At 36.1% G+C, this 127,060-nt stretch overlaps 9 protein-coding genes and 1 pseudogene across 12 annotated transcripts; 7 read left to right on the top strand and 3 right to left on the bottom strand.

Moving 5' to 3' along the window:
• The first annotated feature begins 6,481 nt into the window (after positions 1–6,481).
• LOC113769016 (rust resistance kinase Lr10-like) lies at positions 6,482–9,146 on the top strand. Its single transcript, XM_027313506.1, has 3 exons — positions 6,482–7,283; positions 7,912–7,965; positions 8,038–9,146. Exons 1-3 carry the CDS (start codon positions 6,482–6,484, stop codon positions 9,144–9,146), a joined length of 1,965 nt encoding a protein of 654 aa, XP_027169307.1.
• Positions 9,147–19,915: 10,769 nt separating this feature from the next.
• LOC113768398 (BTB/POZ and TAZ domain-containing protein 1-like) lies at positions 19,916–23,502 on the bottom strand. The gene is made up of 5 exons (XM_027312738.1): positions 23,282–23,502; positions 22,770–22,903; positions 22,120–22,423; positions 21,156–21,472; positions 19,916–20,363 (listed from the first exon to the last, which is right to left on the bottom strand). The coding sequence occupies exons 1-5, from the start codon at positions 23,426–23,428 to the stop codon at positions 20,186–20,188; spliced, it is 1,080 nt and encodes a 359-aa protein (XP_027168539.1). The 5' UTR covers positions 23,429–23,502; the 3' UTR covers positions 19,916–20,185.
• An 8,813-nt stretch (positions 23,503–32,315) lies between these two features.
• LOC113768560 lies at positions 32,316–34,845 on the top strand (annotated as a pseudogene).
• Positions 34,846–48,006: 13,161 nt separating this feature from the next.
• Positions 48,007–50,713, bottom strand: LOC113767657 (probable pectate lyase 18). Its single transcript, XM_027311823.1, has 4 exons — positions 50,528–50,713; positions 49,609–50,358; positions 49,353–49,491; positions 48,007–48,670 (listed from the first exon to the last, which is right to left on the bottom strand). The coding sequence occupies exons 1-4, from the start codon at positions 50,641–50,643 to the stop codon at positions 48,449–48,451; spliced, it is 1,227 nt and encodes a 408-aa protein (XP_027167624.1). The 5' UTR covers positions 50,644–50,713; the 3' UTR covers positions 48,007–48,448.
• Positions 50,714–68,115: 17,402 nt separating this feature from the next.
• LOC113768697 (protein STICHEL-like 2) lies at positions 68,116–73,297 on the top strand. Its single transcript, XM_027313149.1, has 7 exons — positions 68,116–68,429; positions 68,466–69,761; positions 69,836–70,055; positions 70,244–70,426; positions 70,546–70,761; positions 72,029–72,731; positions 72,899–73,297. Exons 1-7 carry the CDS (start codon positions 68,124–68,126, stop codon positions 72,909–72,911), a joined length of 2,937 nt encoding a protein of 978 aa, XP_027168950.1. The 5' UTR covers positions 68,116–68,123; the 3' UTR covers positions 72,912–73,297.
• Positions 73,298–79,057: 5,760 nt separating this feature from the next.
• LOC113768231 (thiamine pyrophosphokinase 1-like) lies at positions 79,058–82,230 on the bottom strand. Of its 2 annotated transcripts, none has more exons than XM_027312501.1 (7): positions 81,861–82,230; positions 81,667–81,763; positions 81,315–81,387; positions 80,568–80,666; positions 79,912–80,161; positions 79,418–79,598; positions 79,058–79,308 (listed from the first exon to the last, which is right to left on the bottom strand). In XM_027312501.1, exons 1-6 carry the CDS (start codon positions 82,018–82,020, stop codon positions 79,480–79,482), a joined length of 798 nt encoding a protein of 265 aa, XP_027168302.1. In that variant the 5' UTR covers positions 82,021–82,230; the 3' UTR covers positions 79,058–79,308; positions 79,418–79,479. The 2 variants fall into 2 exon arrangements, with proteins under 2 accessions (XP_027168302.1, XP_027168304.1); XM_027312503.1 differs by having other exon boundaries at positions 79,058–79,280.
• Positions 82,231–87,882: 5,652 nt separating this feature from the next.
• Positions 87,883–90,685, top strand: LOC113767393 (adenosylhomocysteinase). The gene is made up of 3 exons (XM_027311474.1): positions 87,883–88,289; positions 88,558–88,923; positions 89,664–90,685. Exons 1-3 carry the CDS (start codon positions 87,945–87,947, stop codon positions 90,408–90,410), a joined length of 1,458 nt encoding a protein of 485 aa, XP_027167275.1. The 5' UTR covers positions 87,883–87,944; the 3' UTR covers positions 90,411–90,685.
• Positions 90,686–91,601: 916 nt separating this feature from the next.
• Positions 91,602–99,054, top strand: LOC113769600 (probable Ufm1-specific protease). Of its 2 annotated transcripts, none has more exons than XM_027314109.1 (13): positions 91,602–91,832; positions 91,915–92,289; positions 93,722–93,972; positions 94,113–94,200; positions 94,368–94,540; positions 94,896–94,986; positions 95,512–95,637; positions 95,737–95,784; positions 95,899–95,975; positions 97,057–97,145; positions 97,901–98,012; positions 98,236–98,338; positions 98,504–99,054. In XM_027314109.1, exons 1-13 carry the CDS (start codon positions 91,646–91,648, stop codon positions 98,731–98,733), a joined length of 1,950 nt encoding a protein of 649 aa, XP_027169910.1. In that variant the 5' UTR covers positions 91,602–91,645; the 3' UTR covers positions 98,734–99,054. The 2 variants fall into 2 exon arrangements, with proteins under 2 accessions (XP_027169910.1, XP_027169909.1); XM_027314108.1 differs by having other exon boundaries at positions 94,365–94,540.
• Positions 99,055–100,646: 1,592 nt separating this feature from the next.
• On the top strand, positions 100,647–105,608 carry LOC113769535 (pentatricopeptide repeat-containing protein At5g50280, chloroplastic). Of its 2 annotated transcripts, XR_003468160.1 has the most exons (3): positions 100,647–101,538; positions 102,085–103,657; positions 104,631–105,608. XR_003468160.1 is itself a non-coding variant. In XM_027314006.1 (2 exons), the coding sequence occupies exons 1-2, from the start codon at positions 100,655–100,657 to the stop codon at positions 103,397–103,399; spliced, it is 2,199 nt and encodes a 732-aa protein (XP_027169807.1). In that variant the 5' UTR covers positions 100,647–100,654; the 3' UTR covers positions 103,400–103,797. The 2 variants fall into 2 exon arrangements, 1 of the variants encoding a protein (XP_027169807.1); XM_027314006.1 differs by lacking the exon at positions 104,631–105,608 and having other exon boundaries at positions 102,085–103,797.
• Positions 105,609–107,261: 1,653 nt separating this feature from the next.
• LOC113769015 (putative WUSCHEL-related homeobox 10) lies at positions 107,262–108,059 on the top strand. Its single transcript, XM_027313505.1, has one exon. The coding sequence runs from the start codon at positions 107,262–107,264 to the stop codon at positions 108,057–108,059; it is 798 nt and encodes a 265-aa protein (XP_027169306.1).
• Positions 108,060–127,060: the final 19,001 nt, after the last annotated feature.

Here is a 127,060-nt window from a genome sequence, read left to right as displayed (position 1 = left end):
ACCTCCTGGGCCGAACACTTCACACTTCACCCACTACCCCAAGCCTCCCACTAGGACGTTGAGCGAGGGATTGCTGAATGTGCTAGTGTATGTGCTGGTTGTAAAAGTGGAAAATAAAACAAATACAAATGAAAATGAAAACGAGCTGTGATTGAATGGAAAAACAAAAATTCGGATTTCCGAGGACAAGCCACTGAACCCCCTGGTTTAACCTACGCTACAAACAACCGCAAATTGGAGAAGTGCCAAGTCCGAGGTACTTCAGATCCATCCATCTTAGCGAGCTTGCAATAGCCAGCTCGGCTCGCCTCAAGGACCTTGTAGGGGCCCTCCCAATTTGGGTCGAGCTTGTTGGAGCCGTGTACCCGGCTTATCGAGTTCTTCCTCAGGACGAGGTCTCCTGGCTGGTACTGTATAGTCTTTACTTTGGCGTTGTGATAGCGAGCGAGCTGGCTTTTATACTTAGCCATTCGAATAGCCGCTTCCTCCCGCCTGACTTCGAGCATGTCCAGGTTGCACCTAAGCTCTTCCTCGTTGGATGTTGCCACGAAGTTCTGTGTTCTGGGTGAGGGAAGACCGACCTCCGCGGGCACCACGGCCTCTACTCCGTATGTTAGGGAGAACGGGGTCTCGTGAGTAGCCGTCCTGGGCGTAGTGCGGTAAGCCCAGAGGACACTGGGGAGCTCATCCAGCCAGCTTGATTGGGCGGACTCCAGTCTAGCCTTCAACCCTTGCAGGACAGTTCGGTTAGCGTTCTCCACCTGGCCATTGGCCTGGGGGTGACCAACCGACGTGAAGTGTTGGTTGATTCCGAGCTCGGCGCACCAGCTGCGGAAAGGGTTCTCGGCGAACTGGCGGCCGTTGTCGGATATCAGGGCATGCGGAATCCCAAACCGGCAAACTATGCTCTTCCAAAAGAATTTCTGAATTGCCTTCCCCGAGATAGAGACCAGGGGCTCCGCTTCCACCCATTTTGTGAAGTAGTCTATGGCTACCACGAGGTGCTCATATCTTCCCGGGGCTCGGGGGAAGGGACCCAGGAGGTCTATCCCCCATTGAGCGAAGGGCCAAGGACTATGGATGGGAATCATCTCCTGAGCTGGCTGATGACGCAACGAGGCGTGTACCTGGCAAGCTCGGCATTTCCGGACCAGATCCGCTGCGTCTCGGAAGACAGAGGGCCAGTAGTAGCCCAAAAGGAGGCACTTTTTGGCCAACACCCGAGATCCCACGTGTGCCGCACATATTCCTTCGTGGACTTCGCGCAGGACGTAATCACCTTCCCCGGGAGTCACGCACTTTAACCAGGGGGACAAATACGACCTCCTATAGAGGGTACCCCCGATGTAGGTGTACTTGGCAGCCCGGAGCTGGATTCGGCGTGCCTCGGCTTTATTTTCGGGGAGGGCACCCGAGCTGAGGAAGTCAATGAGGGGCGTCATCCAGGTGGCCGAGCTGTCTATAGTCAGGACCTGGACCTGATCGATACTTTTCTGCTTTAGCACCTCCACCCATACCTCCTTGCTCAGGTGGGCAAATGAGGAGGATGCCAACTTTGAAAGGGCGTCTGCCCGCTTGTTCTGGGACCTTGGCACCCGCTCGATTTCGAACGTTTGGAACAAGGCCACCGCCTCTCGTACTTTGGCCAGGTACTTCTTCATAACCTCGTCCTTGGCTTCGTACTCCCCAAGGACTTGAAGGACGACGAGCTGCGAGTCGCTCCTGGCCTGGATCGCGGTTATTCCCATCTGGTGGGCTATCCGCAATCCTGTGAGCAGGGCCTCGTACTCGGCCTCATTATTGGACGCTGGGAAGTCCAATCGGAGGGCGTAGGTCAGTTCCTCCCCGGTGGGTGAAATGAGTAGCAGACCAGCCCCGCTTCCTTCCTTGCTGGAGGCTCCGTCCACGAACAACACCCAGGGCTCCTTCGGCAGCCGCTCCTCGTGTTGGGGGCTTAGCTCGGTTAGACTCAAGCTAGCCCCTTCAGCAAGGAAATCCGCTAAGGCCTGGGCCTTGATGGCTTTGCGGGGCTGATAGCCGATGTCGTGCTCGGCTAGCTCGACAGCCCATTTGGTCATTCTGCCCGAGACCTCTGGCTTGGTGAGTATCTGACGCAGGGGCTGGTCAGTCAGGACTACAATGTCGTGAGCCTGAAAGTAAGGGCGGAGCTTGCGTGCCGCATGTACCAAGGCAAGGACCAACTTCTCGGCTGGCGAGTATCGTGTCTCTGGCCCCTGTAGAGCTCGGCTTACGTAATACACCGGCCTCTGAGCCCCCTCATCCTCCCGCACCAGGACCGCGCTGACGGCCTCGTTGCAGGCGGATAGGTATAGGAATAAGGTCTCCCCCGGCTCTGGGGCTGTCAGAGATGGTAGCTCGGCCAAGTATGTTTTTAGGTCGATGAAGGCCTTCTGGCACTCCTCAGTCCAGTGGAAGTTTTTCGGCGCTTTCAGTACTCGGAAGAAGGGCAGCCCCCGGACCGCGGAGCGCGAGAGAAACCTATTCAGGGCGGCCATCCTTCCTGTTAGCCGTTGGACCTCCTTCACGCTCCTCGGAGGGGCCATGTCCATGATGGCCTGGAGTTTATCCGGGTTGGCCCGGATTCCGTCTCGGGACACCAGGAAACCGAGAAACCTTCCCGATCTGACCCCAAAAGTGCACTTCTTCGGATTTAGGCGCATCCGGCTCTTCAGTAGGATGTCCAGGACCTCCCGCAGGTCGGGTATGAGGCGCTGGTCAGTTCGACTTTTGACGATCATGTCGTCCACATAAACCTCCATGCTCCTGCCGACCTGATTCTGGAATAACTTGTTCACCAGGCGCTGGTAAGTTGCTCCCGCGTTCTTCAATCCGAAGGGCATGGTCCTGTAGCAGTAGGTTCCCTCCTCGGTGATGAAGGAGGTCTTGTCCCGGTCCTCCTCGGCCATCTCTATCTGGTGATATCCCTTAAAGGCATTCAGAAAGCATAGAACGTCAAAGCCCACAGTGGAATCTACTAACCTGCCAATTCGAGGCAGGGGAAAGCAGTCCTTTGGGCAAGCTTTGTTGAGGTCTGTGAAGTCTACACACATCCTCCAGGTCAGGTCCTCCTTCTTGACCAGGACGGGGTTGGCCAGCCAGGTCGGGTAGTAGACCTCCAGGATAATCTTGGACTCCAACAACTTGCCGACCTCCGCCCTGATCACCTCATTTCTCTCGGGGGCGAAACTCCTTCTCTTTTGCTTTACTGGCTTGAAGTGAGGGTCCACGTCGAGGTGATGGACCGCCAGGTCCGTAGGGATCCCGGGCATGTCATCCACCGTCCATGCGAAGACCTGGGAGTACTCCCTCAATAAGGCCTTCAAATCTTCCTTCTCGTCCGCTGGCAGCAATGCCCCGATGCGGATGACCTGGTCGGGACGTTCCTTCCTCAAGGGGAACTCCTCAATCTCATCCGGGGTGCCCAGCAGTTGGGCCTCATCCCCTGGGATGTAGGGCTCTAAACAGGTTGTCTGGGCGACCACCTTCTCCTGCCCCCGGAGAGTGGCCAGGTAGCAGGCCCTGGCTACCTCTGGGTCGCCGCGCACCTCGGCTATCCCCCCAGGGGTGGGGAACTTGATTCTGAGGTGGAAAGTAGAGGAGACAGCTCGGAGGGCGTTCAGAGCGGGTCTCCCCAAGAACACATTGTACGGGGACGACTGCTTGACCACCACGAAATCAACGAGAATGGTCCGGCACCTGGGGGCCTGTCCCACGGTGACCATCAGGGTGATCATTCCCTCCGAGCTGATGGGTGGTCCGGTGAAGCCCACCAGGGGCGTCCGGACCGGGGTCAGCTGGTCATCCCTTAATCCGAGCTCCTTGAACACGCGATAGAACATGATGTCAACCGCGCTACCCTGGTCGACATACACCTTCTTCACCCGGTAGTTATTGGTGACAATGTCTATCACAATAGCTTCATGGTTCCCGGAAGCCAAGGGAACCGCATCCCTTGGTCCGAAGGTAATCTCCTCGTCCATGCGCAGACGCTTCAAAGAGTCGTCCCCTTCGGGAGGTGGCCGCTTATTCTTCCGAGCTGCATGACTGTCCCCCCCCGTGGGGCCTCCCGCGATGGTGTTTATCACTCCCACCAGGTTCTGGGTGTCCTGGTCGGGAGAGTGGTTCCGAGGAGCCTCACGTCGTTCTGGACGGTCGCGACGCTGTCCCTCGCGCCTATCTCCGTAAGGGTTGCGTCCGAACTCCTGTCCTGGTCGGCGTACGAACCGACCTAGAAAGCCACGTTGGATCAGGTCCTCGATCTCCTTACGCAGGGCCCAGCACCCCTCCGTGTCGTGTCCGACGTCACGGTGAAAGGCGCAATATCGGTCCTGGTTCCTTTTGTTCCGGGGCGTCCCCATCTTGGGCGGCCGATCTCCCAGCCCTTCCTCCTCCATGACGGCCAAGATCTGAGCTCTGGGCCGTGTTAGAGGGGTGTAGGTCTTCTCTGAGAGTGGTGGCAGAGCAGGGGCCTTCTCCTTCGAGAGCCGATCAAAGACATTTTTCTTGGCCGGGGCCTCCTTCACCTCCAGGGGGTTGGTCCGGCCTTTACGATCTCCGATCTCCCGATCTGACTCTTTCTTTAGGCGACCCGCCTCCTCCGCGTTGGCAGCCTCGTGAGCCCTGCGTAGGAGCTCTTCCAGGTTTACGGGAGGCTTCTTGGCCAGATCGTAGAAGAGCTCCTCCACCCTGAGCCCGTTCGTGAAGGCGGCCATCACCACTTTTTCGTCCTTGTCCCTGACCTGCAAGCTCTCCGCGTTGAAGCGGGTCATGAAATTCCTCAGCGACTCGTCGGGCCTTTGCCTGATGGACATCAGGTGGGTTGCGTTTCTCGCGTAAACCTTCGAGGAGACGAACTGGGCTGCAAACTGCCGGGCCAGCTCGGGAAAGCTCCGTATAGATCCCGGTTTCAGTCCCTGGAACCAGAGCCGCGCCTTCCCCTTTAGGAACATAGGGAAGGTCTTGCAGCGGACCTCATCCGCGGCGGTTTGCATGCGCATATGCGTCAGGAATACCGAGAGGTGGTCCTCCGGGTCTGTAGAGGCATCGTACATCTCGATGCTCGGAATCTTGAACCTCCGGGGTAGGGGGTAGTCCTCTATCTCCCGGGTAAAGGGCGAGGTTGCATAGTTATCTTCGTATGACCGGGGCCTCAAGATCTGCTCGAGTTCATCCCGAGCAGGGTCCGGATGATCGCGGGGCCGGCTTTTGACAGACCGAGCAGGGGAACGCTCGAACCCATTCCGTGTGGGCTTCCTCGGAGAGGGGTCTCTGGGTTGGCTCCTCGCGGACCTGTCGCGGGAATACCTCTCGCTGTCCTCAACCACCGAGGCTCGGGGGCGGGGAGGAGTCCGGGGTCGCTTCCTCCTAGGGGGCTGGTCACGCGAGTCATCCTCTGAAGGATCAGTGGGTAAATCCTTCTCCTTTCCCTTGGCCTTGGAGGTCTGTGCACCTCCAGCCCCCTCTCCCTGCTTGGCCTGCCGAATTATATCCTCCAGCATGGGGAGATTCTCCGTCACGAACTGGAAGATCTGCTGCCTCCGTTCCCCTGAAAGGGCCGAGCCACCGACGCCCTGGGACGCCCCGGCCTCTTTCCGCTGGGACCTCTCACCGCCCTCAGGGCCGGCGCTCTCTGCCGTACGCTTGGATCGCGTCCGGGCCATCAACACAATCTTACTTACCTTACGGTTCCCACAGACGGCGCCAACTGAAGAAGCACGAGCTTCCCCGACCGAGCTGAGCTGATGAGCTCGGGGTGCTGATGGGAGAGCTGGGTCCAAGCCTGCTAAACGAGAAGAGTGAACTAACGAAGGGGGCCCTGAGGTTGTCCCCGAGGGCACTCCGACGATCAAGTTAGTTTTCCGGGAGTAGGGGGAGTACTACCGGTGAGGCAGACGGGGGTCAATTGCCAATAGTGAGCGTACCTTGTACAGTTGGTATGTGCTACCATTTATACCCGTTTAGGAGTCCGACCTCCGTACGTTCCGGGACTTGCCCCAGATAGCTCTCGGGGGTCTCCCGGAGCCCTAATGGCCGCGCACCCTGGATGGGCTCCCCGTGGGCCCGAGGCGCAAGCCCAGCTCGGATCGCCCCTGGGCTGCCACGTGTACGGGCCCAGGATGGGGCCTCTGCAGTAATCATTAATTATGCTCTTTCTTAACACAAGAAAAAAAGATAAAAATTAAAGTGGGGACCGATGGATCAGCAGTTTACGCCTAAATCATCAATTTTCAAACACTAATAATAGCTATCGAGGAAGTTCCCGGAGGTTGTGCAAGAAAAGCAAGCCGTCAATGATGACCAAATTGCTCCTTAACAGCAATGGAACTGGCTTAGCAGAACTGAACTGTATTAATTATTATACCTGAAATTTTCATAGAGCTCCATAAAACAATTTCCAGATCAAAACTTCCTCCCTCCATTTCTGACTATACTCTACAGTCCATTGGTAGCCCTTCAAGATATGTCAAAGCAAAGCTTCTGTATCTCTCTTCTACTATTGTTTTGCCTCGTAGTTCAAAGCAGCAGCTCCAGAGCCCAGAGCAGTATTCATAGTGCTGATTCTTGCATTCCATCTTCCTGTGGGAATCTCCATAATATATCTTACCCTTTTCGTCTAAAAGGCGATCCCAAGAACTGTGGTGACCCGAGCTACGAACTCGACTGCCAAAACAATCGCACCATTCTAACCTTAAATTCCAAGAAGTTCCATGTCCAGGCCATCACTTACGAAAACTTCACGATTCGAGCAGTTGACCCCGGTGTAGACAACAACGATTCCTGCTCTTTCCCAACTTATTCATCTTTTGATTACCTCGATCTTCCAATTTCTGTATACGACAAACTCTATGATTACAACATCCCAGTAGTATACATCAACTGCTTAAAACCTGTAAATGCTTCGCGATATATGGAAAATACTTTCTGCAGAAATGGGAGTAGTTCTGCATTTTCCAACTCTTCCAGGGTCCATAGATACATTGCTGTTGGGGAAGATTTCAGAATATCGGATTTGGAGGAGTCTTGTGGGGTTGAGATGTCCACCAAGGTCTCAAAGTTCGGGCCCATGAAGGATATTCATATTACAACTTCTTTGGCGAGTGTTCATGAGTTGTTGGCTTATGGATTTGAGCTCTCGTGGTTCAGGGTGTTATGTCAAGAATGTGAAGCCGATCATCATGGTTTCTGCAGTGTCGAAAATAACACTGTTACTTGTCGCCATTATTGCTATGAAAACGAACCACTTTCTGAACTTCCATTACGCTGTAAGTACCATTGGAATATTTCCCTCTTTCTTAATTGGTTTCCTTATGATCTGAGTAGGTTTATAATGCTTTTGACTAAATATGCAAAGGATTGAGCTAATTGCAGGCTTGTCTGTCAAAAATTGAGGTCTAGTTGGCGCTCACCGAGCTCAAGCAACTTGAATAGCTAGAAAAGCTTGAGCATTAGTATTTTTTGGACTACTAATCGCACTCTACTTCGTCTGAGTCGTTTTTGCAAACTGATCTTGGTTTGGTGAACTCTAGTGATGCTTCAAGGAGGATTGGGTATTGATTAAGTACTCTTAGAGTTGTTTGAGAGTCTGATGTCCATTTCAGTCTAGATCAATGAGCAGTAATCCACATTTCGATTCAGAACATATGCAACAGATTAGACATTGGATGCTAAGAGAAGCTGACTGAAAAAGGCATGCCTAATATAGAACATGGCAATAGATTAGTTGAATTCAAATACTGGAATGTGCTCAAAGAGTTACCATAGACTGACTAAAATTTATGTTTTGCCTTAACTATTGCAATTTCAGTGTGAAAGCTAAAGTTCTGCAATTCCTTTGGTAGATCACATGATTAATTAAAGATTCTGACCTCATTATTTCGTTGAGAAATGCAGGTACACTCGAGTATTGGGGTACCATAATTGGACTTTATGCGCTCATTTCTGTAGGTAAAAACTTGATCCCTTGCTATAGCCTATTTCACTCCAACTCCAAGTCTTCTCACTATATTATCTCTGCAGGATCCCTACTTGGACTAAGATTTGTATGTGGAATTACGTGCTTAGCAGTATTAGTGGTGTTTAAATGGAGAAGACGACATTTATCAGCTGATGAAACCATTGAAGAGTTCCTTCAAAGTCAAACTAGCCTCATGCCAATTAAGTACAGTTACTGCGAGATCAGGAAAATGACAGGGAACTTCAGAGAGAAGCTGGGTGAAGGCAGCTGTGGATCTGTGTATAAAGGGAAACTTCGCAGTGGGCCTTTTGTTGCAGTGAAGATAATGGAAAACACCACGACTAGTGAGCTAGAATTCGTGAGCAAAGTTGCTACTATGGGAAGGATTCACCATGTAAATGTGGTGCAGCTTGTTGGTTTCTGCACTGAAGGATCAAAAAGAGCTTTAGTATATGAGTTCATGCCCAATGGCTCTCTTGACAAGTACAGTTTCCCAAAGGGACAGTCACAATCTGTTTCCTTGAGCTATGAGAAAGTGTTTGAGATTGCTCTTGGGGTGGCTCGTGGGATTCACTATCTACATCGAGGCTGCGACATGAGGATTCTACACTTTGGTATCAAACCCCATAACATTCTTCTGGATGAGAATTATAATCCCAAGATATCTGATTTCGGGCTTGCTCAATTATATCCCAACAATGAAAGTTTCATATCCCTCCCTGCTGCAAGAGGGACAATGGGGTACACGGCTCCAGAGTTGTTCTACAAGAACATTGGAGGAGTCTCATACAAGGCTGATGTTTATAGCTTTGGAATGTTGTTGATGGAAATGGCAAGCAGAAGGGAAAATAGAAATCCAGGTGCCGAGCATGTTAGTCAGATTTACTTCACTTCTTGGGCTTATGACCGATTACAGGCAGGACAGGACATAGACATGGCATTTGCCAATGCAGAAGAAAGGAAGATGATTCTGGTAGCTTTGTGGTGCATACAGATGAAGCCTGATGATCGACCAGCGATGAACAAAATCGTTGAGATGCTTGAAGGAGATGCTGATCTTGTGCCTATGCCTCCAAAACCTTTCCTGGCTCCACGCGAGATGGCTGAGGAATTTGAGACCATCACAAGTAGTAGAGGATCATTAGCAATATCCATTGAATCTAGAGATTAAACAAGTTAGCACATTTAGTCAGGTAAAAATCACTTTACATAACTCTGTATATTACTAGTTCTTCATTTGTGCTGGAATTCTGTAAGGTGAAGCTTTAAACTTTCTTTTCCCCGTAATTTCTGTAAGTATCTTTTTTGTTTCTTTGAGTGGAACTGTGTAACTTGAAGCCATCTTTGTCGTTGTTTTGTTTGAATTCTGCAATTAAGTTCAAGCTTGGTAACTGATCAATTAAAGAGCACGAGACTTCCATACCAAAACCAACTTTGCCAGATACCGCATCATCTAGCAATTAGCACTTGTTTTGTGTACAAAGATGCTCTGCAATGGGCAGTTGATCCTCTGTGCATTTTTTTTATCTTCGTCTTGTAGTAATATGGGAAAGTATGAAGACGTATTTGATGAAGGAAATGATGAATTTCCTTTCATTTCCTTCCATGTACACCATTCTCATCTTATATAACTAATGATGGATGACTAAATCCTTACATTATCCATGACTGATATTTGCAATGATCACAGGTAGTGGCATAGCTTAGATATTTTAATCTTGATGTCAGATTACAACTTAAAGTAAAAAAAAAATTAATTAATTTAATTAAATTCTATATCAATATCTTCTTTTATATCACTATATATTATTTAACAAAACAACAAAAAACTATATGAAACACAATAAGGAAGCTGCATATTCATTACCGATTTGAAATTTGAATTAGTTATTGACTGATTTCTCTATCTTCTCATTCTTACAATTTTAAGGGAAAAAAATTATATTTAACTATTCTCTAGTATCAAATTTTGAAAAACCATAATATCTCATAATGTCACTATAAAATACACAGATAATGTTACTAATTAGATGTATGTGTTGGTTTTATGCATTTAAGAAGAGTTATTATTTTCAACTTCACACATAAAGGATCATATATATGTAAAACCAAATACTTCAATTTCTAATTTGGCATATCAAAAATGAAATAATTAATTGAAAGATGAAGGCAATTCAACTTTAATTAATTTTTCTTAACATAATAGACAAAGTTTTAACGAGTCTATATGTAATCCTAATGCAATTAATAGCAAGTTGAACTTTATATATTGATTAATGAAATACCCAAGTGAAAATACTTAAAGATGAGTAATTGGTTGAGGTTTTCATAAAGCAAAAGCTAGGTAAAGGGGGCAATGAAACTTTATCAAAATCTAGGAGGGGCAAGAGAAAAACTTTAGATGAAAGTTCTCAAAATTTCCCAAGAGCAAAAAGAAAAATTTCAATACTTGGGAGGCCAACTGCCCTAATCGGCCCCTATTAGTTCAACCCTTGATCACAAGACAACAGGAGAATATTATCAATCCAAAGGAAATATAAATTAGAAGGGATGAACAATGAAAAACATAATTAAAAATATATAATTATATCACATTAAAAGGGTAAAACAAATTGCATTACAAAAATATGTGGACATATAAACCTTAACCCTTCAATAACAAAAATAACAATTTTTGATATCTCAGTAATGATAAATAAAAATTTCCATCAGAAAAAATGGTGCTAATAACATGCATCTTGTTGTGATTGAAGAAGTCAGACTTTAACAAAATATTATTCTTGCTTTGCAAAGAAGGTTAGTAGTTCAAGAAAGCACAGAACGTTAGTTAGTAGTTGTGAACTTTTAGGTCTAAATCATGGAAATTTCCTCGTTGATCATGTCAAGTATTTGCCCTAAGTAAAGTAAAACAAGTCGGGTGCCTGGTAAACTGCAAATTATGACAAAATATTGGTCATTGTTTCCCACCTTTTATTATTATTATTGCCATTTGTGGAATGAAACAATCTTCTCACTCCTCAAATCAGATTTTTAGTGTTGCTTATTATGACTTGGGCAGAATTGTTACCCCAAAAAAAAAAAAAGGACATCAGGGATATTTTCAGAACTTTGGGGGATGTCAGTGGTACTATCAGAAACTTCAGGGGGGTCTATAAAATTATCCCTAAAGTTAAACAGTTTTGGGCTAATGCCGTATACAACGGACGCGTTGTGCAAAGATTTGCACTCTGGAATCAAATTTGAGCCCGACCAGCAATTTTGTTGGACTACTTATAATTTACTGCAATAGCAATTTTGGGCCGTAGGTTGAAGTGTCGGGGCTAAAATCTGTTAGCCTGCAGAGTAGCAACCACACGTCGGGGGATGATAAATTGATATGAGTAAATCTTTCCTACACTGACGGTGTATACACTATCATCGTTGGATTCATGACATGTATGCAAAAATTGAATTTCAAATTCAAATTTTGCATAGTTGTTATTCATCTAGTACTGATAATGTATACACTGTCAGTGTAGGAAAAATTAATCCAAAACTCAAAATTTGATGACACAGCAATTCTTGATAATAGAATGAATTTACCTTTCTCAAGTCTTTCTTTTTTTTTCAGTAGGAAAAGGGTGGGATCTAAAAAATGGGGATGAAGCAGGGGTATTTGAACCAACAGAGGTATTTGAACCCAAGACTGTAATTCTTGAAACTTCAACTTTAATCACTAAATCAAGACTTGCTCGATCAAATCAAATAAAATGCTATAGCAATTTTAATTTGAGAGCGATAATCTTGTCTTTTTAGCCAAAATTATTGCGGCATTAAAAGTTTGAATTGTAACAATATGATTTGCCTCCAATCCTAACCAAATGCATGACAAAACCTATAATACCTTATATCAATGTGCAATTAAAAATTGATGATAGAAAGCGCAATATTGTTAGCATGACTATTGTTTCATTTTGAGATTAATCTTACATACACTGTCAGTATATAAAAAAAAAAATCATTCTTTTTGGCTCTTGAGAATTAGTGGTTGGCAAATTATATTCAACAAGCTCAAACTAAAAATCACATTGTACAAATTAAAGCTGCTATTAGTAACTTTTTTATTTAAATTCTTTACGATTGAAGGATTTGCTCAAATTAGCCGCTAAAAGGGATAAAAGATTTTAAACTCTAAATGACGTCTTGATATGAGGTTTTAGAAATTCTTTGCTTCTACAGAACAAAAACAATAACAATAACCAAAAAAAAAATTCTTTTGCTGGGGCCGAGTTCTGGCCCCTTTTACGGGAATCCATGTGTGCTTCTGAGCCGAAGCACTGAAATATGGAAGCAGCATCAGGCTTTGGCCCATCCAATCCACTCAAAGTGTGATGGACAAAGGAAGAAAAATTCATCATTATTAAGCCACTCAATAAAATGATCACAGCGTATTGGTTACAAACTTTTCTGTTCAACAGCCAAAAGTAAATGCCAGAATATAATGCCAGGTTTTGGGGGGCGGGGGGGGGGGGGGGAAGGAGATAATAGCATATCGGTAATTAATATGTCATGCAAACACCTGAGTTGCTTCTTGGTAGGAGACCCAAACCTATAGGAAAAATGATTCCAATAAGATCTTAGACTGAGTCTAAAAACACATCCTCGTGTATATAATAACATAACATGTTGTGCCTTTTTTTTTCCACTTCCTTTTTCCTTTAAAAGGGACTCAACAGTGGGGCCCTGAAATTGAGATTCGTCGATTACAAGTGAAGTGTTTTATCAATTAAGTTACTTTTTTGTTAATCAATCGAATTACATTTGTTAAGGTGATATTTGGAATTTGTGTAAAAATAACACGTTAATTTAATGGATTAATCTTTCTACACTGACAGCGTATACACTGTCAGCATTGGATGAATGATAACTATATAAAATTCAACTTTCACACACATGTCATAAATCAATTGAATACTGCTGTTTCTGGTAAACAAAAACAAGGGGCAAGTATCTGCCTAAGAATTGGATGGGACATCTCAAAGAGTTGCCCTCATGCTATGCCAAAGTTGGAAATATTTCTTCTACTTGCCCATGCCACCTCTAAAGCTGTTTGTTTTTCAATTGATTGAGTGTAACTTTGGCTGGTTAATGGTTGCACGATTTCAAGAAATGCGGCACCCATGCTGCTCTTTAATGAAACCAAAAGAATCTTGACAGCACAACAGCACAATGGAAATTTTGGTTAATTTCCATCTTATTCCTCATTCAACTAACCAATGGGTAAAGCAAGCAATGGAACACCACAATGGCAATTCCCTTTTTTTTTTTTTGTGTAAAAACTAACTTGTTTGGAAAGCCATTCTCTACCAAAAAATTTAAATGAACATATTTCTCAATTTTCTTTTTATCTCACATATATCAAATCGCTACAGTATATATTTTACAAAAATTTCAGAAAATTGCAATCCAAGCAGGACAAATAAATAAATGAAAAGGAAGGATGAGAAGAAGAAAAATGCAAGGGAAGTTCAGGTTTTAGTTTTCATACTTTATTGAGTATCAGATGCCCCTTGAATTCTTACAAAATGCTATGCCTTATGTTCTCGACTAATCCTTATACAGTATCTCATACTTCAATTTAGGCAGAGTTAGCCCAAAAGAGGGCCTAAAGAAAAATGTCTTCAGTCTCAAATTTTCCCCTGGTCATGAACTCATGATGCAATGTATCCCCTTGTTGCACCACTCTTGATGTCCTAGGTACTTTCAAGAAACATGCTTTTGGAAAAAAATAATAATAATAAAGTAGATCCAAGTAGGACCATAAGAAGATTCCTGACGAGGAAGTGCTTTAATGATTTTGGGGCAAATATAGTCATTAATCTTTTCGAATTTGGCCTCTCAATGATGTTTTTGCAACTTTGGAATCATGATCACAAGAGCATTCACCTATTTCTCTGGTAATGAATTATGGTATCCTTTTCAATGTGTTAGAAATTGTCTATTTGTCTCCCATTAACCTCTCACTTGAGGATAAAGAAGATAAGACGAGATTTGTGCCCTTCATTCTTTGTAAATAAAATTAAGCTAAGCTGGATTGTGAGAACCAGATCAACCTAAACTCATTTGATTTTGACAATAATATTTGAGCCCTTTTGACTAAGCTAAATTATGAGAATCATCAAAGCAAGCTCTCCACTGTTTTAGTCTTTAGTCATAATAATGGCCATTTCTTGGATGTTTACAAGCTGTGCTTTTAAATTCAACTATCGGATTCTAAATTTCTTTTCCCACAATTCGAAGTTAGTCTAACTGAAACAAAGGGAAAAAAAAAGAAGTAAATATTAATTCAATAAATATGTGTGGTTTGTCATTACAACCTCTTTTTTTTTTTTTTATCTCAAGTCAAATTGAGAGAGGATACTGTTATAGGTCTTATAATTGGTTTAATATTAATTCAATTGAATGCTATATCCTTTGACAAAATCTTGGGTCATTTCTCATTTGGAACACAAAATTTGGTTCACATTTCTTGTTATTCTCTAATCAACTTTCTTAGTAGATCTCTGTACTACACTATTTTAGGTTCACAATAATTGACAATTTTTCTTAAAATTTTTTTTTTCTAGTAGTGATTTAAGAAACAGGCAGAAGAAAGATGGATTTGAACCCAAAATCTTTAAATTTTAAGGTCTCAACTTTGATTACTAAATTAAGGCCTCTTCGACAATTGAAAATTCATTTTTGAATTTGTTTTTGATTATATTCCACAATGAATTCTGGAGATAGAATTAAAAAATGTTGTTCTTTCTTTCAATTTCTTTTTCTTTTCTTTTCGGATTTCTTTTTTTTCTCCTTTGACTGGTCATTTTTCAAGTTTGAGTTACTGATGATAAAACTTCAAACCATTATTGTCATTTGCTTGACTTTATTGCTATTCCTCAATCATGTAATGCACCCAAATTTTCTGTCCCACTCTCTATTCTACTTTTAATTATGTTTCGATTTTTCCTTCATAAACATCATATTTTAATTCTTTTTTTTATTTTCCTACTACCAAATAGCTACTAAGGCATTATGGAAAATCCATTCAACTTTTGCCTACATTTTGCAATCCTTGTATAAATTGTGGTCTCACTCTTAAATACATTATAGAAAATCAAGACCACAAAATCATTTGTTTTTTTTTTCTCTCAATTTCAACTCTTACCGTTTCCTCATCTTCTGTTTCAATCTCACTTATCCGTTCAATTGACGCAAGTAAAGGAATTGACGCCAAAAAAAAAAAAACTGACTTATCCGTTCAATTTCTTGTGAGCTATACGTCCCGTTTGGTGTTGGAAGTCGAAGTTTACCTAAGCAAAGTTCTATACGAGAAAAAAATGATATATTTATTTTCAAGAAGACAATAATATATTTTCTACTTCTTAAGATTGCGATGTAAACTGTTTAATTAATGCAGCTTGCACGCAAACATCAAATGGCCAATTTCAAATTGCAATATTATTTTGGATAAGATAGTCAAGATGGATTAATTTATTATTAAAAAGTAAGTGCCTAATATTTGATTAGATTACTTAAAGGAGACTAAATCACCAATCGAATATTAAAATGGAATTTTTACACATTAAACCACGTTTTGAGTGGCTTAGTGGTAAGATTGGTGATGTTGGCCAGTGCAAGTTGTCAAAAATTTTATAGTTCAACATTATTAAACAACTTAACAAGCGTTTAATTAATACAGTTAGTATAGGTATTAAGTGGATAAGAGAAACGAACAGGAAGATGTGACTTGTGAGCTAACCCTCAAAAGTAAAAACTTTATCAAGAATTAATATATATTACTAAAAGTATAATCAGCCAAACCTTTATTTATCCTAATAAAATATGTCTTAATTAATACAGGTCTCTAGTAAAAGGTTCGCTATCAAGATGGAATCAGTCCTTCAAGCAAATACTTTCTTCCATAATTTCATTTAGTTATGTTATTGTCTTACATGCGTTTGATAAAACTGAAATTTGAGGTATGAATCTATTAAGTTATTGAATTGTTAAGTACTAAATTTAATATATTTGAGTGTATATCACATTCAGTGACAAGTGAATAACCTATCACTTAATTTTAGAGACAAGTTTTGTCTAGAAAATTCAGTGCCACTTAATTAATTCAGATGTTCTATTTTTTTTGTTATCAAACACATATGAACACAATAAGATCTGAATCAATTAAATTTAAGTACTAAATTGGATTATCAAGCGTGACCTTAGTTGAGATAGCTTTTTACCCTTTTTTTGGGGCGATAAATGGTGCCATTAATTAAAATGTATTTTGTTTGGTTTTAATTTTTCCAAACTTCAAAAAATTCATCTAAAAAAAAAACCTTGCCAATTATGGGCCCCAATAATTGCTTTTTTTTTAATACAACATTTTACAAACGGTCCTATACTAGGGGTTGGGAGGAGGGTGATAGGGCTGGACTCAACTAAACTAAACCACATCCCAAAATGTTTCAGGAAATCCTGAACAGGAAATGCATACGGGTGGCCAGCTGAGCTAAATGTTTCAGCTGAGCTAGATAATTGCTTTGATCTAAGTAGTGAAGTATCACATGCAGCAGCCAGATGGATGTATAACACGAGGAAAATGTTTAGACACAAAAGCATGAATCCCGATCATCTACCAGCAGTATTCCAATTAAATTGATACGCTATCTCTGGCATTGACAATAAAGGAGGCAGTTTTGAAGATTTATTGTCACAATGAATGCAAAAGTGGGGCAAAGCCAATTAATGATGTGACTTGGATTTGAAGTAGCACCAACCGTTTTTTTTCGGCTCAAAAATACCTCAGCTTGAGCTGAGTTTTCCAACTAATTAATTGAATTAAAAGCAGAAATGCCATTTGGACAGTGCTTTCGTATATTTGAGCAAAATTACCATTTATTTCTAAGTAAATCAAAAACTTGAAATAACTCGAGTATAAAATGTCTTTGTATCTTAATTACAAATTTTTACATAATTCATTTTCCAAAATAATTTGTAAAAGAAGTCGAGCTCGAGCTAAAAAATGTTTTACGAGGTCTTATGATCTGGAGTTATAAATGTCCTTAATAAGCCGAACTCGAAATATATTTCAATCAAGTTATCTGCTAAAACTCAGGTTTGTTTGGCAAATAAGTTTTTGTCCAAATTTATCTGCTACAAGTTTTTTAACAACTTTAACTACAGTAATCTCAAAAAAATTTTCAAAATTTTTAAACTATAAATTTCAAAATATTCAAAAATTTACACACTTTAAAAATTTTTCCTACAATTACTTCTATAATAAGTTACAATAAAATTTTAGATAAACATCCGAAAAACTCATTCACCAAACGGGTTGTCAAAAATACCTCTATCTTTCTCTTTCCTTTTCCTTTTTGTTTTCCTTGAAGGATCCAAAAAAAAATCAAAAAGAAAAACACTAGTTGATGTGACTCAAGCCTACTCTGTGGTGGAAATGGTCCAGCACGTAGTACAATTCGGGCTGTATTATCAACATTTCATATTGCTACGTCTGAAAATGAAGTTTGCAGATGAGTCGGAAATCTTGACGCGGATATGTTCTACACGATTGATGCAATTGGACGAAAACCGAACATTCTGAACAAATTGATTTGGATGTTAAAAGGGATAATTTCAGAAACCTCCCTTGAGGTTTCTGACAATTTCACTCAACTCCTCCCAATTTTAAAAAATTACACTGACCTCCCATGCTTTTACTATTTAAGTAACATTATAGACCCATTAGGCTAGAATTATACTTAAATATCCTAAAATACCCTTATGCAATATCATAACATCAAAAGAAAGTGAAAAAAAGATTTAGTGATTAATTTAACTAAAAAAAAAAAGTAACAAACACTTTTATTCAAATTTGTCATGCTTCCACGATAATTGTAGATCCAAAACCTCATAACCGTTCAAGCAAACTCCAATTTAATTCCCAAATTCTATCAATTTTGGTATCACTAAAATTCCAAATTTTACCAAAACCGCACTTCAATTTAATCCCCAAATTCTATCAATTTTGACATCATTAAAATCTCAAACTCTACTCGAATCACTTTACAAATAGACCATAACCACCACCACCAACTAAAATACCCTCAAAAGCTTTCCGCCCCAAATTAACACTATATTTTGTCTATTGACTAATCTCACACCTCAAATTATGAACCCAACACCTATCACATATCACCTTTCTTGAATAGAAGACCTAGCCAACCATTATTGATGTCTATACTAAGAGCAACCTCATAGTCCAATGGCGTTAGGAACAGAGAAACTAATCTTTATAACAAACCACTACCAATACTTGTAAATCAAACAAAAATGAAACTAAATGAAGATATTAGATTCTAGTGTGTAATAGACATAATAGCATAATCCAAAGTCATCCAATTTTCCCTTCCAACCATAGCCCATTAATTTCATTTTTTTTCCTCTCTATCACAATCATTTTCATCGTCTCCATCTAATTTGACCATGAAATTTTCATTTGCTCCCTCAATTTATAATTTTGGAAATTTTGATTCTTTAATATATGCAAATTATAATACGAGAAGAAATAAATAAGGGAGATGATAGTTAAGTATTACGGAAAGAGGAAATAGACAAGAAATAAACACTTCGGGTAGGTTTGCATGGAGGTGTAGTTGATGGGTGGAAGAGACTGTAGGGTTATAGGTAGGAAGGAGAGAATCATGAGAGGTAGAAAAAAATAGAGAGAAAGAGAAACTAATGTTAATTAAAGTAGGATTAGGGATGATGACGAGTTGTTGCAGATTTTTATATTTTCTTTTACTTTTGGTTTGGCTTTTGTATACCACATATGTGGTAAATTATCTATTAAGTAGAGGGTATTGTAGTCATTTTATTGAATCGAGGGAAGTTAGTGTAATTTTCTAAAATTGGGGGAGCTAAGTGAAATTGTCAGAAACCTTAAGGGAGGTTTCTGAAATTATCCCATGTTAAAATTAGGCCAGTTCAATTGAGACGTCAGCTAACTACGGCGAAGACCTTAAATCTCTTTGATTCAACTAGATAAAAGAAAAAAAAATGAAACTAATGAGTTGATATCATAAAAGAAAATGTTAATCGCACTTTCCTTTTTATTAATCACACTCTCATTGTTTATTTTATCATGTAGCCTCATCAAATAAAACTCATATGATAAAAATGATAATCAAAATGCGATTAACAATTTTCTTTTAGAAATAGCCTCTTTTAAAAATATCATTTTTCTTAAAGAAACAAAAATATTAGTAACAAAACTAGGAATTTGCCGTCTGAGTGTACCTTTTGTATGGATGAAAGTAATCTATAGTAAGACTTTTGTATGGAAATTTTCATTAAAACTATCAAACCCTTCCTCCTTTTCCTTTTTGCCTGACAAGAATATTAATTATACGCTATGACCAGTTCTGATAAGTAGGTCCTGACGGTGATCAGAATAAACGACTGATCAGGAGCGAGCAATCTGTCGTGTTTCATTTCGTACCCACTCGATCTGTTAGTTGTATTAGGAATTCCTCACGACTACTCACAAAATGGCGACAAAAGCAAGGACCCCAGATGGAGAAAAATTATATAGAAAATGGTGGAGCCATGAGTAGGCTCTAGTGTCCCAGACGGCTGTTTATTTGGACACAAATGTCTAAAACTCTCAAGCCTCCAATAGTCCCAACCGAACAAGTTAACCAAAAAGACATGAATTAAGGGTTGTGCTGAAATTGTCTAAATTTATTTGGTCATAACCAGTTCGAGAACCCTCTCACATAGATAGTTAGATACGCTTCACCAAAGTCATCGTTAGCAATCATCTTATTTAGACCTTAATTGATTCATATGTACTGATTATCGCAACCGCATATTTCTGCCCAAATCTAGTTGTTCGAAATAGAGACGGAGAAAAGGCCGAGGTTAAAAGAAAAGGGTGGATTCCATTTGAAACAAGACAAAGCCAGAACAGAATGGCACTCGCAACCATATAGACAGCAGCTTTCATACAGGAGAGATATTTGACCCCATCATTAAAGATCATCCCATCTACTTACACTTTTCACTGCTAAACAAAGAAAAGGGTGTTGAGCAGGTAAATTTACAAAATCGCCATCACTTGCAATATTTGCCATCTGGACTGGACCAAATCTAAATACTCTTGTCCTTCTTTTGAATATTCAACATTTTATCTCATAGCGTAAAGCTTCTCATGCCAGGATGGCTTAGGTTCAGCCTTGGTTCCTCTTCTCTCTTCCTCTTCGGCAGGGACAAGGAAGATAATGCTTTCGCAGAAATTACCTTTCTCACCAGTAATTTCCATCTCGCATCTTCACCTTTCTTCTCTTGCTGTTCCTTCAATTTGAATTGCCTGTAATGCAATGAAGTTTTGCTACTTGGTTAAACATCAAACTGAAATAGATAGATACTCAGAAACAGTGACTATATGACGCATACTAATTGAAATTAGCTCAGTATGCATGCGGACCACGTCTTTTTGCCTAGCAAACAAATGATGGACAACAATAATGTTTCTAGAGGCACATAAACTGGTCAAGTTATAAAGCCCCATCAAGCAGCAACCAACACGCGATTACCGAAAGTTCTAAGAGAACAACGCAGGAGAAAAATCAATGTCCAATTTACTGCCGGACTTAAGAGACATATTAATAACATTTCAGAGGAAATTTTTAGATGAAAGTGACAAGAAATTATGGAATTATTCATTAAACATCTAATTTCCATCAAGCTAATTAGCAACACGGTTAAACGAAATGTCAAAACCAAGTTGGTGAATATCTAGACGTCAGCTTATTCAATCTTCCAAGGAAGTGTACAAGTCGCTGGCTCAATCACGTTTCTTTCTACTCAATCCTATTATCTATTTCACGAAGATGAATGCCATATCTATTAGAATCCACCCTTAGCTGACAGTTGAATTCATGAAATCAAATACCTAAAACAAAACAGGGACAAGAGCGGATCCCACAAACAGCTGGCAATTGCTTTGTCAGTTTTTCAGACCAAATTCGATCCAACTTTAGCACAGTAAACATGTTGGGATGGCTAAAGGAGACAGAACACTTAATATGGGACCCGCTTTATAGATAAATGAACATGAACCATATAGTGGGAGACAGTCAATTATGAAGACTTCTATTACCTGCACAGAGGAACCCTGCATACATCAGGTTGTTCACAAATTGAGGAGTGTAACCTCAGGAGTTGCCACATTCTTTTGCATCGTAGACATCCTCCATTCACCCTTCTCTTACACGTCGCAAAATGTTTAATCAGAAGCTGTAAACCTTGACACGTTGAAAACTTGCTACATGGCCCCTTGTTTTTCCCAGGCTCCTTGTCATAAGGTCCAACACTAGTGCACCCTTCTGTACATATATGCTCTAAACACTCCATTGCTTCACAAAGCTGTAAATACAAGCTCTGCTCCTGTCTATGCCTTCTAGTCCTCTTTTTCCTCTGTTACAAGAAGTTTCAATACTCACAATTACTACTATCACTACTCAGGAAATGATATTCATAGAAATAAAAAACACGCCTCCCTTTTGTCCGTTGTCCAATGAACCTACCCTTGCATGTAATTTGACCAAGTCATTAAGATTCATAAGAGTTGGATATCAAAGTCAACTTTTCTGTGTACAGTAACTTTCTCTCCTTATTGGCTCAACTACTTCCACTACCTTACAGAATTGATCCCTTTTCTCGTGCGTTCATTGTTCTAATAACTATGATAAACATAAGATTCCACCATGCTGAAAATGTTACAAAAATCATCTAACATGAATTTCTTATCCTTTACGCAAGGCCTTATTGGCCACAAGATAGTTGAGAAAGGTCTTTTGCTCTTTATGTTGACAATATTCCATTTTCTAATCAATATCCCCTTCAACACAAAAAAGGACATCTTTTTAATACCGTAGGTATCCTTTATGACCTAATCTATATTCCTAACACATCATTTTCGCATCATTTATTCAACAGAATATACTTTTTACCAACAAGGATGTCATTAAAAAAAACACTGGATATACTCGCTACAGATTACTATATGATTCTAACAAGATACTATCCAACAGCAATTACTAGGTTATAGGTAGAGCACATACCAATTCGGCTTCGTCAATAAACTGTAAAATGTCAAGCTCAAGCCAAGGATCATGGTTTTGAAGAAACTTCCATCCTTCGGTCTGTTCAACAGACTTGAAGTTATTCGACAGCATTTTCATACACTTGAGGTAAAGATCAGGCGCATCGCACAACCTTGCCAACTGAAGCACATCCACCACATTCTCTACAGTCAACCGTTCCACCAACCCTTTGGTACACCTCTGCTTCAGCTGTGGCACCAAATACACATGAGATAAAGCCAATAGATGTATCCCATACTTCTCCATCTGCTCCTCACTACACCTGAAGCATCCCGGGGGCAAAATCATCATTTCACAATCCATGATTCCAAAATCAAGGAATATTTGTTCTCCTTTTTTCTTCATCCTAAGTTACTGCTAGAAATTAGGCGACGTCAAACTGCTGTAAACGTGCCTCTTGGCCTCCAGTGCAGACTTAGACGGCTTAACTTTTTGCCAAAGATATTTAATTTCTGTATTTCTGGTGAAAATTGTTTTAACCAGTAATGGTTGGGAAAGGTTTAGTTATCGTTTTCATTTTTTGCATTCCATAATAAATTAGCGAAAGAAATGAATACTAGTAATATAAAATTATAGAAAATTTATTGGCGTGTGGTTTGGGGACTTACTTGGAGGAGTATAGATACTGGACGAACACGGAAACGGCGTCGTCCGGGACACCGAGAATAGAAATGGTTTTATCGGAGCTCCGGTGCTTCCTTGGCCGATCTATTATGCTCTCCAGAACCGGCGAAGCAGATGCCTGAGATTTTCGTACTTGGATTAATAATCTAAATAACATTACCAGGCAAAATGCAGCAGAAAAAATAGTAAATCCTATTTTAACACGAATAAACGAAACTTAAAAAATTGCACCAGAACCAATAAATCTCTGATTAAATGCAAAATCAGCAAAAAAAAAAATTAAGGCAATAATACTGAAAGCATTTATGCTTTCCAAATCCGGAAATTTAAATTAATGCGATAAAATCACACATCGTAATCCAAAATTTGTAGCTACTTGCATATAAGATTAATCAGTTTTTCATCGAATATGAGAATTCGCATAATTTAACAGGAGAAAGATTTGAATCAATGCGTTAATGAATCATTTCAACCTCTAAGATGTACTAAAACTTACAAGAACGGCGGAATTCGCCGGTATGCGTACTCCACCGGAGGTGATAATATGAACGTCGGCGGTTACCTCTGTAGCTGCATGCATTTCTCCGGCGGTGGTGCCGCCGTTAACTTTCACCGCTAGATTTTCCTTCATTCTCAGAATCATGTATATATATAATTTTTGGTTGCCTAAATATTTGGTGTGTTTAAGAGAGTTTTACAGGATTTAGGAATGATGTTAGAAGGTGGAAATGGTGAGATCAATTCGTGGAGTGGGGGTATTTATAGGCGCGGTTGAGGACCCATCGGCAACCAAAACGAGCACGAGCCCAAATTTGACTCTCACTCCACGCGCTATTTTACACACGTGTTTACACTTTCCCTTTGTAAAAGGTTAAAACCATATATTGGACTCAGCTGAACAATAATTTTTTTTTCAATTCGGGACTCAAATCATATTCACATCATTACAGTTGTATTTACAGTGGGGCGATTTTATATGCATATCTTGTGTTTGGTAAGAGAATTTCAAACATAAGAACTTCATTGAATAAAAGGAAAAAAGTTTTAGTGGATGAAATTGATTTAGGATTTAACAAGAAGACATTACTATAATTTTAAGAATTTTTTGTTTTTTGAGTTAATTGAATAGAAATGAAAAATAGGGAATGGTGTGTTGATGTATAAGAACTCAACTCTATTCAAAACAAAGGCTTTTAACTATCATGTTATGCTGATTCTATAAGTAAGAATTAGATATTTTATACACTCAAAAAAAAAAATCCAACAGTGCTTAATATTATATAGCTCGGAAAAGTACTCAAAAGTTAAAAAGTGTAAAAGAGCTTCTAAAATTAAGGAAAAGGCACCAGAATTGTCGCTTGTGTGCCATATAAAAATCCATATTTTTCTTTGATAAATTTTATTTGGTTAAAAATTGATTTCGTACTGCTCTTGATTTTTTTTCTATGTTAGATTCCATAAGATTTTTACTACTTTGAAAATGCATAGTTTGTGTTTTCTATATTAATCTAATTTTAGTTTTTACTACGCGTGTATTAAAACTAAATTTGACTGTCATTAAAAGTGTATACAAATAGATGCCTTAACCCCAAAATTGAAGGACAAATACTGCATGTGAAAAGCAAAAAAAAAATCCCACTTTTTTCTTCTACTCGGAGTAAAGACCATTAACTATTAAACTACACTAATTCTATAAGTAAAAATTAAGTGTTTTACACATTAAAAAAAAAAAACTAAATCCAACAGTGCTCAGTATTTTGAGGGTTTTACTTTCTAATTGTCGAGTCAAAAATTATATTTTTTCCTATTCAAATTTTAACCTAATATAGTTGAACTCTAAATAAATAATTTCTTAAGAAACTTATTGTATATGATGCAATTTTATTTTCAATTGATTCTATAGATTTTTTTTGAGTAAATTTTATCTTCAATTGATTCTATAGATTTGCTTACAGCTAATGACTCTGGCTTTGGTAATTTTATAATCTCTTATGCTTACTGTAGGAGCTGCATCCATATCCAGCTTTCATTTGCTTACTTTTATGGTCAAAAGGGGCAAAAAATCATATGCTGCATGGGACGTGCTTCAGTTGCGCGTGGGTGCTTCATTTCCAAACTTCTGGACCTACTTTCATTTTTTTACCCCCGATGATTTTCGATTATTTCCGGTGCTGAATTTATGCCGATAAGCTGACTGAGGTAAACGATCAGTGGTGACGGAGGCATTTGGACAGAGATAAGCAAACTCGTCAGCAAGGGGCAAAATGGTCAAATAAACAAAGTTTATAAAACGGCCTTTAGAAGTCGGAAACGACTTTATAAGCTCTTATCCCCCTTGGCTCTTGACTCTTTGAGTCTTTCGGGCGTTGGATATATCCGATTTGTCATCCTAATCTGATCCAGCGGTTCGTTTTTCCAGGTTGTCCTTTCTTTTCAATTAAAAAAATATCTGCCACGTTGGCAGGTCACATGATGTGGCAGCGAAACCAATCCTCACAGGTCACAGCCAAATCAAATGATGGCAACTAGACGACGATATTTTTTGTTTTCAATTGATTTTTCAATTTTTTTTTTGTTTTTGTGGATTTATTGGTAATTAATTTTTAAGAAAAAATCAATTGATATAGGGCGAAATTTGTAATAAAGATCCCAAACTTTAAAGCATAGAAAATACCAATCCAGAGGGGCTATTAGTTATTTGAAGAGGTTTGGCTGCATATATTAATTGAATAGGGAGTCAATATTTGGTTTTTTTGGAATATTGCTAGTTGTTTGTGGTACATATTAAATTGCCTTTCAAATCCCTTAAAACATGATATTGTCTTTCACATTTCATGTTTGACGATTGGAGGAAATTGGGCGACGTGTCTACCTAATGAAAAATAATAATTTAAAATATTATTTGGAATAATTACTGTAGCACTTTTTGTGATGTGATGTATGTGAGATAAAAAGGTGATTGGGAATATAAAAAGGTGGATTGAAAAATGTGTTTATGATGCAAACGAAATATTATTTGGGATAATAAAGCTATCCAAACAAACCCAATGTTAAATTATAACTGAAAAGAAAATTGAAAATATAAGCGTTGAGGCCTTTAATTTTAAGGGTCAGACGCGTGTCTATTAGGCACTCATTAAAATATATTTTAACAGTTATATTTTTGAAAATATAAAATTATTAGGAAAAGCAAATAAATACAATGGAGGGTATGCAAGATTAAAGAAAGATAATATATAAATGTAAGAGAAATTAATAATTGTTAATATGTGTATATACATAATAGGTCAGATGAATTTTTGATGTGTTAACGAGTGTCCAGCGACACCCGTCGTCAAAGAAACCCTTAATTAAAAGTCTTTGACACCCTGACTTGCCCAATAGATAAGTTCTAAAGTAAACTGACAATTCTAAATAAGAAAATGAAAGTGATTCAGGACTTGTTTTACTGATTCAAAATGAGATGATTTTATTTTATTTTTGTCAAGCTAAAACCCATTTGCAGGTGCTCTTTGCTGTCTAATTTATCTTTACATAAGGAGCAAAATTTGATGATCTTTTTCCCATTTAAAGGATCAATATTCTGCATACTATAACACCAAAAATATCTGACTGAAGTGTCAACCCTCCATAAATTAAATCATTTCAATCCGAAAGCGTTGCCTCTCATCATGAATTTTGCTTAGAAAACAACCCCATAAAAGTCATATTCATGAATCCAACTATTTTTGTCATCCAGACGTGTATCTTTCTTTCTTTCTTGAAAATTACCTCTTTGATTATACAACATTTCTATTCCTCAACTGATACACGTATACTTCTTTGCAGTAAAATCTGAGTTGGCTGATTGATATGATCCACGCATGCATGCTGTTTCAACTTTCAACTTTGCATGTCGCAGATTTTTTTTTTCTTAGGAGAGATGCATTAATGCTAGTTAACGTCAAATGCAGTTTCTTGATTTTGATTATACAGATGTCTGCTGTAACTAAAGGCCAGTATTGATTTCCCAAACGTTTGGAATTCTCAAAAATCCATTTCGACCATCCGAATCTTCTGGACCTTGTAATTTATGGCGTATTGGGAGGTTGCTTGATTGGATTGTCCTCCCACCGTTACTGCTGGATCCCAATCCGATGTCCCAATCAACAAGATTAATTTCGGGTTAAAGTTACAAATTGCAGAGCTCCATTTCGCTTGTTAAAATTGTTTTTGCTGAAATTTTCAATAATAATCAAATGTGGTCCTTGCTGTCAATTTTATTCAAATAATGACATGAGCCCTTTTTTTTTTTTTTTGTAATTATGACTGTTTTTAAAAATTATGAATATTTTTAATGAATCCTTAGAAGTTAAACGGATTTTTTGATAGAGGTCTTACTAAAACTTTTTTAGAAAAATATTTATAAAAAGAGTATATAGTACAATGTCTATGCATGCACTAATTGAACGAATTACATAATTGAATCCAAATTAGAGAAATGTTATGCTAAAATTTCATTTGAAACGATGTGGTAGAAAGTAACTTGCGACTTGAAGGAGATGATCCGTTTTGGATTCTTTATTGTATCCACCATTTTCCTGAATTTAGGTTGTAAATGACATTATTTAAAATTTGAAATGGATCCACTCCTTATATTTTATATACTTATCCTATGCCCTACACAAAATAGAAAAAATCTCTCCCCTATGTGTGTGTACGTTTACATGCATGCACACTCACACATATATACCCCTTATATTTTATATGTTTATCCTGTGCACTACACAAGATAGAAAAAATATGTGTTTATTTATGTGCACGCACGCGCATATATATATATTTATGACATTATATATATATATATATATATATATGACTCAGAAAGACACGTATTCAACACAACAATTGTTGCCCACCTTTCTGCATCGTATCTATACGTTCACTCCATCCCACTTTATAAAAACACTTTACCAAATACATATAGCAGTAGTTAACACCCATATGCACTCTAACTTTTGCAAAAGGAAAGAAAAAGAATTCTCTTCCTTTTCTTGCGAAAAAGCATCACCATAGGTTGCAAAAATATTGGAAGACGTCAAGAAATAAAGAATTGCATAAATAAATGAAGAAATAAGAGTACAGAAACATCCACCCAACTCTCATCCTATGGGTTTATCAACATATATAGAATAAGAGCGAGTGGGGGGTTTTGGTCTGAGGCTCTTGTTTTCGTCGACCCTCGTTTTTTCGTCGGCCCTCGTGCTGTTCCGCGCGTGCCTTCGTCGTCCTCACGTGACCTTTAGTTCTCGTTTGTTTAGCGCCTTGCACTGGCTTCTCCTCTCTTCTCGTTGTCGTTCTCTCTATTTCTCTTTTCCTCTTCCTCTAGGGTTAGATACATTCTCAGACTTTGTTTCCTCCTCCGCCGCCGCATCGTCTCCCTCTCCTCTCCTCTTCTATATCGGCTCGTTCTCTACCGTTTCTTCTTCTGTTTTCTTATTTTTTAGTTTTCCCGTCTTTTTCTTTTTTCGTCTTTGCATCCGTTCACTCCTCCTCTTCCTTCTCCACCGCCACACCGTCTCCTTCTCCTTAGCCGTTCTTTCTATTTCTCTTCTCTGCTTTAGGGTTAGATACAACTTCAGAGTCTGTCTCTCTATTTCTTGTCTCCTCCTCCGCCGGCACACCGTCTTCGTGTCCTCTTCTATCGGCTTCTTCTCTACCCAACATCAGAGATCTATTTTGCTCAACCAGCCCTAGGATTCCCCCCCTTCGCCTTCCTCCGCTTTTTTTAACCGTTTTTTCTTCTGTTTTTTTCCCCTTTTTTTCCTTTTTCCGCTTTTTCATCCGTTCACTCCTCCTCCTCCTCCTCCACCGCTACACCGGCTCCCTCTCCTTTATCGGCTCCTTCTATTCTACGCCCAGGATTATGGGTTTCCCTTCTCCTACCAGTCCTGGGATTTCTCTTCTGCCTCCCTCCTGTTCAGGTTCATTCTCGCCGGATCCCCTCTCAGCCATTGGGAGCACTTTGAAATCCGCTGCAAGTTCGTCGCTATCGTCGGCATCTCGTTTTGGTCTGAGGCTCTTTTCGTCGGCCTGAGGCTCATTTTGTTTCGTCGGCCGTCGTGGTACTCACGTGCCAGAATTCAAGACCTGCTTCTGCTGAGTCATCCTACTCAACGGACAACTGTACAAATTTACCGCTCTTATTTTTTTTTTCTCCGCTGCACTCCAGCTCTGCTCTCCACTCCACTCCACCTCTGCTCCGCTGCGGGTGTATTCTTTCTGCTGAGTCGTGTTTTTTTTTTTTTTTTTTTTTTTTACTCGATGGAGCTGGACGATTAATGGACTTTTTCTTTCGGCTAGAGTTATTTTTTCCTCTTCAACATTGATAGTTTCCGTCGTTCCCTCTTTTTTTCCTTTTCCTTTTGCTGTGGATGGAATTTTTGCGGTTTGGTGGTATAGGGGTATCTTCTGCGAGGCGCGCTCTTTTTTGTTCCTCCTTCCAAAGGTAATGCCTCCATTGTTTTCTTTTTTTTTTGGAATTTTTTTGTGCTATTTTTCCCGGTTGTTTCTTCATCGATTTTAAGTTGGAATGATTGTGGTTTGGCAGTACTCTCGCGGCTGGAATTCTTGCGGGTTGGTAGCATAGAAGTATCTTCCACCAGTTGCTTTTGTTCGGCTTTTTTAAGGTATTGCCTCCGTTGTTCTCTTTTATGGTTTTTGTTTTTTTTTTGTGTTATTTTCCCAGTTGTTTTTTATCTTCTGGGGTTCCATAAACAAGAAAGAAGAGGAGGCGTTTCTTACTGTTTTTTTAACTTCTTATTGTAATTGTAACAAGTAAATAATGACTTCTTGTTGGAATTTATTACTGGTTTGATTTTCCTTCGGCTTTTTTTCCTTTTTTGTTGGAACTTCTTGTATATGGTTTATCGAATGAGTTTTTGTACAGATTTTGTCTTTCTTGTTCGATGGTTTTTCTGAAAATGTATTTTTTACCTTTTTCTTGCTTATGTGGATTTTTAAGACCAACTATATGTTTTGTTGGTGTCCGTGGTCCTTTTTTTTTTTTTTTGGTAGTTCGATGTTGCCTTTTATGAGATTTTTTTCCCTTGGAAAGTAGTCTTTTTTTTTGTATCTGTTTGTTGTCTTATTTCTTTGTATATTTTTTTTGAAAATGTATTTTTTGCCTTTTTTTTGCTTATGTGGATTTTTAAGGCCAACTATATGTTTTTTTGGTGTCCGTGGTGCTTTTTTTTTTTTTTTTTTGTAGTTGGATGTTTCCTTTTATAAGATTTTTCTTCCTTCGAAAGTGGTCTTTGTTTTTTGTATCTGTTTGTTTTCTTATTTTTTTTGTCAATGTATATTTTCTTTGAATTTATTTTTTATTCTCTGTTTTTTGTAGCTTTCTGTTTTCTTTTTTCCAGGTTTCTGCTTTGTATTTTCTTATGTGGGGTTGTAAGTCTGGTTTTCTTAGTGGTTTGTTTTCTCAGTGTTACCTTTTTTTTTGGTGGTTTTGCTTCTGATTGACAATTTGTTTTTCTTTTTTACTTTGGTAGCATATTGTTATCTGTTTTGCTTTGTTATTGTGCTTTTGTGATTTGTAAATTGTTTTTCCTTTTTCCATTTGTTTTTAAATTTGTTTTATGGTTTGGTTTGTTTGCTCCATTTGCTTCTGGCATACCTGTGATTGTTTTCTGTTTTTTTTTCTGGAATTTTAGCTTTGTGGTAGTTTCTTGTTTGGTGCTCTCTTGAAGTTTAGTGTTTTTGCTTTTATTCAGTGTTTATTTGTGGTGGCTTTTATTGTGTGTTGCTGTCATTTTTTGGGATGCTTTTTTTCTAATTGGTTTTTATCTTTGTTCCTATTCGTTAGTTATGTGGTCAGAACAGATTGAGGGGATATTACGCATGCCGGAGGTTGATTCTTGCCTGGTTCGTTGGACGTGTCAAGTTCAACTTATCGAGGCATCGCATGTAAAGACAACCTGTGGAAGCGATTTACTGAAAAAATTCCGCTACTTTGTTTTTTGTGATTTCCAGGTATAGATTTCTGCTGATCTGTTGTTTTACTTTCCTTGATGCTTTCACTGACTGTGCATTTGTTTCTTTTAGGGCGTGAAGGTTACTGCACTTGCAATTGATGGTAACATTGATTGTGTTAGCCAGTTACTTGTACCGTTTAGAAAGTACCGTATATCCAAGGCTCGTGTTTATAAGATCCCTGATTGTGTGGCTGTTGGATCTTATCCCTATTATTGGGTTTTGACCGACGAAACTGTGCTTGATGAAGTATTTGAAATAGAGGCTCCAAAACTTCCATATTATTTTGCGTTGGCTTCTATTTCTTCTTGTCACACTGTTGCTGAGACAGAAAAGTTTATAAGTAATGCATTATTGATTAATCTGTTTTCTATGTAATGGATACAACTATATCTGTATGTTCTGGTTTTCACTGGTTTTTTTTTTTGGAACTTGGCAGATATCATGGGAATTGTTCTCTGTGCTTTTCCTGCTAGGGATGTTTATTTTGAAGGGGGTCCATCTGTTGCACGGGACTATGTAATTGTTAATTATGAGTAGGTGTCGATTTTATTTTTGTTCTGTCTGTTATTGGTACTGGTTGTATTTGATTTGATAACTTTTGTTTGTTTGGCCCTGTGATTGAAGCATGAAGCCTATTATATTGACACTCTGGAATGAGTTCGAGGCCCTGGAGGGGACTGAAGAAATTGATGCTTTTTACTGAAAGATCTCCCTGGAAAACATGAGGATCTAGTGTTTTCGAGACCACGGGATCATACCAAATTTGCCTTCAAAGTGGGAATTTAAAATTGGGCATAAGAGATGAAGCTTGGTGGTGATGCCTTGTCGGCTTTCAAGCTCTGTCATCCCTTTTTTTCTTCCAAGAATAGTGAAAGGTGAGAATTTTTTGTTTTAATTTTGATTCATCAAGTTTGATAGGTGTCATTGTTTGTGTTGTTTGCAGTTGGTTTCTTTTTTGGTAATATTCTATGGGATTTTACTTCATCTGTTTGGTAGCTTGCTGTGTTGGGTTGAGGTTTTGGTTTGTGAATTTTGTGATCCAAGTCCCATAATTCTGGCTGCAGACGTTCTGAAATAGGTTCATGTTTTGAAATCTGAAATGGGCTTTTAGAATTTTTTTGATGTTAAGGAAATTTATTTGCTTTTGATGATGAAATTGATTATATCAGGCTCAAGGTTTTGAGAATAAGTTCCGAATATGTTGCTTCATACTAATTGCTAAAAAGGTTCCCATTTCTGAAATGATCTTAGTGTTGCATTGTTATAGTTTTGTTCCTATTTAGGAATGTTTCCTCAGTATTTACTTCCTCTTTTGTTGTGTTTTTCATGATTCAGCCATGCATAAAATAGGTTCTCATTTTTTCTAAGGTCGAGATGCTTATGTTTCTTAATTACCATTGGCATATCCCTTCACTGAATCTCTGGACAGGATTCATTGCAATTAGTTTTTTCCCTTTAAGGAATGGATTCTAATTTGTTATTCCCTATGTTGTTGCATGCTGAAGATTTTTTAGACTGGTGACAAAGCATGAGGAATGAAAAGTTGGGCAAAGAGTAGAAGATGGCTCAAGTTAAAGTTAAATTGCGAAAGGCCATGAATTGCCTCTGCTCAGGGGAACTTGCAAAAGCAGATGAAATGATCCCTTCTTCTGAATCACTTGCAACTAAAGATTGTTCCACAAGTGTTTATTCTTCTCAAGCTAGAGAAGCTAAAATGAAGCCTGATGCAGGCAACATTGAAGAGGTTGAATCGTCTCTGCGTGAGAGTGGTTCTTTGAATTATGAGGGGTTGTCAAAAGCTTTCTTTTCTGAACATCTTTTACTTAAGTTTTGCAGTTTCTTGCTTGTGAATGCTTTCTTAATTTGTGTTTTTTCAAAGTTAAATGATTTCTTGGCTGATCCTTTGCTTGCACTAATTTGTCCTTACTTTTCAGGAAGCTAGAGCACTGTTAGGAAGATATGAATATCAAAAGGGAAACATAGAAGCTACTTTACATGTTTTTGAAGGAATCAATATTGTTACAGTTACTCTGAAGATGAAAATCACACTTGCCAGACGAGGAGACCATCCCAGAAAACAATCTCAAAATTATTCCTCGCTGCCCATGTCATTACATGCTGTTAGTTTGCTCCTGGAAGCAATATTTCTAAAAGCGAAATCTCTTGAGGCTCTTGGGAGATATAAAGGTAGTTTTCAACTACTTGGTGAAACTTCAATCTGTTTTCTATAAGTCCATATCATACATTTCTGCTGGTTTTTTGAGTTTTGAATGTCTTTACCTACTTTTGCTGCACTCTGATCATTCTTCTTAGATGTTCTTTTGATAGTGATGTCATGTTAAGACTACAGTACATTTTTTATTGCTCATAATTATTAGATTTTACGGTCACTTTCTTAAAATGCTTGTAAGACTTTTCCTGACATTTATTGCCCTTTTGCCAGATTACTTGGAAAATAGAGATTGCCCCCTCATTTTGTTATTCTCCCAGTACTGTCCCATGTATTACTATAATTTTCTGCTTCATGCAATTGAAAATTTGAACTTGGAGGGCTACCACAATCAAAACACCTTGACTCAGAAGTTGGATTCCAAAAGACTTTCTATAATTTCATGACAGAGATGGTGGTGTATTTCATTGTACTGGAATTTGTGGGCAATAGATTGACTACTACTGAAATTTTTAAATTTGCAATGCAATGGATATATAACTATTTAATTCGGTCTACCGACTGATGTAAGCGAGATCATTTCTATTGAATAACACTTATGCCTAGCTTTTGTACTTCCCTTTGTGTTTTGGGGGTTTGTATTCTAACACTGACATGCAGGAATGTAAAGCTCTTGCTTTTTGCAAATTTTCCAAGTTTTCCTCTGTATTGGTGACAAAGAGAAGGAGGATTTCCAAGGCCAACACATAAATTTTTATTTTCTGGCTAATACATAATTCCTATTATCTTGCAGAAGCTGTTCAATCATGCTCAGTTATTCTAGACATAGTTGAATCTTCATTAGCAGCAGACTTGCCTAAAAACTTTGCTGTTGATTGTAAATTGCAGGAAACACTGAGCAAGGCTGTTGAGTTACTTCCAGAACTGTGGAAACTTGCTGATTTTCCCAGTGAGAGAATCATTTCATACCGGAGGTCCCTTCTTCATCCATGGAATCTTGATGCACGCACTGTTGCCAGGATTCAAAAAGAGTTTGCTGTCTTTCTTCTTTACAGTGAAGGTGAGGCAAACCCTCCAAACGTGTGATCCCAAATGGACAGTTCTTTGTTCCTAGAAACAATATTGAAGAAGCTATTCTTCTTTTGATGATTCTATTGAGAAAAGTTTCTCTCAATAGAATTGAGTGGGATCCATCGGTTTTGGATCACCTTACTTATGCATTGTCTGTATCAAGGGGTTTAAGGGCTTTAGCTTACCAAGTGGAAGAATTGCTTCCGAGGACAATAGAGCAGAAAGATAGGTATGAGAAGCTAGCCCTCTGTTATTATGGAGAAGGCGATAAATGGGCTGCTTTGAATTTGTCAAGGAAGTTGTTGAGTAGGGCGGTTGATCCGACATGTGTTCTAGCTTTGCTATTGGCTTCCAAACTTTGCGGGGACAGGAACTCTGCAGAGGAGTTTGGTTGAAGGGGAGATGAAGAGGAGGGGACTGTTGGCGTTGAAATGGAGAGGTAGCTTTGAGAACCCAAATGGAAAAGACGGCAAGAAAGGTTAAAGAGGAAGAGATTGTAAGAGGAAACACCAGAAATCTAGCGGGCTTCATCGAAGGACTTCTCTGCTTCTCCATTGTAGTGGGTACTAATCATTGTAACTTTAATTTGGAAATAGTAGGATATATACTACACATTAAATGGTTTGGATTACAGCATTGCAGAGAATCAGTAGTCAAACTAGATTTGGTACCGTTAATAGGGAAAGGAGGACATTGCAGTGTCAACTTGAGAACAACTGATGCTTCTTTTACCGAGTCTCTTTGTGGGTTACATTATCAGAATCATTGCCAAATTCATGTAATGGAATAGATTTAAAGTCTCTGCACTTCCTTGAAGTTTATAGCACTTTGGATTATCAACCTTAATCTATATGGCTCAGTGCTATTTTTCCCTTTGTCAACTGCCATGCAAATACATATTGATATACAAAAAAATAAATAAATTTGCATAACATGCTGGATAAAAGAAGAATGCACCGAAATTCAATCACTCCCTTGATCCTCATACTTGGCAGGGCATATTGTCTTTAGTTACCTACGCGCATCGCGCGTTTTATACCTCCTAGTATATACTTCACGTGTCAGTGGCGTACCTGACGTAACGTCCCCTGTTGGTGCGCCGCGATTTCCTTACGAAACCAAAAAATAAAAAATAAATACACTTGGCTTGGCTAGCTGTGTCCTGTTTGGCTGCAAATTTCAAATTTTTTAAACATAAACAAATATATTATTGTTACATTTCTGCTTGTGGTTGGTTTATACTTGGAGTTGGAGGCCATATTGGTTAAGATGTCTCTTGGGCAACTTCAATGGGAACAAAACTAATCTTGCTTGCAACTTCGAGGATTCTTCACCTCATTTCCAAACGAACTACTACTATAATATAGGGAAATTTGCCAAATTGGTCCCTAACATTTACCAAAAACACTTTTTTAGTCCCTGACATATAAAATCAGCCAAAATGCTCCTTCACATTTAAATTGTGAGCCAATTTGGTCCTATTGCTCGTTTTTGCTCATTTTTCCGGCTAAAAATAGCACGCCCCTCTCACGTGGTCATATTTTTAGGGGCAAAATCGGAAACACATTTCATTACCGGTTGAAAGCAAAAGGATAGGGACCACCACCAAAATACACATTTCATCTTTGGCTCTCAAATTACCCTTTCCCTTTGGCTCTCAAATTACCCTTTCAAGAAACCCTATTTGCATCCCCGAATTAACAAGCATATGGAGCCAAAGGTGATTTGAGAGTGAATGGACAATTTTGTTATAATCAATCTTGAAAATTGGACAATTCAACTTAAGAGTGAATGGTCGCCCTTAGATTGGAAAATGGAGAATTCACAAGCTTTATGCCCTGATCTGGCGAGAAGATTTCGCTGAATGAGTGAAGTTTTTTGTGGCATCCTGAATACTTTGTACACCTTCCATACATGATGCTTGAGCCGCCCCTTTTAGGCAAAGGAATCACACGAAAAGAAAGGCTAAGTTTCCTGGAAGGATCACATTTTCTTTACCAAACTTGCCAAGCTGGTCTCGGTGAAGTCGTCTTCCTCGGTGTGCAGGGGCGGCGGCGGCGGCGGCAGCAAGCTCAAGTGGCCGTCGCTGCTGCCAATAGAAGCGGTGGAGCGGAAGGAACAAGAGCTGGGATCGGTCAGAGTGTCGGCTTCGAGAGGGGAAGTTTGAGCAATGAGAATATTGCGAAACTCGTCTTCTAGGCGGGCCATGGCGATCTGGATCGCGCTGTTGGCCTTAGCAGAGTCGTCTGAGATGCTGGCGGATTCCATTGACCGTTGGATTTCATCCACGGCTTGGAAGTATTTGTCGATCTCATATCGATCGCCATCGAAGATGATTCTGTCCCTGGCGTCCTCGGAGGCTGTGGAGTCCCAGCGGAGGATGATTTTCTCAGCTGATGCAACAGCCACGGCGTCGTTTTCCGGTGGCTCCATAGAGGGTAAAGGGTAATTTGAGAGCCAAAGGTAAAATGTGTATTTTGGTGGTGGTCCCCTATCCTTTTACTTTCAACCGGTAATGAAATGTGTTTCCGGTTTTGCCCCTAAAAATATGACCACGTGAGAGGGGCGTGCTATTTTTAGCCGGAGAAATGAGGAAAAACGAGCAATAGGACCAAATTGGCTCACAATTTAAATGTGAAGGAGCATTTTGGCTGATTTTATATGTCAGGGACTAAAAAAGTGTTTTTGGTAAATGTTAGGGACCAATTTGGCAAATTTCCCTATAATATATGATTTTGTGGAACTTTTTTTTTTTCTTTTCTTTTCTGGCTTTTTCTGGGTGCGATGCAATTGCTTCTTTGACAGTTGTAGGCGTGATTCATGGAATTAGGCAGCACCAAAAGGGCAGCCGTGGCTGTGGCTGGTGGAATTTTTTGTGCGTCAATCGTCTTATATGGTGCAGCTTATAACTAGTTTAGTTCTTCTAGAATTTGATACCTTCAGAGAAGAAAAAGTAGCCCCATCCACACATTTTCTTCTATTGGCACTTTAAAAAGAAAAAAACGCCATTCATATGTATTTTGATTCTTCGATTTCTCTTTTTGATATTTAATTAAAATACGGTTTTTTGGCGAGCTCCATTTGTTTGGCATGTTTTAGAGATAATATGTTTTTGACAATTTCAAACACGATTTGTAATCACCTTTTCATTTCGTAGATATATGTAGGATTAATTACAGTTTGTCCCCCTGAACTTGATTGTTATGACACTTTATCCCCCTAAACTTTAAATATATATACTTTACCCCCTCCATTGACTAGCCAAATGTTAATGATGAATTCTCCATCCAAAAAATGTAAAAAATGACATTAATGCCCTTACATAATACTTCTTGAATAATGCTATACTTTTAATCGAAATATGAAACATTTTATTAGAAAAAAATACAAAGTCATATGATTTAAAAAACTAAAAAAATAAAAGATGATATAATCCTAAAGAATTGAGAAATTGTATTGTGGAGAAAAAAAAGAAGTTAAAAGTTCCTAAAACATCTGCACAATTTTTCCATCACTTATCTTTCTTCCTTTAAATTGTAAATGGATTAGTTTTGATATCTTTCATTACTTCACAGCTATCAAAAGATTTTCATGAGTCAACAAATGCTATTTGATAATTTTATATCACATTAATACCTTGCTTTGTATTATGTTTGCATTCTACATTTTAAAAAAATGACAATTCTTTAATACATTTTTCAATACATTTTTATTTTTAATCATGTTTTTGTTTCATATAAAACATATTAAAAGTGCTACAATAAAATATATATAAGCAAATAATTTTCATTCCAAATGCACTAAATAATTTTATTTCATTTAAAATAAGTATTGCTATTGGCACTGAGATAAATACGTTGAGTTGGTTAGACTTCTTTTTTGTGAATTATCTAATTTATTTTAAGGCTAAAAGATCGAAATACATGGTGTAATTGTACGTGTTTAGATGCATTTAGCAACTATTAAAGAAATATGTATTTATTATGTTACAATTATTATGTGTGTTCAAGAATTAGCCAAGGATATTTTGGTCATGAAAAATATAATTTCATCTTAACCTTATCAAAAAGTTGACCATAAGAGGTAAAGTGTATATATTTGGAGTTCAAGGGGCAAAGTGTAATTAACCCATAAATTTACTAACAAATATGCTATAGGTTTTTCTAGTACCACCCTAATAAATAACAATCCAAACTAATATAAAACCATAAAACTATCCTAGCGAAGAAGTGGCTGTGTGTTTTTTTTTTTCTTTATCAATAGGTATGAGATAGGAATGATTTCATTTCGATGAGATTGACGTTTTAGTAGTAAAGGAATTGTACAACTAATATTATTGGAGGGGGAAATTTTGTCTCGAAAAGGCTAAAGAAACAAAAGGGAGAGAGAGAGACTCATGAATCGTTTATTTTTTTTCCTTTTTGTTAGCCTAAAACAAAAATATTACATCTTATCAACCATAAATCCCAAAATGACAAAATGAAGAAAATATTCCGTGGACAACAATATTTTGTAAATAAACAAGAGACGTTCTCAATATTCAAAAGTGGTTGTCCAATTTTGGCAGTGTTTGTAAAGAGGTTGAAAACAGTGAGGTTGATGCTTTTCATAATGATTTGTACAAAACAGAAATAAAATCTCTCAGAAGATGCATTATGTTTTCCTTTCCTACCTCGACATCTAAGAAGCAAAATTTGATGTTCTTTTTCAAATTTAAAGGATTAATATTCTGCATGCTGTTACACCAAAAATGTCCTTATTGATAGTCATGCTGCTTACTTTTGTCGTTCGATTAATTTTCTTACTTTCGTCCGAATAATAAAATATCTTACTGAAGTGTCAACACTCTCTCGTTAAATCATTTCAATCCGAAAGTGTTACCTGTCATTATGAATTTTGCTTAGAAAACAACCTCCATAAAGTCATATTCATTAATCCAATTATTTTTGCCATCTAGACATGTATCTCTTTAGAAAATTATCTCTTTAACCGTTGAGCTTTGATCCAATGGTCAAAGAGAGTTTCTTAGAGCTCTCTCGTGCATCAACTACGAGAAGCATTGGTGGAGCTATATACATTTGAAGGTGAACAATTGCCCCCCAAAAAAATTGTTAAAACCCTCCTTTATACCTTAAACTATTATCAATTGTATTTTAATCTAGTTATAGTTTAATACTTTGCAGCCCCTCAAACTACAAAACTTGTATATTGCACCCTCTCGAACCAAATTATAATACTTACTAAAATTTAAATTAATCAAAATCCCATGTATAATAAGAAACAAGTGAAGCAAAATCTAAAAAGTAGGAAAGAAGATAATACATGTATAAAAAAGTCAAATAATACCATATTAGATTGAGAGTAATATGGAAGGGATAGCCAATTATATTTAATGTATTTAAGAGAGAAAAGAGATAATTATGGGGAAAGAAGAACCAAGAAAAATACACTTATAATATTTCTGCATTACAAAATATTTCTTTCCTTACTAAATTTGAATTATCTTGTGTCGTTACTCTTTCATTTGGTTGATTTATCAACTCACTCTTCGATGATTTGTAATTGTGTAGCTTAGTTTGGATATTGAAAACACTGCAATTTAATAATCACTAATTATGCATATAATTTTGTAAAACACTAATATTAGTTATTCACCGAACCAATAAAATGAGTGAAAATGCTAATTCTAATTTTTGCTTTTCAAGAAAACACATATAAGAGAATTTCACTAGATAATTTTAGATAGTTTGACAAATTTATTGGCCACACTAGATTTCTTAATATCAGTCATTTTATGCTAACTATCAATTAATAATATAATACATTACATATCATATGAGAAATTACGCAGTTTTGCATTTTGTAATTACTCATACCACCAAGATAGTTGTTTTAAACTTTGACCAATTCTAGCTACAACCAATATTGTTGCCCAATAATAGACGGTTGCCCTCTCACCCTTGTACCCCTCCCCCACTGCCCCTCCCTATAGTCCTGACTCCGCCACTAAGTATGCAATTCTTTGATTTTGATTATACAGACGTCTGCTCTAAAGGCAGTATTAATTTTCCAAATGTTTGGAATTCTTAAAATTCATTTTGACTATTTGAATCTTGTGGACCTTGATCTACTTTGCATCTGGATTGTACACTATATAGCCGCGACAAAAACTTGGGTAAACCTGGTATATTAGATCTAATGATTCAAATTTTACTACATTTTCATTGTGCTTTTAATGCTTAATTGGTGAAATGATGTGATAAATTTTCAACAATTCGATCTAAGAGTAAGGGTACATTTGATAAAATTAAAATCTAAAATCTGATATCTGAATTTATTAAGTTATTGAATTGTTAAATACTAAATTTAATATATTTGATTGTACATTACATTAAGTGATAAATGAATAGTTTATCACTTATTATTGGAAGCAAATTTTGTCTAGAAAATTCAATGCCACTTAATTAATTCAATTGTTCAATTTTTATATGAACAAATTAAAATTTGAATCCATTAAATTTAATTATTAAATAAGGTTATCAAACATGACCTAAGGCATAAACAATATCTATCCAAATCTTTACCTATAGCGGCCATTGGATTTTATGAGGTAACGGGAGCTTGTTTGATTTGGCTATCCCCTACCTTCACTGCTCCCACCATATCTCATGTCCCAATCAACAAGATTAATTTCGTGTTAATGTTACAAATTGCACATTTTGTCAATTATCTTTGCCTTCTAATTCTTGTATTTTGAACTCAATATTTAAATTGGGATGCTTTACATTCCTGAATTATCTAACACATCTCTCTCCCTTTTAGAGTTTTAACTTTAATCACCAAAACCAAATTGTCATCAGCCTCTTGTACACGTAACGTAGAAAAAGGTAACACGCATTCTTCAAATTGGTAGTTCATGTATTAATTAGCCTTGAATTTTATTGATAAAAATATGGCAAATATTTGCCTAATCAATGGCCTTGTTAAGATCACAACGTACTAACCCCAAAATGGGCATGCGAAGTGCAAAGCTCCCATTTTTAATTTTGAAAAAATGTAACAAAAAAAAGTGTCTATATGCTCACTCCATTCTACTTTATCATAACTCTTTACCAAATACATATAGTAGTAGTTAACACCCGTATCCATTCTAACTTTTACAAAAAGAAAGAAAAAGAATTCTCTTCCTTTTCTTCCACAAAAAAAAATCATCATATGTTGCAAAAATATTGGAAGACATCAAGAAATAAGAGTGTACAGAAGTATCCAACTCTCATCCTATCGGTTTATACTTTATATGTCGGTGCTGTACCTGATGTAACATCCTTCGTTGGTGCGCCGCGAAATCTGATGATTTCCTTATGAAACCCAAAAAAAAAAAAAGAAAACAAAAAAAAAAGAAAAACACTTGTCTATCTGTTTCCTGTTTGACTGCAAATCTCAATTTTTGAAAGTCTAAATAAATATTATTGCCTCTTTTTGCTTGTGGCTGGTCCATATTGGTTAGGAACCTAGGATGTTTCTTGGCCAACTTCTTTTTTTTTTTTTGATTTCCTGCAGAAAGTGGACCCCACAGACTAATTCTCTGCCCGCAAGTCCGCAACTTGTTGGCATCGAGACCCGAACCAGGGACAACACCCCATCTTTAGCAGCCCCATGAAATAAAATAATCTTGTTTGCAACTTGGAACGTTCTTCGCTTCATTTCCATTTTCCAAACAAAATTACTATAATATCTGATTTTGTGGAAAAAAGAAGTGCTCTTTTCTTTTTCTTTTTTTTTTTGGTTTTTCTGGGTGCAGTGCAACCGCTTCTTTGACGGTTGTAGGCGTGATTCGTGGAATTTTCTCTGCGTCAATCGTCTTATATGGTGCAGACTTATACCGAGCTTTGTTCTTCTAGAATTTCATACCCTTCAACTTCAAAGGAGAAAAGTAGCCCCATTCACACATTTTCTTCTATTGCCAATAAAAAAACAAAACGCCATTCATATGTAATTTGGTTCTTGAATTTCTCTTTTTGATATTTAATCAAAATACTTTCCTTTGGTGGGCTCCATTTGTTTGGCATATTTCAGAGGTAATATATTTTTGAATATTTCAAACACGTTTTGCAATTACCTTTTTATTTCGCAGATATATTTGCTGATAAATATGCAATAGTTTTTCTCTAACCCTAACAAATAACCCTAGCAAAGAAGTCGTTGCGTGTTTTTTCTTTTCTTTTATCACTAGGTATGAGATCTTCAATGAGATTGACGTTTGAGTAGTAAAAAAATTGTACAACTAATAAATTCCAAGGGAGAAAATTAATACAAGGTATCATTAGAGGGGGAAAAATTGTACGGCGAAGGCTAAAGAAACAAAAGGGAGAGAGAGAGAGAGACTCATGAATGGTTTGGTTTTTTTTGTTAGCATAAAACAAAAATATTATGTCTTATCAACCATAAATCCCAAAATGACCAAAATAAAGAAAATATTTGGACCCCAATATTTTGTAAATACACAAGAGACGTCAAAAGTGCTTGTTCAATTTTGGTAACGTTTGTAAAGGAGTTCAAAACAGAATTAAAATCTCTCACAAGATGCATTATGTCTTCTACTCCTTCCTCGACATCTACCAAAATGGGCTGCATTTTTTCATGTTCCTTCATTTGGTAACATAGCATGTTTTCAAACCTTTGACCTTTTTTTTTTGGGAAATTTTAATTTCTTAAACGATTTCCAAAAGTTTTCATTTTGATTTTGACAATTTATGTTTTTTTTTTTTAAATATGCGACCTATGAGTATATTGTATTTTCCTCCAAAATTACTTGATTATTTGTCTGCTCTTATAATTTGGACAACATGTTTAGTAAAATACACCGTATCAATTCGTCACAAAAGTAGACATCAATCTAATTCTCAAATATATTTATACTAAATTTTTTCATTAAAAAAACTTAAGAAAAAATTGTATTACATAGAGAATCAAAATAAATACACAAGAAATTTACAATGATCTCCATCTTTCTCCTCCTTTCTCCGCTAGAATCGATGTGGATCATGTGGCCCTATGCTTCAACACTGGTACCGAATGGATTGAGTCTCATCCACCAAGTTAGGATTGCCCAGTAGCTGAAATTTCTCTGTGTTCGATTCAGTGATCCAACCCACCTTGAGAAAATTCCAGCCCATCAGAATTCAGAACAGCTGCTTGGATTATAACAGAAAGGCAGCAACGAATAATGATCTCCAAATGGTGGTGGCCTTAATAGTGAAATTAGATCGAGATTTAGTTGTCGACTGAGACGACACGAGGTTGGGCTTCATGGATTTCCTGAGGTTTTAAGATGAAGAGTGCTAGCCCATAAAATATTCAACCCACGTTTACGATAATTTTGGGCCTAACTAGGTTCGTGTAAATAATTAATGCTCAAACACTTATCTTTTTTTTTTTTTTTTTGCATCGTCACTTTATCTATATTATCCTACTCTATCCTAATCTAAGAGGGATGCCCAATTGGGCCTATAGTGGATCAATAAAAACTGAACCACAATCGGATCAGACAGGTGCACTACGTACCCATATGAATTGTGACAATTGGTGGGAGGCAAGGTTTGAATCCTTGACCTCCCACCCCACCAAACCTTAAGGACTTGCTGGTAGCCAATAGCCAACAGCTCAAACACTTATCATCAAGGTAGTGTTTCTGTGATGAGAAGTGTAGCAAAGAGACAGGAAGTTAGTTATTTTTACTTTTATGTATGTAGTTAACAAGAATGTTGACAAATTTTCTTGCGCTTTCCTTCATTTTGTTGCATTTTATTTCCTATTATATTTTGTAGGATTGTGAAGAAAAATAGATGGTTAGGTAAAACAACTGTCACTAACTATCACTGACTTCCCATTTTGTTCTCTAAAAATTTTTTTTTTGGTCATGATAAGCAAACGTAAAGCAGAAAACGATTTGAGAAGAAGTTAGGTTGTAATTATAAATGAATTTTGGTAATTTAACATAGAAGCTCCCTGAAAATAAGAAAATCAAAATGTTATCAATTTTGGAAGTTACAAACCACTTTTATCCAATTGTTTTCCCAAATCAAAGGTATTTTCACCCTTGATTTGTAGAAACTTTTACGAATCTTTAAAATTTTAAACCATGCAAAGTAAAGATTATGAGGTTTTTATACCATATATATGCAACTTTCAAAAATTTGTAGTGTCTACGATGATACTAGAATAATGGTTCATTAATTTATCGCAAGCAAGAGCAAGAGGACTTAATTATCTGCAAATTATAAATCAAATAGAGCGAGAAAAGAAATTTGAATTTCCTAGGTTCAAATTTCCACGTCCTCTCCCAACTTCTTAAGTCCCACAACTCCTCTGCAAGAAAAAGAGAAAAAAAAAAAGAGAGAGAAAAAAAAATCTGATCCAACTTCATAAACTGCTTATTTTTTGCTCTAAATTCGCTTATTTGTCTATGAAATTTGCATGCCAACTTTCCATGTTTTGATATTGAAATGTCCCATGCATTTAGACTTTTTAAAGTAAACGCACAAGGTGGTTGCTCAAGCTCTAAGACTTGTTGATAAGTAATGATATCCATTGTATGAATTGCTTAACGTGGACTTTTCTACATAGGACCCTTTTTTCTCCTTTAATAATTCGCTTATATGATAATTGCCACACTCGTGGCGTGGCCATCTGTCGAAGCAAATAGTATAAGATATTAGTACAATCAAAAGAAAAAGAACAAAGAATTACTGCAGCAAAATTAATGCATTTTCACCGACTCAGTACAAGTTGGTTCAATTGGTAAGAACGGATCATTTTTTCATAAAAAGGTCGTGTGTTCAAAGCTCTAAGAAGGCATGTCTTGATTTAACTTTTTTTGAGTAAATCTTTTTTTCTACACTAACAGTGTATATACTATCAGCATTGGATGAATGACAATTATGTAAAATTTGAACCCAAAAAGAAAATGATTAATTTTTTATACACTGACAATGTAGCGATTTTTTTAGACTAGCAGTTATGGATATATACTACATATGTGTGATTTGAATTCACATTATGTAACATGATCAAAACCTGTTAGTATAAAGCAAATTATACATTTACTGTATATAAAAAAGATATCCAAAAGAAAAATGTATCTTCACCAAGTTCAACGAAAAGGGGAAGCTCCAAAGGTTTTGTTAGAAAAAGAAAAAGAAAAAAGGGCTAGCAAACGATTGGTGGTCTAGCGGGAATACTTGTGGGACAGTCTAATTGATACGCTAATGTGGGATATCTTTCTGTTTTAGTTAACTATCTTGTCTCTCATGCCTAATAATGCTAATGATTTGCTAACAAGATTTCAACATTACTGTTGAAGAATGATTGTGTCTTATTCTTTAGTTGATGCACGTGATTAACCCGTGCTTTGCGGACAAATGGCCATGTAATCTTTCCCCCTTAGTTGTGATCCAATGAGGTCAATTTTATGGTTGTTGGCCTCCACATGGTTGAATCATATGGTACAGTAACAAACATTATCTTCATTTAATTTGCTGATTCAATCTAAACTAGAATTGGATTTGATACGACTCGTTGGCTTGTTAATTGATTTATTTTTAAAGTATTGTTTAATTAAGTGAAAAATTCTGAAGACAAAGCCCTCTTGACATTTTCAGTTTTCAACACTACCACCAATTATCCGGTGTTTAAAATCAAAATCATCGGTAATCCATCAAGGGATTTTCAAATTTTATAGTTGGCCAATTCCTTTTCCTTTGATTTTAGGGTACATTATAGAAATAAGATATTATAATCACTTTTTCGCCCAACCATGATGATGTTTTATCAGTCAATTGAGACAAGCCAATGATGAAAAGTTAGACAATTATTTCCTAACATTCACCTGACCTATTATATATATATACACATATTAACAATTATTATTCTTTCTTGTATTTATTTACTTTTCCTAATTAATCCTATATTTTTAAAAATATAACACCTAAAATATATTTTAACGAGTGCCTTATGGACGCCTATTAGACAGACCGTTACATCTGAATAGAATACAACAACAACGATATAATGTGGACTAGATTTGGTTTAGTGGCTAACAATATACGTCTATTGTCTTAAAAATCGAGGGTTTTTTTTTAAATTTTCAACATTTCAATTCACCTCCCCTTGCAAAAATTTGGAAAAAGAAAAAGAAGAAGAAAAGGATATACACAAAAAACACAAGGCTTCAACACTGTGTACGAGGGATTGTAGAACTAATCAATGCCTATAGATCCATGCACCGAATCCCTTGATTTCTTTAGACCAGAATCTCAATTGAATGTCAATGCCGTTTTGTCAAAAGATGCAGCTGCAACCAATATAGACCTAATATGGCCGCTACATTTAAAGAAGTAGAACCGACATAAATTCCACTCAATTACTATTTAAAATTCTGGGGAGTAGCTGTTTTATACCCTTTTTTTTGTTTTGCATTTCCTTGCAATTTTAGGCGGTGATTTAGTCGTAGAAAATGGTCACAAAAAATGTATGTTACAAGTTTGACATTGTGGGTTGAAATTTTGTCCAGCTTCATTTCTTATAGCTATTAAAATTGACATGCTAGGTGATGCTAATGTGATCTGAGACTTTAAGTAGGAGGGGGACAGTGAAAAAACTAGGATTAAATGGTTAGGATTATTGGACGGAATTTAGATTTTATAGAATGGTCCCAATCAATAGAGTTAAGGAAAGAATGAATATTAAGGACCATTATCAGATTCCAGGTTAAATAATTAGGTAAATTCCACTCATATAATGCTCAATGTTGACCTCTTATGCTTCTGTAATAGAATGTTCATAGTAATGGTTGAAGCTGAAATCGCATGCTTGCCTTCCACAAAAGAGTACATTTTGGTTGGTAATTTCTTCAAGGTTTGCATTTGTCTTTACTTTGGCTGTCCTTTTGGACTTAACACTTAGTTACTGTGACTTCTTAATTACCTTTATGGGCGTCTATGAATGAGACAGAGTAGATGGGGTTATATAAAATTTAGAATGCGTCAGATAAAACTGAAGTTTGAAAATTAAAATTTAAAATTTGAAATCTAAAATCTAAAATTTGAATCCATTAAATTATTAAATTATCAAGTACTAAATCTAATATATTTGAATGTATATCATATTAAGTGATAAATGAATAGGTTATCACTTATTTTTTAAAGTAAATTTTGCCTAGAAAATTCAGTGTCACTTAATGAATTCAGATGTTCAATTTTTATTTTTTTTTCCGAAACGATATTTGATTATATTACTTTCAAGACATATACAAGTGCGAGCAAAGGCTCGAATTGACTTTACAACCAGTGTGCTTAACACTGAGGAAACAAAGGTTCCTCATCGATTGTGATGCCCCCTAGTAAGTAGGGTTAAGGATTCAATTTGAGGTAATCTGTTGAGGGTCATGATCCCCCCTTGTACATTCTTGCTTGTTATTAACCGAAGAAAAGCATTTTTTACTAGTAAACGTAACGAGTTCTTTTAAGTGTTTTACATGTTCTACAAATTGTCTTTCAAGTGTTTTATATGCCCTCTGCAATTTAATTTCAACTTTCAAATTGTCATTGTCCACGACATGTGTAAATCTATCTTTTTCTAATTCAAATTTGAAGTGGATTAAACGAAATCCCATGTTTGATTAGTTAGTTGCTCAGGATATTAGACAGCCCTATTGGATTTCTCTTTCAAATGATGAAAAAGTTTGGAGTATATCACACATTGGACTGCCTTAGGGAATGCATTCTCTTTTTCCTTTTTTTACAGAAGTAAGAAATTGTTTAATTAAATCTAATCTCAAATTTAATCTTAAAAGTCGGCAATTTTTGAGATAAATTTGGGAACTTAACTACCCAACCCTTGACCCCAAGAGAGGGAATGCATTCTCAATGTGATTGTTTTCAGAGAGAGAGAGAGAGAGAGCATATATAAATGGATATATTTATTCCTTTAGTATATCAACACATCTGCACTTGCTTTCTCTGGTACCGATACAGGAAGTCCCAAGTGTCCAACAGCAACTCCCAGTGGTTCAGAGAGTAACAGGCCGAGGTTGTATTCTACAATCAAGTCAAAAAGGTACAAAAGGACACAAATGGGAAAAAGAAAAAGAATGCAAAAGTTTAAAAAAGGGAAATATTTAGAGGGAAGAAAAGCCAAGAAAGCAATTCCTAGCACTATAATCCAGACTTGCTGGAGCATCTCCTTTGACTGCCCTCTCAGCTATTTTCTTCATTTCCTAATTTCTTGACTTGTAGTAAACCTCAAGAAATCCTAAATAAATACTACTATAAGAGCTCAACCAAACCAAAACCAAAATATAATTAAGTAAGAATCCAATCTTGATGCATGAGCCACATATAATAATCAGCAGCTGGAGCCCTTTCTGCAGCCCAGCACGCCAGCACCCGAGGTGAGGGCACTCACAAGTGTAGATGGCCTGGCGCTCAAGCTTGATGCCCTTGCATAGCTTGATGAAGCACTAGCTCCTGCTTGTGTGAAAAATGCACCATTAAGCATTAGGTCTCCTTCTGATCTCCAGTTCCAACTCTTCCACTCACTCTCCGGTGCATCCTCATATTTAGTCACCTGTTCATAATAATGCAACAATTGCTAGTAAGAATTTTGTGAATATGCCACTTAGAAAAAGTAAGACGAGACCGTTACATTTATATACTGTACTGTCTCGATTTGATGTATTTTTAATAATAATAATAAAGAACTAACGCTTAAACTCCATCCATTTTGATGCATACTAACAAAGTAAGTACTCGTTAGAGAAATCCATATGTCCAAGTTAAACTACCATAAGTATTTCGGTTACATTGATCTAATCATGGATTGGTTTGTCGGCCCTTTACGAGTCCCCTGTGGCTGCACTTGATTGAGGAAAAGGGCAAAGCTACAAGAAAAAGTACAATTCTAGAAGTTTTGGAGGAGAAAATAGTTATTTTAGTTAATGCCTTGCATGTGCTGATCCCGTGGTGATGCTTGACCCTAATGTTCAATGATGTTAACTTTTGAAAACGAAGTAAGAGTGTTGAAACGTGATTGCACAAAGACTTTATCAATCAATAAATTGAAATGAAAAAGTACAATAAAACTAGTTTTCCAACACTTGGCAAACCTTTCACACGTACTTTATATATGTTTGTTCTATATCTAGCTCTTTTATTTGTTCCTTTTTTTTCCAAAAAAAAAAAAAAAAAAATCTAAAAGCATTTGTAAATGAACCTAGATAATATATTAATAAGTTTAATGAATTATATACCTCTTTATTGAACCTGTCATCAGGGGCAAGAAATCTGTTTCCTTGGCTGTTGATTGTAGGTGATGCACTCCCTCCAATAGCATACATTTCCCAGTGAGTGTAGTCATTATTTACAACATGAAAGTAGCCATGCCTGCACCTGCAAGAACCAACCAAGAAACAATGAGCAAATTGGATTCAAAAAAAGTCTCTTTTTTTTTTTGGATCTTTTACAAAAAGAAAATGATTTCAGGTTTCTGACTTCTTGTTAATTTACCTAGGCATTCTTTGAACAAGCCCTTCTCCAAAGTGATTAAAGGCAATAGTGACTTGCATATTCTTGTCTTCCTCATAAGTATCACTTGCTCCCAGGAGCATAACTTTATCATGGTGGGTAAAAAAATTGTTGGATATTGTTATAGCTGTTGACCCTTGAATTGCATCAACCAAGCCATCTCTGCAGTTGGACAAGGAGCAATGGTCCACCCAAACATGGCTTCCACCAAAAATACTCACCCCATCACCGTCCGATAAGGTCCTCAACCCATAGTGCGACGGGGAGCTCCTCACATTAGCATTCCCTCCTTGCTTACAATCATGAATATTTATCCCATGGATAATAATATTTGTCACATACTGTATAGTGATGCATGGACCACCGGCAATGTGCACGCTGGCTCCCCTACCATCAATTGTCTTGAACGAGTTCATGATCAATTCTTCCTTCAATTGAATCACCATGTCACGAGCAAATATGATCCACAATGGCTCAGCCTGGATGACTGCATAGCGAAGGGTCCCTGGCTTGGGGGTCACCGGATCGTCGTCGCCAGAATCCGTCACCACGTAAATTCGCCCATCCCTTCCACCAACAGCATTCTTGCCGAACCCAATGCCGCAATCCGCCAGCCTCTGCCGGTTTTGCTCCCAATCGGGCTGGCACCTCCAGCAATCGTCGATCGGATTCCCGGTGCCGCATGAAAGATACCCCAATTTTCTCCTAGCCCTTGTGGCATTAGCAATGCTCCTGCATTCAAGAAAATGTTGCACATATATATTATATATATACATAAAAAAAGACCAGTAACATCTAAACTGTTTGAACTAGCTAGTACCAGTGTATGTATGGCATTAGTGGAACACATAGTACACACACTAGAATATATATATATATATATGTATGTAATGTAATGTACCTTTGAACTTCTTGTGCAACTAATTCAGGGTCTCGTACAGGGGAAGCGGAGGCAATGAGGGATAAGACCAGGAAACAGAAGAGGAGGAAAATGAGGGAGAATGAAGGGAACGCCATTGTGTCTCTGTTTCTTGGTGGAAGGTCTAGTGGGGTTTTTGGAAAGCTGGGGAGAAACAGAGAAGCTGAGGGGGGTTTTAAAGGGAGAAAAGCCGGGTAAACTGGCGTGATTAAACTAAACATGTGGGGCCTTAAGGCTCCATTGTGATTACTAATTTTACGGAGATTCGACTGTGGTAGTTTTGGCCGTTAAGCAAGACAGCTGATTATTGTTGAAATTTGCCCCTCAAATTGAATCATTTTCTACTCTCTCACATTCTCTTTCTCGAGCCATAACCCCACTTGAAAAAGGACTCGAAGAAGAAGCCTTGAATCATATATTATTATTACCTCTCTCTCTCTCTCTCCCGGCATGCACAGCTACTCTATGAGAAGATTGAGAGCTCTCACTTTTGTAGTCTTTAAGTACTATTATATTTCGCGGCTGTCACCTTCGACAGGTTTTCCGTCTATTCTCCCACCCCTTAGACTAAACTAGAATAGATTATACAACTGTAACTGTTATCGTTGCGATAAAAAAAAAAATACTATTAGATTTTGGATAACGAGAGAGATCAATTACTAGCTTTAATTGTCTTGAATGTTCTCTTGATGATAAGGGAAGACAAGAAAGATAATTAGGTGAAGGAATATTTGAGTTGGTTAATATTTAATCTGGTTTTAAACCTTAATTATTATTGGATAGCATGTTTAATTCTAGTTAATCTGAGGGATTTGCAATAAAAGTTAAGCTCTATTAATTTAGCTTAGTTTTCTATTGTTTATTTTATTAGTTCTGAATTTGTGCTGATGTTTCTCTGTTCCTAACATGACTTCTCATATGGGTTTTCCAAATGGTCATCCTATTTAATACAGCATGAAAATCATCAGCTAAGAACATTTTGGTGGATGTACATATTTAATGCAGAGCTATAAATATTTTTGGTGTCTTTAAATAGATACTTTTTTTTTGTAGCAAGAAATTTGCGACCAAAACTTCCGTGAGCTGTTTGACCATTGCTAATTTTAGTTTGAATATGATAACTGATTCACACATCAAAAATTGAATACAGCACTTCCAGCCAAACATGGCTTCTTTCTGGTGCCAAAAGTGCAAGTCCAAGTACATAACGATGCATAAAGCAACAAGATTCATTCAAATCAACAATTAATGCACAAGAAACACTTTGGCATTTTATTCTTCCTCCTCAACAGGCGGGAAGGAAAAGGGTTATGGTAGCAATGAAATTACCAAACGAACAAAAGAGAAAATTTAATTGATTGTGTTATTTTCGAAGACAGATGAAAAGGATGTTAGAGTTGAAATAGGCCATCTGCATGACCAATTTGGAATATTCATATTGAGCTACATGAAAACTACTATTTGACAAGAAAAGCCTTTGTCCTATATCTTGACGTGCAAATGGAACAGAAGCATTCATTAGAATTCAACAAGAAAAAAGGCTGATCCAACTAATTTACCCTGCAATTAAACAAGAATAGGACTATTAGGTATGCTAATTACAGATGATAAGCACCGACACATGCAATAATCCCATTGCTAGCAAGTTTTGACATAATTTGCTTTTCATGTCGTTGTTAGTATCCAGTTAGGTGGGCACTCATTTTGCTTTCACATGTCACCTTCTTTCTTTTCGATTAATCAAATCTAGCCTTGAAGGGCTGTTTAGTGCGTTATGATCGTTGTTTTTTCTGTTAGCATTTGCCCTTTGTTAAATGTTATTTATTGTTTTCTTCTACTTTATAAAGTAGTTGCAAAGTTAAAGTTAGCCAATTTATTTGAATGAAATTGCACTTTCATCCCCTAAAATTCATGTATATGTTAGTTTAAGCTCCTACATATTCACCTTAATCTCCTGTGATTCTCTTTCAATATTGATACTACCCCACAAAAAAAAAGTACAAATATACGAGTAAATTTCGTTTAGCATCGACACGCATAGAGAGGGGGAAGGAGAGAAAGAAGAGGACCAGTAAGAACCGTCGATGTAATGACAAACTAAACATGAAACTATTGCAATTATTATGAAAACTCACACTTTGTATTAATTAATGGCATTAGTACTAGAGCAAGTGGGATCAATTATAGTGATAAAGAAATCAACCGGCCAACTCTATTAACGTTTATAGTAATTGTAAATAAAGGGCAGCACAATAAAAGCTTATGGATTTCATGGGACCCTTGGCAACAAGTGCAACAGAACACCATTTATTTATATGAATAACTAACAGATTACTTAATAAAGAAAAGCATTGATATACTATCCATCGAGACTTGGTTTTACTTTAATTTATAGAGTTGTGCATATTTCCATCAAGACTTGATAGTATTTATCAACGTGCACGTAAGTGTTATGTTGAACTAACTCTACATATTTCCTGCCTTTTTGTGACTTACGTGCACGTTAGTTTAGTTAGTTCTAATTCGAAATCGGATTTTTTTTTTTTATTGTTCTTTCTAAGTGATAATCTGCTAATTGTTTTGATTTTGACTGCAAAAACAAATCAACATCCTTTAAGTCCACATAAACTACTTTTATTAATTTTCATTTTCTTTAGTTTGCCTTGAAAGACATGCTTTGTTCTTTATCAATTATAGAATCTAATTGTTGCTTACACATTGCAACAAATTTCTATGTATGACTAATTACTTCGCTAAAAACAGCTGATATTTAGTCACTTTGTGGAACACTAGATTGAAAAAGAGAAGATAATGCACCTACCAAAAAAAAGAAAAGAGAGAGAGAGAAGGGAAGATGATGTGTACAAAGTACTTTTGGAATTTTTTAAATATTAACATTTTTTATATTGAGAGTGTAACTATTTTTTCACACTAACAACTATGAATGCATGACACACGTGTATGATTTAAATTTCAAATTTGAATTCATGTTATCTAGCATAATCTAAACCCCAAAATGCAAAAAAAAAAAAAAAATTATAAACTGACAATGTTTAAAAAAGGATTATTATCACTTTACCCCCTTAACGTTCAGTGACACTATCAATTTTCCGTTTAACGTTACATTTTAGTCACTTTATTTTCAAGACTAACGGTCAAATTTAACAGAGTTTGTTAATTAAAGTGAAAAGATTTGTTTAGCCCTTAAAAATATTGTCACTTTATCCCCATAACTATAGTCTCATTATCAATTTACTCCCTAGAGTTATTTTTTGGGCAATTTACCAACTTAGCAAGTTAAAATACTTTAGCAGAAAGTAACATCCTTTTGTATAATAAAACTAATAAAAAATTTAGAGTGACTCTTCTCCTTTTTAGTGTCAGGAAAAACAGTCAAAATATTGATCTCTTTCTTCTTGACAATCTTATTAATATTGAAAAAAAAATAGAAAGATCAGGAGGGGGAGGGAGAAAGATAGAGAGAGAGAGAGAGAGAGAGATCAATTCTTTTCAATTTTAATCTCGACAACCTTAAAGTAATACGATAATGTTAGACTCTTCTTTATTTTCTTTCTTTGTAAAATTTAATTTTCTGTTTTCTTCTTTCCTATCTCTTTTTATTTTCCTAATATTAGTAAGAGTGAAAAAAGAAATTTGAGAAAACCTTTTCATTTTTATGTTTTTGGATCTCTTAAAGTGAAAAAAAAGAAAGAATAACCATTCCAACTTTTTTATTTTTAATTCTATATAAAAAAGTTAAATACATTTAAAAAAATTTTACCATACTAATTAGATTAACGATGAGGTAAAATGTCTAGAAAATAATGTTAGGGATTAAAGCGATTGTGCCATTATAATTTAAAGAGATAAAGTGATAATAATAATGTAGTAATGCTATAAAATAAAATGGTATTTTTGTCCAAAATTTCTTAACATGTTGAGTTAAATTACTTATAGGGCTGAAATAACTAAAAGATAACGTTAAGGAATAAACTGATAGTAGTGATATAGTTTAAAGGGTTAAAGTGATAATACTCCTATAAAAAATTTACTCTTTCTTTAATATTCCAAACATATCCAAGTACCATAAGTCCATCACCAAAGCGACATCCATATATGAAAAAATTAAAGCCACATACAGCAAAGAACCAAAACAAATTTTGTTTTTTTAAAAAAAAGAAGAAACAAAAACAAAAAAAAAGTTCATCATCTATGAGGCACGCCAAAAAGAGCTACTTTTTTAACCCCATTTTTGTTTAATTTTTGTTTAATTTATTTGTAAAATTTGTTTTGAAAGTATATCCAAGGACTTCATTAAATTCAAGAAAACGACATGTTGTTAGCCTGGAAACCTTAATGACAGTAGCACATGCTTTTGCTCTACAAATCAACTCAAAATGAAAAGCACATAGTCCAAGTGGAATTCCATTCCACTCATCAAAAGTCCTCCTTTCTTTTCTTCCCTTAAAAAAAAAAAAAGAAAGAAAAAAAAACCCATAAAATCATATTCCGCTTTTGGTCCAAATTTAAAATAGCTTCCAACCGCAAACATCGCCGCGACTCCAAACCAAGAAACGCCACGTAAGAGAATGCTGACATGGCAATATCAAACCTCACAAGTCGCCACTTGTCGGCCGGCCTAGCGAACACATGGCCCTGATGGAGGCGTAGTATCCGCCAATTATCAAAAAAATTCGTTGGGGTTGGTAGGACCCACCCATTCTTGAAAGCTATGTCATCACATGGAGATTTGTTTGTTCCCTCTTCCCTCTCCCTAACGATGTTCTCTCATCTTTGATCTCTCAACCAATCTTAGCCGTTGATTAAGGATAGGTGAAGAAAAATGTGTGCTTTGATCAATGTTCAAAAGTGTTAATCGACTTTTTTGCAATGACTAGAGACAAAACTAACGTGAAGGTCATTGTTAAGGGAGGAAAGGTAGGGTTCAAATAAAGGCAGGGGCATGTTAGTAGGTGATCTCCTTTTTTTTTTTTTTTTTTTATTTTGGTACAAGGGGAAGGCTAAGGCCTCTTAGAAGGTGATGATGCTTCATGGATAATGATCAATTAGAGTCTTCTTCTTCCTCAAGGAAAAAATTTTGTTTTGGGTTATGATCACATGGTCATGTTTTGTGATTTTGGAAAAGATTGGGCTAAAATGTCAGACGCGTTTCAATAGTGATGGAATGTAAAATCAACCATCATTTTATGCGTGATGTAATCGATTAGGTTTTACTTTTTAGAGTGTTTGTTGAAGTTGTTAGGGCTTAATGCATTTGAGATTTGTTTCCTCTTTCTAGATTTAATTAATTCGTTGAGAGTCAAACCATTGTTACTATACTCGACCATAGGGAGTGATCAAATCAAGTAATGGAGATGAAGGGTCATTATTTGGTTGGTGGATTTGCTAAATCGATATCAAGGAATTAACTGTTTTGTTTTAACGTAGAAGAACTAAGTAATTGAGTAGAGACCACAACATTCATTATCATGTCACTTCTTTAACTAGATAAACCTTATTGGTAAGAATATTTCTAACCACACTCAATGATTACATATTAACTGCACCCATCGGAGAAACCACCATCAGACCAAACCGATGCCTTTGCACTCTCTAGCCAAACTTCCAGAAAATCCTGAAAATGAATATAAATTAAAGGATTCGATCCCTAAACCTCTCTTCTGATGGCCAACTACTCTAAAGGTAGTTAGTTTCCAATTTAACTTCACTTGAGGCGAAAACTTGAAAGCAAATCAAAACGAAAATCTATTTTTCTTGGATAGACTAAGCTCTGATTATGCATTTCTTTTTATTTATCTTTATTATTAAAGATAAACCCACCTTAAATGATGGGGGATTTGGCTTGACGAATACCTATTTTATTAAGAGGGGCATCAAACTTTACCTCTTTTTTTTGTTAAAAAAAATATGAATGAATTGCACCCGATTCCTAATATAAGGACATTGTGTCCTATCTAGCCTAATTAATATGAGGACGGTAGAGACTACAAGGATGCATGTTGCAGCCCTTGTTGGCTAAAGAGTCCGCAACTTCATTAAAATGCCTCAAGAAATGAGTGATAGAAAATGGGCGCATTTAATTTAGTGCTAACACATGTTGGCCTGAGTGTGCAAACTAGTTATGGTACAGAAATTTTGTTCGATTGATCAAACATCAATTGCAGAAAACAATACACTACATACGAATCAAACCCTCAATGCTGAAGCTTCATGATTTCCATTTTCCAAATTTGAAGATGCATTTGAGCTTTGAAGAAGAAAGAAAACGTCCAAACGGCGCATACACACAAGAAGAACAAGAATTAGAGTCTGATGTATTCACTCACCATAAGGTGGCGTGGCGATGAATTTAATTTGGCCAAAAAATTTGACAAGAAACTTGCATCTTGGGAAGGCCATACAAGCTAGCCAGGTAGCTAGTTGATTGGTGCCAATTTTGGCGCAATTTGGCCCTGATGTGGATGATTTTGATTGGGTTTCATGGCGGGAATGGGCTTTTGCTAGGAAAAGAAAGTTTCTGCTTGTTAACTTCCTAACAAAATGGTAGTGATTTAGGCCAACTTGTGGTGGAACCACCATGGATGGCGGCTGGTTTCCCTCAACTTTGTTGGATTCTCGTGATCTCGACAATGATCATAGATTCTGGACCAGGAAAGGAGGCTGTGTGTTATTCAAATCATTGAAAAGTCTTCCGGTGATTTACAATCTGGCTTCCTTTGAGCAACTGACTTGGTTGCGCAGGCCTCCATGAAATAAGAAGGATGATAAGATGGGAAAGAGAATTTTGGGGGAAGAAAAAAGAAAATAATAATAATAATTTTCTCTTGTATTTATATACTTTTTCTTTTTAATCTTATATTTTCTTCATTTTATTTATTTACTTTTTCTAATTAATCTTATATTTTAAAATACATAACACTTGAAATATATTTTAACGAGTGACCATACAAAAATACTCATTATACTTTTGAAACGGAACATTGGCTTTGGCAATAGCTCCATTCTGGTTGCGTTTTTTCTTACTTCATGTGTGGATGGATAGGTCAATTCTCCACTTTTTTCTTTTCCCTTTTTTGAGGAAATTTTCACTCTTTTTCTCTTCTTTTTTATCGACAAAAATTTAGGTGATTATGATTTTGGTCACCGTCACGGGTCAAAACAGAACGAGACCACATGCGACTTACAAAAATAATTACGGATTAATCACCAAGCCAATCCTGAAACATACATTCCAATCAAAGTAATAATTGCTTAAATCCATTCCAATCCCAAAGTACAAATTCTAATCCAATTCGATTTAAAAAACCAAGAAGGAAGAACCTCCAAGTGACATCGTGGACGCCTTGAAAAATTTGTAGTGGTTACAACGTACGTGTCACACATTTATGGGCTGATAGAGTCATTAGACAACAGAGACATGTTGGTGTGTATCAAACTATCAATCAATTTTTTCTCCATCCATTTGGGAAAGAATCTGTCACCTAATGCTGTATGTCTCTGATTCTTGACCAATCATGCATGAGATTATCACATGCAGGATACTGTATTTTCACATCAGAAAGTAGCAACCATATCCAAATATATTAATTTGTCCAATTAATTATTCAGGTCTCCAGCCAAAAATTTTAGTTTTTTATCCATAGTTTATAGTCACAAAGTCTGAATCTTCCCCATGAATTCATCCTTGTCTTTTTGACCTTCATGTGGTGAATATCATGCAAATCCTTGATATATCATCACCTGGTTGAACCGCTTCCATTGTGTCCCCTATATAATATTGAAGGTGAGAAAAATCTAATCCCACCCTTATCACAAAAGTTGTTGTGATGAATTAGAAAATTGTATATTTCTGATACAAAATCTTGGTTCTAATGTCACTGCATGTGTTATCTTATACTTCTATCATTTAGGATCATTGGAATTTGAAACCTTACATTCCAAATCTACTTTTTTAAGAGCATTGGGACCCAAAATGTTTATGCTTGGATCATATAATAACAATCTTTTTTTTTTTGTTAAAAAAATAATGAATTCATTAACCTTAATGGCCTTTCAAATTCTAGAGGATCATATAATAACAGTCGAAAGTAGTCGAACATAGAGTAAAAAGCTAAAAACCTAAAGAGTTAAAATCACTTTGAAATGAGCCTCATTAGAGAGACACATTGTCTAAATAATCGGCAAAAACTAGAGAGAGATCCCTGTTCAGAACCCTTTTTGATTTACCTATGAAAACCTTAGCCAAATTTTTTTTTCTATTCTTTCTTGGTCAAAATTACCACTTTATTATTTTTTAATCCAAGGGAAGAGGAGACTACAAATTTTACAATGAGGAAGGTGTAAAAGGAAAGGCTTGAGAATCAAATCAAAGATCTCGCAATCATTTGGCTAATACCCCGACCAGTTAAGTTGAGTTTTGGGGATATATTCATCCTTGTCATTGATAAGCCTACATAAGAGTGTTAGTAAAACTTCCCGTTTGGATAGCTATTGTTAGGAGTTTTTGTAGAAAATGTATTATAGCGATTTGATATATATGAGATAAAATGATAATTGAGAAATGCGTTTGCGAAAAACGTAAAAATTTTCACGATACAAACTACGATCCAAATAAGCCTGCACAAATTTGTAGTACGTGAAAAATGCATGGACCACAGCTGCACTTGTATAGAGCGGAGCATAGAAGAAGAAGGTATCATATGCCTGTACATGATTACACAGAGCTTCTGCATTCATCAATTGGACACATGGAAATGAAACCTGAAGATATAAACATGGCATGTGGCCAAGGCAGGAAAAAGTGGCCGGATTAAGTAGTGCTACCAATCAGGATTGCACTTTGATCTTCCAAAACATCATTCTTGTGCTGAAAGCCCAAAAGGGATGTTTAGTCTTAATTTTCTTCCATCCGCATGTGGTAGACATAATGGACATCACAACTGATACACGAATAAATTGACAATCGGGGCTGCTTTAGTTGATGTAGATTTTCTATATACCTTGTGGGGTTTTTTGGTGGTGGGAAGGGACTTGGAATCATCTTTATTTTTTCATTTTCTAGATAATATATATTTTTTATAATTTGCCTTTCCCCTTTTCTATTTGATTGTCATTTTCCAAAAGTATATTTCGGTTTTGTTGTGGGTTATGGGATGATTCTCTTTTTCATGACAAAAGGGTGTTCTACCGTTGCCTAGGCTTACATTTGTCCCCAACCAATTTTCAAAAATTAAGTTTGTCTTTCTTTCGAAATAGAAAGATCCACCAACCAATTAAACTAGTAAAAAATTTTTGGGCAAAATACACTTTACCCCCTTGTGATTTAGCAATTTTTCACATAAACCTCCTGTAATTTCAAAGTTTATATATAACTCCCTCATAGTTTGTATAAAAGTATCAAAGTGATGGAAATAATCATTTGTAATGGAACCAATGAAAATGTTGAAATTACCCTTATTTAAAAATTAAAATGACTGAAATGGCCAAAATATATAAACATAATATGCATGACACTCTAATCCCGTATGATTTTATATTTTAGCATATAACCCCCTTATGATTTTCAAAATATATACATAACCTCCGGTGGTTATTAAATAATTTTCAACTTTACATAGGGGCATTTTTGACATTTTAGTTGATTCCGTTATAGAATGCAAATTTCGTCATTTTGCCACTTTAATCCAAATCATGAGGGGTTTATGTATAGTTTTTGAAAATATAGGAAGATTATATAAAAAGTGCTAAACTGCATGGAGGTAAAGTGTTTTTTAGATATTGGCTCCAATGTAATCTTGATATTGTCATTTGGTACAATTGCCACTCTAAAATTCCCAAAAGAGTTGTAATAGGCTGAACTGAAAATGAAAATAATTCCCCCTACACTTTAAGACTTGCTTGTAGAAGGTAGAGGTATCAATTACAAGCTAATTATGTTGATCCGACTAAAGTCGCCCACCAATAACCCACTCAAACCCACCAAATAATTTTGAATGGATTTAAATGAGTATCCAATTAAACTCATTTAATTGGTGGGTAGTGGACTGATTCGACCCACCAATTTATACCAATTTAAAAATAATTATATATTTAAACTCAACTTTTAGTGAGTATTAAGCAAATAAATTTAAATTTCTTACCAATCTAATAATCTTTCTTGTCAAAAAACATGCAAAAAATAGGAAAAAATAAGTAAAATTTTAAATGACCCATAAATGGATAATTAGGTATACCCATACCTATTTATTAAATGGTTATAAATTGGTACCCATTTATTTGAATGGGTACAAATGAGTTGACCTAATTATCACCTGTCCAAACTCGCTCGACTCAGCAGTTTTGACACCTCTGATAGAGGGAGACAAAAATTTTCATTTTGAAAAACACATTCTTCTTGTATTTAGCTCAAGTTTTAGGTTTTTTTTTTTTTTGGGCAGTCTAAATTTCTACTGTATGTCTTCTTAGGAAATTTTGAATGTGAATTCACGTATTCTCAAGTAATAATGGACATGATTAAAAACCATCAATTTCGATTTTTGAATAACTGTTAATGCTGTACCAAAAAGATAAAACTAAAGAAAAACTTAAACTCAAAACAAGAGTTGCAATTTAAGTAGATGTATTATTGGCAATTCCCCAAACATTTTATTGTCTCATTTTCTTTTCAAGTATTGGTTGCTTTCTTCATACAGCCATTTAACTCCTCGAAATAAATAAATAAACAAACCCAAAAAAAGGGAAAAATAATAATGGAAGGTAAAAGGCTATAAGAGGTTTTAAATTCGATTATTTTTGTGTCCTCCAATTAATTATCCAATAGTATTTAGCTCAAGTAGTTCTATTGTGCAAGTTTTTTTGTTGGGCCTTAAGCCTTCTGCAATAAATTTCGCTGATGTCGCCTTTTGAATAGCAGATATCAAGTGGGCTTCATCCTTCAAGCTCAACACGGATGGTTCCACTTCCTCCTTAGGTAAAGAACGGTGGAGGGGGACTCATTCGAACGAATGGTTGGGAGGTTTCTCCAGAAACCGAGGAGTTGCTTCTAACACTGCTGATGAACTTTGGTCACTTAGAGATGGACTCATTCTTGCTCATTCCCTACAAATCCCTGCAGTAAAATATTGAAGTAGATGCTGAAGTGATTGTTCGTCTTATCAAAAATTCTAACTGCAACACTCGTGAGTTTTTATCTCCCTCTTATTTCTGACTGCAGGACACTTGCGCAGACCTTACCAGCATGCTCTTTTAAGCATATCTACAGAGAAGCTAATAGATGCGCAGATTTTTTAGCGAAAATGGGAGGAAAGCAGGAGCAAGATTTTGTATGTTTTTCTTTGGCCCCTAATTGTATTTTGAAACTCTTAGAGGATGGCTGTAGAGGCTTCAGTTTGCCTCATTCTGTAAACGCTACTTCTTAATTAATTTATCTCTCTTTCTTACCAATTAAAAAGGATACCATGTTGGCCTCAGCAATCCACAAGTCATCATAAAGACCAGTAATGAAAGAAGTTTTATGTCAATTCGGAGCAACTACTATGTATACTGGTAATGACATTAAACAAGCAACTACGATCTCTCTTTTCTTTTTTCTTTTTACATCCTAGTAATAATTTTTCCCTCTATTTTTTTTTCTTGTCAATCACCAACGTCTTTTCGATTTCCATTATAATCTATTCTAGTTGTATCCATGGTCCGGAGAATCAGCTGAATCATCATCGGAACGGAATTCTCCGTTTCGATACTGGGACGAGATGATTTCAAGATATATGGAATGCCAAGAACTCGGCCAAGAAGTCTCCGACAAGGATAGAAAAATGGCCAAGTCACACCGAGTCGTCCTGAATCAATTCAAATCCAACAAAAAAAAATTTGTTTTAGAGATTTTCTTTTGCTAATTTTTTATTATTTTTTTGTTTAGCATATTTTTTTATATTATTCAAAATGTTAGAATATTAAATATTTCTAAATTTGTGTTTCGCCGAGACCTCAATTGATATATCAAAACAATGTAGAACAGTTCGAATTGTGACCACGACCGCGACTTTAAACCATGGTTGTATCCTTCCACCTTCCCCTTTTAAGGCCTAAGAGTTGATCAAAAAACACACACACAGGTCAAATCTAGTCTTTAGTTCAATTCTCGAGCCTTTCTTTTACTCATTTCTCCTTGTAAGGCTTACAGTCTATTCATCTTTGAACTACAATAGAGCATCACTCATGTCATCAGATTTACATCTTTGGTTTGACCTTCAAGACGTCTCATTCCCTATTTCCTTTCAGTCACCTACAAATAGATAAGGGAGCAATACTCAGGTCAAATTCAACTCTAAATTGATTGCATAATTCGTATTAGCATGTGATAGATTTTTTTTTTCCCACTACTAAATGTTGTTCAAACAAGGCGATTTTAGGCTGGTTAAGAAGGGATCCACTTTGCAACTAAGAGAAACTTGGATTTCTCCATGACACATTTATATATATATAAAAAAAATGCTTAGCTAAAGTTCAATCTGTGATCCAATTCTTTAAGGAAAAAGATAGGGGAATAGCTCCCCCCCCCCCCACCCCAAACACAAAAAAAGGCTTAGTCTGAATAGTCATTTTTCCGAATCACCTTTTTATTTATCAAATAGTAATTTTTCTGTATCACGTGTATCACATCTCAAAAAAAAAAGGGGTTATATTATATTATTTTTAAAAAATTTTCAAATAATCTTAAATCTAAAATAGGCCCAACGTTGCAAGACAAGTACATTACAATACAGGTTTTTAGCCCAAATGGAAAAGTCAAGTTAGCGCTTAAGGCCTCCTATTTTTTGGATACTGAGCCCAAGAGGTGGTTTGACGGTGGAGAGCTTCTTCATTTGTATCCTAGCCCAATGATGTTAGCCATGAAAAAAACAATAATAAAAAAGAAAAGGGTATTAGCTGTTGCCATTGTAAGAAATTGCGGGTGCTTAAGCAAAGCAAATTGCTGAAAGTTTGCTATTGTCATCGAGCAAGTCTCCAATTTTAAACCACAGTCAAGATGAAAATTAAACCTGAATGATTTTCTGAGACATAATTTATAGGAATTCTCTCATCAATTTGTAATCAATAATTTGACAAAATAGTTTAACATAATCTTAATCCTACCACGTAAAGCATGATTAGTCACCTTGCTGATGCAAAAAAATTGCATTCATTCTTTTTCATTTTTAGCAGAAAAAAGGTGAAATATTAAGAAGTACGGAAAGAGAAGGAGAAATTGAACTTAAGACAACTAGTTCTTAAAACCTCAACCTCAGCATCTATTGTTCATTTACTAGTGTTAGTACTTCTTTAATGACTTATGTTTGTCGACTAGAGAATTTTGAATTTCTCCATCTCTTCTAAGAAGTTTTGGATTACGGTTTTCTAAAGAAAAATTTTTACATTTTTTAATCACATTTTTACCTCATATATATCAAATCGCTACAGTATTTTTTTAAAATATATATAAAAGCTCCTAATAATAGTAATCCAAAAGGGGACTTGGTTTCTAATAAAGTGTTATTTAATTAAAATTTCTTGTCCTGTTAGTTGACATAGTGCAAATCATGCATTCGTTATTTATGTTTGCTACAAAACATATCTAAATTATTATTCTATCCTAAAAACTTGAATGGCAATGGCAGATTTCCATAATAATTGAGCTCACTCAAGTTTTACTCTAGTCCATATCTAAATTATTCATTTTACTAACCATAAAAAGTAAAAACCAGCTATATATTGTCATTAGCAATTCATGCTCATCAACTTAATTAATCTTGTCATTAGTCGCTCTTTAGAACCCACGAGTCTACATGTGTAGTTTGAAGCCAGCCAATGACTCTTGAGTGTCCCGGGGGCAAAGTGTTCGTGCTTCCTGGGTGCCGGGAGGAGAGTTGTATGCAAGATGCGAAACAAATAAGAGGAGGTGCAGGAAATCAAGGAGCAACATTGACCTAAGGATAAAAAACAAAACCTCGCAAAATCTCTCTCGAATGTTCTTATATCAAGATTGTTTAGTTTTATAGTAGATTTGTCCAATGAGTGTCTTGTAGATGATACTTGTTACGATGGATTTTAGGTGTTATTTTTTGAGAAAATAAAGTTAAACTGGGCATATATTTGAAATGTTTAGGGGTAATACATATGAATGTATGAATGTATATAGTTATTTAGGTATATTGTCAAGGGAAAAAAGGCAGAAACAATTGTCAATATAATTGTTTGAAAACCGTGCGTATCAAAAAGTTATAATTCATTATTAATCACTCGTACAATCTTATACAGCGTCATAATTCTTTTCGAAACTGTCTTATCAACAAATTATAATTCATTGTTAATTACTTGTACAACCTTATACAGCTACGCAATTTTTACATATAGGCCCTATGTGAACTGTTACCGAATATCATATCATTGTTGTGAAATAGTACAAGTTGTTAATAATGAGCTATAACTTGTTTAGATAGTGTTACCGTTTAGGAATAATTGCACTAACAACTGTTCTTATTCTTGTTTAGATAGTGCCTCTGCGGCTCGAAAAATCCTCAATTAAAATTTTAATCTTTATTAGCTGCAATTAAAAATCTCCGGTTATAAATAACAAACTTTTTAAAAATTGATATCTTACCTTGAATCATTTTGGAAACAATTTGGATAGTGAAATTATTCCAAATAATATTTCGCTTGCATCATAAACATATTTTCCAATCCACATTTTTATATTTTCAACCATTTTTTTATCTCACATACATCACATCACAAAAAGTGCTACAGTAATTATTCCAAATAATATTTTAAATAATACTCTATCCAAACAAATACATACGAAACATGAAATGTTCATCCCCAAAAAAAAAGTAATTTCTTTAATTAAGATGTACAATTTCGAACACTACATGGTAATAGATACAAGTTCAAGCCACTCTAGTATTTATTTACTTCTTGGCTACAAATTTGAAATATAATAAATAATTGATCTAAGTTCATCAAATAGACTTTGAATTTTGAATTATAAGACATCTCTTGATTTATAATTATGTACTTAAATCCAAAAATTCTAGTAATTTAACTATACATTCGTGAAATCTACTAATTCTATTAGGATAGAGATTTTTTTAGTAGGATAGAGAATAAAATCCTTCCAAAAAAGGATAGAAATTAAATTTCACAAGAACAAAAAAATAAAAATAAAAAAATAATATATATATATATATATATAGCAACTACAGCAAGAAGCCAAAGGATAGAATTTCACAAAAAGGTCGGGACCATTGTACTAATTCTCCCAAACCAAAGATATCAGATCACTAAGGAGTAGTCCCCTTCGTTGCCGTTAATCCACGCGCCATCTAAGAAAAGTCGACTTTACGAAGTTACAACTTACAACTCCCGAACTGGACCAGACCAGAGTCGCCAGCTTTACGTCAAACAAAGTCCGAACTACCTACAACTGTCAGCAGATGAATTTCCCAGAAAACCCCTACTGTCCTCCATCTCCCTTGTCTTGTCTACCCCTGTGAAATTCCCAAAGTAGCCTTACTCCCTCCTCTTCCTCCGCGGAATTCTCTGGGCAAAAACAAAATGAATAGTGACGTTTGGCTCATCTTCAGAGATAAGAAAAGGAGCCGTTTTCCCATTAAATGCTAGCATGACCTATGTATATAAAATTATACATCTTCCTCTGTCCATATAGCCATTACATTTGCTTTTGTTTTTTTTTTTTAGAGCAGCCATTACTTTCGTTATTTGTTAATTTCACAAATGTTACATAAAATATTTAGCCCGTTTGGATTGCATTTTTTTTTCGAAATTTTTCTAAAAAAAAATAACATCGTAATACTTTTTAAAAATGTGATAAGTGAAGAAACTTTAGTCTAGTAATTAAGGTTGGAATTTCAAATTTTAATTATATTAAATTCCGACCTCTTTTCTCACTTTGAAACCTCATCGCTTTCGAAAAAAATGATGTGATGTATCTAAGGTGAGATGGTAAAAAAATGCATTCGACATCAATCTCAAAAAATTTGAAAATAATTCTCAAAAATGGCAATTCAAAATTTTTCACAAGTAGTGTAATAAATATAACACATAAGATATTCTTGTAAAGTGAGTGAAATGTGTATATTTAAATTCTTTGTTACAAAATTTTTTAAAATAAAGCTCTATCAGTATTGAAAATATTAATTCATAACGAATTGAGACAATATAATATGGTAAGAATTTAAATTTCAGGTGCGAACATCCAAAATGCAATTCCATGTTGCCAAACAAGCACTAAATGACACGTCCAAAATTGCACCAAAATGGAGCATAATAAGAGCCATCAATGACATTTATCGCACTGCAACTTACCTCCTCTACTTCTTCATTTCTTCTTCTTCTTTTTTGGCTTTATTGTTGTCAGCAATGTACATGCTTTTTTCACTCAAATACCAAGACCCTTCTACCCTTTTTGATTGTAGGCATAAAGGGTCTCTTCTCTTTGGTCGTCCCACTTTTCTCGCTTCTTGCATTGGAAAATCTCGTGACTCTCAATGCAGATTGGTAATTTAATTACACCCCATTTTCCTTGCTTCTATTGCAACAATCCACAGGTTTCCTGTGTTTTCATGTGTCTGCTTGTTTTTCTTGAAGTTTTTCAAACTTGTCGTATTCACATTGTTGGTTTTCTAGGAATAATACTATATTAGTTGAGTATAAACATGGTTTCATGGCAATTAGTATATTCTATTCTTGGTGCATTTTGAATTCAAAAGATTCTTTCTTTATAAGTTATACTCAATCTTTTTATTTATTTAGTCGATTTTCTATTCTTGGGGAGAAGATGGGGCTGACCCTTTATTTCTAGCTTTCAGTTGAGTGAAGGGGAGGTTTGTTTTTTAAAAGCACATTTTCTAGTGTGTGAGTGTGTGAGGAAAGGTGTGGTTGAATGATGATTTGTTGTTTATGTTTGTTTTTTTATATCAGGTGCAAAAATGGCTAGTGGCCTCTCCAAACTTTTGGCAAATGTCTTTCTTTGAGGAAAGGTAGCACATCTAGCTTTAAGTTGTTTATGCAATACATTGAGGTTGAACCATTAAAGTCCGTATGCTTTTTGTGTTTTTTTTTTTTTTTTTTGTATAAAATCTTTATCAAAATGTCTGCTAGAGGTTACCAAGTATTTACTTTTTAGCTGAAACACCTAAGTTGCTTTTTGTTTTTTTAATTTTTTTGTGGAAATAAAAGCTCGAATCCTGTGGAAATCATACCGTGTTACTTTTGGTTGATATTTTTGATGGCTTGTTCTTTTTTGAGTCTTTTGGTGTTTGCTATGATGATCCGTAATTTTTAGCATTTTAATGTACTTTTGGTTTTCTTTTCTGGAGAAGAAAATGTCTGGGAATTGTGTAATTCAACTGCGTATGCATGATTGAGTGGCTTTTGGGGTGAAAATGGGCTTTTGAATGTCAATTTCCGGTGAATTTCAGGTTGTGAATGGAGCATTCTCTTGTAACTTGTGAAAGCTAACAATTTTAGTGCCTTAAGTGGTATATGCCTTTCGGAGGTGATGGATGGAAGGAGGCATTCTGTTGATGTTCCTATCTCGAGAGCATTAGTAGCACTTAGGAGAGTGAGATCTCTTAGAGATCCATCAACCAATTCACTGAGCAAGTTTTCTCCTTTGGTGGAGAATCTGAACTGGGAAACGAATTCAAACAATGCAATTACTTTGGGTTTTGAAAATAAGACAAAGGAATTTGTCAATGTTGAAACAGGCATGTTTGATATTGAAGACCGGAGGCTAGATGATGAAAGGGATCGCCATGGAAATGGTCAACAGCTGTACTACTCAAGAAAATCTAATGCCGAGTTAGTCTCACATGAAGATTCTTGTCAGGATGGAAACAAGGGCTCTGCCCCTTTCAGGAATATGCATGTTGAAGGATCTACTATAGGTCAACCAAGCCTGGAGATGTTATGTGCAAACAAATCACTAAGTGAGAGATATTGCAGCAATCACAGGGACAAAGGATTGGAGTTGGCTTGTGTAGCATCTTCCACCGACTGTTTGGAGGGGGTGGGATCATGTAATGAACCAAATGAAGGATCAATACATGATGAAAAGCTTTATCGTAATAGATATAGTAAAAAATACCAAAATAGGAAGCAAAGTAGATCATGTAGATCAGCAGCGGGTGATGTCCTGAGTCGTGTTGGCAGTCCTTCCTTATCCATGAGTGATGCTCTGCTTGGAGGATCAAGCTGTGGAATATCTTTGAATGGAGATGAGGATGCTGATGCTTTGGATTCTAGGCAATGTGGATGTGGTATAGGCCATTGTTGGTCAAGACCACCTAGGCTTAGAGAGTCAAATCATCATCTTGATGCAGAAGACCAACCTTTTTTACCAGCTGGTGCAGGGGAGGCACACACTTCTGAATGGAGAAGGGGATGCAACCACATGAACAATGGAGTTACTTTATATTCAGAAAGTCCTCGAAGTCTTAGTCAAAAGTTCAGGCCAAAATCATTTAGTGACTTGGTGGGCCAAAATCTGGTGGCGAGGTCTCTTCTAAGTTCAATCTCAAATGGGAGGATAAGTTCCTTTTATCTCTTTCATGGTCCCTGTGGTACTGGTAAAACATCTGCTGCTAGGATTTTTGCTGCTGCATTGAATTGTCTTTCACCTGATACTGCCAAACCTTGTGGTCATTGTCGAGAATGTTTCCTATTCTTCTCTGGAAAGGGAAGCAATGTCAAGGAAGTGGATTCTCTGAAAGTCAATAAAACACAAAGGATTAGAGCAATCATTAAGAATGCTGAGAATTCTCTGTCATCTTCACCTTTCAAGGTTTTGATAATTGATGAGTGCCACTTATTGCGAGAGGATACATGGGCAACATTTTTGAACAATCTTGAGGACATTTCTTGCCGTGTTGTCTTCATAATGGTAACTCCTGACCTTCATAAGTTGCCCCGTAGTGCAGTATCACGGTCTCAAAGATACCATTTTCCAAAAATAAAACAAGCCGATATTGCCAGTCGATTGGGAAAAATTTGTCTGGAAGAAGGATTTGACTTTGACCAAGATGCTTTGGACTACATTGCCACTAAATCAAATGGCTCACTACGAGATGCTGAGATGATGCTTGAGCAGTTGAGTTTGATTGGGAAAAAGATTACGATGACCCTGGTCTATGAATTGGTAGGTGTTATACTCTGAATTCAGAATTCTTTTTCTCACATATCGGCAAACTAACTTTGTGTTGCATTGGTCAGATGGGAGTTGTTTCTGATGACGAATTGTTTGATTTACTGCATCTAGCACTATCGTCTAATACTCCTGAAACAGTTAAAAGGGCCAGAGAGCTAATGAGATCAAGGATAGATCCCTTGCATCTCGTCTCACAACTAGCAAATATCATAATGGATGGTCTTGCTGGAAAATGTCAAGAAGAAGCCTCCGAAATCCCAAGAAGGCTTTTTGGAAGAAGTACTTGTAAGTCTTAATTTCAAATTTTTAACCTTAAAGGACAGTAGGAGTATAACTGCTTTCATAACTATCATTGCCTTATTTCAAAATCTATCTTATACTAATTTAAAGATATTTGTTAATACTGATACTACATCACATATATCATTTTCTTCATGTCTGCTTTCTAAAGAAGTGCTACTTTTATGACATAGCTGAAGCTGACATGCAGCAATTAAGTCATGCTCTTAAAATACTTTCTGAAACTGAAAAGCAACTGAGGATGTCAAAGAACCAGACTACTTGGCTTACTGTAGCTCTTCTTCAGTTAAGTTCTGTGGGGTCTTCACTGGATTCTAATGAATCGAGGTTGTGCATAAAAACCATGCAGCCAAGAGGTAAGAATGGTTAGGATATGTACACTACTCTTATTTCCTTGCTTTAGGTACCAAGTGTTTGGTTTTTATAAGAGATTATATTGGTGCATTTCATGTTTAAGCTCTAGTTTTTACTGCAGATGGTGATTTTTGCAGCACCTCATCCACTACTGAGAGTTTGAAGCATCTTGTAACCTGTGCACGCGACAGCAGCGAGTCTTGCAAGATGGGGATGCAGGGCCGTGAGCAGACTTTAGAATCTGTATGGAAGACAGCTGCTGGTATATGTGAATCTAGTTCATTGAAGAGCTTCCTGCAGAAAAGGGGGAAGTTATTGTCTATTAATCTTAGACAAGGTATTATTCCTGCATATATTCTCACACTCAAAATAGATTGTTGATGGGAACTTACAGAAAAGGGGGAAGTTATTGTCTATTAATCTTAGACAAGGTATTATTCCTACCTATATTCTCACACTCAAAATAGATTTTTGATGGGAAATTGACTTGCTAAGTTCAATGGTTATACAAAGGGCTTTAGTGGCTACTTGTTTTGAATGCAAAGTCTTCCTAAAGTAGCTCGTTCAGTATGTTTCACTTCCCTATGTTTTTCTTGGTTTACACTGAGGGAAAGGTGCAAGAAAGATTTGGTCTGCTGATTTTGATAAATGTAAGTTCCAAACTGGTTCTTTCTTCTGTTTATGCAATGTCTGTGTTTCAATTAATTTTGTAGGATTCATAAAACTGATCATTATTTTGAAATATATGGCAAATAATTGTAAACATTTAGAAGATATTTGTGGAAGGCATGTGCTTGTGTTGAATATAACTTGTGTTGAATAACTGGGACCGAACTGGTCAACTTCTATTGTAACAATGACTGCTTTCCATGGTCAAGTACTCTTCTTACAACTGATCTTTGGGTTTATACCTCATAGTGCACAGAAAACTCGACAATGGGGATCTTAAACCAATCATCATAGAAGAATGGGAAAAAAGTTTCCAATACAACAAAAAAGGAAATATGCCTTGTCATTTATATGAAGGATTGATAATAGATAATCATCAAATTTAAACTCTTTTACGCGAGGGATTCCACACCATGGCTTTTTGAAACACCTTTTAAAGTTATATTGGCCGTAAGAACTTTCTAGCTTAGTCTTTATCTCAAGTAGTATGGCAAACATCTGGTCCCACAGAGTGATAGTGGTCATCACTGTATGGTGTATATGGGATACAAGAGAGCTATTTGGCTGCATATTGCAGCAAAGACAAGCTCTTGGCAACTTACATGACATTAACAGTCAAGAATGGACTAGCCGATTTGTCAGCTAAATTTGTTTTTGCTAGTTGTTGTTACTTATACATTACTCCTTGGAATTTTCAATTATCAATTCAGAAGTATTAAAGAAAAATGAATAAAGAAAGTCTTACGGCTTAGGTCCATCACTGGTTTGGTTTCTGCTTTTGTTTTTTGTCTAACCTGCTCTTCCGCTGTTGACGATCTAATTGATGTTACAAAGTCCTTGTACCAGTTCACACAGTTCTTACTCCCGTTTGACTTGTAACTATAGCAGATTCTATTAAAGCTTCTGGTTTAACAAAGTTGTTTTTTCAATCTCAGGTCTAGCTGTAGCTGAATTGGGGTTTTACCATTCAAAATATGTGTCAAAAGCTGAGAAGAAATGGAAAGTCATAGCAGGTGCACTTCAGAATGCTCTGGGCTATAATGTTGAAATAAGAATCAATCTTATTCTGGATTCTGCTGGAAAAGAACACGCCAAAGTGAAGAAGCGATATTTCAGCTTTTCAAGTTGTTCCAGGAGGTTGCATCATAGGTCACAATCCACCACGGAGTGTGAAAGCAACCCATCAGAGAAATTGGATTCCATTTCTACAAAACCCTTAACAGTGGATAAGTATGTCGAAACGGGTTCCTCTGAAAGTGGTTCTCATAATTCACATGCCTGTTGTATTGGAAAAGAGCTGGTGAGAACTATAAGAAATACTGATGGAAATGCACTAAGTATTGCTTTGATGACACCAAAACATCAACTGGGAGCTGATAAGTATCGAAACTGTGGGTGCCAAGATCTATTTGCCCCAGAACAAGGGAAACAACCTGGCTGCTTTCCTAGAACACTGAAGTTTCAAAAGGCAAATGCCTCAAATACTTCTGAGACAATTTTCTGGAGGACCTGTTTGGAAAATAACCTGGCATCAGCAGTTCCTCATCCTGTAACTCAGACGCATTTCTGTCCAAGCGATCCAGTTGTTTCTTGCTGCAGATCAGTCAATCTCAATAACAGCTGCAGAAATCATGTTCGGTGAGTTCTCTAAACTGCTTGCAATATGTTTCTCAATTACCTGTTTTTTTTTTGTCTATTGCAAGTATCAACAGCTACCATGAAAGCCATGCATATACATCGATCACATTTCCTAAGGTTCAAAAAGCCTTTGTTGAACTAATGAGAAAATGTAATGATTTTTGCAGGCTTGGCAGTTAAAAGATCAACATCAAAGTAAACACCAAAAGAATGGATTGTGCCTTGCTGCTGATGAATATGTATCGATCGGTAGCATAGCAGGGATGGTAAAAGCATACCAGTAGAACATTGAATTTGCTTCATAGAATATCAAATTTGCTGACTTCGCAATTAGATAGCAAAACTATCTAACTTCATGACTTTGCCTCTTGTTAGTGCTAACCTAGCTTGCTTGGTGTTGATAAGTCTTGATAGTTGAAGGAAGAGATCCACATCAGTTGCTCGAGTCTCCGGTCCAAGGTCATCAGCTAGATTTTAGTTTACAGCTAATATTATTGTTGCCAACTCCATATCTGGTGCTGTAACCGTGGCTTTAAGGGCCTTTATGTATGAAAAATTCATAACTAAATTTTTTTTGGGAATGTTTTAATTTTATGCACAGATTAATTCTATCTTTAATCTGCTAGCTAGTTATATTTTAAGTTTTCATCTTGTACTAATCCACTATAATTCTATGCCAAACATTTTATTGGCACTAAATTAAATTGATATGTGCTGAAATCAGATGGAAGTTTGAGACATAAGAGCCATGAATATAGGTGATAGAACAATAATGTAGGCATTCAAGCAACAATTGCATACCCGCCAAAAAAAAGGGTAAAATAACAAGAAGATTTTCACTGTTTTCTTGAAAATGGCTCATCTCATTTCAAGGTGATTGATGAGGCCTCAATCCTCAATGTTGTTGCGCTGCTTTGGACTAAGCTCTTTTGCCATAGATTTTCTTTCAATTTGTTTGAATTGGTTTTCACAAACAAAACTTTCTTAAATAAATTATAAATAACTAATTGTTATTTAAAAGTTTCTTTTAGAAATCAAATGCATGGCTAATTAAGTTTTATGTCAAACATTTCAGGGAGAAAGTACTAGCTAAAACTAATTTGCTTAAAATCATTCAAAAGTGATAGGTTGCATTTTTGTTATAACTTTTATGAATTGTTTCCCTCTTTTATTTTAGTAAATATTGCATTAATTGATGAATTCTACTTATATTTGATAATTGGTGTTGATGGTAAGGATTCGGAGCGAAAAGGAGTTAAGAACGTGAATTTTAACTAATTTCTGTGTAATTCAGCGTAGGCACATCAAAATTAAAACTCTGCGCGTCCGAAAAGCTCAGGAGTTGAAGCGCAATCTCCAACCGTGAATTGAGGTTCCAAGAGTCTCCGATGTTTCACCAGATGGATAGGATGATTTGTCTTGTTGGAATAAGATATGATTTGAAGGAACAATTTGAATTCAATTAGTGGTAGTAGTAGTTTAGCAGTAGTAGGAAACAAAAACAATAGGGTATTTTTATCGTTTCCTTATCTCTTCGTTTGAGAGGAGACTAGTCAATAGTTAGGAGGTATTTTTTCTCTCCCTGACAAGAAACAAATAAACGTTTTCTTTTCTTCTTCATCGCAATTGGAGAATGGCCGCAGGGATTAATTCAAATATTTTGATGCATGGCTTTTTCCATTACGATGAACTAAGCTTTTAATTCTAGTCAAGAAACAACGGAAGACTTGGTTCATCTAAAATTGTGAAATCGAATTAATTATATTTATTTCTTTTATTTACTGATATTCGTATGTCCTCTGCTTTAATTTCTTATGGCTATTATGTTGTTTGAATATCAAGAGCGCCCGATATTTAATGCAATCTAAAAACCTAAAATCAATTAGAGTAATTAAATCCGTAATTGTTTAATTGCTTTAAACTAGTGGTAACTGGAATGATTGGATTTGTGTCAAGGGGATATATGAGATAATTTAAAATAACCCTTGTAGCGTGTTATTTGATTAGAACATGGCTTCTTTAATTCTTAAAGCAATTGAGAAATTGAACTCTAAGGTCATACCTAGGGTTATTTCTTGATTAGGACAATGGTTAACGGTCGTACCTTAACCACCAATACAATAAGAAGGAGTTGATTGTCATCGATTGTTTGGAAGTTATAACTTATTTATCAGTGAATAATGAAATTATCATTGCATCGATGATCAATTGAGTGAATCATTTCCGAAGTTATTTCTTGACTAGAGTTTATTTATTATTATTTCATTTTTAATAAATTATCAGTTAGGCCTTTTATTTGAGTTGTTTAATTATTCCCATTTTTATTAAAACCCCCTTATTCTGGACTCTAAATGAAACAAATTTTCTCAAGTCCCTATGGATTCGATCTTGTTCATTGGTATGTACAAAAATTTGTATTTTATTTGAGTAGGTGTTTATTATTACACAGATTCGACACCTGTCAAAAGTGAGATTGTGTTCATTTCTAGCTACTCAATGATATAATCACAACTAAGATATTGCAGTTGTACAAACCTAGGATGATGCATCCTCGATCTTTCGAAGGATATCAAAATTTGTTAAACAGCATATTTAAGGTAATAAAAAGGCCTTGAATCTGTAGTAAATCTTCTAAATTCTATTGTAATTTGTTTTCTTTCTGAAAATGTATTATTAAGTTCTTTTTCACACATGTTCAATTGAAAATTTTGTGGAATTTAATATCTGAACAACTCCTTTTAAATTAAGTTAAAAAAAATGTTGAGATCAGATGATCCAAAAGCCAAAATCAAGAAAAATAATCACTTCGCTGCGAAGAACTTGAATCACATTAATAAACCAAGAAACCACAGTGGTAATAAAATCTTTCAATTGAGTTATTGAAATTTTCTTTATCAAGAACGATAAAAATATAATCTCTAACTCTTGGACAATTACACTTTTAAGATTGATGCTGGTGCAAGCTTCATGATAGTGTGGAGCAACTTCGCAGGGGAATAGACAATAGTTGGAACAGCTCCTTAGAATATGGGATTTAGGGCCTCTAATTGCTTCATACTATATATGTAAGAAAATAACTGATATATACATTAAAATATCAAATGAAAACACTAATACAATGACGCGTAAAAATACAACTTTTAATACAGGGACTAATAGAGTTTTGTTATTATTATTTTGATATATTAATCTTTACATTTGTTATTTTTAGCGTCTGTTTCGATAGTTTTAATTCATCAATTAAATTCTAAGGATAAGGGGGTTCAATTTTAACTCATGTATGTTTCTTTGCATTTTGATTTTCTCATTCTTTAAAAGTAAAATAAGATAAATAATTGAACTGGAGAACTATAGCTATGTTTATTATTTTGTTAAACAATTTTCAATATTGGTAAGAAATTATTTTTACTTGGCATCGATATTCTCGTAGAAATTATTGTCTCTGTCTTGGTCAAAACGTTGGTTTCTATTGCCGACAGCAAATCTGAGTCTCCCTGGAATTTGCCGAGGCGTCGATCGTACTTGAGATGATATTCATCTTGATATGGGAAAAGAAGACAAGTTAAGCAGTCAAAAAGACCAAAACACTTCCTAATTTCTTGAAAAAGTCCACGTTACTACGATGTGCATACACACAACAACAAAACCATACATAATGTATTGATCCTTCTGCACGAAATTGTATACGATTTAGAGGTTGATAGTAAAATGAAGTTTTGGAGAAATAGGATGGGGTTGGTAAGACGTTTCATTTCATCTGTAACCGATAAGTCATGGGTTCGAGTCATCAAGGGAAGTAAGTGGAAAATCACTGTTGATCCTCTTATTATTTTTTTTAAAAAAAAGACTCCATCCTATTTTCTAATATTTTATCACATGAATAACCAATATTCTTTTTCGAATCGGCGAGAATAATCCGTAATTTTTTTTAAAGGAAAGGAGGCAAAGAATATATAATTCATACACAAAAGAGTTATTTACGTAGAAAAAGTTAAAAACTTTTGAACTCTGTTGAATAGATCAATTTTACAATAAATCCACAATCACAAAATCGTTGTAGTAGAAACTTTGATTTCAATTCAACGGTGTGATGCATGCATTAACCACATTTTAACATAAAAGAGGGTAGATAATGGTTACCTTTATATAAGGTTTCGAATCCTTCTTTGTCTTCACAAGTCGGTTGCTTGCAATCGGCTATTTGTATTGCATGTGTAGATAGAAAAAGTTACCCGTCTAATTAGCAAAACTTATAATAGTAGTTTCCTATTAAGTCAAGGAAACAGCTTATGTAATTTCACATTGCAAACAAGGAAATACGAAGATGTACTACTGTTACCATCTTTGGCAGCCAACAAACCCCCCACTTTCTTTAAATTAACCCTTTAATCACTTAATCTTGAGTTAAGAATTGATAACTTTTGAGAATGACAAACATAAAATAGCTTGATGGCTGCATAAGCTACGTATTATTTTCCACTCTATATATTAGGAAAGCAAACTCCACCTCAAACTTGAGGTCAAATATTGATAGGTAGACACAGAACAGAAGCAGATACCAGATTGTTAAAAATAGAAGATATACGTACACCACCACACATTGTCTTTATTCCAATTTAGAGAGGTAAATGCTCCACAATGTCAGATGTAACATGGCACTCTGTCACATCAGAGTGAGTCCAACAAAAAGTCACAAGCATGATTCTCACGCAAGTGAAAATTCTCAGTAAGGTTTCCTTGTGCAAGTAACTTGCTCCCCTTTCTTGACCCGGAAAACCTTGACAGTGAGATCAAAAGAATTCACCACGCCATGCATAGGCCGAGTAGACTTGGCTAGTTTCAAGATACCTGTTAGAAAGGTGTACCTGCATGCATACACTTGCAGATCTAGTTTCCAAAAAATGAAGCCTTCATATTTGATGAACAAGCGCCAATACTTGCTTTGATTAACTATTCCCAACATGGAACCTGGATTTCTGCTAACAGAGCCTAGCGGATTCATTTCCTGTAAGAAGAGATGTTTGTGGAAAAAGGACTCTTGTTGTCCACTTTGGTACCGTCAGGCATCAGAGAAAAGTTTTCTAGAACTGACTAGCAATTTGGTCTTTGCAAATATGGGCTTCAAAATGCAAATTTTCTGCACTCTTTGTGCATGAACAACATTAGGCTCTCTCAAGATCCCACCCAGCATTTTTGGTCAAACTTAATTGAGGTGTAGACAGATCATGAAGCATCTATCATTTGGCCAACAAGGCTCTTAGCGTGAGACGCTTTTCCAGTTCAACTTGCTTCTAATTTGTGTCTTGTATCTGCTGCTGCAATTGATTTATCGCAGAGTGCTTAATCAGTAGACTTGGCAATGCAAGTCTTGCAAAGTGACAAACTGGATTTTAACCATGTTCCCTGTAAAAAAGCTTCAGTACTAAGAGATTCTTCAGCTCTAAATGACAAGCATCTTTGAGTTCTATCAGGGTCATAGAAAGAACAAACAGTTTGGAGCTAATTAAGGCTGACTTAAGAAGGATATGTCTATGAAAAACCTCTATATTAGTCTCCCACTGCTTCAGAAATACTCGTGGCCTCTTTTATAGGTTCAAAATGGACCTTCTGGCAATTCTTATCCTGCATTTGCTACTTTGTTCTTCCATCAGCAGAAAGATGCATATAAAAATAAACAACATTTTGCTTAAGAAAAGGGTTGTGCAGGAAATCCTGGCGTCAAAGAAAAGGGTTTTGCTTTCTCTGTGTGCATTTTAGGAAAAAGAGTGTAGAGGGAGGCCTGTATTGCATTGACAAGGTCAAAATGCAGGATCCCAAAATAATCAAGCTCAGTAATACCAAAGCGTGTGATAATAGATAACGTCGCCTCCTTTATTTAACCAAACATGTGATAACATATACAATCTGATTACCAGAGACCACTGTCTCATAGGATTTAGTAAACTTACTACTGAAAGACTAAACATTCAGAGCATTATAAGGTAACCTTGCCTTGGCATAATAAAGGCACTTGTAGAGGAGACACACTAAAGCACACCTATAAATGATGCATGCTAGTGGACTGTGTCTGGACATCCAAATAAAATTTGTCCTGGAGACTGAAATAGAAATGATACTACCAAATCCAAAGTTTGCAACACTTAAAATTTCATTTTGTCAGCTAAAAGTTTCACATCAGGTCTTTATTAATGACCTTTTCAAATTTACCACTTTGCACTTAAGCATTCCCTTTAATATTATCTTTTCCAATTCCAATAATTTCCATATATGTTACAGTAGAAGTTCTCCAACCAACTAATGGCTCTAAATTATTTACAAATCCATACTTCTATAATTTACCACACTGTGATATAACAAGTCAGCTATAAAATGTACTTGCTCAGAGCAAGTCAAAAGTTTGGTCTACCACAATATAACATACTTAAATTGTCTCAAACAATAACATTAAGTGTCACAACTACATCCAATATCTAAGTACGAAGTACAACTGAGAACTGGGTGAATGCACTTGAGGTAGAATATCTTCTGTACTTGATATACAAGTTTCTTCTGTAAAAATAGAAAACAGGTTCATGTACTGGTTGTCCAATGACATGAAGAAAAGAAGAAAATAAGTACAAGAATTAATAAAAATCAAGAACAAGAATAGCAGTTTCTGTACAACATAAATCAATGTGATTTTTCACCTAGTTGCTCAGAAAAATTCCTGATACATGGAGATCAGACATCATCTAGCAGTCTAGAATTTTCAAGCCTTTTTTATGGATATGGTCCAAATCAGGTCGCTGTCAGAACACACAGTTACAATCTCTCCTTTAGCAGTATTTGACGTGCTGATTAAGCCACCAAATTTCATCTCCGTGTTGCCTAAAAGGAAAATGTTCATCAAACATAAGCTTTTATACTCACTGTAAATTATAGCTACAATGAATACGTTACAGACTAGAAACCGGCAATTAGAACAACACAACATAGATAGCCATAGCCAATAAATCAAAAGGAATAACACAACCTTCCCCTATTCAGGAGATTTATGCCCAAATTAATTGCTTCTGTACAGTGACAATATGTGGTTGTGACAATTGACAAGTACCAGCAGAAGCATCAAAAGATTAAAACAACCACGCTCAGATGTTAAGAAATAAAATCAATAGTATGCAAATGATCTCGAAATACTCACGCAGATCCCACTGCAGGCCAGTTGTCGTCGTACTTTGAGATGGCATACCAAAGGGAGCAAGTCCACAATGTGGGCCCTCAATAGAGGGATTAATGTGGATCTCATGATGATGAGTCCCAGGAAGAAGTTGGATGAGGCAATCATCATTCAGAAGAATTATACGCATGCTTGAGAAGTGATATAGTACGTTGATGTTTCCAATCTCATGGTCAAACCTCCCACCAAGTGCCCCAACAACAAGAATGCACAACTGAAATCAATCCAGTATCAATCTAAGACACAGAAGTTAAAGTATCCCTTGAAACAGAGATGTTTTCAATGCCCTGAATCCTGTTAAATATTGGGAACGAAAAGAACAAACAGCCAACATGCTTCATATTGCAGATTCATTTTAACATTCATGCTGTTAGGTTTGAAACTCAGTCTTCAATTGTTTTAACCCAAAAATTAGAGTTCTTGGTGCATGGGGAACCACGCTGCTTCCCCTCCCGAAAAAAAAAAAGACATACCATGTAATAAAGAAAAAAATTGCAGAGAAGATTAGTGCAAATTTCATGCAAATGATGATATAGACAACCAAAACATCAGTAGAGGAGTTCGAGTTAACAAAACTTTCGTACACAAATCAGAAAATTCCAACAGAAAACTAGACTCACATTTGACTTTTGTGGATCTGATAAGCCATGGATGTAGATCACACATTTATGCAAATCCGTGGTGTCCTGATCATAAGAGGCATCTATTATGGCAGTACCCTGCATTTGATTAGCAATCCAAACATTGAAAATATGATTCTTGAAACACTCAGGCAAGTAAAATGCATGTAAGATAAACTACTAAAACCCACATATGAACAAACACCTTGAACAATCTTTGATTAAATGCAAACTGACATTTCCGGTTCATTTCTACGCTTACCTGAACATCGCTGCAGTTTCTTTTACCAGAATTAACTTTCCTTTTGATAATTCTGCTAATAAAGAAAGAGTGAGAACCAAATCATGCCTGATTAGGCCAGTTCCATTTACCTCTTCTGGCTTCGAAGCAATTTGCAAAACCACAGACCATATGGTTTTTAAAATTGGATTTTGTGAGCAAATGAAATATGGAAAATACCTCAAGGTATATCGTGCAGGTTAATTCTAATCCAATGGCAAGTATGCAATTAAGATAAAAGCTGTAAGAATTTGGCCACTGCTAGTGCTGTGCCAGTTAGACGGAATTTGGCAAAGAAGAAAAGAAGTATACGTGTGGGTCTGTGGTACTATGAATAATTTTACAATTTGCAATAAAAAGGCAATGCTTGACTAAATAACCCACATTAACTAGTCAATTTTGAATTTTATATCTATTGCACATTTTTACTTATAAAAACATGATTTTGCAGAGAATTAGCAGCTTACCAGGTTTGAATAAAAATCTACAACCTCAGTCCTGACAGAATCCATGTCTCCCTTTATTACATCTGGCTTGTACCTTAAAAAAAAATAAAAATCCAAGCATTTGAATTCAATACAGCAACCTTAATTCAGCCAAACTTAAAATTACTCTTCCAAAAAATCCATATAGAAATTTTCAGCCTGATCAAGCATTGAACACTATATATATATATATATATATATATATACACGCGCGTGCGCGCGCACACACACAAAGTCAAAAACGCAAGAAATTTGAAACAAAGGGAGAAATGAAGGTTTTTAAACATTAACATCCCATAAGAACTGCAAATTTTAAAAGTTGGGAGCTGCATACTTCTTACGGACAGCAACGGCGTCATCTTGCGGAAAGAACTTAGGCAATTCATCGAACAGTCGATTGGCGCCACCGTCCGCACATACACGAAGTTGAGCTGCACAAAGCAAAGAATCGTTATAAGCATGGAGGAGTAGAAGAAACCAAAACGGCGTCGTAATCAGGTTACAGTAATAGTAGTAGTACTTAATTACCGTGGCTCCACAAGAGGGGAGTCATTCCAGGGAGACGCTGGTTAAGGATGATGAGAGCGTACTTTCTTGGTCGTGAAGTTAAGCCGTTGATATTGTCGGCGGCGGCAGCGGCGGCGGGATTTGGGAGGAGAAAGTTGGAAGAATGAATCATCACGTCCATGGCTAGACTAACTTGCTCCGCCGCCGTCCCGGCAGCTGAAGCCGATTGACTACGCTTTGTGAGCGAGGAATATGCAGTTTGGTTACGGCGGGAGAGGGAAACAGAAAAGACGATCGACTCCGTTATCTTTCCGCTACAAGACAACTACCAGCATATGCCGATCGCCGCATGCCCAATCCCACATTCCGGGCGACTCTGACTTTTTCTCTATACAGTGGGAAAAGCAGAGTGCAGATCCTCTATCCAATATTTTGTGTCCAATTTCACGTCCAATGTGAAATTACGTAATTTCACTTATTATATCTGCTGATGTAGCAATTAAAAATAGGTGGCTGTTTGGCTGCCTTATACTTCTTTTTATTTTTCTTTTTTGGATTTCCTTTGTTTACACAACTTTGTTACAATTCCCATCTTTTTTAAAACATTTGAAATCCTTAATACTTTGTTTTAAAAAAGATGGGAATTGTAACAAAGTTGTGTAAACAAAGGAAATCCAAAAAGAAGAAAGAAAAAGAAGTATAAGGCAGCCAAACAGCCACCTATTTTTAGTTGCCATATCCAGATATAATAAGTGAAACTACGTAGTTTCACATTGGACACAAAATATTGGACAGAGGATCTGCTCTCGAAAAAGCACCCCCATAGGTGTGCAAATTAAGAAAAAGTCAAACAAATTTAAATTTAGTTGTTTATATTAAAATCAATAGAAGTAAAAAAAAAAAAGTAATGACAATGACTTTTTTTGACAAACAAATAAAGAAACAAATAGAAGTTATTGGGTGTGGGAGTTATTAGAAGTTGCCAAATTAGAAGTTATTGGAAGTTATTAATAGTTATCTTTAGTAAATTTTTACTTTTTATAGGGGTAAATTTTTTTAAAAAAAATGACACAAAATTTTAATACCAAACTCCCCCTCACACTCATACATAGAAAGATGCGTGTGTGTGGACCGTTAATATAAATGATTTTTTTAATGAGTTGTAATAAAAGTAAGCAAATTGAAATTGTGTTTAGATTTTAGAGACTGCACCTATATATTTTTGAAAATTGAAATTTGATCAAAAAAAAGTTGAACTAAAATTTCATTTTGATTAAAGGAAAAGAGAAAAAAATAAAGAATATATTGTCATTAACTGATAACAACCATTCAATTTCGATCACTACTATGGGTTAGGGAATGCCTGGGAGATCATATGCCACTTGTAGAGAATACTCGTCTTTATCAATTAAATTAACTTGTGTTAGTATAAGTGTCACTGAGTGCTAGGTGGTACACTCAAGATATCATATAGTACATCCATAGAATTATATATCTCTTACGCCTTCAAGCCCTTACATTAGGCACTTATCCAATTTGATTTTATTTCTTTGAAAAAAGTAGGGTTAATTATATTTACCTTTCCTAAGATTTAACCAAATAACATATCAAATTCTAAGGAGTAACCAAATAACAAACTAAATCTTGACATTTAATCAAAGTATAGTTAGACTTCTCAAAATTTGAGTATGTAAAGAATACACCCCTTCAATTAACTCATGCCTTCCCTTCAACTTTCACTAGAATAATATTGGCTTCGTATGAATTAGGTGCTTTTAAAAGTGTTTTTAAAATATTACACTATAACATCATGAAAATTTTTTTTATTGTAATTCTTTGTTGGAGTATTTTTAAAATTTAAAATTTTATTGAAATATTTTTTAAAATTTAAAAATAACACTATTCATCACCATCTACCAACACCTACCACCATGGCCACCTCCTTTCTCTTCCCTCTCTCTTATCCTTTCTCTCTTTCTTCCTCCCCTTCCTTTCCTTTTTTTCCTCCTCTTCTCTCCTCTCCTCCCGTTCCATCCCTTCCCTTTCCCGACTAGATCCCCTTCTCCTCCGTCATCCTTCTAGTCGCAATGGTCTCAACCAAAGAGAGGTCAAATTTGGTTGCGACTAAAAGGGCTTTGGTCGCAATCAGAAAAGGTAAGGGAAGGGGAGGAGCTTTAGTAGCAAGAAAGATGCAAGGGAGAGGAAGAGTGAGGAGGAGGTGGAAGGAAGGGAAGGGAGGAAGAGCAAGGAGCAAGGAGGAATAAGGGGGAGAAAGAGGGAGATAGAGGAGAGAGAATGAGGAGACAGAGGGTGATGGCGGTGGTGGATGGTATTCTATGGTGATGGTAGGAATTATTTTATTTTTTAATTTTTTTGTTCGGTGTATTTGAGACAAATAGTTTGTGGAAAAAAAACAAACTTTGCAAACCCGCCATCGTTTTGTATGGTTTCTAAAATATTCATTGTTTTTCTTATGTTTTTCTTTATTCCCCAAATCCATCTATAGTTTCAAACAGTATCATTGGGTGGTGGCAAAATTTTGGCAAGTGCTCTAGCCTTTGTTATTCACGCCAAACTAACTTAAAAATCATACAACTTGAAGAAATCAAGAAAAATATAAAAACCTTTTATTGTAACTCATGGTAGACATTTTAAAAGTTTTAGAAAAAATTGATATTTGTCTAAATATTCAAAACATCCATTTTTCCCACTACCCATCACAAGCCATCTTCTCCATCCTCTCTACTATGCTTTCTCAATCATTGACCACCACCCTTACAATTTTTTTCCCTTTTATCCTTCTTCTTCCACCACCTATTTCCTTTACATCTATTTTCTTCCCCTTCCACCCATCACTAGATTCATCTTCATCTTTTCTCACTTCCCCACTACCTATCTCTCGCTTATCCATTATCGCCGCTCTCTCTCTTCCCCCCAACCCTCAACTTCTCTTCTCTCTTCTCATACCCTTCACTCCCCCCTTCCCTACTTCTTCTTCCTTTTCTCTATTCCTGTAATAAATCTATCCAAATCAAGAGGTGTAGTGGTAGGGATAGAGGGAAAGGAAGAGAAAGAAGGAAGAGAAGAAGGGGGGATGACTATGAGGGATGATGACGAGGTAGGGAGATCGGATAAGCAAGGGGAAAAGAGAGAGAGAGGAAAAGGAAAGAGGAGGAAAAAGAGGTGGTGAATAGTTTTGGGAGGGTTTTTTTTTAGGAGGGGGAAAGATGCAATAATTGGTTTTTGGGCTAAGTGGTGGAGCTGATAATGGTGGAAGGACGTTGGTATTTTTTTTTCCTTTTTAATACATGTTATCTTAGATGGTTTGAAAGAAAAACTTGTCTTTCTAAAACATGACACAAACTCACTTGCTAAGAACATTCTATATTTTAAAAAATATATATATATTGGAAATGGAGTTTGGCTTGAAACTCACTAGAGTCCATCTCAACCGCTCATCGCCATTTGAGATTGATACCAAATGATCTATAGACTCTAATTGATCAATAATGCATGATTACAGGATTAGCAGTTGAGATCGAATCAAAACTCATGGGAGTCAATCTTAAATTGTTTGTCGTCTTTGCAATTGGTACTCGATGGATATATAAACTCAAATGATCGGGAATGGATTCTTAGCCATCACAATTCTATACTCAATGGATGTAAAAAGTCAAATGATGGGTTCTTAGCCATCATAATTCTATACTCAATGGATATATAAAGTCAAATGATCGGGAATGGGTTCTTAGCCATCACAATTTTGGTTGTAGAGTACGCTTAATGGTAGGGACTAAATGGACTTGAAATTTAGCACAAAATTTGTAATAATTTCACATTTTTCTTAGGGGTTAACTTATATACACTAGCGTCATTGAATGCCTGCATATGTATTAAAATGAAGTTCAAATTTAAATTTAAATTGAATGGCATGAATTTAATGATGCTAGTGTATCCATGGTTAATGCATATAAAATTAATACATTATTTTAGAGTAGAATTTTGTATAGTAATAGATACATTATTTCTCACAATCATTGACTGATAAATGGTATAGATCTCAAAGATAAAAATCTATACACAAAACAACCAACTCTCATCTATTGTTTATTGAATCAATATAAATATGCTTACCAAAAAAAATCAAAATTAATCTATATCATTCATATTTGATCCGATATTCTTTATAGATTATCCAACTAATCCTACTATTCAAATCTTGTGTTCAATATGAAACACAGGCCCATGACCAAAATTGAGGGATTGGGGACTCATACCATCATAGATTTAATTGGGAAAATCGTCCAAAACGTCCCTCACATTTTATAAAATAACTTTTTTCGTCCCTCACTTTTAAAAGTGTAATTTTATGTCCCTTACATATTCATATCGGTCAAATTTAGTCCATAACTAGGTTTCCGATCATTTTTTGACCGGAATCCATCATGTGCAAGGCACGTGATCATTTTTGAAGGGTAAATTTGTCAAATTATATTTTACATAATCTGATCTATAGTCCTTCACATTTTATAAAATAAATTTTTTCGTCCCTCACATTTTATAAAATGATTTTTTTCATCCCTCACATTTCACAAAATGAATTTCTCCATCCCTCACATTTCAAAAAATGAATTTTTCATTTCTCACTAATTATGTGTGTGAATACATTTTTTTTAAACACATGTATATGTTTATTTGATTTTGTTTAATAATAATAGCATAAACACATGTATGTAATTGGGCCCAACTTGTGGACTATCTTCTCTTTTTGTATGATTATGACTAATATTTACCAATAGAACCTTAATTTGCATATTCTTATTGTATTTTGACCGAAAATAGCTTTATTGGCCAACTTGACAATGAATGCAAGATTTTTTACTAGCTAATACCAGATGAAATCAAATGATCACGTATAATATATGGTATTCGTATTGTTAAGTGAAATCAAATAGACACATATATATATATATATATATATATATTTATGCTATTCGTATTATTAAGCAAAATCAAATAAACATATACATGTATTTAAACAAAATGTATTCGCACACGTTTTTTTTTTTAGGGTTTCCCTCACACACATAATTAGTGAGAGATGGAAATATTCATTTTTTGAAATGTGAGGGATGGAGAAATTCATTTTGTGAAATGTGAGGGATGAAAAAATCATTTTATAAAATGTGAGGGACGAAAAAATTTGTTTTATAAAATGTGGAGGACTATAGATTAGATTATGTAAAATATAATTTGACAAATTTACCCTTCAAAAATGATCACGTGCCTTGCACGTGATGGATTCCGACCAAAAAATGATCGGAAACCTAGTTAGGGACTAAATTTGACCGATGTGAATATGTAAGGGACATAAAATTACACTTTTAAAAGTAAGGGACGAAAAAATTCATTTTACAAAATGTGAGGGACGTTTTGGACGATTTTCCCGATTTTAATTATAGGATACAATTTTTATTGAATGTCATTTTTTTGTGTGTTTTTACATATTATTGTCTTTAGTATCTATAATTGTTAGTTTAATATCTATAAAATTGAGGATGAGCTAAATACACACCTCTAATTCATTAATGATTCGTACTACGAGCATTGATAACTTGTACAATTACTATTAAAAGTGTGAATTTAGTATATAATTATCGTATTGACGTATATTGTGCGAGTCGTAAAAGCCTCTAATCCATAATTGTGTCTTGCTATTCAAAATGGGATAACTGTAAAAACCTCTCTAGAGATTTCTAATAGTTGCACTAGCCTTCTGTCTATCATGGATTCCAATACTTAAATCAGGCCTATTACAATTGCTGCCAAGTGGACATCCGAAATTATCCCTTTTTTTTTTTTGAAAAAGAAATTATCCCATTTAAAATAGAGACTGTCCTCCCTTGATCAATATCCAAACAAATAATTAAGACAATCCACCTAAAATTACACAGTATCCTTAAGAAATGCTGTCGTTTTCAAGGTCCGAATATCTTATAATGTCCGGCCATAGTATCTCCCGGTCTCTCGCGCTCTCTCTCTCTCTCCTCTTCTTATCAGTCCTAAACCCAGAACCCTCGCCCTCGCCCTCGCCCGATCCAAACCATGGCCCTCTCAGTCGAGAAAACCTCGTCCGGGCGCGAGTACAAGGTCAAAGATCTGTCACAGGCCGACTTCGGGCGGCTCGAAATTGAGCTGGCTGAGGTAGAAATGCCGGGACTCATGGCATGTCGGGCCGAGTTCGGGCCTTCGCAACCCCTCAAGGGAGCCAGAATCACTGGTTCTCTCCACATGACTATCCAGACCGCCGTCCTCATTGAAACTCTCACCGCCCTTGGCGCCTCCGTCCGGTGGTGCTCGTGCAACATCTTCTCCACTCAAGACCACGCCGCTGCCGCCATTGCCCGCGACTCCGCTGCCGTTTTCGCCTGGAAGGGTGAAACCCTTCAGGTAATAGCCGGACGCAGAATTTCTACTCTCTTGTTTGTTTATGTAATAGATTTTTTTTGTTTACCTTTTTAATAATTTATATGCTTGAATTTTAATTTTGGTGGGCGAAGTTTATTTTTGAGGTAGAAATTTCTGAACTTTAGTAGATTCTTAAGGGTTATAATCAAAAGGCTTTGAAACTTGGGCTGAATTTCTTTAAACACATTGGTTGTTTAGTTGGAATATGAGGCTGAAGAAATTTTTGTTTGATTTTGTTGATGATTGACAGGAGTATTGGTGGTGTACTGAGAGGGCATTGGACTGGGGTTCAGAAGGAGGGCCTGATTTGATAGTGGATGATGGTGGTGATGCAACTTTGCTGATTCATGAGGGGGTCAAGGCAGAGGAGGAGTATGAGAAGACTGGGAAGTTGCCGGACCCGAGCTCAACTGAAAATGCTGAGTTTCAGATAGTTTTGGGGATAATTAGAGATGGACTTAAGGTGGATCCCAAGAAGTACCACAAGATGAAGGGGAGATTGGTTGGTGTTTCGGAGGAGACTACCACCGGTGTCAAAAGGCTTTATCAAATGCAAGCTAATGGAACCCTGTTGTTCTCCGCTATTAATGTCAATGATTCTGTTACTAAGAGTAAGGTAGTATTATTGATTTGGGTTCAAGTTCTTGTTTTCGGCCACTTAATTTCTGCATTTGCTGCATGCAGATGAATTTAAATGAAAGTTTGAATTACTGAGTAGGATCAGAAAATTGTCACTAGTGTTATTCTTGTATTCAGTTTTTTTTTTTGACCAAATTGGCATTGCCTACTGAATTGATGATAGTATGATTGGTATAGCTTGGTTATTGGCTTGAACATTGGCATCAAAATATAATTCATGCCCCATTTTGGTTAGTTACAAAAGGTTCTTTTTGTTTCTTTCTATTTTAATGGATTCTCAAAAGTATTCATTTTGGGAAATTCCTTCTTGAAATTGAGTGTTTTACAGTTTACATTTTTTATTGCTAGCAAATAATTTTTTAGTTGTAGATAACTTTTGATTGTAATGGCAATTTAGTTGGATGAAATGAAAGCATTAACAATTTGCTGAGCAAGTCTTGTAAGTTTGTTATCTTTCAGTTGTGATTGTGTTTTTCCGGTTGTGTCAGTTTTTATTGTTCATTTGATTAGCTTAAACGTATTCTTAATATGGTATGGAAGATATTGATATACATTTTGGTCTAGTCGATCAAGTATTCAGTGACTAATTTTTGCATTGGATATTTTGCTAGAGATCATGATTTTGATACACCAAAGTGAGATTCTTGTATGTTTATTGTAGAGAAGTTCTCTTTAGCCAGTTCTTTCTGGTTCTTATATCTATTAAATGCATTGTAGTTTGACAATCTGTATGGGTGCCGTCATTCCCTCCCTGATGGTCTCATGAGGGCTACCGATGTGATGATTGCTGGTAAAGTTGCTGTTGTCTGTGGATACGGAGATGTTGGTAAGGGTTGTGCTGCTGCTCTCAAGTCAGCAGGTGCTCGTGTGATTGTGACAGAAATTGACCCAATTTGCGCTCTTCAGGCCTTGATGGAAGGAATTCCAGTTCTAACTTTGGAAGATGTTGTCTCCAAAGCTGACATTTTTGTGACAACCACAGGAAACAAAGACATTATTATGGTGGACCACATGAAGAAGATGAAGAACAATGCAATTGTTTGTAACATAGGTCACTTTGATAATGAAATTGATGTGCTTGGTCTTGAAAACTACCCAGGCGTGAAACGGGTCACCATCAAGCCCCAAACTGACCGCTGGATTTTCCCCGAAAATGGAACTGGCATCATTATACTTGCTGAAGGACGGCTGATGAACTTGGGCTGTGCAACTGGACATCCAAGCTTTGTCATGTCTTGCTCCTTCACCAACCAGGTGATTGCACAGCTTGAGCTTTGGAAGGAGAAGGCAACTGGCAAGTATGAGAAGAAGGTGTACGTGTTGCCAAAGCATTTGGATGAGAAGGTTGCTGCCCTTCATTTGGGAAAGCTTGGAGCTAAGTTGACAAAGCTCACTTCTGGCCAAGCTGCCTATATTAATGTTCCAGTAGAGGGTCCATACAAGCCACCTCAATATCGGTACTGAGAGATGAACAACCTGGATGAAGGGCTTCTACTGGTACTTCTTTGGGTGTTGGTTTAGATGCTTTCGGTTGGCCGTTTCCTCGTTGATTCTGAGTTATGATAGTTATAGATCGTTTTAGATTGTGGTTCGACTCTGCCGTCTGGCAAATGAAGTCGTTTATGTAATGATGAGTAACGAAAAATGGTGAACTAATAAGTGATGCATATGAATCAGTTTATTGTCAAGTTTTAAAGCCATTGCTTGTTGCATCAGCTAATGCTGTTTTGTAATCTCCAGATGAAGCTTGCATAAACATCCTACCTTGCTGCTTTGATGTTGCAACATATGCAATGAAGATAAAAGCATTGTCAGAACTGCAAAAAGATTATCCCATGATGTTCTGCAATTGCACATGGGCATACAGCTTGAGACCAGAAATTTTGATTGGTGTCATTTTGAAGAGATGAGCTAAAAGAACAACCCCTAACTAGAGTATAGATCTCTGGTTTCATAAGAAGTTTATCCTTTCAAAAGAGTAGAGAGCCACAAGTCCTTGGGCTAGCATAGCCTTCTTTGATGGAAATTATTGTGGGAATCATGGATTAAACCCTCAACCTGTATGCTGTAACTCCCGAAAGAGCCTCCAAATTCACCAAGTGGCCACAAGCACAATTTGCTGGTGGTTGGTTACTTTTGAAAAGGACAGAGTTCAAATTCACTGAGTATATCTATAGCGGTTCAAGGTTGTTGGAGTTCTGAATTTGGATTCCAAGATTTAAAATTCAGTTTGATGCCTCAGCACTTATTCCACTTCTGAATTCTCATTGCTTTGAAATTGATTGTGGAAAATCAATAACAGAACAATGATTTTTGCTGGTACTCCAAATATTGGATGGTGAAATGTAAATCGATCAGGAAACATCTTGTTTGGATTGCTATTTTTTTCTAAAAAAATATTATATTTTTCGTGAACCATTTTAATCATTTTTTTTCACTTCATATACATCAAATTATTATCGTACACATTTATTTTTAAAAAAATCAAATTATTAATATTTCAGTGTACGTGACTAAAAAGTATAATTGAGCAATATATTGTTATGGACTATGCTAACAATTTGCCCAATTTGGCTGTTTCCAATAATATTACGGGTTAACGGTTATAAACCCATTCAAAACCCTGTCTGTCTTCCCCGATTCAATTCATAAAAGTCCAAAACCAGTTATCGTGTTTCAACACAAGTAATAATCCATCCATGGATACCGATATCCAGAACTCGAATATCCGGATCCTCTGCCGGAAACTTGTTCTCCCAAAACTCCATGATCAATCGGCAGAAATCCCCCAAATTCAGTGGCTAATCGGCTCCCCATTCTTCCCTTCCCCCACCATCATCGCAACTATTCGATGCATCAATTCTGCAGATTTCTCCAAAGAATCAGGTATTCTCTTGTCCCTTGGCTGCATAATGTACAAAACGATGATCAAAATTGTGATTATTTTTTTGGGTGTGGGGTTGAGCAGATGATATAAGGATACTGCTTCCAAAGGGTTTTGAGGTGATTGGGGCATTGATAGTGAAAAATGATCCAAATTTTGAGAATTCGGTTGGCGAGGCTGTTGATGCTGCTGTTAGATTGAGGAAGCTGTTGTATGGTGATGCTGGAGGAGGCTTTTCCGAAAAGGATCAAATGTTGGTTGGAGGAGTGGTGGATTTGAATAATGCTGGCGATGTCCAGTTCTTTACGTTCAAGACTGGAAATGTGAAAAAGATTGAGAAGATTAGTTCAATTTTATATGAAGAACAGCCTGAGAAGTATGTGTGGGAGAGAGGTTGTTTACTGCAATGCGAGCTTCAGATTAAGTTTCCAGTATACTATCCACCCAAAAATCCGAAAGGTAAATCATTTCCTTCTTTTTTGGTTTGACTGAAAAAAATATGTGGTTAGTGTGTGGTAGTTCAGAGTATGATATTGTGAATCAGATGTGCGCAAATTTAGTTTTATGGTTTCATAGTTAACTATTGATAGGGGCTTATTGGTGATCACTCGGTGTAAGGATTATGGAGGCATGTTTCTTTTTAATGTTGTTGCATTGCTTTTGAGATCAGCATTTTAAGAATTATGATCAGTGGGTCATTTAATTCAATTTATACGACAACCAATGTTTAGGTTAAGATATTTGTTACAAGTTGCTCTGAAGAAATAAATCCCTCTGCATTGGTTTATGGATTGGTAACCAACTTGTTGACAAGCTTTGCCAAATAAAATGGACGCATATTTTTCAATCTTGTTGGTGAATGGAGAAATAACATCAGTCATACCAAGCATTCATGGGATCTATGTGTGAGCTTATATTGAAAATTGCTCAAGACATGTGTCCTCCTGTTAGGATAGTGTAAATAGTTGGCTGTTAAATTACTGGAAAATACAGAATTTTAAGGAATTTGAAAGGTTTGAGGCACTTCTTAACTTCTACTGGCAGTTGCGTCTGTATAAGACAAAAAATTGTTTCGTGAATTCATAATTGATGCTTGCAGCTGGTTGAACAGACTTGATGGTGTTTTTTTCTTGAAGGCAGAATAAAAAAGAACAAAAAGTAGAAATGCTAGGTGTAATAGTGGGCTCGAAGAAATGAGAGATAAACAGTTTGATTGTCCCAAATCAACAGGAATTGATTTATTCAAAATCAGCATATTTTTTTTTGAAATAACTGTCGGACATGCTCAATTGCTCATAAAGCTTTGGGCACTAAAGAATCTCAACATTTATGATGATTGTAAGGTTCAGTTTGCTTTTGTAGAGTTTACACACTATAGGAATCAAAGTCCTGCATTAGGTCCAGTTCTAGCCAACTTTTGTGTGACAGAGCATTATTTATGCTTAAGACTGAAAGAGATGCTCAGTCCTTGTCACGCTAATCCTCAATCGGTCTTTGTGGTTTTCCTCCCAATTTCTATCAATTTGCTTGTTGGTAATCCACAATCAACATGACATCTAGGATGGAGTTCCTTTATTCATATTATGCTTTATTCGGCCATCAGGAACATCTGTCCCTGGACAAGGCGGTGGATGGGCCAGGAAATTGCCTGATTACATTTCCTGGACTTACTGCTATAACTAGTAGTCTATAGTTGCGTTCAATAACCAAGTGCAAGAGTATGTTACTCTGTTACATATTGGTTTTCAGTTTGTTTGAATGAGTAAACAGATTATGCCACATAGCTTCTTTCTTCATGTTTCTATAATTTTTTTTCTTTTTGTTTTAATTTGAGATGTGTGTTTAATTGACCAGATCTTTGAGGTTGTTAACTACTATATGCATTTGACAGAAGTGGAGAAGATGTACATTCGTGCTACTGAAGTTGTCGTGAGTAATTTGGTGGATCTGAAAACCACATACATTATGGAAGCTAATGGACCTTCAGCAGGCGAACAACCTGTCGTCCTTTCTGGCACAGATTTGGAGCTGCACAAGGAAATGTCAAGTACAACTTCTCAAGAATCTAAAGTAAAGACGTTTGCTTGTTCTGACCTTTGCTTGAAGGCTGGGAAAGCGATATCTTATACTTCTATTGAGGAGGTAAATTTAACAAGGGTTTCTACACAAAGTCCTTCTCATGTGGTTCTGTATATTTCTAACAGACTTAGGAAACATTTTTTAAAAATTTTCTGTGTCTTATCAATCTTTTTGAGTGCCCTTTTAATGGTTACACTTCTTAGTATGCAGATATAATCCATGTGAGTATCCTGAGTAACAGATCAAAAAGGTCTCTAAAACCTGCTGCACCTATTGCTGAATATTATCCTGGTATTGACTTTTCACTGAGCTATGTCTAGTGAATCATTTTAACATTTAAAGATTCATAAGGGTTCCCTATTCATTCTGCTTTGTCCTTGTTTTGGAGTGTATCTGTATTGATAATTTATTCTGATTTACAAACCAGCTTGTTCACTAACTTGTTCTCTTTTCAGCAGTGGAAGATGCTAAAGTTTTGGTTGTGGATCATAAACTAGAAGTGCTCTGTTATGCAGCAAAGGATCTTTCATTGGCCGCTGCAGTTTCCAAGTTGATCATTCCTGCACTTGTTGATCAGATACTTTCAATGAGAAACAAGATCTTGTCCCATCTTTTAACAGAACATCCGCAGGTTTTTGTGACCAGCTTCCAAACTCCGGTTAATTTTTTAATTATCCATGAAAACGATGATAATTGTGTCAGGAATGGGTGGCTGAAGCTGATCATTCTTGCACTTCTAGATATCAAATTAATAAAAGCTTACTACTCTTGTGTCACAACGAGCATCACATTAATGTGCATGCATCTCAAGTTTTTCCACTTTCATTTCATGAAAAGTTTGTCATGTTGAGTTTTCTGTAGAAGCTTTTGCTCATTCTTACTGGGAAAGCATTTTGCTGTTCTCTAATTTAGACCTTATTGATTTGCTTTGTGAAACTTTGATAGCTGTTTTTGTGAAATGACCAAAATTTTTTGTGATTGTGCAGCTACAACCATACCACTTTGTTCCTCCTGGATTTTTTATTCCCATTACCATTTTTTATGAACTCAGTTATGGGGAAATGGAAATGAAGCAAGGTGATGTGGATTTCGACCTTAAATTACCAGTTAAATTTTGCGTGAAGTAATGTACGTTATGCGTAAAAAATGCTGAATAAGATGGATCTTAGAAGAATCTAGTTCCTCCTTTTTCCGTTTTTTTTCTGCGCAAAATTTTAAAAAAGAATTTTGTCATGTCACAAACGATGAGGATCTGATTGAGAAGCAGAACACACTGAAGAATGAAAAACTCTAGCTTTTCTGGCATGATTTGCAATATATGGGTGAAAGATGCTCTGGTCACATTTATCAAAATGGTTCAGTGGCAAATTTTTCTTTCCAATTATTCTTTGCTTAAAGTTCATGTTTGCTGCAGAAAACATCACTTTGTGCCCCAGGGTGAGTGAAAAATGAAAAAAGCAAAAGGAGAGATTGAAAGACAAAAGTATCTGCCTTTATCTAGGGACTAGAAGTTTCTAAATGAGTAATCATTTGTTTAGTATTATTATTCTGCATATGTTTCACAGGCTCTTGAATACTTTGTATCTAATTTTCTTTTTGCAGTTGAAACCAGAAAAGCCCTTCATATTAGATTTGGATTACCATTAGATCGTCCACTCCTAAGAGTCGTGAATGCCATTAACTTATCTGTTAAGGACAATAAAACTACTGGCAGTGCACTTAGGAAAGGTATTTTTAAACAGAAGATTTCATTTCATGTTACTGGAAATGCAAAGCTATAGTTTTGTTGCATTGATGTGCTCATTGTCTTGTGTACATTTGATTCAGGTTCATCTTTGCTTAAAGATGTTCATCTTGGTATCCCAAGCAGTGGGGGTAAGTGACTTTGTTGGTCTGTACATTTGCACTTCCATGTTGCTTGAGAGTGCATCTATTTTGATGCTTTATATTGGATTGTACCATTTTGGTATATCCTGATGATTTTTGCAGTCTCTGGGGGCACAGTGTCTCTTATTCAAGGTTCCTATGAATACTATCATTACCTCCTTGATGGATTTGACGATTCGGTAATAACCTTTTGGTGCAATTCAATAAGTAATTTTTTGGGATAGAACCTGCCATATGTCATGTTTCTTAAGATTGAGTTGTATTCACTTAATCTTGTTTTAAGTACATGGTCAGTTTCCAGATTGCCGCGAAGTTTGTGAATCAACTATTGACTAGTAAAAATTTCAACTTTTATTAAGCGGGTGAGCTGGATCTTCACTTTTGCTAGTGCAGAAATTAGAACATCTTGGCATTCTGAATTTGCATATATCCTTTTAATCAGTACCTGGAGGCTTTAGGCTAAAGCACAAGAAGGTGGAAAAGTAACAGCCTTTGTATTCTGAAAATACTTGTGGGTTGTGTTAAATTGTAGACGAAAAGTAACAGCCTTTACCTAAGGTTCTTAAGAAAGTGAAGCGGCAATATATTTGAATTTGAAATTGATAATACAGTTATATTACCTCAAGAAGTTAAGTTAAAATAGACATATCTAAGTCTTTGAAAGCTTCCTTAATATTATCAAAAGGTTGGCCTCCTAAAGATCAAATGGTAAAAAATCAAATGCCTGAATAACTTTAGTATTTGGAAATAGCACAGGATTATATATCAAGTGAGTCTTCAAATTACAAATTAACTGAAGTATAAATGTCAAAACTAACTATTATAAAAGCTGCTGTATACACCTTTAGGATAGTACTTTTTCAGCTTCCTCTCTGACAATTAAAATTTTCATCTGCTTATTTTTTGTTAGGCGAGAGATTATTTTTGGATGCTCATTGGTTTTCAAATTTTGATGGCTTTTGGAAGGTCCAACCTTGAGATTTTAGGGCATTTATGTTTATATTGATTTTTTAATTCAGTTTTTCGTGTTATACTAATAAATGTCATCAATTTTACTCTGGATCTAATATGTGCTTATTGTGGTTGATATGTTATTTCTCAATTGCTTGGCTAATTACTTTTGTCATATTTTGGATAAATAAATGCTTTCTGTTGTTTGATAGTACAGATTTTTCAGAGAGCAATTGAGTGCCATCCTTTTTATACTTGTAATTCTTGGTTTTCCTTACAATTGATTATATGTGAAAATGAAACTACCAGGGCTGGGGGTGTGCTTATCGTTCTCTGCAGACTATTGTTTCCTGGTTTAGGCTCCAACATTACAGTGGAATTGATGTTCCTTCACACAGGTATCAAAGTTTCTTGCTGAGGATCACCACTAATTTTTCCTTTTTTGGTCAAAAACTGAAGATCACCACTACTGCTTATTTGAATTTGTAAAAATGATGGATTAGTTTTGTTATGCTTTGCTTGGTGTAAGGTGAGTTCATTGTCATATTCATTAGACAAAGAAAACTCTATGCACATTTTAGTTTTTCAAACTTTTGGCATATATGTGAGTCCTGATACAATCAAGTTAATTTAAGAAAAGGAACTTATTCTGTTTACAATCAGTGGACATTGTATCCGATTTCACATCCATATTTGCATGAAAAAAGTATACTTACTCCTACGAACCAATCAAGATAAAAAAGGCAACAGGAATGAATAGATTGAGTAAGAATATACTAGATTTTGTATCTCTGAAGCCTAATGAATAATATTGTAATAAACAACATTCTACAAGAACAGGAGTTTGATTGTCAAACTTGTCACTGGATTTGGAGAAGTGCTTCTGTTCAAGTTTCAAGTGAGATATTATATAAGTCATGTTTCAAAGTAGAGAGTAATGCCATGTAGTTATAGTGACCACATTAGCCTATACTTGACCTTTGAAAGTAGAAAGTCTAAAATATCTTGAAAGCAAATTATTGCAGTTATGAGTGATGGGTAGAAATAATCTCTTGTAGATGGCTATGCATAATACTTTGCTGCAAAGTAGCCTAGTGTTTGGTATTTTTAGTATCCATTTTGCTTCATCTTAGTGGCAAAATCCACTTTTCAGGGAAATACAACAGACACTTGTGGAGATTGGCGACAAGGATCCTTCTTTTATAGGGTCACGTGAGTGGATTGGAGCTATCGAGTTGAGCTTTGTGTTAGACAAGCTTCTTGGGGTATATGTGAATTTCTTCTTATGACTCTGATGTGCAGTATTGGAAATTTAAATTAGTCATTTTGCTGTTCTGTGTAAGTCATAAGTGCTTTAGCAAATTCTTTTTCTGTTCTAGATTGGTACATTGCGGGAATCACTTGCTTGTATACTTGATACAGCATTAGTATAGATCTCGATCCACAGATGTATTCTTTAAACTTATAAAGTAAATTGTTTATCAACAGGTTAGTTGTAAAGTGATAAATGTCAGATCTGGAGCTGAGCTTCCTGAGAAATGTCGAGAGCTGGCATTGCATTTTGATACTCAAGGAACACCTGTCATGATTGGTCAGTTATACATATTCTACTCTTTCCTTTCCATTAATATATGACACTGTGTTTTTTTTTTTCCATTAATTTATGATGCTTCAGTAATCAAGGAAATTTGCTTTTGTGACTTATTGGCCAGTCGAAATATGTAGTCAAACCCTTACCACTCAATATATATTGCAGGTGGTGGTGTCCTGGCATATACTCTTCTAGGTGTTGATTATAATGAAGTAAGTGGAGATTGTGCATTTCTTATACTTGATCCTCACTATACCGGCACTGATGATCTCAAAAGGATAGTCAGTGGTGGATGGTGTGGCTGGAAAAAAGCCATTGACAGCAAAGGGAAACATTTCTTCTTGCATGATAAGTTCTACAATCTTTTGCTGCCTCAAAGGCCTAATACAGTCTAGTTAGTAGTTGCTTTAGCACTAGTTGGTGCAAAACCATTTTGAAGCCATTTGCCTTTTAATGTAGACTTGTAGGACATACAAAAACTGGTTGTATTTTCTTCATTTTTGGGAAGAAAAAAGAAAGGCAAAAGGGGACGGGAGGCGGGGGGAGGGTTTGAAATTAATTGGTGATAGGATGCAATTTGATTTGGTTTCATGTAGTGGGAATTCTTTGTTTTTGATCATGTACTGGAAATGAGGTATGTTTAGAAGTCACTGTTGAAGATTGTGTGGTGTAAATTATTCATTACTTTGTTATGCTAAAGGTTGTTTTTCATTCCATCTACATCGTTTATTACGACAGTTTTCCATCTCCTGTTCTTTTTAACAGTGTTCGGTACTGGAAAGTTGAATAGGGCAGATACCTTCAGCAGTTGGAATGGGACATTGTTTTTACCCCCCTTTTGTCTGAATTGCGTCAGATGAGAGAAATCCTCTCATCATGAGTCTGGGTTATTAACTGATTGTGGTAGGCTCATTAAGAGCATCTAAATATGACAATTCTATAGGGATTTTCTCTTGATACATGAACATCAATGATTTGGAAGGCACTGGAACTGGATGCAACACAGCGTCAAGTAGTCCCAAGTTCTTCTCATTGATCTCTGCAACTGAGCTACCAGCAACAAAGATCGCCCATTCCACCACCTTTGAATATCATTAAGGGTTTTTCTTGTCATCTCCCTCAGTTAAAGCAACGAGGATCATGCAATCAAATAGCTAATCCAACAAGAAAAACAAAACAAGCCAACTCTCAGCTGTTGCATGTACAATCCAAACAGTCCTAGGCCTTGTTTGGATTGCATTTTTTTGTAGAAAAATTACTGTAGTGATTTGATATATGTGAGATAAAAGGGTGATTGGAAAATGTGTTTATAAAAAAAGTAGCAATTTTTCGTTGGAAAATTGCTGTACTAGTTCAAGGTTTTTAACACTTCTTGAAAGTCTTGTATTCAAGTCTCATCAGTATGAATTATAATGTAGCCTTCTACTCATGGAACAATGAAAGAAATACAGCTATTTTGAAAAAAAGGCAATATGCTTTCTTAAGCAATTTACTAACAACTACTAGTAAGTACTATAAAAAATTGACCAAAAACTAGTTAGGCAGCATTAGAACATCATATGTCATTAATGTACTCAAGGATGCCGACTAACAAGCGACTCAAAGTCAAGAATAGCATTTCCATTGCGAGTGAGGAGGACAGAAGGCTGAGGACTGGAACCTTGTTCAAGCATGCACTTGTGGCAAAATCTTAACCAACCCTAGTAGGCTCAAGTGGGTTAGTTATGATTAAATTTTTAACTTTAAAAATAAAAACCGTCAATTGGATCGGTTTATGTTAACTTAATTCTGTTTATCAACGTAAATAATATTTGTATTTCTATGGCAGTTTCGACATAAAATGCTAAATTTACCTTTCTCAAATCTAAACGTAATTTGAATTTGAGAAAGAGTAGCAATTTTGTTATTCAACAAAAGTTATTGTGAAAATACAATTTGGATTGTAACTGTGGAATCTAAGTCGTGATCCTGACAAAAACTTGATTTCAACTTATAGACTAAAGAGCATGAAATACATGTTGAAAAGGAATTCGAGACGATCAAAGAGACATGATATGATTGATGTGACTTGACTCAATTTAATACAGTACAATCATAAATAACGAATTTTTTTTTCATTTTCAATATGAATCCAAAAGTATTTGAAGAATTATATATTTTTTTTGGAAAAATAAAAATTATTATTATTATTTTTTTGGAAAAAAACGAAATTAAGTTTGAGAATTTAGAGTACAGTATGACAGGATGTTTCTATTTATCTCTGTCAACCTTCGGTTTATTCTTGTAGCTGCTTGCCAGCCCTCTCAAACTCAAACAATGGCGCTTCTCAAATATTATCCCATCATCCATTTTCCTTCTTCTCCTCCTTCCTTTCCTCTGCTTAACGATCATCATCCCTCAACACCTAAACTCTTCAAGCTTACCAAAGCATCCCATATTCAAATATCCGTTTCACTTTCCTCCCCTTCTTCTTCTCCTCCTCCTCCTCACACTTCTACTGTTCCTCAGTCGTCAACTTCACCAATTTTCCTACCATTTCTTCAAGGAAACTCAAATTCAGAAACCGAACTAAACCCACCTCAAGAATCGTCAAAAGATGAAAACTTTGACTCCAAAGTTAACAGAGATGACCCACTTATCAGATTCTTCAAGTCTCAAACTTCGAACCCGGACCCGGACCCGGGTAAAGAAGGCAAAATTTCCGTCCGGAAAAACCGAAAATCCTCTTGGCACCTAGCTTTTGAAACTGATAATTCACCTCAAGGTGATGAAGAAATTGAAAATTTTCAACTGGGTTCTCCTTTAGTTGACTCAAATTCAGTTAGTACCAGTGAATCAAAAGTAGGTGGGATGGTTGGGGAAATATTAGAAAAGGCGAAGACTTTGCCGGACAACTCAACTCTAGGTGAGGTTTTGGGAGGATTTCAGGGGAAAGTGAGTGAGAAAGATTGTTGGGAGGTATTGGGAATGCTGGGTGAGGAAGGGCTAATAAGGAGTTGTGTGTATTTTTTTGAATGGATGAGATTGCAGGAGCCTTCTTTGGTTTCTCCTAGAGCTTGTTCCGTTCTGTTTCCCCTTTTGGGGATAGCAGGAATGGGAGATGAGATATTGGTATTATTCAGGAACTTGCCTGATGAGAAAAGATTCGGGGATGTTCATATTTATAATGCTGCAATTTCAGGACTTTTGGGATGTGGGAGGTACTAATTTGTTTGCCTTATGGCACTCATTTCAGTTTCACGTTGGTTTCCTACTCTTTTCTTTGTGTAATTTATAAGTTTTCTTGTGCATTTCCGTGGTTTATAGTACCATCTTTAATCCGCTCGAACCTTGAAATATCCTCTCTTGAATTTCTAATGGTATGTGTTTGTGGTAGTACTAGGTTGGCTTCTTATACAATTGAGGTTTTCGTTATTGGATCATATTTTCATAGGTAATGAAAGTCCTTTGCCACGCCTTGCTTATCTTGTGATAGAATTTTGCACAAGAAGGTTTAAGGATGATGGCAGTTTTCTAAGTTGTGCGCTTTTCTTGTTAAACCAGCATTATTGTGCTTGATCAATAAAGATAATTGAATGCACTTGCACTTTCGTAGTTCTTGCCAGATGCACATACCTTTTAGTATTCTTTAGATGTCACCCTGTGTATTTCTCTCTCTCTCGTATTGGCATGTCTTAAACTAATTCTAGCTATATCTGCAAACATAAAGGTTGATTTTCCTCGTGTTTGCTTTACTGCATTTGAAGGTATGATGATGCTTGGGGAGTATACAAATCAATGGGAACAAATAATGTCCAACCAGATCATGTGACGTGCTCCATTATGGTTACAGTTCTGAGAAAGAAGGGTAATAGTGCTAAAGATGCATGGGAGTTGGTTGAAAAGATAAAAACAAAAGGAGTCAAGTGGAGTTTGGAAGTTTCAGGTGCGTTAATCAAGTCCTTTTGTGAGGAGGGACTGAAGAAGGAAGCTCTTATTATCCAATCAGATATGGAGAAAAGAGGGATTTCTTCCAATGCTGTTGTGTATAATACAATCATGGATGCATATTGTAAATCAAACCAGATTGAAGAAGCTGAGGGTCTTTTTGTCGAGATGAAGGCTAAGGGAATTTCACCCACTGCTGCCAGTTATAACATTCTAATGGATGCTTATAGCAGAAGAATGCAGCCTGAAATTGTTGAGAAACTGATGCTAGAGATGGAAAATGTGGGGTTGGAGCCTAATGTCAAATCATATACATGTTTAATTAGTGCTTATGGAAGGCAGAAAAAAATGAGTGACATGGCTGCAGATGCATTCTTGAAAATGAAAAAGGTTGGTATAATTCCTACGTCACATTCTTATACAGCTCTCATTCACGCCTATTCAGTAAGTGGCTGGCATGAGAAAGCTTATTTGGCTTTTGAGAATATGCAAAAGGAGGGAATTAAACCCTCCATTGAAACCTATACTGCTCTGCTTGATGCATATAGACGTGCTGGTGACACCCAAATGCTGATGGAGATTTGGAAGATGATGATAAGGAATAAAATTGATGGCACACGGGTGACCTTTAACATTCTCTTGGATGGATTTGCTAAACAAGGACACTATGTTGAAGCAAGAGATGTAATATGTGAATTCAGAAAAACTGGATTTGAACCAACCATAATGACTTATAATATGTTAGTGAATGCGTATGCAAGGGGAGGACAAGAATCAAAATTGCCACAGCTTCTGAAGGAGATGGCTGCATTGCAACTGAAACCTGATTCTATCACTTATTCTACGATGATATATGCTTATCTACGTGTCCGAGATTTTAGAAGGGCATTCTTTTATCACAAGCAGATGGTGAAAAGTGGGCAGGTTCCAGATGCCAGATCATATGAGAAGCTTAGGGCAATCTTGGATGCGAAGGCCAAAATAAAGAATAGGAGGGATAAGAGTGCTCTTATGGGTATAATTAATAGCAGCTTGGGTTTGATGAAACAGAAGAAAAAAAGGAAAAAAGATGAGTTTTGGAAAAATAGAAAGAAACGGTCAAGAACACATGGCACAGCCAAAGCTGGAAGCTGAAACTTAGGTCCTTGTCTTTATTTTCAGATTGGAGTTCTTTAACTTTGATTAGCTCTTAAATTCAGCCCTACATTACTAGGCTGGACCATATTTTAATTGTCCAGAAGTGCATAGGAGATTTTGCTCGAATTTTAGGTTGAAAGCTTGAGATCTGCTGCTCTTGGAGCAGGATCTGTAGCTTTTATGATGGAGCCACCAATGTATTTCTCAAGAAGTAATACATGAATTTAGAAGCTGGGGAATGACCATTGTGGCAAGGTAAAAGCTACTTTTGAATTAGATACTTCCTATATAGAGGCTACTTTTTGTACATCTACATGTCACAGAAATGTAGTTGCTCTTCTTTGTTTTGGGCATAATAATGTATCCGCACAAACTATATACTGATAATTTCCATATCTTGATAGTATTTCTAGAAGAATAGAGATTGAATAATATGTAGTTATTACTTTAGCTCTGCGACTTCTCTTGGAGGATTTAAGTTTTGATGTTTATTACCATTACCATGTAAAAATAATTCGGAATTATAAAACAACTGGATATTTTGTTTACTTATCGAGCAAACGTAAATTGGCTTCAGTAGGTTCATTTAAATACTTTTCTTGACTAAATCACAAAGAAATCAGGATTTCGAATTCAGAAAGCGTGAAATCTCAGGAGTTCAATTTGCTTAGTCTTGGTACTCTAAGATATGTGAAAAAATTACCTGAAGCAAGGTAAAATTGTTGTGAACATGGAAAACATGGATAATCATGCTCTTAATTCTTGTACTGAGCTTGAAGTTGAAGTATTCAGATATTGGGAACTCATAGAATAAAATGTAAAAATATTTGGACACTCTTAGATTATAGCACAAAAACATTGTCCAAAGCAACATACTGGTGGACGCTATACCTCTTGTCATCAAAAACGAAAAATGACAAAAAGCTTAGTTTTAGATTTAGGCCAAAGAGCTTGTTTATTTGGACTTTTGTTCGATTAATTTAAGATGTGAATATTACAGATGAATTCGCCGAGTAATAAGAAAGCAGCAATTTAGCTTAGTGAGAATCTTGAAGAATTGAAATTTCCCAAATGAAGCTTGAGAGTATAAAGGCCATTACACTTGAAATGGCAAGGAAGTTAAAAATACATCAAGTGTACAATGATGAAGTTGAGGATGCAAAATGGCTACTTGAGCATCATGTCTTTTCCCCTATGAATTTTTTAATTAATTTCGGTTTGCTTTCAGGTATATTTCGGGTGGCTTTACATTTCCTTCCGAGGATCCATCTGCATAGTTTTACAAGATGGCCTTCAAGGTACTCATAAAGGCTGGCTGTGACCAACACGAGAAAAGTAGTCATTGCATGAGTGGTTATATATGCAGGCATAAACTTGTTCTCAGAAGATGAGAATATTTTGTGGATTTGGCCCTGGACCCGCAATGTTTGAAAACTAGAAAGCTGAAAAGACTCTCTGAATTATGAGCGGCATTTGGAGGATGTTGTGGCGAATTCTGAGGACTGAGACAGTACTGTAGTGGAAAGACTTGGCAATGGACATTGTTATGCTGTCTCTGAGAACTGCTAAATGCTTAGTTTTGAGGACTTTCAGGGAAGCCTTTTTGGATATCTCAAACGCTTGGGGTCATGGGATCAGTCTTAATCTCTATGAATTAATTGATCATGTTCTGAGCTCTCGTTTGACAAGCCCTGATCACCATGATGGCAGATAAAGTTTCCTGAAAAGGTCAAGATTATTGTTTGGCTGATTCCACATTTCATTGGGGGATATTCTGGTGTAACATGTTTATTTTCCTCGTGATCTGCTAATCCTAACTATATGGAATCATAAGTAGGAGTAAAAGTCATTCAACTGGTTATAATCCTCATAGGACTTCGAGCAAAAGATGTTTGTTGGGCTGCCGGAATTAAAGGGGGAAAGCCGGCTTGGTTCATGTTAACATATTGGAATTCTATGTTGCATGCTTAAGACAGACTTATATAAGAATATCAATCAGAAATAGAGATGTTTGTAACATATCTCACTATCTCCACACACTCCTCCTCACCCACACAAACACCCCCTCCTTCCAAAGATGTTGCTTGGACCACGGGCGAATGGTTGCAGGTGCAACTGTTTCTAGCGGTTTTCTGCATTTTGCACACCGCGTAATTTTGTTTGCACAATGTGTAACTTTAGAACCAATTTTTATGGGTTTCACACACGTTGTTAAAAATGAGGTACAAGAAGTGATCTGGACTATATAATTTTTTTGGGTCAAATCCTGGTCGTGCACTGTTCAGGGACGATTATCAGGTCCTTTTGATGATCGTTCTTGCCTCGTCTCTGTTGTTTTTGGGCGTTGATGAGACCCTTTTACTTTTCTTGGATTGAGAGAAAAGGAAGAGTTGCCAATTCATTGAATGGGAGCAAGAATTTATTCATGATGAGGTTGGGTTCTGGACACTCACTCGAGGTATTCTTGGTGAATATCTGCCAAGAAGTTTCTGTACTTCTAGGTCTATTTCTTTCAACAATATGTGCACATTATAAAGATCAAAGAACTGCTTTAAATTTGTTTCATAACCAAGAATTTAATCTGAAGTTGAGGTTAAATATGGTGTCTTGTGCCTGCGTTTTAAGTTGTAACAAGGCGCTAAGCTGTGAGTGCGTGGGAGATAACGTGTCTTTTTCAGCATTTATCAAGGGATTAGAGACTCTCAAAGAAATGGAATTGAGGACTTCTAGGACTCTAGCGGATGGGGTTTTATTAAAATTAGCAGAGGGCTCTGTTTCTTTAAGTTCTTTGCTGGTCTACGATGGCGGTACTAAAGAGAGCTCGCTTCAATTAATTAGTCAATGCAGGGCTGACGTGCAAAAACTTGATTTGAGGTTGCCTCTTGATCTCGACAACGATCATCTGATAGCAGTGGCTGAGAATTTTGAGAATGAAAGTTAGTTTAATTGGCCTGCACTTCTTTTTTTTCTTTTCGGTTGATGGGTTTATGTAAGTAAATGGTCAGTAAATTGCTGGATAAAATTACCCCTGTATTTTGTCACGTGCAATGCTAATTTCAGAAATTAAGAGTAATTATCGACGAAATGGTCATAGATTTACTGATTAAGTTATTTAGTGGTCAATTATTAACAAAAAATAGTTCGATGGTCAAAACATGATCCAGCCAATAATTTAATGACCGCTGAGGTTTTTTGCCCTAATAACTACTATCACTCAGCATAAGGGGAAAAAATCTAACAAGAACATAATTGAGGAGGGGAAAAAAGAAGCAAATTCTAGTTTTCTCCACATCTCCCTATTCATCAGCATGTGAAGCGTAACCATGTTGCAGTTTAATTTATACTAATAAATTTAGTGACTGTACTAAATAACAATAACTTGGTATACTTGAATTTTCTTTGAGTTTGTGGCAATTAATTAAGTTGCAAAACCTAATAGTCATAATTTCTTTTGTTTATATTCTTTTATCAATTTGTTTTGCCCCCATTTTGCATACAACCCAATTTTGATAGGAAGAGAAAGAAGTAATGGAAGGTTTTGATCATATACATCACCTCTTGATTTTGTTTCTTAAAATATCTCGAACTATTGTACCTACTAGCATATACTATTAGACATTTCCTTTTCTAAAATGTATCAAAGGTAACTATTAGCTCTTCATTAAATCCATTAGACTTAAATATTGGTACAAAAATGATTGTAATCTTTTACATATCTCCCCTACTTAAAATGTAATATTTGGTAATTAAGAATAAGATTCGATCTTGTATTCATTTCTTCCTAGAAAGGGTTGTTTTATTCAGAAGATTTAGGCATATAAGTCTCATAAGAACCATAATTCAATTCAGTCAAAAAGGTATGGAGTATGAAAAACAGAAGCAACATCAAGAAGAACGACAAAAGCCTCAACTACTAATGGAGGGACAGAATATTCATGGTGGAAATTTGAACAATGGAGATGACATGTTTGTGAAGGTGATGACTGATGAGCAGATGGAAATCCTCGGGAAGCAAATTGCTGCTTATGCAACCATCTGCGAGCAACTAGAAGATTTGCATAGAGCCCTCATCTCGCAGAATGATCCTTCGCATTTCATGCTGAGAAATCCGTATCTTACCCCGTTGATGACAACTTCTTCCCTCCATAGGATTCCTCGAAGACAGCGTTGGAATCCAACTGCTCAGCAGCTTCAGATTCTTGAACGTGTTTTTGATCAAGGCAATGAGACTCCATCAAAGGAGAAGGTTAAAGATATCACTGCTGAATTGGCAAAACATGGCCAAATTTCTGAATCAAATGTCTACAATTGGTTCCAAAATCGTCGCGCTCGAATGAAAAAGAAGCAAGTTGTGGTTGAGAAGAAAAAGACTGAACCAGAAACGCAGATGGTCACTGAATCATCACTGGAGGAGGGAGAAAAGTTGAAGCCATCGGAGCCCATGATCGAAGGCCAAAATTACTGTGTTCAGAAGGTAAGTGCTGGGAACTCAATATTTTCCTTTGATGAACAAGGGATGGAAATGCAGCAGCCCTTGTTTGCCATAGAGGGCTTCCATCGAGGCATGTCATCAGACAAAGCGAAAATACATTACTTACTTGAAGATATGGATGTGAATCCACCAGGGTGCTATGACCCTTATCTTCATGCAGAATAGTATAGTAACGTGAAAAAATATTCTTTGCTAATTAGTTATAGACTTTTCAAGTTCTTGAGTTCTTCCTTTTTTCTTCTTCTTTTTTTTTTTTTATAATAAATTTTCTTAGAAAATAAAGGCTCATGCCTTCATGGGTTGGAAATTAATTTGTAGCTAGTGTCTTCTGGACTTGGCTAGTACATGATGATAATTTCTCTGGGCTCTTTTCTTTTTGTGCCTCTCTTTCAATTATTTCTTTTGATCTTTATGTTATGTTGACCATAATACTATTGCTACTTATGTTCTTGCATTCTCTTCAATTGTTTTGTTTCTCCACATCCTAGTAGTCAATATGTAGGTATATTTGATACACATATTGGACTAGCAGAATTTGGACTGGGGCATGTTGCATGGGGCCTTTGGCCCTTGACTTCATTTTGCAAGCTTTTGCTAAGATGGGAATAATGTGCTTTCAAAATCTTTATGGTGTGAACCAAGAAACTAAGGAATAATAATGATTACAGATTTTAGTCGAAGGCTCTTCATGATCAGTTGCATTTGCCATTATTAATTAAAATGCTACTTTGAACAATTTATATCATGGACAGCATATTAACTGTATATATAAAAGGCAGGTAAAAAAAAAAACTTCTTGTAAATAAATGTATACTGCTAGAAATATGTATAGAAAGCTAAAAAGCTTTTGTTGGTGCTCAAATCTGAAATTTGTGACCAGATCAAACAAACTGAAAGGATGCTCCCTGCAGATTTGGTCAACCACTACAGCTACATATACTTTTGGCTGATATCCAATCACAAAAGTACTCATAATCAAGAAAGTTTGCACATTCACTAATTAGTAATTATAAGTACTAATACAGTATCCAAACTCATAAGATTACCAAAGAGGTCCATCAACCAATCTCATTCATTCATGATATTCAGGTTCAGATTACTTATTAGTTCCTCCAGATGATGATGATGGCTTAACTTCAGCTTGACCATTATCCGGATGATCCGCCTTACGTTCTTCAACTTCACCATCTTTTTCTCCTGGTGATGATGCCTTGGCTTCTTCTGCTTCACCGTCAACACATGAAACAGGAGTACTATTATTAGTTCCATTATCAACATTACTGGTCTTACAAGTACTCCCTTCCTCTTCCTGTTCTCTTAATCTCAGTACAACAAAGGCAAAACAAAGCTCTTCGTTTATACCAATTCTAATAGCCCACAACTGTACCATCTGGCCTTCTTGGAGCCTGTTCTCTGTCAAAACTTTTTTCCAATCTCCTTTGAGCACATAAGATACACTCGGCTTGCCAAATTCCTTCCTCATCTTCCACCTGCTCAGGCCCACTTTCTCTACTTTCCCCGATGGCTCAATTATCTTTACCTCCATTGTATTGCAATGCGCTCCATCAGGGGTACGGTCTTTAAGGAATTCTAATTCTTCAGGGAGAAGAAATTCCTCCTTCATCTGGTTTACTGGAATGGAGAATCGGTTTTGAGCGAATTGAGTATCAGTTCTTGTTAGGCTTTTTTCTATCACCTTTATCTCTTTGCCTACTACCCCGCCTTCGGCTTTGGCTTTAATCCGCTCCTTGAATTCCTTAGGCAGAGGTGGAGAATCAAAACCAACAATAGTTACCTTCCTTTTCCTATCCTTCTTCTGCTTTAGGCCATAATCATCGTCATTATTATCATTATCACTAGCCGCCTTGTTTACTTTTCTCTTCTCTTTTTGGCTCGTAACTTTCCTGAATTTTTTTTCTACTTTCTTCTCTTGATGATCACTCGTTTCTTCCACTGCTGGATCTGATTCTGGCTTATGAAGATTACCCAAAACTTCCTGATGATCATCGAGATGCATCATTGATGTTGTAAGCTCTCGTCTGATTGACCTTTTACCTTTAGACTTTGCCAAGGGTTCGAGTTGGATTCCGTTCTTGGGTAACAAACGTACTTGTTCTGGATTCCTTTTCTTCCTCTCTTCTTCTTCATCTAGCTTTATCTTTTCTTCTTTAGCTACTGTAGCCAATAAATCCAACAGGCACATCGCCATTAATTTTGTTTGATCAAGATTCAAGATGACATTCGAGAATATTGATCATCAGAAAAAGAGTAATGTTTTTGGCACTTCGCACGGGTTCCATATATAAAACAAACAACTTTCGTTCTTTTCATTATGGTATTGGGATTCCAAATCATGCAGGTTTCGGAAGCGTGAACTACTGGGACATGTTTTAGTTTCCCTTTGGGATTTGGAAAAGGTCAGTTTTAGGAAACTTAAAAAAAATAATAAAAAAAACAACGCCTTCTAATTTGTTTAGCCATTCGTCAATTTTGTTTGTGGATTCCTTGCGTTTCAAGCTTCAAAATCTTGGTTTAAGGGACCAAAAAAAAAATGTGAACATAGTAAATTAACGTACTCAAGAGGATTAATTATTATAAGTTGAATAAAAAAAGAATACCAATTTATAAATTCTGGTTGAAGAAGAAATTGAATTTTCATAGAGATTAATTTCGTTTGAATGATTTCCAATTGCATATGCTCAGAAAACTGAAAATCGATGCAAATATATGGTATAATGCAATGATATGGACTTCGACGAACTTACTTCAGCCCCATATTGAGATAAAATTTAAAGTGTAGGAAAAAAAATAAAAACTGATGCGTAATGCAAAGAAATGCAAAAAAAAAATGCAAGAAGGCAAAAATAGAAATCATAAAATTTGCTAAAAGTTCCCTTTCCCTCACAGCCACTTTTGAGTTTTTTTAAAAAATAGGTCACTTTAAAAAGAAAATATTTAGCTGCATTTTGGCTAGCACTAAACTGCTACAAAGGGGAAACCAAAAAATGAAGAAAAAGAAAAGGGATCAAAGAGAGGCCAGACTAGAGAGAGAGAAATTCACAAGCACTCTTTTTTTTTTTTTTTTTTTTGAAGAAAACACATCAACGAATTTGAGCACAAAAAACTCAAAAATTGATTTAAAGCATGGCATATAACATCAACCTCATGCTTTGGGTAGAATATTAAGTAGAATTAGCAATCTCAGAAAAATGCTTAAATTTCCAAGTTAGTCCTGCCGCTCCTTACATGACTTGTGTGCGTTACACACACATATTATATATTCTACACTGTTAGTGTATACACTGACAACCCTAAATACATGTTACTTCATCTGAATTTGAATTTAAACACTATAAGTCTACAAATTTGGATAAATAAAAATATGCATTACTAGTATCCAATCCTTGATTAGCTTGATTATTGACTGAATGGTGATCTTAATCTACTGACTGCATGTTACTGCAAAACTATTGACACCGTACCTCAATTGTAAGAATGTCAATAATTGATATTTTACCACTTCATTTGATTTAACTTCTCAAATTGTTCAAACGATCCCAATATTTACTATTACAAAAGAAGGCCCTCAGTTCATTAGTATTAATCTTGATGCATCGTGATATAATTCGTGATTTTCTTTCTTCTAGAAAAGCGATTTAGCTGATTATTCTGATAAATATTTTGTTTATCTCTAATTGGTTTTCTAGCTTTGAAAAAAGAAAGAAGTTATTATTTTTTTTTTTTTGGAGAAACATTTCGAGAAACTTTCAATTAAAACCTACGTGCTTTTCAAAAAAAAAAAAAAAACAAACATACACTTCATCTCCATACCAAAATAAAAATAAAAATGTATATTAATTTGAGCTTGTCTTACAAGAGTGCTCAATGGATGTGAAATTCAAGTGCTAGTGTTTTGGTAAGTGAAATTGAATCAAATAATTGTTTAATTGGAAGAAAATCTAAAATTAAATGTGTACATGCATATGATGAGTTGTAATTAAGTGTACTAATGAGCATTACCACACACTCTTTGGGAACCATTCCGTGTGATACAGACCCTGGTGTGAACTGAACATAATAAAACGCTTTCTATAGACGTTAAAGGTCTTGCTCCTCGCGACTACTCCTCAATCAACCTAACAACAATTGGCACGTAACGTATAACAAAAAAGGACAAGCCCCTTATCTTTTACACGCCCAAATGCTCATGCCCATGTCCATAAATACAGCTTTGAGAGATCGATCCCAGAAGCCCAGAGAGCTGTTTAAGTTTCAGTGCTGAGTCCTCTTGCAGCTGCTGCAAAACTGGGCAATCATCGTTGATATTTGGGTATTCATTATTACCGGAGATGGAATTCTCTATGTAGCCTTGTCAAAATTTTTGGCTATACACCTGATTTACTGCTATGATGTTTCTTTCTTTCTTTCTTTATTTTTTTTGTTCTTTTTTTCTTCCTGTCATGATTTCCTTTCCCATAGGGTGTTGATTAAGAGTTAAGACCACTGTTTTCTTTTACAAAAATAATCTATTCTCAGCAGTTTTTTGGTTTTGTGGCTGCAAGATTTGCTAATGCAGAGAAGTGAACGTCAGATATGTACTCGATCAAAATCCTAGAGACCACATATGCAGGTACCCTCATTTGTTTCAACCATGGTATTCTTTTTTTTTTTTGGGTTTTTTTTCTCGTACAATTAATTAGTAATGGTTGAGAAATTAATGACTAATGATTACTCCTGCCTCGTTTTCTTGTTTTTACTCTGATGACAGCTCTGCATGTCGACGTTTTGCTGAAATTAAGATTTCACAGAGATAAATCAAGCAAGGTTGCTGTTCATGGCACGTCACATCACATCGACGGCTGGTTTTCTCATCTTATGAAGGTCAGAATTCCAATCTATATTTTCTTGGCTTTAGAATAAAGAACAGATTATAATAAGTTCAGTACCTTTTTTTTTTTGGCTCTTCGAGAGTTGAAAAAAAAAAAAAAAATCAGACTCTTAGCCATAGGGTTTTCTGTGAAAGAGATTAATTACTTCCCTCGTAAATTTGATGAACTTGCTTTGCTATATGGTTTTCCCCTTGACATTTTTGTGATGTAGCTTCTTTTGCAGATTGCTCCTGCCGCAAAAGTTATCTAACCAAAGGCAGGAGCCATTGCTACGGATTCTGCTTGGTCCAGGCCCTGCAGAAGCAGCAGGACCTACGGCAGGATCCAAGAATCTTCCGGCAGCTGCATCGGAGCACCGGCGCCACCAAGAAAAAGATGGGGAGTGAAGCAAATGGTCCGTTTTTATTTTTATTTTCTGGGAAGAGATTCAAGTGAAAATTAGAGAAGTAAGAGAAATTCAAGAAACTAGTTTTGTACTATATATATATATATATATATGGCAAGTAAACTCTTCCTTGTATTGAAGAGGCTTGTTAAATGAACTTGTTCTTGAGTAAAAACGTATTACTGATCAAACTTTTTTTAGTAAAAACATATTTACTTGTTTTTTCGCATCTCAACATACATTACGAGTTGATGTCCTATCAATGAATGCACTAGAAATGGCAGATTTGCCAATCACCAAAATTTCTCAAGTACAAAATCAAGAATATAGAACTCCAAAAACACCTTAATAACGCCTGAGAAATTCTGGTATCAAAGTGCTACCACGAAAATATAAACACAGTACTGGAAACATTGGAAAAGCCCATGATAAGTTGCAAACAGTTTTTGTTTTCCTTTGCGCATTTTGAATTTCTGGTTTTTGTAGCTAGTGAACCTTTTAATTAAGGCATTTTCCTACCTGCTTTTAGAAGGAATTACAAGAAAATTTCAAATGTGGGATGAATTCTCGAAAATCAAAATAGATTCCTGGATAACAACTTAAATGCAAAAGAACAAGAAAGTCAGGGGGGACTTGTTTGCTCACATTTAATATTTTTCCTATTAAAGTGAGAAGGAAAAAGAAATAAAAAGGAGGTCAGTTTGACTTTTTTTCCTTCTAAAGCAAGTCTAAAAAAGGGGAGGAAAAAAAAAGGAAAGAAGTCAGTTTGCTAAGTACACATACATAATATACCTGTATGTGTGTGTGTATACACACACCAAAGATTTTCTTTCTTTCTTTTTTCCTTAAAATGGTGCTTGATTGTGTTATGTGCTGTAGCTTTGTTTATCATGTCCTAAGTATCCCATGGGTTATTTCTCTTTAGAGGTATGTATACATAAGTTTTGGCTTCTAAAATACTCAAAACATTGATGACAAAAAAATCCTTATAGAGAAATTTGTAGCTCTCAAATTTTAATTATTCCTATTTAATGGCCTCTCAAGCCTCCAATAAAAATAAAGTTAATCAGTACTTGTACTGATTAGAATATCATGTCACAAAATATGGTAAGTTTGAACCAAAAAAGAAAAAAGCAACTCGTTTTTATGAACATTTGATTAGAGAAGAAGAACTCGCGCAACGCACGAGAGTTTGGTACCTGTGGCTAAAAACAATTATAAAATAGTTTAATTATGCATCCTATCTCAAACGAGTAACAACAAAGAATGACCTTCATAGTAGACATATTAAATAACATAAGCCTCAATTGGCTTTGGCTGCAAAAGTTTCATCAAACAAATACTACTCAATTAGTACCATTACCATCCTAATCAAACATACAAAACCAAATATAAATTAAGATTATTCTAAAAACTCCCAGTAAATCTCTTTTTTTTTTTATAGAAGTCACAAACCTATTATTAAATCCAAAAAACAAGAATTTACATGCTAAATCAATTTGCTACCTCTAATTTATCAAATGTAAGAAACAAAACTCTAGTTTCAGAAACTAGATATTGATCAATCAGGAGAGAAAGAACACAAATCTCAAGCTAAACTACCAAACATAGCTTCGAGCAAATATATCGAATACTAAGTGAAACAAACTATTAAGAAGTACTGATATAATAGAAGCTGAAGAGAATCCAACGGAAGAAAATGGAAGAGCAACCATTAATTCGAACAATTACTTGTAACTGTCGAAAGTGACCCTCGAATATAAACATCCAATTAATTGAATAACACATGAGAAAGGTTTCGAGAGATTATGAGGCTTAGATGTTAGTATAATTAAATGATTGAAGGGGCTTTTAAGTAATCTATCGGAACACAAGTTCAATTCAGTCGTAGCTAATGCTCAACCTGACACCGAATACTATCAACTACTAAACCTGTTCTCAGACTTAAATGTCTGAGAGTGGACATCTAAGTAAATCAAAGCTGTAATGACTTGTACTAAATGCTCTAATCACACTTCAAATATTTTCACATTTCCAAACTATCCTTATCCTTGCGGTTGAAATCCAAATACAACTCTTTGATTAACGCAGGGAAGAGGACTGAAAGAAGATATATGCATGGCAACATGTTATATGCGTGACTCCAAGAGCAATATTTACTTCTGCTGACTTTCTACCACTTATTTACTACAGCTTATCACCTTTCTAAGATAGTGGTTTGGTCATATTGCTTGGGTAGAATATAAAGCTTAAAGTTGGTTATGCTGTAGTTTCATTAACCAAGTCCATGAACATAGCAGTAACTTGTGTTCACCATCAAACACCTAATCCCTCAACACTGACAAAATCAGCTTCCCTCACAGGCTCTTATAAGGTAATCGGATATTGAATGGGAAGACCAAAAGCGACGTAGGTACAGAATTGACCAGTTGGTGCCAACAACTCTACTCCTCTATTTAGTGCTTTTCGCCATAAAGCTAATTCAGAACTGAACGTCCATGGAATTCAAGCTAATTCAGCCTCCATTTTTATCACGTCACTTTTCCTAGACTTTGTTTTTAAATACACAGTATTTGTAAGTCTCCTAAATACGTTGTCTCCTATAAACAACATGTGACGCAATGCCAATCATTGTACTTTCTATAGGGGTTCTTAAAAATAACTAACCTTTGATATTCTATTTTTTTCTGCATGTCCGCTGTTTATCCGCTATTCCATTCTTTCCATGGATTTGTCCTTGTTGCAAATGATCAGCTAAGTAATTTGGCCTTGTGCACAGGCTTTGAACTGACATGTTCCACTATAACATAACCATTTACAAATGAAAACTTTTTCTATTTCAGGGAAGAAGAGCACAAGCAATGATATACGGTGGTGACATTCATTTTTTCAAGAGACATTTCCAGCCATTCCGTCGATACTATATCTCCAACGCAAAACTTGAGACAGTCCAGCCCAGATATAGTACTTATAGCAACGAATACTGTTGGGTTATTGACAATTCGACCGTTGTGCAGCAAGTTCATGAGTCGGAGCCTCCGATGCTACCAGATGTCTTCAACTTCAAACCGTATGGCAGAATCTATGAGCACATTGACACAGATGAAGAAATAGGTAACATTTGCCCCCTTTCATATTATTCTATAATACATTCATCCGAATAGACAACCTATCTCTACTACGCAGATCTGCTTGGAGTTGCTATACATGTTAACCCAAGGGCCATAAGGGGACCAACACTTACCAGAGAAATAATCATAGTCGATAAAAGGTACATATTACATCCATCCAATTAATCAAAATAATATTTCGTTTTAAATAAGCACGGCTAACTTGTACATGTAGCTCCCAACCTCTTGTCTTAACACTTTGGGGTGAGCATGAATTTGATGAGGGCCAACAAATAGCTGACATGATCCACACACAACCAATCATTGCTGCTCTAAGAATTAAAGCAACCTCCTATCATAGTAAGTCTATGCATTTGACTACAGTAATACTTCTGGTTATCACTATTACATACCTTTGAATATGTTAACCCTATATTCACCCCAAATATTAATGAAATAAAACTATTCTCTGTGACACATAGCTTTGAACCTGTCAACCAAGTTTGCAACTTGTATCTTGATCAATCCTCCAACTGCTCAAGCAAATGCGCTTCGTACTTGGTAATGTCACCCTCTAACATTCAGCATAAATTAATAAACGTCCTACTCTTAAAGATCAAACTTTACATCATACCTCCATTACCTAATACATTTTGATACTTGCAGGTCAAGCAAAAATCAAGAAGCATTCTTGAAATTCATTGCAGAATAAACATATGCAAGATCGCTTAAATCTCCTCCTAGCTCCAATCGATGATCGACTATCAAAAGCTTGGCAACTACAAATACGGTAACCACATATTCTGCAATACTCTCATGCAATTTAAAAACCATCTAAACAGCTTTACAACAAATGAACAGAAGCGGCCATACTGGATAAGGGGAATACCAAACCTACTTGACCGAAGCCAGAAAATGTGGTACACTGCATGCCCTATCTGCTACAAGTACCTCAGAGCACGACCAAACTTGGAATTTGACTGCACCTCATGCCACAAATGCATTCGTGTAAGCCCAAGGTATATATACTCTTCTGCCCAGTTACCTTCTTCCAACTTCATCATTTAAAATCAACAGCAAACCAACAGCAAAAAGATAGCCCAAATCAATTACAACAATGATGAGTGAGTTCTGTAATAAGTTTCACTTTTTTGCTCTTATCATCCAATCTTGATTAGTGGACTCATTTTAGTTTCACTGAAATGGATTGTGAGTTTTGTAAGTTATGAAGACTTACAGAGAAACAGTTTTGTTAATCCTACGCTTTGACTGGAAGAGTGCTACTTTACTTTGATTCATTGCTGAAGTGCATGTCATGGTGATTGTTTTCATTTCTATTGATTTTCGAATTGGATGGATTATTTTGTCATTTACCTTGTTCTAAGTAAATTCGCTGCTTTTAAGGGACCCATTTTGTTATTCATGGTACTCATTTATAATGGGGATCTGAAGTTACAGCACTTATACTAGAGAAATTGTGCATAATATGTCCTCATGTTCCATATTACAGTAGGCTAAGTGGATTCTTCAGATCTTTTTCCCCCTTGTGTAATCACAAATGGATTGTGGCAATAGTGTATAACCTCATGTTCTGTTTAGTTGACATTGACAACCATCGCATCATAAACAAATGCAGACTGACAGTACAACTTATAGATCACACCGGTTCAATCACCCTTGATCTCAACGGCAATGATGCTGAGCAACTGCTACTTTTCACTATCGATGAAATCCAAAAGCAAGAGATACAGGTACAACACACAAATTGCACCTTAAACACAACTCAAACTCATTAAATAATCCATTATTAGCTTATTTTTACATTTTCATAATCCATTACAGAACAAGCAGGACTATACCACCATTGAGGATTTTATCAAACAAAACAACATGGTCTGTTTGGTGAAGAAGACCCAAAATACATACAATTCAGCTGCTGCAGCAAAATACATAGCTATCATTGCTCATACCAGAAACTCAACTCCTGAAGAGCTCGTTGTCATATCAAAGTATACTACCAACTATGCAACCACATCAGCATCCTGGAATTCTGGTAGTGCAACAAGCTTAGCTGAAGGAGCAGCAAAAACAGACCTCATATCTCAAGGAACGGCAATAGATGTAGCAATGACAGAAATGGAGACAAGGAAAAGAGCCGGCCCAACCAATTTGGTCAACTCATCTTCTACAAAATCCAGTGAAGGAACTAGTGATGCAGCACCTGCACAACAAAAGGACGGAACCGCCAAGAAGCAACGCAACTGAGTACTTAAAGGCTGCCTATTAGGGACACCATAACTATAATAAAGGTTGCAATCTAATAAGCTTGCTATTAGGGACACCATCACAGTTTCGTTTAAAGGCTGTCTACTACTATTACTATCACTAAATAAGAGACTCCATGGAGCCAGAACTACAGCAATTACTCTCTTTCTTCACTCCAATCTTTCCTTTATGGACTATTACTACTGTTCAAATTCCTCTACTTTATGGACTACTTTATGGACTATTTCTGGTTTGTAATAGTAACTGCTTCTCATTATTTGATGGCTATTTCTTTTCACAATATACTATTGTTAGCATGGAAAACTAATTTTTAATAATAGAAAGATAACCATGAAAAGATTAAGGATAACTATATATTAAACTTCGTAAGAATGGAAGATTGAGTAAAAACGAAATCCATAAATTTCATTCCTTAACGCGTACTCATATTTACATGAAAGTAAAGTAGTACGCTGTTGCATTTAGCTTGTATTGCACATGGTAGTTGTCTGTTGTAGTAGTAGTAGCTTTCCTTGCATTGTCTTTGTTATCTTGTAGATAGGTTGAGAACTGCAAAATTGCTAGATATATTATTAGATTAAAATCTCAGTTTTAATTTCTCCAAATCATTCTCTACCTTCTCCCAGAGCAAAACCTTCACTTTCGCAAAAGATATTATGAATCAGACAATGAACAATGAAACTTGACTATTGCAACTTCCTGCAGACCCTGAGCAAACAGAAGAGGAATATCCCCAACTTAGAAATGAGAAGCATAAGACTATCCAGACAGGAAAAAAAATGTATTTTAACAGGAAGAAATAATACATAGAAGTGCTTGTGCTTAACAATAGATGACATTGGATAGTACTATCTGATTCTTGTACACAACAAAATGATACCAAGAATAGAATCAAATCACACTGGTGAAAATCAAGGTTCGCAAGCTACTACTACCAACAAACAAATAATAGTACATTTTAAAAAGAAATAATCATCAAATACGACAAAGAAAGTTTGGAATTCATTTTTCAACACTAAAGAAGCTACAATTTGAAACCTTATGTAAAACATGTTTAGCACCAGCATAAAGCATGAGTCTTCGTATTTTATCATCTACAGGAAACTCTTTTCTTGGACAAATGTTGCATAAAAATGCACTTATGAAGTCATAAAGGCAGAAGAATAAATTATATTGCTGTTTAAATGTCTATAGAAACTTTCATTTCCAAACAGGAAACTAAGAAAAAGAACTGAACAGGAAAATAATCATTAGAAAATTGTGTGCATGGCAATGATTTAACAGTCTAAACAGACAATCTAAAATAATAGGAGCTCCACCAAGTTCCCAACAGTTAGGAGAATTCCAAATGTACTAAAAGGTCTACGGAACAACATGATCGCAACGTTCAGAATTTGATCATCAGTGCGAAAATTGCAACTAAGGGGGAGAGGACTTGGCAAACTACTTGTTTGATTATTGGAGGTAGATTTACTTGGGATTTCAATTCTTATTGGTAGTTATTCTTTATTGGTTACAACCTTCCAATCATCCACATTCAAGTCAAGTACTTTGATGAATAGCTTAAGCAAATATACAAACGAATACATGAAACAATAAACTTTGATACAAACTCAAATCAGTAGGACAAAGTATTAACTACCAATTCAAAATGACTCGGAATCTAACTATCACCAAAATCAATTGCATAAATGAATCACCTTATTACCAAAGGAAACAATTAGATAAAAAATCACACCATTCAAACAATTCAATTGCAGTAGAAAAATCAATTGCAGTATAAACCACACCATAATGCATCAATTGCAGTAGTATTTTGGCCTACCTTGTTCCAAATACTCCATGCAAAAACTTTTTTCTCATAGTTGCTCCAAACCTATTCCAACAAAATCACACCGTTTAAATTGTACACAACAACCAAATTTGTGGGAAAAATATTAACACTAAATTACACTAACAGAGTATCTAATTTCGGAATAGAAGCATTTAGCTCACAATAGAAACTATGATTTTACAAAGCAAATCATACCATAAAAAATAATAAAAGCTCACCTCAAGCTAAACCACCAAGAATAGTTTCAGCATAAAACCATATTGAAATCTAGAGTACAATGGCAGTACAAATAAGTATTTACTGAAAGATGAAAGGAACATAACGGAAGAATGTCAAGGAGAGGACTTTTGAAGAAATGAAGATAAAACTGATGCTTAGTCATAAATTCCTTAATAAACGCTTTAATTGAGATGAAAATGGCATTTGAATGTCTTCAAGTTATAACAGTAAAGCAATGGTAATAATTGATACTACTTATAATTTAACTAACACATGCCAATAAATGCCTCTATAAGGACATTTAAGTAATTACACCAATAAAGAAACTATCATGGGTTATACCCATTGTAGAAAAGACAACCACATAATCACACATTCCTAAAATACCCAAACCTTTGAACAAATCACAAGAACATTTCAGTAAATATAAAAATACACATGCTATCTTAAGTAGTACCCAACGTTATAACTGCATTCAAAACAACCTTACAATCCCAAAATGCCCCTACTCTTACGGTTGAAATTCAAAGCCATTTTTTGACCCAAACTCATTCTTATATGCTATCATGGGTTATACCCATTATAGAAAAGACAACCACATAATCATACATTCCCAAAATACCCAAAACTTTGAACAAATCACAAGAACATTTCAGTAAATATAAAAATACACATGCTATCTTAAGTAGTACCCAACGTTATAACTACATTCAAAACAACCTTACAATCCCAAAATGCCCCTACTCTTACGGTTGAAATTCAAAGCCATTCTTTGACCCAAACTCATTCTTATATAGTATAATGATATATAAAATATAATATAAAATAATAACTAAGGGGGAAGCATGCACTAAGCGCGGGAGTTTTAACCTATGTGATAAAATATTTATTCAAATAAATTTATAAAAAAGATAGTAGAATTAGAACTGCATGGTAATTGGTTTAATTGCATTAGTTGAAGTGCATGAAATTATAAGTAAATTGGCCAAATCAACAAACTTATAAAGGAAAACAAATTTATAAGTAAAAGAAATAGGATTGTAGTAAATAATAATATCATACCACAACAACAATAGCAAAAGCATCATTACCTTTGTTACTATATATACCATTATAACACAATCATATATATATCCAATCAACAATTAACATGTATCAACCTCTGTTTTCAAACTCGGACCGGACCGGCCGGTCGAATCGGGAACCGGCCAGGTAGCCGGTCCGAGTCATATTAAAAAATCGGAAATTTAAAACCGGTTTTTCCGGTTCAACAGTAACTTTTTTTAAAAAAAATTCTAACTTTTTAATATTATGTTTTGACCCCCTAAATTGTTAAAACTTATTGATATACCTCAAATATTTGATACTTTATAAATATTGTCCTAAAATTTGATGTTATTTTTCAATTAAATTCATAATTTTAATTCTAAACTTGTTAATATTTATTAAATAATATAAATTGCTACTTGATTGTTCTAATTTCTTTGTATTTTCTTGTTAAATATATTTGAAACATCAAATATATATGAATATACCTTTATTAATATCAATATATTATTAGATATTATATATATAATATTTTAATTTTTAAATAATTTTTATTTATGACGTCATCCGGTTCGACCCCTATCGACCCCCGGTCGAACCCATTGACCCCTGACCCCTGACCTCAGCCGAGTCGCTATCCGGTCCGGTTCTGAAAACATAGGTATCAACTATAAGGTCAAATTTAGATCCTAGCTTGGTCATGAAATTGCAGTCAATAGATAATCTTTAGTCGCAGTTTAACCACCTGCAGTCACGAACATCAAATTTTGGAAATATAGTTAGAAAATGTATAAAGATTCCTATGGATATTCATATGTATATATCATGTATTCCATAATGAAATGCCCATATTCATACAATAGATATTGAGAAAATATTGCAGTAGAAAACTCACAGTTCTAAATATCCAAAACTCCAGAAAGAGAGAATGTAAATGAGCATACGTGTCCAAACACCCACAACAAAAGATTGAGCGCAAGCACTTGCAGCAACATTCTTCAATATTAAAAGCCTCCATTATTGTCAAGTTGAAGAGCACTACAATTATATTTGTAACAGATTAGAAATATGAACCAAAACTAATCATGTTCATTATTAAGTACTTCATCAACCAATCATTTTTAGCATTAAGACCTTCTATTATTGTAGTTATAAAAGCTACCCAACAATTATAAAAGAAGATAAAGAGTATTGCATTTACATTTGTAAGTGGTTTAAACACCACTTAAAAGCTTGATTTTTTTTTTTTTTGATAATAAAGCATATTTCATTAAAGGATTACGTCCAGCACAATTGATATACATTGTTGCCCTGATGGCAGATAAACATGCACTAAAATTATAGATCTGTAATTTAACAAATACATAAGATTTGAGAAATTAAGGACAGATCTAAATAGTACCATAAATTTGAAAAACATTTCATCATAGAATAAGTCGCTGCAACTCTCTTTGTGCATGCTGTAATCGTCAGATCTGCTAATCAACAGTTGTAAGATCCAATAAGAATGATGAGATCTGTCGAGATAGATCCAAATCTGAAATATTCCCTCAGATCTGCTATCCAATTGGTTCAAGCTCAAAACTGAAAGTGAGATCTGATGAGAAGACTGAAGAAATTTTAGATCTAACATATAGATCTAAAAAAGCTCCAAGATCTGAGAAAATAAAGAACAAAAAACTAAAAAAAACTCTCACTAAAATAGTTTAGGAGAGACGAAAACTCTCAATAGGATACCCTAGGAGAGAAGAAAACTCTCACTAGGATACCCTAGGAGAGACTTTATTGAATGAAAGGAAGAACAAAGGACAAAGGAAGAGGAAGGGAGACCTTGGCTCAAGGCCAAGATCTCCCCTCTATGGAGGAGGAAGAGTAGACTTAAAAGCTTGATAATCACGTGGAATGTAAGCCAATTGCAAATGAGAGGACACAATAGTCAAACCTAACTTAACTATATACATTGTAACGTTGCACATTTGGCTTAATCACTTGCATTTGATTTTTTCCCCACCTAAATTATCCCAAAGATGGCAAATGATATATATATATATATATATATTGGATTTAAAAAGAAATGGGAGAAGGCTTCTATCTCTAGTGGTTTTAAGTTTTTCGTTTTTTTGGGTCACTTTTTGAATTATCTTCTTCTTCACCTCATTTACAATAAATGACAAACTAGTAACTACCACATTATCTGCGAAAAAAAAATACAAGCCCAATAAAACCTTCAATAATCATCTCACACGAACAACTTTCAACTTTTCTCCTTAAGAATATTTTGTTTTAATTTACAGTTTTACACACATAAGGTGTGTCTATTTCACTTGTACTTAAAAGAAAGAGAGCAACTTTCTTTTCTCCACAGTAATGATGCTCATTAATTACATTTGGAAAGATATAATATATCTATTAGGGATAATGTATATCTCTGTAACAGAGTTCATGTATATCTCTGTAACAGAGTTGGTTATCAGTTTGAATTGGTAAAGAGATATCTAGCTGATTAGGTGTTATCCTTAGCGGTACTTGTATTCAAATAGGATCAGTAGCTATCGGTAGCGATATCCACGGTTTGGGCTGTATGTATATATCCTTGACGAATGCGTAAGAAATAGGAATGAAAACTTCTTCCGCTGAAACCTTTTCATGGTATCAGAGCAAGAACCTTCTGTCAACTGGAAAAACATGGAAGGAGATGGAAAGAAAATAGTGTCGCCATACACTTTGTATGCCAATGATAATCCTGGAAATATAATCACCCAGGTACAGTTGAAGGAGGATAATTATGATGAATGGGCTAGAGCAATCCGAACTGCTCTCAGAGCCAAGAAGAAATTCGGATTCATTGATGGAACCATAGCACAGCCAGATGAAGATTCCGATGAATTAGAAGACTGGTGGACAGTGAATTCCATGCTTATATCGTGGATGATGAATACGATTGAGCCAACGGTGCGATCTACTTTGACACACAGGGAGATTGCAAAGAACTTGTGGGAAGACATTAAAGAATGTTTCTCAGTGACTGATGGTGCACGAGTGCAGCAACTGAAGACAGAATTAGCAAATTGCAAACAGCAAGGACTCTCCCTTATGAGTTACTATGCTAAATTGAAGCGACTGTGGGAAGAACTGGTGAATTATGATGCAATCTTTACGTGCAAGTGTGGGGGTTGTACGTGTAATGTGGCAACTGAATTAACAAAGAAACGAGAAGAAGAAAAACTTCATCAATTTCTGATGGGGTTAGATGATGCATATAGAACAGTGAGATCAAACATTTTGAGCACAACTCCAATGCCTGGTGTGAGCAAGGCGTATTCCTTGATGTGCCAAGAAGAAAGGGTTCGAAATATCTCCAGGGAAAAAGAGATTAACAACGAAGCGGCTAGCTTTATGGTTCAGGCCAAAACAGGAATCAAGGATAGGAGTGCCGTTTGTAAATACTGCAATCGCGAAGGGCATGATGCTGACGGATGTTTTCAGCTGATTGGATATCCCGATTGGTGGGGTGATCGACCTAAAATATCTGGTTCGGGTCGAGGAAGACAGACTGGAGGAAGAGGACGTGGCAAGATGTCAGGAAGAGGACGAAATGGGGCACGAGTTAATGCAGCTCAAGTAATTGAAGAATCCACTGCTGCAACAAAGGATTTTGCTACTCTTAAAGGACTGACAAATGAACAATGGGCAGCAGTTGTGAGTTTGTTGAACGCTTGCAACTCAGAATCAGGGAGTAATGAGAAGATGACTGGTAAGGAAAACTTTATCTGGATAATTGATTCTGGCGCTACACAACATATGACAGGAAATTCGAGCTGTCTATCTAGCTTGAACCAGATATTAGGCTGCCCCATTGGCTTGCCTAATAGAGAACAGGTGCTGGCATTGCAAAAAGGGTCGATTCGGATGGGACAAAATATTCAATTAGACAATGTTCTTCATGCTCCGGGATTACATTGCAATTTAATCTCAGTATCACAATTGGTTGATGACTCAAAATGTAATGTGTTGTTCACTGATAAGCTTTGTTTGATACAGGACCGCACTTCGAGGATGGTGATTGGAGCGGGTGAACGATGCAAGGAGCTTTATTACTTCAAGAAGGAGACGCCAGTCCAAGCACTTCAAACTCGGACGTTGGATTCATGTGATCTTTGGCATCGGAGAATGGGGCACCCGTCTTCAAAGGTCGTAGGTTTAATTTCTGGGGTTAAGATTCAATTAGGTTCAAATGAAACTTGTGATGCTTGTTTCAAAGCTAAGCAAACGAGAGAAGTATTTTGTTCTAGTGATAGTAGAGCTAGTGAAACATTTGAATTGATTCATTGTGACTTGTGGGGACCATATCGAGTCTCGAGTTCTTGTAATGCATCTTATTTTCTTACGATTGTTGATGATTTTTCGAGATGTGTGTGGATAGAGCTTTACGATTTCAGGCCAACTTACCAATCAGATTTTGGGGAGAATGTGTGTTAACTGCTGGATATCTGATTAATCGTACCCCTTTCTCAATTACTAGGAGGAAAAACACCTTATGAAGTGCTATATGGTCACTTGCCTGATTATCGGTCAATTCGTACATTTGGTTGCTTGTGTTATGCACAGAGTTTGAGTCGTACGAAGGATAAATTTGCTCCTCGAAGCCGGAAGTGTATCTTTGTGGGTTATCCGTTTGGACAGAAAGGTTGGCGGCTGTATGATTTAGAAACACGAAAGTATTTTGTGTCTCGGGATGTTGTATTTTGTGAAGATGAGTTTCCATGTGCAGTTGACCACACACCTGATCATGTTCGAACCTGTACGGATAATTCCATAGATGATTACCTTGAAGAGGAGGTAGTAGGTCAGACAAGAGACAAGGAAAAGGAGCAGCCTGCTCATGTTCGTGAAACTCATGAGCGTTTAGATTGTGTGCCGCATGACAATGCCAACGTAAGGCAGGGAGGTGTAACAATTGAACCTCGAATGGAGAACGTAGAGACAGTAGAAGGTGTGACAGCACTTGGTCGTGGCCTTCGTTCCAAGAAAGTCTCTACACGGCTGAAGGATTGTGTGACTTATGCAGTTCAAAGTGCAAGCCCCTCTGCAAGTTCAGCCAATCCATCATCATTCTCAGGTACGTCTTATGACTTAGCTCAATATGTTGATTACACAAAGTTCTCACCAGGTCATCAAGCTTTCTTGGCAGCCATCACAACCAATTTTGAGCCAAGATTTTATCATCAAGCGGTTAAAGATGTCCGATGGAGAGAAGCTATGCAAAAGGAGATTGATGCACTCAAACAAAATGGCACATGGACTCTTGTTGACTTACCACCAGGGAAGAAAGCAATAGGAAGCAAATGGGTGTACAAAATTAAGTATAATTCTGATGGGACCATTGAACGATACAA

Source organism: Coffea eugenioides, chromosome 4 (genome assembly GCF_003713205.1).
Source record: "Coffea eugenioides isolate CCC68of chromosome 4, Ceug_1.0, whole genome shotgun sequence".
In the NCBI taxonomy this organism is placed as follows: domain Eukaryota; kingdom Viridiplantae; phylum Streptophyta; class Magnoliopsida; order Gentianales; family Rubiaceae; genus Coffea; species Coffea eugenioides.
This window is presented reverse-complemented; position numbering and strand designations above follow the sequence as displayed.

Excerpts from the sequence above, each read along its gene's own strand:
- LOC113769016 (XM_027313506.1), top strand. The coding sequence starts at position 6,482 with ATGTCAAAGCAAAGCTTCTGTATCTCTCTTCTACTATTGTTTTGCCTC. Across the intron at positions 7,284-7,911 it reads TTCTGAACTTCCATTACGCT|GTACACTCGAGTATTGGGGT; the intron begins GTAAGTACCATT and ends TGAGAAATGCAG. Across the intron at positions 7,966-8,037 it reads TTATGCGCTCATTTCTGTAG|GATCCCTACTTGGACTAAGA; the intron begins GTAAAAACTTGA and ends TTATCTCTGCAG.
- LOC113768398 (XM_027312738.1), bottom strand. The coding sequence starts at position 23,428 with ATGATTCTGAGAATGAAGGAAAATCTAGCGGTGAAAGTTAACGGCGGC. Across the intron at positions 22,904-23,281 it reads CGGCGAATTCCGCCGTTCTT|GCATCTGCTTCGCCGGTTCT; the intron begins GTAAGTTTTAGT and ends CGAAAATCTCAG. Across the intron at positions 21,473-22,119 it reads TTATTGACGAAGCCGAATTG|AGGAAAAAGAGGACTAGAAG; the intron begins GTATGTGCTCTA and ends TTCTTGTAACAG.
- LOC113767657 (XM_027311823.1), bottom strand. The coding sequence starts at position 50,643 with ATGGCGTTCCCTTCATTCTCCCTCATTTTCCTCCTCTTCTGTTTCCTG. Across the intron at positions 50,359-50,527 it reads GTTGCACAAGAAGTTCAAAG|GAGCATTGCTAATGCCACAA; the intron begins GTACATTACATT and ends TCTTGAATGCAG. Across the intron at positions 48,671-49,352 it reads ATGACAGGTTCAATAAAGAG|GTGACTAAATATGAGGATGC; the intron begins GTATATAATTCA and ends TATTATGAACAG.
- LOC113768697 (XM_027313149.1), top strand. The coding sequence starts at position 68,124 with ATGGATGGAAGGAGGCATTCTGTTGATGTTCCTATCTCGAGAGCATTA. Across the intron at positions 68,430-68,465 it reads GAAAATCTAATGCCGAGTTA|GGCTCTGCCCCTTTCAGGAA; the intron begins GTCTCACATGAA and ends GATGGAAACAAG. Across the intron at positions 70,056-70,243 it reads GCTTTTTGGAAGAAGTACTT|CTGAAGCTGACATGCAGCAA; the intron begins GTAAGTCTTAAT and ends TTTATGACATAG.
- LOC113768231 (XM_027312501.1), bottom strand. The coding sequence starts at position 82,020 with ATGGACGTGATGATTCATTCTTCCAACTTTCTCCTCCCAAATCCCGCC. Across the intron at positions 81,388-81,666 it reads GCCGTTGCTGTCCGTAAGAA|GTACAAGCCAGATGTAATAA; the intron begins GTATGCAGCTCC and ends TTTTTTTTTAAG. Across the intron at positions 80,162-80,567 it reads CAGATCCACAAAAGTCAAAT|TTGTGCATTCTTGTTGTTGG; the intron begins GTGAGTCTAGTT and ends GATTGATTTCAG.
- LOC113767393 (XM_027311474.1), top strand. The coding sequence starts at position 87,945 with ATGGCCCTCTCAGTCGAGAAAACCTCGTCCGGGCGCGAGTACAAGGTC. Across the intron at positions 88,290-88,557 it reads GGAAGGGTGAAACCCTTCAG|GAGTATTGGTGGTGTACTGA; the intron begins GTAATAGCCGGA and ends GATGATTGACAG. Across the intron at positions 88,924-89,663 it reads ATTCTGTTACTAAGAGTAAG|TTTGACAATCTGTATGGGTG; the intron begins GTAGTATTATTG and ends AATGCATTGTAG.
- LOC113769600 (XM_027314108.1), top strand. The coding sequence starts at position 91,646 with ATGGATACCGATATCCAGAACTCGAATATCCGGATCCTCTGCCGGAAA. Across the intron at positions 93,973-94,112 it reads CTTATACTTCTATTGAGGAG|TATGCAGATATAATCCATGT; the intron begins GTAAATTTAACA and ends TACACTTCTTAG. Across the intron at positions 94,541-94,895 it reads TTTTAACAGAACATCCGCAG|CTACAACCATACCACTTTGT; the intron begins GTTTTTGTGACC and ends GTGATTGTGCAG.
- LOC113769535 (XM_027314006.1), top strand. The coding sequence starts at position 100,655 with ATGGCGCTTCTCAAATATTATCCCATCATCCATTTTCCTTCTTCTCCT. Across the intron at positions 101,539-102,084 it reads GGACTTTTGGGATGTGGGAG|GTATGATGATGCTTGGGGAG; the intron begins GTACTAATTTGT and ends CTGCATTTGAAG.
- LOC113769015 (XM_027313505.1), top strand. The coding sequence starts at position 107,262 with ATGGAGTATGAAAAACAGAAGCAACATCAAGAAGAACGACAAAAGCCT.